The sequence below is a fragment of the Rattus rattus genome, chromosome 12 (assembly GCF_011064425.1).
Source record: "Rattus rattus isolate New Zealand chromosome 12, Rrattus_CSIRO_v1, whole genome shotgun sequence".
Classification (NCBI taxonomy): Eukaryota; Metazoa; Chordata; class Mammalia; order Rodentia; family Muridae; genus Rattus; species Rattus rattus.
The window spans coordinates 77350015-77494193 of record NC_046165.1 but is presented as its reverse complement, the minus strand read 5'-3'; the positions used below and the strand labels follow the sequence as shown (position 1 = coordinate 77494193).

General features: G+C 45.7%; 1 protein-coding gene and 1 long non-coding RNA gene across 8 annotated transcripts; one reads left to right on the top strand and one right to left on the bottom strand.

Moving 5' to 3' along the window:
• The first annotated feature begins 40792 nt into the window (after window positions 1-40792).
• LOC116913069 lies at window positions 40793-42083 on the top strand. Its single transcript, XR_004389590.1, has 2 exons — window positions 40793-40862; window positions 41965-42083. It is a non-coding gene; the product is annotated as an uncharacterized LOC116913069 (long non-coding RNA).
• An 8428-nt stretch (window positions 42084-50511) lies between these two features.
• On the bottom strand, window positions 50512-116204 carry Ddhd1 (DDHD domain containing 1). Of its 7 annotated transcripts, XM_032917195.1 has the most exons (15): window positions 115287-116204; window positions 86739-86912; window positions 86054-86074; window positions 80251-80352; window positions 78197-78325; window positions 76618-76765; window positions 74008-74114; window positions 70662-70768; window positions 66281-66543; window positions 64823-64898; window positions 60563-60712; window positions 58376-58628; window positions 57372-57563; window positions 54817-54900; window positions 50621-51431 (listed from the first exon to the last, which is right to left on the bottom strand). In XM_032917195.1, the coding sequence occupies exons 1-15, from the start codon at window positions 116077-116079 to the stop codon at window positions 51250-51252; spliced, it is 2781 nt and encodes a 926-aa protein (XP_032773086.1). In that variant the 5' UTR covers window positions 116080-116204; the 3' UTR covers window positions 50621-51249. The 7 variants fall into 7 exon arrangements, with proteins under 7 accessions (XP_032773093.1, XP_032773086.1, XP_032773090.1 ...); XM_032917199.1 differs by lacking the exon at window positions 80251-80352; XM_032917196.1 differs by lacking the exon at window positions 86054-86074.
• Window positions 116205-144179: the final 27975 nt, after the last annotated feature.

Sequence of the window (144179 nt, the reverse complement as noted above, 5' to 3'; positions counted from 1 at the left end):
ACTGGAGTTAAGACAGTCATGAGCCACTTTGTGGATGCCGGAATTCAAACATGGGTCCTCTGGAAGAGCAACCGGTGTTTGTAAGTGCTGAACCTTCTCTTGACCCCTATTGTTTGTTTGTTTAGAAAAGATCTGGCTATGTAGCCCAGGCTGGTCTCTAACTCACAATCCTCCTGCCTCTGTCCCTTGGGTGGTCTGCAGTCTGGGATTACAAGTATATGGCACCAGCCCATTCTAATTTCTTGATCTCGCTTGAAGTCGCTGTATAAGCTGGAACTCTGAAGCTCTGCCTGGAGTTGTTTCCAGGGGGCTTCTCTGTGATGCTCATTAAGTGCGTTAATAATCTTGCCTTTTGCTTCCTGGTAGTCTTTATCATCTCAGCTAAGAACTACAAGGGGCTACGAAAGAAGTCTTTCGCCTTTGACAACTGTTTGACTATCCCACTCAAACTGTTTTTCATATCATTCTGTCATTCATCCATGTTGGTAGGCAGGGTCTCACTCTGTAGCTCTGCCTGTCTTGGAATTCACCATGTAGACCTGGCTGGCTTCAAACTCAGAGAGATCCTCCTGCCTCTGCCTCTGCCTCTGCCTCTGCCTCCTGCCTCTGCCTCTGCCTCTGCCTCTGCCTCTGCCTCTGCCTCTGCCTCTGCCTCTGCCTCTGCCTCTGCCTCTGCCTCTGCCTCTGCCTCTGCCTCTCTGCCTCTGCCTCTGCCTCTGCCTCTGCCCCTGCCTCTGCCTCTGCCTCTGCCTAGTGCTGGTATTAAAGTTCTGCCCATCACCACACCCAGCTCCAGTTTTTTTTTTCCCATGTCATCTTCTTTTGCCAAATTCTCTCTCTAGATGGCTTTCTTGTTTTGAGGCTGTAGATCCCCATGCTGAGGAGCCCCAGGTTTCTTGTCTAGCCCTGCTCTTGGTGCTCCAGAATCATGGACCTCTGCAAAACATGAGTACTATACTCAGGGTGAGACTCTGGACTTCTTCACCAATGTCTGCATCGTTGATATTACCAAATGGTACCCTACACTCACTCGTGTGACGTAAAACCGAGGAGGCAAGCTTGGTCCAATTCTGCTAGTCTGTGTCTGGAATAGATTCCATTTTCCATCCCCCACATCCCTCTGTGGTTTAAGCTATGGTCATCTCATTGAGACTATGTACTTAGCAGCCTCCTGTGTGCTTTCTCCAATGTTCCTCCAGTTTACTTTCTACCCAGTACTCAGAACAATCCTCCCCATCAGTAACTCTCACAGTAGCCACCGTCTGCCATGTTTCAAAGGAGAGTCATCGTTGGAAAGGCCTCACGTGATCTGGCCTGAACTGACCTCCTGATCGCTCGCTCTCCGTGTCATATCACACAGGCTTCCTTGCCTTTCTGTCTTACCACACACTGTCCTTTTGCCTGCAGGCTTTCCTGGGATCCTCTGTCAGCTCTGGAAGGCTCTAGGACAGCACACTCCATAGGAGCCGCTCATCCACTCATCTTCTATTTCCCCATCTGCCTCTGTTGTCCTAGAAGACGTTGCAGTTGTCAGACCTTTGTTTGTTCACTCATCTCCATGACACTCCGGTCACCTCTGAACCCAGAATGTGAGCTCCTAAAGGAAGGGATCTCCTGCCTCTATCCCACAGGTACCGTTCTCGTCTTGTTCATAGCCACACCCCAGCTGAGCACAGGGCCCTGCACATGGCTAGTGCTCAATAAATATTTACTGCATGAATAAAAGATCGAAAGAGGGTAAGTAAAAGAACACTGGCTGTGTGCCTTGCCTCGGATCTATTCTTCCAAGAAACTTAAACTCTCTTAGAGGGCCATTAGGTCCAAGAACAAACATCACAGAGAAATATTGATGCGTTCCTCCAGCCACGAATATTCAGCAGTGTGCTGCTTCCGATGGTTGTACTGTAGACAAGCTGTGTACAGATACCGCCTTAATCTCCTCATGGTTACGGTTCCGTAACCCCCACCCCCACTGCCCTTCCGTAGTCAACCTTGGCTCTTGCCCTCCTAACCTAAATGCTTCTCCTCAATGACTTCTGGGCCTCACTGAAGCTGAAGCCTTCAGGAAGCAGCCCTTGCTTTACCAACTCTCATTCAAGCCCCTTAGCAGGATCACAAGGGAGAGCCATGCATATCTTCGTTAGAAGTTAGTGCACCTGTAGCTGTACTCCATTCCCTCCTGGTTTCTATTCGTGAACTCTGGACTGTTTTTCAGGGACTTGAGTCCCTTCTTAACCGGAGATTTCTCACGGCATTTACTATGCTCAGATCTTCGTATTTGCACCGCATGGAGGACACCTCAGGATGTCCCGCCCTTTCCCATTTCCTTGCAGCTGACCTCTCCTTCCAAGTCAAGCTTCCCAGAGATGCTTACGGCTCTGTCTACACCGTCACAACTCTGTCTCCTTACCACTGTTTTAGCGCTAGTAAATCGGCATCTTCCCTACCCCACAGATATAGTTTATGGGGAATCATGAACTGCCTGAAAGCCACTATAATTGACATTTTTTAAAAAAGGAAGGAAGGAAAGAAGGAAGGAAGGAAGGAAGGAAAGAAGGAAGGAAGGATAACTTTTATCACAGGCACTAAGGGTGTCACAGAAAATGGCTTGCCACTAAAGCAAGTTGTAAAGTAGCATTACAGAGGCCGGACACATGTATATGGAAACAAGTTTGAGGCGGTGAAGCAATGTTTATGGCAAGCCCTTGTTTGACCTGACTAAACCAGAGTGGAGCTGCTGGAACTGGTGCCATGCAATCAACCTTGAAATTGACTGGCTTTCTGGAAATAGGATACTCATAGCAGTAATCACTCGTTGACATAAGCTGGCGTGAAAATTCCCCCATGAGTTAACCCCTGGGACTGGGACATTTCACATTGGTAGAATAGCCTGGGTTCAATCCTCTGCACTGATGATGATGGTGATGGTGGTGGTGGTGGTGATGATGATGATATTGAAGTCTAATATTAAAATTTTTGAAGGGGTTTTAGAAAAAATATTAAATTTTCGTGATGGCTATTCTTGGTAGTCAACTTGATTGCATCTAGAATGAACCTCACTCCAGACGTGGAACACACACCTGGGAGAGTTTTTTCCCCCCTTGGTGGGTGAATTCACTTTTAGTCCTCACCTTCCAGGTAGGGCAACACACATCTTCGATCCAGATCTTGAGTGAGGAAGACACACCTTCAACCTGGGCCACACCTTCTGCTAGAAACCTATGCAGACACAGAAGAAGGAAGCTTCATTTCTGCCTGGCTTGCTCTTGCCTGGCTAACAAGTCCATTCCTTCACTGGCATGAGACCCTACTTTTTTGGAATTCCAGTGTCTACTGAACACTAGTTGAGACATTCAGCCTTTTGGACTGAGCAACTTCTGGATTCTTGGGCTTTTCATTCCTAGCCATCCATTGTTTGATTACTTGGACCACAGCCTATAAGTGCTTCTAATAAATCCCCTTCCTATATGTATAGAAAGGGGGATTCATTCTATAAGTTCTGCTACTCTAGAAAGCCCTGATTAATATAATCTTTAAGCAACTTTTTCTAACGGTGTCACATTTCTTTAACAGGCTTCAGATGGGTAGGATTACGGAAATGATCAGCTAAAAGAAGGTAAGGACTGTGTTACATATGTGTAGCTTAGTGGGCTCTTGTTTCCCTGATAAAGGTGTGAAACTTTCAGGCAGGTAACGGAAACAAACAATGTTCTCCCTGCGTCTGTTGAGAGTCAGATGCCCTTATTTCAAGCAACCCTTGAACTCCATGTAAACAGCCAACAATTTAAATGATGTAAGGTTGATGCGTCCTGTGCTGCAGTTTCCTCCACTGCCCTTGAGTAGTCAACCTTGGCCGTGCTGACCCTGCTCACTGCTCTCCCAGCAAGCTCGCATGCACACAGTGGAAATGTATCGGTAGTGTCAGCGCCGACCTCATGGTGGCTTTTCCCAGAGGATGGCAAAGGGAATTTTCAACTCTCCTTTTCCTGGATCTTTCGGCAGCCTCTGGTACGGAAAGCCATTTTCCCCTCACAGCAGTCTGTTGGCTCCAGCATCACTGTGTGCCCTGGCCTCTCTCGGTTCTTCTCAGACCTCTTTCCTCTTGGTGACAAATTTGCTGGAGTCCTTGAGTCGCTGTCTGAAGCTTTCCTTCTCTTGTCACTCAAAGGTCTCTTTCTTGGGGTGTCATCCCATGGTGTCAAACCCCAGCTCCATGTTAACCAATCCCCAAGGTAAACCAGCAGGTGGGATTAGCCAGACCATGCACTCAGTTCCTAATGTCCCACGTGAGCATCAGACTCAACACACACACCATTCGGCCCTGGAGGAGAGGAGAACACTTTGGAGTTGTTTTTGATATAATCTATACCTCTTGCCTCTTTTACTCCACTACTAAAGACCGTTCATTTCTTTTTCTCCTACACTTTTACTACCTCCGTCCCTTCTCTCAGTCTTTCTACCACCCATCACATTTGCCAAGGCAACCTGATGGGGTCCCCATACTTGCCCTTGTGCTTCTCATGCTCTCGACGCCGTAGCCCAACGAACAGTAGAACAACCAACTTAAAGTCTACTGGGAGAAAGATCAGAATCTTTGCGTGGCCTCTGGTCCCTGTGTGACCCGAATCCACTAGCTACATCTGGTTCTCAGCTCCCACCCTCCTCAAACACCAGCTAATTTCTCTACTCAGTTTCCTCTTGCAGGGCTCCCAAGGGTTTTCACTGTCCGATGGTGCTTTTCCTTCTGGTCCTCCTCCTATTTAACCCTCCTCCCTCAGATTTATTTATGTGTGAGTGTTCTGCCTTAACCTATGTTCGGGCACCATGTATGTACCTGGTGCCTCCTGGAGTCAGAAGAGGTCTCCAGTCCCCTGGGAGTTACAGATGGTTATGAGCTGCCATGTGGGTGCTGGGCACCACATGGTCCCAGGTCCTCTGGAAGAGCAACATGCCGTCCTCCTAACAGCTGAGCCATCGCTCCAGCCCCATGGAATTATCTTTTAAAACATCTCCTCTCCAATCCAAACGTGTGCCTTTTAAAACTAGTTATAGGAAGGCTTCAAATCATGACTTAGGTTGCAGAAGCAGGAGGATTGCCACAAGTTCAAGGCCAGCCTCCTGTCTACAGAGTCATTTCCAGGTCAGCCAAGGCTAAATAGCCAGATCCTGTCTTTTAAAAACAGAGTCTCATTTTTCTAAAAACGTGTGTGTGTGTGTGTGTGTGTGTGTGTGTGTCTGCATGAGTGTATTTGTAGCACATGAATGCAGGACCTCTTGAAACCAGAGCTCTAGGTGGTTGTGAGGCACCATGAATACAGCCTAGGGCTCACTCACAGCGTCTCGTAACTTGACTTTTCAGGAGCTCTGAGCGGCAACTTTGGAGTTCCTGCTGTGTGGGTTGTGCTTCTTGGCAAAAATCTTTACAATGAATAATAGAAAAGCCCCGTTAGGTCTCCACTCTGTCTCCCCCAAACCAGAACAGGATCATTTCCTACATTAGGCCCAGCTAATGTCTTATCTGATTTAATTTTTAATATTTTGGATGGTGACTCTCACGAGTTTGCCGAGGAGGCCATTTCATAATTCAATATTTCCCTCCCAGATAGGGAGTGTTTCCAGTAATCAATCCAAATGTTTAAATTTATTTTGTTCTCTTGGAGATGGAGTGCTTCCTCTCTGTGAAAGGTAAAAATTTCCAAATATGGTATTAGGATACAACAGCTCCCCAAGGGACAACCTATTTCCTTAGTCTGCAAAAAGAAATTAATATCCCCGACGGTTTTCCTTGCTTTTCCGCAAGCCTATAATTTTCTTCTAGCCTCTTATTATCTTCATAAGTTTATTTCTTACTTAAAAAAAAATGGCTATGAACCAGAAAGATGGTTTACCTGCCTCCCAGCCTCCCTCCCGATGATGATGATGATGATGATGATGATGATGGTGGTGGTGGTGGTGGTGGTGGTGATGGTGATGATGATGGTGATGATGATGGTGGTAGTGATGATGGTGGTGGTGGTGGTGGTGATGGTGATGATGATGGTGATGATGATGGTGGTGGTGATGATGGTGATGATGGTGGTGATGATGATGGTGGTGGTGGTGGTGATGATGATGATGGTGATGGTGGTGGTGGTGGTGGTGATGACGATGATAGCAACAGCAATAGAGAAAATGGAAAAGGGAGAGTTATACAAGTTGGAACAGGCAAATGTGGAAGCATCAAAGAGGCCTGAGTGTCTGGATGGTAAGAGCGAGGGGTGGGTGTACAATGGCTGTGCTCATTCGAGAGCCCTGTGAGGTTGCTGAGGGAACAGGGCATTCATTGCTAGTCCCCATAGCTGACCTGTGGCAATAGACCATAGGAAACCCAGATGGATGTCTGTGTAGAGGAGACAAGAGGGTGACAAGAGCACAGGATCTATGGTTCCTGTGTGACTGAAGTGACAGAAATCAACGGCAGATTAGAGGACCTATACAAGGCAAGCACGTCATCTGACAGCCATCTGTAACTCCAGCTCCAGGAGCTCTGACGCCCTCTTCTGGCCTCTGTGGGCAATGGCACACATATAGCGTACACTCACAGGTACACAAACACACACATAAAGAAAAATAAAACAATTGTTTAAAAAATGTGGAAATGGAACAAACCCACCAGAGCTTTCAGCTAGGATAGCTGGGTAAACAGGAAGACCTGTTAGCGGTATCAGGACCTACAATAGGTTTTGAGAAAGAAATGACTTGAAGTCAGTTTTGTTATGCTGAGTCTATGGTGACGACTTAGAAACACCCAGTTCCCCGTGGGTTAAGATGGCTTTGAGACAACAGCTCATAAGACCTGAATGCTAAGCCAGTCTGATTTTCTGAGTTCTAACTCGGAAGGGGAAACATTTTCTTTCCGCCGTTGTAGCCCTTCGTTAGATACTGGCCCAGATCCCAAGCATGCATACCCTGAGGTATGAGCCTGGGATGTCCCACTCCCCCTTCTGTCCTATGCAACTGCCTGGCCACCTTCATCGCCAACCTGCTGGCTCTCTTGGACCCTTAACTGATGGGCATGGGTCTTAAGTCTCTTTCTTCTTTGTATCCCCTTCCCTCCTCTTAGCAGCTTGTCTGCACTGTTCTTAGTTTTCTCTCAAATCACTGTAAAATGACCCTCAAGTTTCAGAACAAAAGGAGGCATTCTCTTTGTAGGGCTGAAGTTTAAGGACATAGTAGGGTTGCAACTCTCACTTGCGAGTTATACATACACATACATACACACATACATACATACACACATATATATACATATATACACATACTTCACATATACATACACATACATACACACATACATATATGTACACATACATATACACATACACATACACATACATCACACATACATACACACATACATACATATACACATACATATACATATATACAAACATCATACATACATACACACATACATACATATACACATACATGTACATATATATATACATCATACATACACACACATACATACACACATACATACATATACACATACATGTACATATATATATACATCATACATACACACACATACATACACACATACATATACACATACATATACATATACACACATACATACATACACACATACATACATATACACATACATGTACATATATATATACATCATACATACATACACACATATATATACATATATACACATACTTCATATATACATACACACATACATACACACATACATAATATACACATACATATACATATATACACACATCACGCATACATACACATATACATACATACACACATATATACATATATACACATACATCACACATTCATACACACATACACACATACATATACATATACACATACATACATACACACATACATATACATATATACACATACATCACATATACATATATACACATACATCACATATACATACATAGACACATATACACATACATACACATATACATACACACATACATACATATATGTACACACATACACACGATTATATGCTATAGACATAGTAACTTGATAATGTTAATATTACATACATAAATAAAAGACAAAGATATTTTGAGATCACCCAGGTGGAAAGATTAGCTCCATGGAAAAGAGTCGTGGGGCTCTCCAACAAGTAAAGGTCGGGTCAGAGGATCTGAGGAAACAGGAAGATGTCCGGCCCAAGGAGAAAGGTTTCCCGAGTGTGTGTGGGCCTGAAGGTGCCAGGAACAGCTAGGTGCCTTCCCTCTTGCTTTTTATTCTTTAAAATAAAAATCCAGTTCCCAGGGGTTGCTTTCTGTGTTAGTACATTCAGGGTGTGACACCAAAGCCCCTCACACTGAGTAATTCATTACTTGCAGGGGTCTACTGCGTTCGGGAAGCTGGGAGACTAAGGTCAGTGTGCCAGCAGAACTAATGTCTGGACAGGTCCCATTCTTTGCATTGTGGGACAACGATTGGGCAAGACATACGGGGGAATTTCAACAAACAGTTCAAAACCTTATCTGCAATGTCTGGGACCAAAATGTTTGATATTTTGCTTCTCTACCTCTCTTGCTTTTCTTCCTCCCCATCTCCTCCCCCCTTCTCCCTTCTCATCCTTTTCCACCTCTGCCTTCCCCCTCTTCTCCTCTCATTTTCCTTTGGATTTTGAGATATCTTCTTACAAGTCGACTATCCCTATGCCCGGAATAAGATCAAGAATACTTGGTTCTGAGCCGAAATTTCAAGCTTCAGAGCATTTTTTCCTTTTATATTTTTAGATCGGGGATGCTAAACCTGTATGAATGGGGGCCTTAGAGACATTTAGGCCACAGCATTACCTGTGCCGGAAAATATTTTACACCACATTGCCTGCGTTCAGTGCTCACCCATGCCAAATTTAGGTAAAGGTCCTGGTGTTTATCTAGCGCAAACTCCCACACTGTTGGAAAGTGTCCCAGTGAGCTTTTCTGTCGCTGTGATAAAGCATTATGCAAAGGGAACTCCAGGAGGAAGGTTAATATTAGTTAACAGGTTAGTCCATTGGGCAGGGGTCTGAAAGCAGCAGCCAAAGGAGGGACCACAGTAGAAGGCTGCTTTCTTCCACAGCGAGGACCACCTGTTCCCGGGTGGCACTGCCCAAAGGAGGTGGTGGTGGGCCTTCCCACTTAGATCAGTAATAATAATAATAATAATAATAATAATAATAATAATAATAATAATAATATAAGGCCGGGCATGGTATCGTACGCCTTGAATTCCGGCACTCGAGAGGCAGAGGCAGGCAGATTTCTGTGAGTTCAAGGTCAACCTGGTCTATGAAGCAAGTTCAGGACAGCCAGGGCTACACAGAGAAACCCTGTCTCGACACGCACCCCCCCCCCAAAAGAAGCCCTACAGACATGCCTGCAGGCTAATCTGATGTAGGCATTTTCTCAGCTGGGATTAGTTCCTGCTTCATAGCTTGCTGACTCGTTTGGGTCAAGAGGCTGAAACTAAATAGCAGAGTGAACTGAGGCTTGCAGGCAGAGCGCTTCTTGGTAAATAATAGGCAACAAACTGAGCTACACCAAGCTAACTGAACGGAACGGTGAAGGAAAATGGGGTGTGAATGTATTGTATTTTGTGTTTTGTAGTTTGCCTTGCTGTTACGTTGTAACTAACGCCCTTATCCGTACCAGTAGTCCCTGTGTTGACCAGTAGGGGGAGCCAGCTGGGGGGTAGGCTTGACGGAAGCTTCAAGAGAGGACGCTGGGCAACAATGACAAGCACCCACCTTTCTTAGGACATCTAGGTGACATGCGCCAGGAATAGGAACAAGAATCGGTCTAGCTCGGCTGTGTCTCTTTGGCTACGTTCCCTTTGTTGTTCAGACAAGGTCTCACGCACCCCAGGCTAGCCTCAGATTGCCGAGTAGCTGAGGATTGACCTTGACTTTCTGAACTTCTTGCTTCCTTTTCTTCCAACCTGGTGCTGGGGATGGAGCTGGGGAATTGTGTATGCTGGGCACTCAGTCCACTGACAGAGCAACATTGTCTGCCCTTTTTTGCTACTTTTTGGCTTTGTCTCTTTGTTATGTAGCTTAGGCCTGCATAGAATTTGTGATCCTCCTGCCTCTATCTCCCAAATGCTGGGACTGCGGGGATTAAAAGTATCATCCAGGTGTTGGGGATTTAGCTCAGTGGTAGAGCGCTTGCCTAGCAAACACAAGGCCCTGGGTTCGGTCCTCAGCTCCGGGGGGTGGGGGGAGACACTTTAAAAAGTATCATCCATCAATACCCTCATTGTATTTTCTTTCAGCGATTAGAGCGGGGATTGTAAAAGCAAGGTGACCAGTCTGCTGCAGAGGTCCAGGATGTTGGATTGGTTTTGTTCTCAGTACCTGGGCAGGCAGGTGCATACCTGCAATTGCTATACTGTCCCCTGAAAAGGGCCACTGAGGCCTCCCAGTCAGGACACAAACATGCAATCAAACAAAGAGCCTGCAAACACATGTTGATTCCTCCCCCGTCCTCTTGTTTGCTGGATACACACTTAGTGCCACTGAGAAGGCAAGGCTGAGCTGAGAGCCCCCGCTGCACCATCTGGCTTCATGGTCAGTGAGTTCACCAGAAGCGCTTTCTCCTCACAGACCCGAGGATCACCGAAGCGCTTGATTCCAGATTTGATTCAAGACACCGGGTAAGGAAGCTGTTGAGCCGCCCCCACCCCCACCCCCCAGGCTGCCTCTGAGGAAGAGAACCTGGGTAAAGACTGGTTCACATTTGCCTGAATGAAGGATGAGAGGGTGACCTTTCGCATTCTTAGGCTTACAGGAATGCCCTTGGCTCAGGGCAATGACTCAGCAAGCACCGGGCAGGTCGGGGCTACAAAATCGAAGCCTGGTGTCTGACTTTTCTATTCTCTAAGCAGATGTAGAAGCTCTCATAAAGGAAAGGGAACAATAAATAAAACATTTCCTTAAAAAAATAAAACCTACCCCAGACTTCCATTTTGACTACAGTTTTAAATGAGAGGAACCTATTGCAGGCAGATATATTGGCTGGATTAAATTCTAAGAGAAGTCATTGCCGACCACATGATAAGCACTTCGAGGATTCAAGCACAGCACCCTCTACTGGGAGCACCTTTGCTTGGGAGCACACTCTCTGGGAAGCACACTCTCTGGGGAGCACTTTTAGGGGGCCAGTTCCAGATGCTAACAATACAACCCTGGGCAAAACAACTAAAATCTTTACCACGTAGATTAAGTATTTCCATACATTTTTTGTTTTTGCTCATGGCTCTGCCCCCCACAGAAGTGGTACCTGGGGGTACTCTCGGAAGAGGCTCATGGGTCACTTGGGACAGGAAGAACCAACCACACATGAGAGTGGCACGCCATTCAAAAATTCGACCATGTAACTATCCTAAATGTTCATCCACTCTGGAGTTCCCAAACTACTGGCTGGTAAACTGGGAAGAAGCCACACGGAGTGAATTGGAGAACCTTCTGGAAGCCCATAAAACACATATGAATATATATACCATTACCAGAAACTCAGAAAGGGTTAGAAAGGCTGAGAATCAAAACAGCTCATTCCTTCCCTTCTTCCCTCCCCCTCCTCTGCCTCCTCCCTCCTCTTTTCCTTCCCTCCTCCTCCTTCCTTCGCTCCTTCCCTTGTCTCTTCTCCCCTAGGATCCTCTACACTGAGCATGCTCACTCGGGCCCACCTCGGAGCGCATGGAGTCTAGCCTTTCTGATTGTAGAGCTTGTGTCTTACAGGTTCCGTTTTTGAGTCTGGTCCCTGTACAGGCTGCAGAGCTTCCTGAAGACCTGTCCGTCTGTATCTGAGTGTATTCTTACAAAGCCTTCAGTAAGTTCAGCGTGTTGAACCGGCCCCTTCCAGCCGGTTGGACGCCCTGTCCTTTGGCAAACGGAGCACACGCCATGCCTGGGAGTTCTCCTCACTAGGCACCCTGCCAACCAAGCTTCCTGGGAGGGGACAGCTGGGCGGAATTTCCCCTTGGGCCAGATGGAGTACCAGCCACGGCAGCAGCAGACACGTGCAAGATAAACTCAGAGGCTCCCACGCACTGTTTTCTTGGCTAGGAGGGCCTTCTTCCTTTTGTTTTGTTTTGGGGAGGGGCTATTTTGAAACGTGGTCTCGTGCAGGCTAGGCTGGCCTTGCCATTCCCGTGTGGCCCAATGGGACCTTGAACTCTGTATTCTCCTATTTCCTCCTCCCAAGGGCTGAGATAATTGCCGATGGTTCCTTCAGTTCCAGCTTCGATGCGCCCCTCTCGGAACACCCTTGGTCCCCTGGTGACTCGGAGGCTTGCTGAGCCCATGAGCCTTTCGAGAACTGTGCTGCATTAGCATTTAGGTAAAAATAAAATTATTCTTGGTGCGCAGAAGGACCAGAATGATCTGATTGACCGTCTTCTGGGGGGGAACTCCAGAATGCCTGGCCCAAATGACCTTGGCGCACCCTGCAGTGTTTACACTTAAACGCTGCCTGCTCAGTTGAAATGAACTCATCTTTCGCTCTATCAGCCAATAGTCTTATGGATCCAGGCCCAGAAATGAACTCATAAAGTCGAATCTTTTTTTTTTTTAGGCCATTGATTTATGATCCAGCACGAGTTTATCTTTTAGTAAATATCATTTATTGGTTGGGTTAGAGATGAAATTTTTCTTTTTTTTTTTTGAAACGAAGTATTGGATCTAGAGGTTAAAAGAATTATATGTGGCCAAGTGTCTTAGTTAGGGCTTCCATTGCTGTGGAGAGCAAGCAAGCTCTTACGAAGGAAAACATTTAACTGGGGCTGTCTCACAGGTTCAGAGGTTCAGGCCATTATCATCAAGGCAGGAAGCATAGCAACATTCAGGCAGTCGTGGTGCAGGAGGAGCTGGGAGTTCTACATCTTGATCCAAGGCAGCCAAGGGAAAGGACCAGTCTTCCAGGCAGCTAGGAGGAGCCTCTCAAAGCCCACTCCTCCAGCCAAGTCCACACCTTCTAACAGCACCACTTCCTCTGGGCTGAACATATTTAAACCATCACACTAGTGGTGCATAACTTTAATCCTTTAATCCCAGCATCTGGGAGGCGGAGGTAGGTGGATCTCTTGAGGTTTGGGGTGAGGGCTTAGGGGTGGGGGTAGCTTGGTCTACAAATGGAGTTCCAGGATAGCTAAGACTGTTACACAGGGAAACCCTGTCTTAACCTACATGTTAAAACATTCAATTGTCTATGAAATAAACGGGCATCACTAAAAAAATTATTTTTAAAACACTGAAAAGAATTCAAATGTCTTTCAATACGTTTAATAGCATAAATCATGTTATATCCACATGCTGTGAACAGACACCATGACCAAGGCAGCATTTAATTGGGGATGGCTTACAGGTCCAGAGGTTCAGTCCATTATCATCAAGGCAGGAGCATGGCAGCATCCAGACAGGCATGGTCCAGGAGGAGCTGAGAGTTACACCTTCATCTGAAGGCAGCTAGCAGAAGACTGGCTTCCAGGCAGCTGGGATGAGGGTCTTAAAGCCCACGCCCACAGTGACACACCTACTCCAACAAGGCCACACCCACTCCACAAGGAACACACCTTCTAATAGTGCCACTTTCTGGGCTGAGCATATACAAACAACAGGTGAACAATAGAATGAGAAAAACAACAAGAAAGAAAGTGAACAGGTGAGGAAAGAGGTTTAAAACATACTAATAAAAAAGAACAAAATTCAGAAAAACATTCCAGGCTTTGATAAAGAAGGAAAAATGGGAGGAAAAATGCATATTCGCAATTTGATTGCACACTCATTAACTAATTCTGGAAATAAGTATATTTAAAAGCCAGAAAACAGTGGTTCTTTGTGGAGAGTAGAAACTGGGAAACTGGAGAGAGATTTGCTGCAGGTGTTGTCTGTACGTTTCAAAACTTGTTGGTTTTAACCCAAGAGAATGCACTGCCTACATAAAAATCTAAATTGTGACGCAAGGCCCTGGGTTGGGTCCCCAGCTCAAAAAAAAAAAAAAAAAAAACAAAAATCTAAATTGAAAAAGGTTACCTATATCTCAGAGCCAGGTCCAAATCAGGCCTTCAAGATACCTTTGCACTCCTGATTCCCTTCCTCAACCTCCTTTAACTAGAAATGCTTGGTGTAAGCCCCCGTAAGGTATGGCCGTCAGCAGGCACTGTTCTTGTGGACTTTACACGGGAAGAATTACAATGAGTTAAGGAAAACCAATCACCGTAAGTCGGCCTGGATGGTTCTTCTTCTGAGGTCTTCGAATGACCAACTCCATTCCAACAATTACATTTCTCATGAACTATTCTTTATAGCATGCACTATTACTAGATCAAAGCTAAAAGTTTCTGAATAAAAAATTTAATCACGGGGTTGGGGATTTGGCTCAGTGGTAGAGCGCTTGCCTAGCAAGCGCAAGGCCCTGGGTTCGGTCCCCAGCTCCGGAAAAAAAGAAAAAAAAATTTAATCACTAGTTAACAATTTAGAATAGAATATAATTACATCACATCACCCCTTGTACTGGCTGGTTTTGTGTGTCAACTTGACACGAGCTGGAGTTATCACAGAGAAAGGAGCCTCAGTTGAGGAAATGCCTCCATGAGACCCAGCTGTAAGGCATTTTTCTCAACTAGTGATCAAGGAAGGAGGACCAAGGCCATTGTGGGTGGTGCCATCGCTGGGCTGGCGGTCTTGGGTTCTATAAGAAAGCAAGCTGAGCAAGCTAGGGGAAGCAAGCCAGTAAGTAATGTCCCTCCATGGCATCTGCATCAGCTCCTGCTTCCTGACCTGCTTGAGTTCCAGTCCTGACTTCCTTTGGTGAGGAACAGCAATGTGGAGGTGTAAGCCGAATAAACCCTTTCCTCCCCAAGTGGCTACTTAGTCATGATGTTTGTGCAGGAATAGAAACCCTGACTAAGACACCCCTTTTTTTTCTTTCCTCCCTCCAGCCCCTCTGTGTCCTTCCCGTCAACCTCTACATGTCCCACATGGGGAACTACGGAGAACTTGTGTAAAGACAGGCTCCCCATGGTGGATCTTGATGAAAGAGACAGTCCATGTTCTAAACTGTTTATTGAGTGTTCATGGCAGAAAATGGATGCTTTTCTAAGCATACCCACTTCTCGGGTAGACCCGAGATGAAATACCTTTTGCAGGGAGACATATCTGGGAAGGGAAGCTTATTGGCTAAGCTCTCAGGGCCTCTAGGTACTTCATTAGCGTGGAGAATTCTGTTCTGGGCTTGCATGACCACAAGTCACACTTCCTTATGTGGGGAGTGTGGGACATGTTCCAGACCAGGAGTCTGGCAGGGAGTGGGGAGTTGCCTAAGTCTCAGGTGTGTGCCCACTGAGCCTCTGGGTCTCACCCTGCTCTGTCTTTTTTTTTTTTTTTTAAAGATTTTTTCATTTATTATATATAAGTACACTGTAGCTGTTTTCAGATACACCAGAAGAGGGAATCGGATCTGTTTACAGATGGTTGTGAGCCACCATGTGGTTGCTGGGAATTGAACTCAGGACCTCTGGAAGAGTAGTCAGGTGCTCTTAACCGCTGAGCCATCTCTCCAGCTCCACCCTGCTCTGTCTTACCAAGCTTCCTGGCATGGTTTTTATCCCCCCACATCAAATTTTGTATCAACATTTTTAAGAAATAATTCAACATTTTTTTGTGAAATATTATCTACTAGTTATAGAAATGTAGTTGCGAGAACTTTAGTATTAATAAAAGCAAGGTATAATGATTTCTAAAAGATTTTTATGTGACGATCCAAAATTTGGTTGCCCAGGACCTACTAATGGGGAGTTTTGTGGTGGGTTGTGAACAGACACCATGACCAAGACAACTCTTATAAGGACAACATTTCATTGGGACTGGCTTACAGGTTCAGGAGTTCAGTCTGTTATCATTAAGGCAGGAACATGGCAGCATCTAGGCAGGCATGGTGCAGGAGGAGCTGAGAGTTCTACATCTTCATCCAAAGGCTGCTGGTGGAAGACTCGATCCCAGGCAGCTAGGATGAGGGTTTTAAAGCTCCCACCCACAGACACACCCACTCCAACAAGGCCACGCCTTCTAATAGTGCCACTCCCTGGGCCAAGCACATACAAACCATCACAGCTTCCTCTACTCTAGACTCAGATCTCCATGCTCTGCCATTACCTGAGGCACCTAGAGTGTGCCATCAGTTTGCCACTGTGGGACCCAGGTTATTACAGCATCCCTGGCAAGGATGCTAGACCATGCCTTTGTACTGTCTTTCTCAAGGGAACACCAGCAACCTTCTCATGACAATGTAGAACTCTCAGCTCTACCTGCATCCTGCCTGCCTGGATGCTGCCATGCTCCCGCCTTGACGATGACAGACTGAACCTCTGAACCTGTAAACCAGCTCCAATTAAATGTTGTCCTTTATGGGTTGGGGATTTAGCTCAGTGGTAGGCGCTTGCCTAGGAAGGCGCAAGGCCCTGGGTTCGATCCCCAGCTCCGAAAAAAAGAACCAAAAAAAAAAAAAAAAAAAATGTTGTCCTTTATAAGACTTGCTTTGGTCACGGTGTCTGTTCACAGCAGTAAAACCCTCACCAAGACAGAAACCATATAAGGCAAGTCCAGAGGAAAAGATGGTGAGCAAGTCAGGACAGAAAACCACCAAACAGTGTAGTGGATCACACCTGTGATCCCAGCACTCAGGAAAACTGAGGCAGAAGGATTGTGAGTATGAGACTCCATCCTCCAATCCCCCCATCCCCCAACCTCCACTCTCCCCATCCCCCACCCACCCCGCTACATAACAAGACCTTGGGTCAAACAAACAACTAAAGGGAAAGAAAGTCCCTCACTCTGCTCCTCCTCATACCTCAGGCAGTCCTAGAGCTGAGAGGCCCCTGAAGTTAGGTCAGTCTTCTGAGTGCAGAGACCAGAGGGTGAGCTTGGAAGAGGAAATGAAAGACATCCTGCACAAACGTTGTAGTTAAGTTTTCTTGATGAATCCTTTCTTGTGTGTCCTTCAGAAAGTGACTAAAGAAAGGGTTTACTAGGAGCCCTTGAGCTAGAAACATAACCAGTTGGCCTCACAATGAATAATACCACATACTTCATTTCTGATTCACGAAGCAATCCTCGGAAAGCCCAACAGAGCATGGGGTGTGGTGGGGAGGGAGTGCCTCCTGCACGGAGTCACTGAGGCATCTGGACTGATGAGGGCTCTGTTTTGGTGACCTTCCAGGTTACATGGGGGTCATCTCTAGTTCACATACAAAAAGCAACGAATAAGGATGGATAATGACACAGGAGGTGTCAGGGGCCAGGCTTTAATAATAAAAATGAGAAGTACTTTGTTTGCACTGCTCTTGGGCTCACATGCCTGGAGACCCCTGATACTTCACACACATTTAGAATATTCTTCATTCATGGAGGCTTAACTGTGCTGGCCGTGGGGTGGGTTGTCAAGTGTATAATTTTATTTTCAAACTTATACAGCTTTTCTCTCTCTTTCCTTACAATGAAAACTCTGTTTCCGGTTGCACCCTCCCTGTGGATGGCTGTCATCTTCTGTAAAGATGTGGGATAAGCCCAGTTGGGTCTTTGAAAGTGGCTAAGAGCCCAGTTGGAATAGATGCTGACAGTAGTCGGAAGAAAGTGACAAGGTAGACGGAGAGACTAGACTGCCTAGAGCCCAGGAGCCCCGGACAGAGATCTGAAACGAGCTATCATGATCCACTGTCAGAATCAATCATCACTACAGTTTTTCCTCCCTTGTGTCTCTGCTCTCTCCTCATCAGCTCCAGATGCACACACAGTTCCTTTCCTGTGGGCCCTGTGGGCTTTCTTGTGCCCATCAGAATGACTCACACAAGCACACTCCCACACAGTTCTGACTCCATCATAATAGCAACTTTCCTGCTTTATGGACTTTTTCCAGAACCTTTAACACATGCAGGCAAGGATTTCAATGAAAGAAAGAATGGACCATTATGTATGCGGCTTCAGCTTGAGTCTCCCAAATAATTTCCTGGCAGGTATAATAATCATTATCTGTAAACTGGCATTCACACCCAAGCCTGCTTCAGATATTGTGTGTACCGGCTGGTTTTGTGTGTCAAGGTGACACAAGCAGGAGTTAACACAGAAAAGGAGCCTCAGCTGAGGAAATGCCTCCATGAGACCCAGCTGTAAGGCATTTTTCTCAACTAGTGATCAAGAGAGAGGGCCCAGGCCATTGTGGGTGGTGCCATCCCTGGGCTGGCGGTCTTGGGTTCTATAAGAGAGCAAGCTGAGCAAGCCAGGGGAAGCAAGGCAGTAAGTAACATCCCTCCATGGCCTCTGCATCAGCTCCTGCTTCCTGACCTGCTTGAGTTCCAGTCCTGAGTTCCTTTGGTGATGAACGCAATGTGGAAGTGTAAGCTGAATAAACCCTTTCCTCCCCAACTTGCTTCTTGGTCATGATGTTTGTGCAGGAATAGAAACCCTGACTAAGACATTGTGTGTGGGAAAAAAAACCCAAACAAGCCCGTTGTTAGTCACTTTTGCCATTGCTGTGGCAAAATTTGTGGAAGACAAACACACATTCGGGGAGAACAACTTGTTTCAGATTAGAGCTTGAGGGGCACAGTCCATTATGGTGGGAGGCAGTCCAACACATAGATTGTGGTGACAGTGGGAGGGTGAGGCAGCTGGTGACATTGCAGAGGCAGTTTGGGAGACTGGCTGGATCTGGAGCCTGAAGGTTCAGTCCCTTCTAGCCCTTCATCCATCAAGTAGGCTCCACATCAAAAAGGTTTAGACCCTGAGAGATGGCTCAGTGGTTAAGAGCACCTGACTACTCTTCCAGAGGTCCTGAGTTCAATTCCCAGCAACCACATGGTGGCCTACAACCATCTGTAAAGAGATCCGATGTCCTCTTCTGGTGTATCTGAAGACAGCTACAGTGTACTTATATATAATAAATGAATAAATCTTTAAAAAAAAAAAAAAGTGTAGCCCCAGCTGGGGACTAACTGTTTAAATGCAAATGTCTGAGAGACGTTTCACGTTGAAATCATTGCGATCCCCAGATAACTGTGTTCTGGGACTATTGTCTGCCCCGCTTCCTTATTAAAAAGAATGTATCTGTCCCGTGAATTGTAGTGTGCCTTCTTCTTAGTGCTGGGTATCACACCAAGCGCCTGCCTGTGCATGCTGGTCAGGTACTGCCGCTGAGGAACACCCTGAGCCTGTCTTATTTTGTTATTTATTTTGTTATTGTTCTTGAGATAGAGTCTCATTATGACCTGGCTGGTCTAGAATTTACTTGGCAAGTATCAGGCTGCCTCTGAACTCACAGTGACCTGCCAGTCTCTGCTTCCCGAGTGCTGGGGTTAAGGCTCCACACCCCCATGCTCAACGCGTCTTTAGGTGTTCACCCTTATTAAAGACGAGGAAAAAGCAGCCCCGCAACCCAAAGTTATTTAACGAAAATTAAACCTAGAGAAAGAAGAATCGATTTTGTGCTCAAATTTCCATTAGTAGCCACCTAACGAAACTCGAAAATCTCACGGGCGTCTTTCAAACTTATCAACAGACGCACGTTTCGTTTTCATTATGTGGTTGTTGGTCAGAAGATGCTGTCTGCTACTGTGGAAGCCACACTGCTGTCAGCTACGGTTTAGAAGAAAGGGCACAGGCTAAAGGCTCGCACAGGGCAGGCAACATGGCTTGGTGGATGGAGTCACTTGCCACTAAGGCCGATGACCTGACCTCACCTTGGCACTCACATCATGTAAGGAAAGAGTTGATCTCCGTAAGTCTTCCTCTGACCTCTACGTGTACATTGTGACAACCCCATCCCCAACAAACAAACAAACAAACAAATAAATAAAATGATTAAAAATAGGGTAACTAATTTGAGACCCCCCTTTTTTTAAAAAAGATTTATTCATTTATTATATATAAGTACACTATAGCTGTCTTCAGACACACCAGAAGAGGGCATCGGATCCCATTACAGATGGTTGTGAGCCACCATGTGGTTGCTGGGAATTGAACTCAGGACCTCTGGAAAAGCAGTCGGGTTCTCTTAACCGCTGGCTGAGCCATCTCTCCAGCCCCTTGAGCCCCCCCCCTTATAGATAAGTAAAACTTTGTTTGCCAAACCAAACCCAAAATAAAAACCCTACAGAGCACAAAAAAAAGATATATATATTTTTAAAGATTTACTTATGAGTACACTGTTACTATCTTCAGACACACCAGAAGGCATCGGATCCCATTACAGATGGTTGTGAGCCACCCTGTGGTTGCTGGGATTTGAACTCAGGACCTCTGGAAGGGCAGTCAGTGCTCTTAACCACTGAGCCATCTCTCCAGCCCAAAAAGATATATTTTAAAACCTTTGTTCTTTTACTCTTTTCCCTCTCCTCAGAGCCATCAAATGATAGTTTCTTGGGTATTTTGAACTGAGAGCTCTAAGCATGTAGAAATATTTTTTGTTTATTTTTAAAGTCTACTCATTGCTGGGCGTAGTGGCTCACACCTTTAGTACCAACACCCCTGGAAGCAGAGGCAGATAGAGCTCTAAGTTCAAGGCCAACCTGGTCTATAGAGCAAGTTCCAGGACACCCAGAGCTACACAGAGAGAAACTCTGTCTTGAGAAAAAAAAATCTACCCATATCGCTATATCTAGTGATATGACCTTACGGGGTCATGAGGAAGACTGGAGTCACTTATCCTAGGGGACATCCTTGCTTGGTGAGTGCCAGGCTTACCCATTGAGCTCGTTCACAAATCCACAGCTGAGAGCAGCACCAAGTTATTCTGCCTGCCTGCCTGCCTGTCTGTCTGTCCTGCTTCCAGAGGTCAGGAGTATGAAGTCACAGGGTTGTTAATGACACATTCTCTGTGGAGGCTGCAGAGCAGGCCTCTCCCTTGTCTCTTGTGATTTCTGGTGGCCTAGCCTTCCGCTATGGCACAGATCCATAATGTCTGCCCCAGTCCTCCTGGGCCACCTTCTCTTTGTGTGACTCTGTTTCAAAGCTCTCTGTTGTGACCAGACACCAGTCATTAGATTTGGTGTTTATTGTCATCTCAGTGCTAGGAGGCCAGGAAAAGCTGTTCCACCCATTGGCCCAGCCTCTCTCTGGCAACCCTGGTGCCCACTTTAAATCAACCCTCTATACTTGGCCTGGGGTGCAGTCTCTCGCCAGGAGAAGCAGAATGGTAAGGAACACTTTAGACTAGTTCTGGGAACAACTAGCATGCGACAAAGTGGGCACACACAAAGTAACCAGTGACTGAGGCAAAAACCCACCATTTTCTCTGGCTTTCTGTTCTAACAACGGGTTTAAAAACTTTGGAGTCTCTACTCCACCCAGACTGTCGCTATTTCCCCAGAATAACACGTTGACTTCAGTTATATCGAAAACATCCTAAAGGCCTTTGGAAATCATGGCAAGGTTTAGGAATGTACTTCAGATGTGTTGGCCTAACGCTCATTTGCTTCTCAGGCACTCCCTGCACCCCACCCCAGCCCAGCCCCAAATAGTAAACACCATGTTAAATAACTCAGAGAGGCCCAGGGAGACAGCCATGAAGGAGTCAAGGCCCTCAATCTGACAGTCTACAATGGAATAGTGAATCCGGCTAATTCCATGTGAGGTGGAAGCAAGTCCTTCTCCTATGGAGCTTCTGTTGCACCCCCACCCCAGCCCCCAGCCCTCCCTGGCACAGTAACCGCAGATTTCATGAAAGACCTTGAGGGTGCATAACCCTCGGTTTGCCAACCCAGCTATGGGGTCAGAACTTATGGCCAGTCTACCTTCCGATGGGTTCCTCCGTGGTGGTGAGGTCCACAGATACAGGTAGGAGTGTCCAGTCCCTTCTGAAGCCAATTTAAAACTGCAGTGAAGGGCTGGAGAGATGGCTCGGCGGTTAAGAGCACTGTCTACCTTTCCAGACATCCTGAGTTCAATTCCCAGCAACCACTACATGGTGGTTCACAACCATTTGTAGTGGGATCTGATGCTCTCTTCTGGTGCGTCTTACGACAGTGACAGTGCACTCATAGAAATAGAAAAAAATAAATCTTTAAAAAAAAAAACTGCAATGAAATATACCCTAACATCAAGAAATTACATTTCTTTATTTGTTTTGTGGTCTCTCTGTGCTCTCTGTGTGTGTGTGTGTGTGTGTGTGTGTGTGTGCACACGTACACACATGCTCTTGAAAGTGGGCATGCCACGGCGCTCTTGTGGAGGGCAGAGGATAGCCTGTAGGATAAGATTCTATCTTTCCGCCACGTGGAGCCCAGGGGCTGGAACTCAGATCTCAGACTGAAACTCTGCAGTAAGTGTCTTTATGGACTGAGCCAACTCTTGGCCTCTGAAACACTATTTTAAATCTATCGTTCAGCAAACATGAAAGCATTGGTCTATCCTGTGCTACAGGATGGGAGAGAAAGATACTCTCGTGCACCATGCCTGTGATGATAATTTGGCATAAACTCAGTGTAGGGCAACGTGGTAGAAGACCTGCAGCAACATCAAAAGTGAAAGCCAGCGGTGGAGTGGTGCCCATGGGCAACCCCAGCCTAGGGAAGGTGAGACAGAAAGGTCACACATTTTCTTAAAAATTTTGATTGTTGTTCGTTTTTTCAAGAGAGAATTTCCCTGTGTAGCCTTAATTGTCCTGGAGCTCACTCAGTAGACCAAGCTGGCCCCAGACTCGTAGAGATCTGCCTGCCTCTGCCTCCCAAGTGCTGGAATTAAAGGCATGGGCTGGGCCCGGCTGGGTGCTGTAGGAATCAAGCAAGTCGGTGGTGGGGAGAGAGAAGAGGAAGGTTTATGCGCCATGAGAGACGGAACTGGAGACACAGAGGCGGTTGCTATGCTTGCTCCTTGGGAAATGGTGACTTACTCTGTCAATAGAGCTAGTAACAAAATGCAAGTGCCCCCTCCTTTGAGGAAACCGACCACACTGTGAGTCTCTGTGATCCCCAGAGCTGCACCCTCGACAAGGAAGAAGAGCTGTACCTACAGAGAAGAGACCCGCAGCTGACTCAGTGTTGGCTTCTCGTCGTTAGTCTATCCGATAATCTCTAGATTATAACTGGAGTTGGTTATGGTGGCAGTACCATCATGAGACCAGACGACAGTAGGTTGAATTACATTTTTTTCTGTGCTGTATTTAACTTTGGCTAAGGATTTGTTTCCTTTGAAATCTCTGAGTCGTACAAACGTTTAACCGTTCCCGCCTTCAAAGGAAGGTGCCATTGCTGACACAGTGTGGACAGGGGCCACCATGATGAGCCAGTACGTGACGGAGAGGTGAGATAGAACGAGAAGCGGGACAGTTTGCGCATGATGAAGAGAGGCTGAACCGGAGACAGGCAGGTGTGGTGGGAGTAGCCTGCATCGCCACCTGAGGTCGAGGTGAAGTCCCAGCCTGTGCTGTGGCTCTCGGGGCCATGCCTGCATCCGTAACCCTGCAGTAGCAGGGGTCCATATCGATCTGGCTCACGTTACCCCCAAAGGTCATGCGGACATCCTTGGGCTGGGCTGGGCTGGGCTGCGGCCTGGGGCCATAGATGTCCAAGGGCTGAGCAGAGCTATCCCTGCCCCTCATTGCCTGCAGCACTCCACAGAGATAGCTTGGCACCTTGCCTGGGCTGCGCAGTAGAGCTGGCCCTGGTGGAAGGGGATCTGGGGAACTGGCCTTGAAAGCAGAAGAGCAGGCCCCGCCCCTTCTCGGGGAAGAAGGGAGAGCTGTCATCGGAGGCCCCAGGTGCAGGAAAGCTGGTGGGATGACTAACTAACTCAGCTACTACTACCCAGGCCCAGATCCAGGACTTTGAGTTAGCTCACCCCAACATCTACCCCAACTGCTGGAGCATGAGAAAGGACTGGTCCTGCCAAACCAAAGCTGCAGGATCTCCATGACAACAACAGGATATCCATGAGGAGTCCTGATAATGAGGAACCAGAATTGACCACTGACTCTGTGGCAGAAGCCAGGCGCCTCAAACCAGAACAATACACGCAACTCATCAATAGAACAACTCCCTGTAATGAACATTTGTATGTAAAGCTGATTGGACAAAGGATATTCTGTGTGACACATGGCGACACACTCACCGTGTGACACACCGTCACACACTGCAGCTTCCAAGGCAAGATGGGTTTGTTTGTTTTATTTTCCTTGGGGGTTTTTGGATATGAAGGGATGGGGAAATGAGCGGGATTGGGGTGCTTGATGTGAAATTCACAAAGAATCAATTAAAAAAGTTAAAAAACAAAAAACAAAAAACCAAACCACTGTCTGGCTGGTTGTCACACTTTTGAGACCAGTCTGTACTACATAGCAAATGCCAGGCCAGCTGGAGGGTGTATTACCAGATATTGCCACAAATAACAACAAAAGCAAAAAAAAAAAAAAAAAAAAAAAAAAAAAAGCTAACATTTGCATGGCAACCCCCACCCCGAGATTATTATACCCATGCATAATTTATGTTAGAAGACAGTTGCACGGGGCTGGCAAGACGGCTCAGCGGGAAAAACCCACAACGCCAGGGCTGCCAACCTGAATTCTAGTCCCTGAGTTCACATCCTCAGTACCAAACCTACTCCCCAGCCACCACAGGCTGAAGCACCGTTTATAATAAGGGAAGACTAAAAATAACCAACATATGTAAACAAGGACGCACGTAAACGCATTAAACTGTTAAATTCTCTGGCTACGACGAACAAACAATTCTACTTGGATTGATGGAGGCGGGGTGTCGGGGGTGTGTGTTTTCAAAGCTGATTTTGTGTATATGTGTGTAAGTGTGTTTTTTCAGAAGGCAACACGTGTCACATTTGTGGTATTGGCACAAAAGCCTTACACATCGTAGGCATATTTGTGTATTCAAATAACATATCTGTGGAAACAGATGAGACGTTAGAGGCACCATGTTTGATCAGGGAACTAGATGCCTGGCGTGGCTGGACACGAGGTGGGTACTTATTTCTTATTTTATGGTGTTTTGACTATTTTGGGTGGACGTTATGAATGAATCCTCTGTTTCCAATTGTTAGTAAAAATGGGTAATGTTTTGCCACCCAAACTCTCTCTCTCTTTAGAACTTCAAAGGAGGGGTGTGCTCTTAGACAGACATAGCCAGTGAATGGCCCTCTGTCATTAGAAGAGCAGAGAACTGCCCTCTGCATTTTAAAAGTGCAGCTGAAAATAGCGTATCGCAGAGCTCTGGGCTCAGCTCTGACGACGACGACTGGTTAGAAAGGCGGCCAGGGATCATTTTCCAAAAGCCAATTTGCAATTTGCAATCCTCTATAATCCAGAAGTTTGTGTTTCCTGGGTAGCTAAAGAGCCAGAGAAGGTGGCAGGCTAGTGGACTGACAGCCCCATAGAGGGCTAGTGGGAAGTTCATTGTCCCGGGTTGGTCCCATTACCACCTCCTCTTTCTGGGTTCAGCCCGCGAGCCTTCTGCAGCTGTGTGCGCTGACGACCCCGCCCCTTCCCTGTCAGTCTAGAACAGCCCTGCTGGCACTTCTGCAGCTGTGACTTACTGCAAATGCTCTGCATTCCGGGATGTTCGGCTGGGTTTTGGGTCTCCCCTGTGGCTGGAAGCACTAAGCAAATTGAAAGGGAGGGGAAACAGAGGGTCTGGAGCTGCCAAAACATCGCGGGGATGGGGGTGGGGGAGACTTAGGAAAGCTGCAAAGAGTTTGTGCGGAAAGACGGGTCCCCAGCCAGTGGGGCTTTCTCCCTCCCTCAACTGGTCAGCTGGTAACAGGAACCTGGGTGTTGAACTGGGGAGGCTGTGTCCCCACCCAGTGAAGCCCCATTCACAGACCCAGAGCTCCACCCTCATCTGGAGACCATTTCCCGGCCAAAGCTAGTCCAGGAGGCAGAAATGTGGGCTTCCTTTATATTCAATAGCTGTGGTGTTTGCCTTCACCACCACTTTGGTGCTGGGGAGAAAACCCAGGCCCTGGAGCAGGCTAAGCGCATGCTCTGTTGCTGAGCTCACCGCGAGCCCTGGTCAAAGCCTCCCACGTGCCTTCTCTTACCACATATCTCTCTGTCAAACGCCAAGCAGGTTTTTGAACAGAGAAGTCATGGATGCTATATGTGCCCGACTCTTTCCGTGTTTGCTGTCTTAGTTAGGTTTCTGTTACTGAACAATGACCAAAAACAATCAGGGAAGAACGGCTTTATTTGTCCCACGGTTCATCACGGAGGGAAGTCTGGGCGGGAACTCGAGGAGGAATCTGGAGGCAGGAGCTGGAGCAGAACCACAGTGTCCTCTAGGACCATATTCAACTCCCTTTCTTTTTATTTTGTATGTATGGGCATTTTGCTTGTATTATTCGTACCGCAGAAGTGCAGTTCCCGCGGGGGCCAGAAGAGGGCATTAGATCTCCCTGGGCCTGGAGTTAGAGTGTTATCAGCTGCTAGGTGGGTGCTGGAAAGGCAACGAGAATTCTCCCAAGAGCAAACTTCTGTCAGTCACCTTTCTTACATCCCTCAGGACCATCTGCCCAGTGGGCTGGACTCTCCTGCATCAATCATGAATGAACAAAATGCGCTAGAAATCTGCCTATAGGCTAATATGATAGAAGTATTTTCTCAATGGTGGGTCGCTCTTCTGAGAGGACCCTAGCCTGTGTCAAGTCGACAGAAATCTAGCCAGCAAAACCAGGTCCGTTTTGCCTGGTTCTAAGGTTTGTAAATCGCCCCCAGGGAAGTGCCAGCAGCATCGTCCCTGACCTGATCTGCAGACCTGACTGAGTGTCTGAAGAATTCTTTTCTTACTTTTGAACTCCAGTAGCCAGACCAGGATTTGCCTTAACACTGAATGAGACACAGTGACTTTAAAACTTTTTTTATTGTTTTTGCGTGTGCATGTGTGTGCACACATGTATGAACACGCATGCCACGACATGCATGAGGAGACTGGAACAATGTTTGCCAGTGCTCTCCTGCCTTTACACAAGTTCCAGAATTTGAACACATGTCGCCGGGGTGGCAGGGTCAGCTCTTTTATCCATTGAACCATTTTGCCTACCCTTTAGAATTCTCTTGAGACACTAGGTAGCCTAGATTGGCCTTGATTCATCCTCTTTCTGCTTCTAACTCCTGGTCAATACGCTGCTTTTGTGGGTATTTTTCAGAGATGGTCTTGCTCTGTAGCCTGGGCTGGCCTGACTTGAAGATACTCCTGCCTCAGACCCTTGGCTGCTGCATTTACAGACTCGGAGCCCCACACCCCACAGACAGTGCATGTGTCTTTATTTCTCCAGGTTCTCCTGACTGCTTCTGGGTTGGATCTGTTTTCATTGCTGCCACAAAAACAAACAAACAAACACACCTAAGAGTAGGTAACAGAATAAGGAAAAAGAGTTTATTTTAGCTTCTGGTTCTGGAAGCTCAAGATCGTGATGGTGGCACGACTCGAGTAGAGACAGTGCTGGGGACACAGGAGGGAGGGAAGAGGCTGCAGGACAAGACAGGAGGTTGGAGTGAGGGCGGGGCTGTCCTCGCTTCTTCTATGGCCTAACCACCCATGATGGCTGACCTTGGTCGTCAACTTGACTTCATCTGGAATCAACTAAAACCCAAACTATACAGCACACCTGTGAGGGACTCTCTTGTTTCAGATAATCTGGGGTGGGAAGAACCACCCTAAAACTCTAGGTCTGGGACATGCCTTCTGTTTGCAACCCACATCAAAGGACGAGGAAGGTTTTGTTTTTTTTTTTTTTTAAACACTTGATCTTAGCCAAAAGGCCAAGAAGTGATTGCTTTATTTTTTTTAAAAATTTATTTTTATTTTGTGTACATTGGTGTTTTGCCTGAATGTGTCTGTGTGAGGGTGTCAGTCAGATCCCCTGGCACTGGATTACTGATGGTTGAAAGTGGCCATGCAGGTGCCAGGAATCGAAACTGGGTCCTCCAAAGAGCAGCCAGTGCTCTTAACCATTGACACAACTCCAGCCCCAAGGTTTTGCTTTTTGTCTGCTGGCCCTCGCTCTCTGTCAAGTTCATCTATCCTGCTGCTGAGCCATTCCTCCCCTGGTGTTAACATTTCTTCAGGATTCCATCACGGACAGAAGGTCAGCGGCTCTCTAGGAATCCCCTGGACTCCAGCACCAGACTGGGACGTCTGGGACACCCAGTCTCATCAACTGAACTACAGGATTCTTGGCCATTCTGTCAGGAGACAGCCATTGTTGGACTACCCAGACCACAGCCTGTGTGGTGGTTTGAATATGCTTGGCCCAGGGTTTGGCCTTGTTGGAAGAAATGTGTTACTGTGGGGGTGGGTAATGAGACCCTCCTCCTAGCCACATGGGAGCCAGTCTTTTCCTAGTGGCCTTCAGATGAAGGCGTAGAACTCTCAGCTCCTGCACTATGTCTGTTGGACACTGCCATGCTCCCTGTCTTGATGATATTGGACTGAGCCTCTGAACCTGTAAGCCAGCCTCATTTAAAGATTGTCTTTATAAGAATTGCTTTGGTCATAGTATCTGTTCACAGCAGTAAAACCCTAACTAAGCCTGTAAGTCATTCTAATAAAAGACACACACACACACACACACACACACACACACACACACACTCACACACACACACACACACACATGCTAGTTCTGTCCAATTCCATTACAAATGGCTGTGAGCCACCATGTGGGTCACTAGTTCTACTGCAATTAGTTCTGTTCCTTTAGAGAACCCTGACTTGACTAATACACCACTTTGTCCTTAGAACCAACTTAGTGGTCCTTCAAAAGCTAGCTAACCACTTCTGAGGGCAAGCCCTTCATAAAGGACACCTCCACAGGCACTTCTTAAAGGTCCCACTCAACTCTGTAGACCAAATATCCCTTCTAAGAACTGCTAGGACAGACTCTATCCAGCCCATAGCAGGATCTCTCTCTTTCTGAATGCTTGGGAGCAAGACGCTTTTCAGCCCTTCACAGTTCTTAGTTGGGGCAGACAGTGGAACAGAAGTCAGATGAACAAGGACAAAACAAGCCAGATTCAAACCTTGTGTACCTTATATGGGACAGACTCAGAGGAAAAGTTCTGGAAACCAGGCTATGATTCCAGGCTTAAATAAAACCACCTACTTCAGCGGAGTGGAGTGTGGAGAAAGCCGGCTGTGGGTGGGGCAACATAGCAAACAAGGGTGAGGTTAGTCTCATAAATTTTAGTTGGTGGTTTTTCTTTTTTCCTTTTTTAAAGGATTTATTTATGTATGTATGTAAGTGCTCTATTTGCATGTATGTTTCCATGATAGAAGGCATCGGACTCCATTACAGACGGCTGTGAGCCGCCAAGTGGGTGTTGGGAATCAAACTCAGGACCTTTGGAAGAGCAACCAAGGCTCTTAACCCCTGAGCCATCTCTACAGGCCCAGTTGTTTGTTTGTTTGTTTTCTGAGACTGGGTTTCTCCGTGTAGCCCTGGCTGTCCTGGAACTCACTCTGTAGACTAGGCTAGCCTCGAACTCAGAGATTGGCTTTTCAAATGTTGAGATTAAACGGCATGTGCCACCACCACCCGGCTGATTTTTCTTTCTTTTTAAAAAGGATTTGTGTGTGTGTGTGTGTGTGTGTGTGTGTGTGTGTGTGTGATGTGTTTGCACGTGTGTACATGTGATTGTACCTAAGATACCTTAGAGCTACAGTGACAGGTGTTTGTGAGCCTCCTGACTTGGGTGTTTAGAATGGAATTCAGGGGTTGGGGATTTAGCTCAGTGGTAGAGCGCTTGCCTAGCAAGCGCAAGGCCCTGGGTTCGGGTCCCCAGCTCCGAGAAAAAAAAAAAAAAAAAAAAGAAAAAGTAGAATGGAATTCAGGTCCCCTCCAAGAGCAGAATGCACTCTTAGCCTCTGAGACCTCTCTCCAACCCCATTGGTGACTTTTCTACTCATTAGACTTTCCAGAGATTTCAATCTGATCTTATCTTTCTGCCATGGAGAGGAGACATCTTAACAAACGGAGATGTTCTCTAGACCCAGACGGGAAGTCCTGTGAACAAGTAAGTTCTGCTGTTTTTGGACTTAATGGCTGTTTTCTCTTACTCAAAAAATCATCAGCTCGGGCTAGAGGGATGGCTCAGCGGTTAAGAGCACTGACTGCTCTTCCAGAGGTTCTGAGTTCAAATCCCAACAACCACATGGTGGCTCACAACCATCTGTAATGGGATCCGAAGCCCTCTTCTGGTGTGTCTGAAGACAGCAAGTGTACTCATATACAATAAAAAGATAAACATTAAAAAAAGATCATCAGCTCAAAAAACCCTTGGTTCCAAAAGGGCATTTTTGGGGGCCTTAAATAAAGTGTCATACTTTGATGTGTTATATTTTAGGGTTTTATACTTTGGCTTCCTCTCAATACTTTAATCTCTTGGCTATTTTTAAAAAGTCAGCTTTTACTGGAGTTACTTTAAGATTGCACTCCATTAGTAATTAAAGTTTTCACCATTTCCACTCTGATCCTTCCTGCTTTTAATTAATTTTTTTATTAGTTTTGTAATTTTATTGCTTTCTCTTCATTTTCTCTCAGCTAATCACACTGTTAATTTTCAAGGGTGTCAGAACCCTTTCTGGTTTTATTCGATTTGCAGTTTCAAAGGGTCACATGTAGTGTTGCCTTTGTGGGAGATCTCTTTCTTCCAGGGCTTTTCTCAGGGAAGTATTTTAATGCTCATGTTTCTTGGAACCTCTCAAACAATCTATTTGTAAACTTGCTTTGTAATGTGCTTTCCGATTGGCTGACGTGGCAGTAGGCTTTCTACTTTCTAACTCTTTGACTCTGGATCCTTGTTCCTGTAGGGATGCTGTCTGAGACTGGTTTGTTCTAGTTTGTCCTGAGGAAGAGATATTTTGAGTTCCTGTGTTTCCTCCACCTAAGGTGGCAGCAGGGGCAACAGACGTCAACATGGCAACCATCTCTTGAAGTTTCGTTAAACACCCTGGACCAGTTTTATTTCACTCTGCTTGAAGGTATAGGGTATAGCTTATTCTTTTTTTTTTTTAATTTTATTTATTTTATGCATATTAGTACACTGTAGCTGTCTTCAGACACACCAGAAGAGGGCATCAGATCCCATTACAGATGGTTGTGAGGCACCATGTGGTTGCTGGGATTTGAACTCCAGACCCCTGGAAGAGCAGTCAGTGCTCTTAACCACTGAGCCATCTCTCCAGCCCGGTAGATCTTTTTTTTTTTTTTTTTTTTTTGTTTTTTTTCGGAGCTGGGGACCGAACCCAGGGCCTTGCGCTTCCTAGGCAAGCGCTCTACCACTGAGCTAAATCCCCAACCCCACCGGTAGATCTTATTCTTGAGGAAAGAGAGTGAGGAGACTCGTAACAAGGAATGAGATGCCTGCCCGCCCCCCTTCCCTGACACACATCCCCCAACGCCACTTTGGCGTGTAGGTTATTTTGAGCTGAAGGTGCTTGAGGAACAGCAGGGGCAGGAGGGGCTTTCTCATCTGCCCATGTAAGAACAAGTCATAGAAGTTTGCCTAAGGTAGGACCCCTGATAACAGGAAGAGAAAGACTATCCTTGTGACCAGTTGCTCCCTGGTTTTGCCCTCTCCCGTGCCGTCCAGTCCTTCATACAGTTTGCTGTTCCTCACCCCATTACTTTTTCTTGCCATTCCTTTTAAATTATTTTTTTTTTAAAAGATTCATTTATTATATATAAGTACACTGTAGCTGTCTTCAGACACACCAGAAGAGGGCATCAGATCCCATTACAGATGGTTGTGAGCCACCATGTGGTTGCTGGGAATTGAACTCAGGACCTTTGGTAAAGCAGTCAGTGCTCCTAACCACTGAGCCATCTCTCCAGCCCGCCATTCCTTTTAAAACTCACGATTTCTTTTTGAAAGAAAAAAATGTATGAAAGCTCTCTACTCTCTGATCACCTCTTCAGGTCTTCACTCTCACGGAAGCTTCTCGTCGTGTGTGTGTGTGTGTGTGTGTGTGTGTGTGTGTGTGTGTGTGTGTGTGTGTGTGGACAACCCACAAAACCCCGTTAGGTGACCCGTGCTTCCGTTTATGTCTGTTCAATTCGTAAGCCTAGATGGAGCCTCTTTTCCTAGTGGGTGCACAGTTGCTTTGAACTGGAGCTGAATGAATCCTTGTCTCTGACCCAGTCAGTAGGAAGGAGGAATTTTCCCGAGGTCCTTTCGGATCTCTGCAGGGTTTGATGAAATAGAATGTTTAAGGTTCTCTTTATTTTTTCCCTTTTCTCTTCTAAATTTAATTTTGTTTACTCCCATTATTTTAAAGTGTGTGTGTGTGTGTGTGTGTGTGTGTGTGTGTGCATGTAAATGTACACATTAAGTGTGGGTGCTGCAGAATCCAGGTGTCAGACTCCCTGGAGCTGGAGTTACTGGTGATTTTGACCCACCTCGTACAGTGCCAGGGGACACACTTGGGTCCTCCACAGGGACTATCTCTAAGCTGCTGAGTCATCTCTCCCGCCCCAGGAGGAAACAGTTATGGGGGTGTGACAACCCTGCTGGCAGAGACGCAGGTCCCACCGTCCTGTCCCTTGAGCTGGCTCGCAGGCTGGTAAACTCACTCTTCTCAACAGGGTAGTGCCTTCTTAGCCTGCCCCCCAGGGCTAAACCAGATGAAATTCTCTCTCCATCCTGTTCTATGTCCTGAGGGTGGCTGCATAAACACACTTTCAGAGAGCCTACTTTCTCTGGTCTCCCCTCTAGCCAGAGGGTGCAAGTGTCAGATGCTGTCAGGTGGTCAACCACAGTGGCCTTCGGACCCACAGGGTTGAGGAAGGTAGGACTGTCCCTTGTGAGGGGACAGAGACACAGCTCTGTGTAGCATGTGGTGCTTCCCTAGAGTTTTGGGGGTCTAGACTGATGAGAAATTGGGGCCCATTATGTCAGTGCTGAAAAGAACAAGTATGGCCAATTTTTAGAGGGAAGTTGGAGATTTTATTAAAGATATTTCAATATAGAGTCAAGCATGACGGTCAGGAGAAAAGAAAGGCACTCAGAAGAGAGGAGGGGGTGCCTGGGCACACAGACTTGGGGTTCTCTGAAGAGAATTGTAGCTCCATGTCCTTACAATGGCCATGTCAGACTTTGGTGGGTTTTGAAGTTACTATCTTGTCATTGGGTATTTCCTGGAGGGCTCCTGAGAGGATTTCAATCCACGGGAAGGCAGAGGATCGCTACTGTGGCATTCTGTGAACCAGTTAAGGGTGTCTGGGGAAACGATTGAGGCCCAACGCTGCAGGGCAGTGGACCGAGAGGAAGCCAGGCTAGACACCCCAGAGATCCTGAAGGGACGGTAGGAGCTTGACCTGCTCCCGGCACCAGGCACCTGTCAGGTAGCCAAAGCCCTCGTGGCCGTCAGTCACATAAGGGCAACGCCCGGAGCCCTTCCACGTAGAGAAGAGCATCCCTAACATCTCAGACCAAGACAATAGGGAAAGAGGTGGACCACAGTCAAGTAGGCTCAAAACAGAGTTCTCCATGCTCATGCTAATGCGGTACCTAGAGGCCCTTCCCAGACATACCTCTCTGCAAAAGGTATTTAATCTCAGGCCCACCCCGAGGATTGGGGTAGGGTTTTACGCATTCACTTTCCTTTCCACCATGACAATAAACCGTTTAGAACCGTGGACTGTCTCTTTTCATGGAGGCCTTCACCTACAGAGCTGGAGCTTAATTATCCTGTAGAAGGCCTCTCTGTGCTCCCAGCCAGAACAGCCAACAAGCCTGCGTCCATCAAGCCAAGGACTATCTCCACGGGGACAAGCTAGAGTTCCCCTTCTCCTCACGACTCCCCCCAATACCCCCCTACACTCCCGGCTGGACCCAGCCACGCCCCGACTCCATTCTTAGCTCTTCCTCGACTCCCGGCGATGCCCGGATGTCCAAGAGCTTGAGAACCCCATGGCTGCAGCCTCTCACGGGCCGGGGGACTCCTGAGCCAGGTCCAGCTTTCCCATATCTCAGACCATGCTCTTCCACCTCCAGAGCAGTGTCTTGGTGCCTCCCTACGCCAGCAGGCCAGCACCCTCTCCGGCGGCATCGGCGACATCGGCATCGGCATCGGCGGCAGTGGGGGCGGCAGTGGGGGGGGCACGGGATAAGAGCAGTCAAACTCCCTGCATTCTGCCTCCCCAGGCGGCTGCGCCCAGTGGCAGGGCAGAAGCGAGCCCACAACCCTACACAACTCAAGGCCATATCCACTGAGGCTCTAAGTTCTCTTTCTGAACCTGGAGACCTCATTGTTTTGCCTCTGGTGGCAGACACCAAGCCACACCAGTTCTTCCATTTCTGCCCTACTGAGTGCTGGGGTCACGGGCATGTGCAGGACCACGCCTAGCTTTTCTATGGGTGCTGGGATCCAAACTCTTAACCTTCAGCCATCTTTCCAGACAGTTTATTTCCACAGACTCAAACTTTCAAACGTATAGGGCAAGTTCCCTTTGCTTCCACATGGGATATCTTCAACCGAAGAAACAGATGGCCAGGACAATCTAGACCCATACCCAGAGAGCCATGTTCAGGATCAGAAGGAGTGAGCACAGAGCTGGGCCCCGAGGTAAAATGGCTCACATTTAGCGCCTGCCCTCAAGGACATCCTAATGCCCTTGTGGAGGGCTTTATATAACCTTTTGTTTCAGGTTAACCCGTGAAGGCCCTAGATATAGAAAATGTGAAATATCTGTCTTGATTGGGAATCTGATATAAGGAGTCAAGTCCAAAATAGTGGCCAGCTCGGTGAGCCAGACTTCAGGCGCTGCTATAGAAAACAGCTATGGGGCTAGAGAGATGGCTCAGTGGTTAAGAGCACCGACTGCTCTTCCAGAGGTCCTGAGTTCAAATCCCAGTAACCACATGGTGGCTCACAACCATCTGTAATGGGATCTGAAGCCCTCTTCTGGTGTGTCTGAGGACAGCCACAATGTACTCATATACAAAATGAATAAATAAACTTTAAAAAAAAAGAGAGAAAACAGCTATGGACTTTGAAAACAGGAGGAATGATAACCTTGTATAGCACAGTGAACACTTATAGACAGACACCAAAGCATGACTTAAGAACAACTCCAATCCCGTCATTTGACACTGCCCTCTGCAGAGCCTCCTCTGCTGGTTTCTGTACATCTGCAGACACAGTACTCCAGGACACCCTGCCCTGCCCCCAGACTCCAGCACCCTCTCACCACCCACCCACCCGTGAAGCTTCTGTGGGACAATATCTCATGAATTGAAGGGGTCAGCTGATCTCAGCGCACCCCAGAACCCATCCCCTTGTTCATCAGCTGAAGGACTTGGAACAGGCATAGTTAACTCAGATGTCCTATCAGTGATTCTCTCTGGCCACCCCAGTGCCCTCAGCCCTTTTCTCTCCCATCATGCCTTTCTAGTTTCTGAATCCTTACCTGCGCAGGTAGGAAGACTGTAATGTGTCTGTCAGCACACCATGTGATGACGAAGGAGTTTTTTATTTCTCTGCTTTGAGAATAAACCTGAAAACGTGTTCCTTTGATTGATTTAAAACCCGCCCAAGATGACACAACCCTAAAAGATGTCCCTCTTTGTCTTTCGGCCTCACATGCCTGTGAGATTGGATTGACACTAGGTGCAGAGCTGAGCCCACCACAGGGAGGAACAAATCTCTCTCCATTAGCAGCTGGGTACCCTCTCTCAAGAGACAGTGGCGGGTGGGGGAGAGGACTGTCACATGGGCAGAATATGCCCTTGCTTTTGCAACCTCACCCTCCAGCACAGGAAGCAGGTAAGCAAAGAAAGAGGAGAACATTGATTCAGAGGGAACTAAAATCTGTCAACTTGCATATGATCTGACAGTCATAGGCTCATTTGTGACTCCTTGCCATCCCACAGACCCTAATCCAGTCATTTAGGATGATGTCATTACGCAGCACTGCGGGGGCCCAGGATAAGGCGAAGCCTATCATTGGATGAGAAGGAAGGGTAGGCGGGGAAAAGTCTAGGAAGCAGAGAGGAGGAGGAGGAGCCAGGGGAGGAAGATGGAGAAAGAGGATGACGATTCCAATCCACATGGTCTAGGTCAATTTTATCTCGTCTAGGTGGACGGTTTCTACCTTTATTAATTGACAGTGAATTTAATCTGTGGATGCATTGTAGATTGAGAATTAACATATAAATCTGATTGTTAAGTTACAAATTTCTAGAGCTTTGATTTTACCAGGCTACAGGGGATGTGAGCAAAGTTCCCGGTGGGCAGAGAGACAGCCTCTCTTAGTTCCGGAAGCCATGCTAGGCTGTAGAGTGCCTGGGGTAGCGTGGCACGGTGCCCTGCTAGAATGGCCCACAGGACACAATGTGTGTGGCAGGCGTGGTAACAACCCGCTAAAGGGACTGTGTGTGAAAGCGACTGGCAGAGAAACAGCCAGAGCACGCAGCTCCCGCGGATCCGAGTGGAGTGAGAATGAGTGGGAACCGGTGCCGCTGTTTTTTTAATTTTACCGCAACACAGTCACGCTATTACCTTCACTCCCGCTGACACAGAGGGCTAACGGGAACTTCCGTAATTTTATTTACTTATTGAGACGTAGTTCCATGAAGCCCGGGCTTGCCTCAGACTCACTTGGTAATCAAGGAAGACCCTGAGCTCCTGGTCCTCCTACCTCCACCTCCTGAGTGCTGGATCTCACGCGTGCACTACTGTGCTACTTGGTCTATGCAGTGCTGGTGAGCAAAACCAGGGTCTCCTGTATGCTAGACAAAGACTCTGATGACTGGCGTGTACTCCCAGCTCTTGGCTTTCTTTTTGACTCCGTTGGATTCAGACTTACAATTTCTGTTTGCATTCACGTTTAAATGGGATCAACGTGTACTCAGTGTACCTCAGAAGTTCCACCAGCCTCTTTCAATACTTGCCAAGGTGTCTAAGTCTCACTTAGGCACTCAGAGCTTGACTGAGGATCTCCCTTGCACAGTGTGTAGATGACCTCGAACTTTGGGAAACTAGAAAGGCAGAATAGGTGATTGGAGGCTGGAGGATGTCTGGGAGGCCTTACAGTATGAGCAAACTGAGAGCTAGGTCTGCCAGTGGGTGGTGGAGAGGGGACATTAGCATCAGTGAAGACATGCAGTTGCCCATCCCCTACCTTTAATGGTGGATTCTGGGGGGCGAATGTCCAGGGTATGCTAACAGACACCTCCTTCACCTCACTAAGCACCACCTGTCTATATTTCTTGTTGACATAGATATATAGGTGTTGACATAGATTTTTCACACAGGCTAGCATGGAGTTCACAGGGTATCCCAGGATGGCTGTGAATTTATGATAATCTAGCCTTCGTCTCTTGAGCACTGGGATTAAGATATCTACCGGGTGAACAAGCCCAGGGGATCCTCACCTAAGCTGGGCAGGTCTTGGTACCACTTTCTTGAGCCTTCCAAATTATGAATTAGATGAGCCCATTTTCTTTATATATCCCATGTCAGATATTTTGTTATATTGACAGCAGCAGAAGGCAGGCGACTCATTACCGTTGTCTAACGGATACCATTGCAGTCAGTGGTGGAGAGGCCTCTCTTCCCCACGACATTCATTTATGAACCGAGTCTGACCAAGCGACTCATTGTATGTGGCAAAAACTTTGAAGACACTCATTGAAACATCACACCTTATACCATCCTTGGCCCTCAGGGTAAGTGGGATATAAAAATTTAGACATTAAAGAAGGATTTTAGGGGAAGAAGTATCTGAAGGGCTGGGTTGTTTCCACAAGCTTGAATGTGAACTTGTGTGTAGGGTCAATGAAGACCACGCAAGCCTAGATGGCCTGGGCTGGTAAGAGAGTAATTAGTCAAGGTTCTCTAGAGAGACAGAAATATATTCATATATATGTATGTGTGTGTCCGTGTGTTAATAATAATAATCAGACACACATATGTGAGAGAGATGAGAGAAATTATTTACTTTCTAATTTTTGCCTTTATTTTTACTTTACGTAGATTGGTGTTTTGCCTGCATGTATTTCTGTACACCATATGGGTACCTGCAGAAGAGGGAAGAGGGTGTCTGATCCCCTGGGAGTAGAGTTACAGATGGTTGTGACCACCATGTGGTTTCTGGAAATTGAACCCCAGTCTTCTGGAAGAGCAGCCAGTGCTTTTAACCCATGAGCCGTCTCTCCGTCCCTTTTAAGAATATGTTAAGTTAGCAGACTTTAAAATAGCTCTAACAATTGAGTCACATCTGAGAGGCTGAGCTCCCCATAGGACTTGATGGCTGGGGTCTCTGCAGTCACAGTGATCCCACAGTAGCTGGCTCTCATCGGGGAGGCTGACAATCCTGTGTCTGCTCAGTCTACAAGGCTGTCCCAATCTGGTCCCCCAAACATGAATGGTTCCTGGGGAGCTGCTGGTCCTTGGTCCATGACAGAAACACAGAAACACTGCTTTTGATACCAGCAAAGGAATCAACTCCTTAGCACAAGGAAGGCCAAGTGAACAAAAGACCAGTAAGCCTGCTTTGGCCACATCCTTTTATCTGGGCTGTAATTAGAAAATGCTGTTCACTCACGGGGTGGGTCTTTCAGGTGAGGCTTCCTGCTCAGGTGATTCTATTTGTGGCCAGCTGACATTAGACCGCTGAGAGGGAGCATGGCGTTCTAGAACACGTCTCAGAGGAAGGTCCCTTAGCTCAGTGACGTGCGTCTTTAAGCAGACAACTCACTTCTATCTGGAGACGAGGGATAACTGATTGACCCTCTAAACTGTGCCTTGTTGGTTCCTTGATTGACAGGAGATTCCAGGAAAAAAACGCCATTATGTGTGGTGCCGTCAAGAGGAGGATGTGCTGGCTGCTACAGAGCCAATCCTTGAAAATTAAACGATGTATTGGTTCAGAGAGTAAAGGTTATAAATCTACTTATTATGTATTAGCTCACATTAGGTGTGGGTCTGTCTTTCCTTGGGGGTGTTGGCCATTGGCCCACTAGAGAACATAAACATTGAGCAGGGTTCAGACAGCCGAGAGTGTGTTAGAAGAACTTCCAGAGACAGCTTCAGTGAAAGCTCATTTTAGTGTGCTGGGGGTAGGGTAGATAAGGGCTCTTAGGGTACAGGTGGAAAGGGCTGATTGGCCATAACACAGTACCTAATTGTCATGTGGGGAAAGAGTGAATCATGCAGTGCTCGTGGGAAGTTCGTGCAGGGTTATCCTTCAAACAAGGTCAGGCATGAGCTCAGTGACACTCTCCAAACATGGTCCTGCAGGAAAAAACGAAACCCCACTGAGAAAGGGAGTCCTCCATTTTGCTCTGAGTTTAGTAGACGGCTAGTACAAAATGAAACCAATGGCATTTTTTGGAGGTTGTCTTGTGAAGTTTTGTCAGGGCTTATTTTGAGGAGAGGGCAGGGAGGGGGTCTTCAGAACAGGGTTTCTCCGTGTAGCTCTGGCTGTCCTAGAACGTGCTCTGTAGAGCAGGCTGCCTCAATCTGCCTGCCTCTGCCTCCCTAAAGGCATGCACCGCCACACCCAGCCTTTTTTTTTTTCCTTTTTTTTTTTTTTTTTTTTTTCCGGAGCTGGGGACCGAACCCAGGGCCTCGCTTGCCATAGACAAGCGCTCTACCACTGAGCTAAATCCCCAACCCCTTCTTTTTCCTTTTAAACCTTACGGTCTTTCGTGTCTATATTCTGGCTTCTGGTTCTGTGTTTTTAATAGGATCCCTTTATGTGCAAACGTTGCTGTGTCTCTGGGTGTTTATCGTGCTTTTTCTTTGGCTCTTTTTCTTCTGTTTTGTCAGATTCCAGTTTGTTTTTATTTTATTTTTACTTTACTCCTTTTTAAGATGCTCCTTTGTTTTCTAATGAGAGAAGGGGTGTGGATTTCAATGGGAGAGGAGTCGGGGACAATCTGAGACAAGTTTGGGGTGGAGAAACCATAATCAGAACATATTGTATGAAAAAAAACTCTATTTTCCATTAAAAAAAAAAAAAAGTGAAGCGGGTTGGGCCCTGTCAGGCAATCCAGTTAGGAAGGAGGACAACTGGGAGAGAAGGGGCGGGAGGGGGGGGAGAGAGAGAGAGAGAGAGAGAGAGAGAGAGAGAGAGAGAGAGAGAATGAGAGAGAGAGAGAGAATGAGAGAGAGAGAGAAATATGAATGAATGAATATGAATTACCCAGGCCGGCCTGGGTAACTTAGTGAGAGTGTCTCAAAATGAAATAGGGAGAAAATGAGGGTGTAGCTCATGGGAGAGCATTCACCTAGCATGTGTGTAGGGTCCTGGATTTAGTCCCTGCTATGTCAAACTGAAATGACCAGAAGCAGTCCCTCTGCCTAGTGTGACGTCCTGTTTTTGGATTTTGTTTTATCTCCACTTTTCCTTTTGTGGCACCAAGGATTAAACCCAGAGCGACGCACATGCTAGGAACGTGTTCTACCCCAGCATAGATTTGGTCAGTGTGCAGACATACTACCCACGCTTCTTTCTCCCATCATCTATGTGGAATGTGGCCACGGAAATGAAGGGTATTTGGCGTTTGTAAGAAATCAAACTCTTTAAAGAAAATTAAATCTTTTTGCTCCCAGGGTCCGCCGGTATCAAGAATTGGGGGATGTTGTAGGGAAAGGGAGGCCCTCTTACCTTTAATGCTCCTTGGCAATGCACCAAGGACCAAGCACTCCCTGGGAAATCCAATCTGGGGGTTGAGTCCTGGCAGGATTTAGACTCAAACAAGAGCATCATTCAAGCTAACGAGGGCTGGAACAAGTAACATCACTGTGAGGATCTGACTACCGAGCGTGCATATTAATCAGATTAACTCGTTTCTTGCTTTTGCTGTTGTGGCAATTGAACTGAGGTAAGTCACTCTCCTTTGACACATATCTCTGCAGCCTGTGGTAGGAGGAGCTGTGGGCCCTGGGCTCTCAAGGCAAGGCTGGCAAAGACTAAGGAAGGAAGCTTGGCTTTCAGGAGTTCTCCCCTCTCGGGCATCTAGGAGGGCAATGGAATTGATCCAACAAAGAATGGAATGGCTTTGTAATGTCAGGACCACCTACAAACAAGAAGTGCTGTTATGTATTCAGACAAACTAACGCCTGCTGGGTTGTAGGGTTTGCTTCTCTCCCTCCTGGGTTTGGGGGATGAATTCAGGTGATTTGGGCTCACAATAGCAAGTGCTTTTACCTAATGAACCATTTCCCTGGATCTTTTAAATGGAGCTAGCAAACAGTAAACCCAGGGCATGGAAGTGGATTAGTAACCACCACAGACACAGAAGTGGAGACCCCTCCTTTCTTGGCCAGCTCTTACTGTGCTGCCTAAACTGAAACATTTTGCTCTTGGAACCACAAGTCTCTCAGGTCAGGCGTGCACTACCATGCCAGACACGGAAGGGTTTCTAAAAGCTGGTTTTGCCTAGCTTTGTGCAAAACCCCTTTAAACGTTCATGTTTAAACATGTCGGGGAGGAGAGTCCCTCTTAGGTTTAGGGGTAGAGTTACGTGTGAACGAACAATTATCAATACATTAACAAGAGAAGGGCATACAAAGTTTATCGATGGGGATATCTGTAGTTCAGACACTACTGTGTGCCTGTGCGTGCGCGCGCGAGCACGCGCGCCAAAGGTCGACATTCGTGTCTTCCTTTATTGTATTTGGGTTTTCGTTTAATCATACAGATTAACCGTTACTCCACAGCTATATGTGCATGCAGAGCTACTCTGCTAACATTTAAGTTGCCAGAGGTTGTCTGAGGGAGGTTGTCTGAGGGAGGCCAGGACTCAGTGTCTTCCTCTGTCATTCTCCACCGTAAGGGCTGGGGGGATGAGGGGGATACGCGGGGGGCAGCCGTTAGGAACAAGGGAACTAAGGAGGGAGGACACTGCAGCAAGTTCTGTCGATGTCTACTCCTTGGCGTTGCCTTTCCTTTCCAGTGATTCCAGGTCTGTTCTTGGTACACAGGACAAGGCTGGCTACCCATTGTGACTTCTACAGAGGAAACTACAACCTACATATGGCCTTTAGTGACCTCCGGCTCCCTCCAAGGCTGTTTAATAAAAACCATGGTTGGACCGGCAATAGAATGATCCAAATAAGAAGCATCCTTTCATTCTATCTCCCAACGAAATGAACACAGACCAAGAAGGGATGGAGAGGTAAACAAATCAATTCATAAATGAGCTGGACAAAAAACAATGGAAGACGTTAGTGTGTAAATGCTCACAATGTTCTTTGGGAAAAAAAACCAAGACGACACAGTAACAGAGTGACGAGAAGGAGGACGGATTTCCTGATGAACACTTGGAGGCTGGGCTAACTTAAGGCCTGGATTCCTGGTCACAGGAAGAGAGGGTGATTCTAAACACTTCCACACTGGGCTTCCGCAGGGCACTGCTCAGTGGTTCTAATGGGGTTGCCTTAGTTTCATGCCTTGAGTGCAGGGAGGTTCAACCCCCATGCCAGCCGGATTACCTTCTTTGAAATACCTTAGTTCCTCCTCAGAGAAGCCTGGCTGGTACAGCCATCACCCCAGGATTTGCAAAATTAACTTCGCTTTGTCTTACTGGGCATTTTTTTTTTCTTTTCTTTTTTTCCGGAGCTGGGGACCAAACCCAGGGCCTTGCGCTTGCTAGGCAAGCGCTCTACCACTGAGCTAAATCCTCGACCCTTTGGGGCATTTTTTACCCCTCCCCCAATGACATATATATTCTAAAAAACTTTACGCAACCTATACACGCTCTTGTAGATTTGTTTTTCAAATAAACATGTGGCTTAGTGCTAGTGTGTGGAAAGTACTGACATCTTTAAGTGTCATATTATAATCGGATTTAATGAAGTACCATCACTTATTTAATCCTAATTAACAGATATTTACATTGCTTTATGTTGTGGGCACCAAACATTCTGCAAAAATGTACTTTTTACACAGGCCATTTTGCATGGGGAGAATATTTGAAGGATCTGAGGATATTTGAACTTTATAGACTTTCTGGGTTAAAAGACAAAAGACACTCTGGTTACTTATTTTGTGTAGGTGTCTTGGCTGCATGTATGTCTGTGCACCACCTTCCTGGTGACCCTGTAACCACTGGATCCTCAGACTAGAGTTACAGATGGTAGTGAGCCGCCATGCGGGTCTCGGGAATCACTGCTGGGTCCTCTGGAGGAGCAATCAGTGCTCTTAACTCCTAAGCTATCTCTCCAGGCTGTTTACCTTTACGAGACCAAGCTTTAAGGGAGAGTTTAAATTCAAACAAATCTTGATATATTCTTTTGGGATAGCATTTCACTAATAATTTAGGGAGATAATCACCACATAAGACCTATCAATAAAAGATTCCAATTTCTTCTCTGTACCATTCGGGTCGTGTTTTCTTTGTGATTCTGATGCCTTATAAATTCTTCATGGCAAATAGGGCTGATACCTAAAAACACCACAGGAAATCTGAATCCAGTTTTATGCCTACTGTTTGGTAATATTTCAAATGTGGATTTTAGGCAAATTAAAAAGTCCATCAAGGGTTAAAACTTTCTACTGAAAAGCTAGCCACAAGGAAACAGAATCTGCAGTGTACTTCATCCACGATGCCCTAGCCATCACTGTGCAGAGCATTCCAGCCATGGAGCCGACACTCCAGAGTTCTCAGGTCAGCTGGCTTGAACGCTGCACGAAGACACCCAAGGTTTGGCTCTCTTCCCAGACGTTCATTTTGCTTTTGCAGCAAGTTTGGTCATGCCTGGAAATTTGCTGACCCCAGTACTTGGGCTGGTCACTTCTTGAAAGTGACACTGATTTCATTGGTCTTTGGGTGCCCCAAGATTTTAGGGTTCTACTCTCCAGACTTACTGCAGTTGTGAGTTCTCTAGTGGGCTATGCTCGGGAGGCTTTGGCAGGAGGATCCGAGGTGTAAGAGGAGCTTGTTAGTTGATTACAGAACATGGAGATTTGGAGGAGAAAGTTGCATACCCAGGCACGCTGGAGTTCCAGCTGGAGGATCCTTATCTTTAACTGTCCAATGGACTGAACTTATCTTTTACATCTCTGGCAAACGGCCACTCCATAAAGGTCAGCCAAAACTTGATAAACTGGGTACCTTCCACCATCATCTGATCCCACCAAGGAAGAGCTGAGAGCCTGCCTTAGTTACTGAACTATTTAGGACCCAAGTATGTGTTGACACACAACTGCGGGCATTTTTTGGATGACAATTCCAAAACAATTAGTGTATTCATCATCTTGTTCCAGAACGCTTTCTCGGGCACACGTGAGGAACTAATTGGAACTTTAAAAATGTACGGCAGGGTGGTGGACATGCCAAGGTGATGTGTTCTGCTATCACATGCTTTAGAACATTCTTTAACTCCCCCCTCTTTTTCCTGCAACAAAAGACCCTGTGTTCTAAACTCGAAAGGACACAAGAATGTGGACAGTGTAGTGTTTAATGAATGCTTCCCTTGTTTAGTACAACCAAGAAGCAGGACAAAGGCCAAGGCGAAAACTTGGAGGCAAGTTCTAAGTAAATTAAAGGCATATGGAATATTTAATTGTCAAGGCAAAGACAAGGCTCCACGATTTAGCTAGAAAACAGATCGAAATGAGCTGTGAATGAGACAGTGGTTCGACCTGATGATCTCACTGGTTTGCTGCAGATTGAGCATGCTGCCAAATTCATGGAGTAAACAGAGATGGCTGACGGTATTCTGATGGGTGGCTTTCTATTCCAACTAAAATGGAGACACCATAGGCTCTAAGTAGTAAGTACCCGAACAGGAGAAGCTAATGACAGCTGAGGCAAGACCATCAGCAAGAAGAAACCATTACAATGGTATAGGCAGAGGCACGTGGCATCCAGAGATCATCTTCAAATCCAGCAAATTCCATACTTTCCTTATTAGAAACCATCTCAAAAAAGCTATAACGGTGCCTTAGGTTTTTATTGCTCTGATAAACATAATGAATAAAAGAAACTCAGGGAAGAAAGGGTTTATCTCATCCTACAGATATAATCTATCGTGAAGGGAATTGAGGACAAGGGACTCAAGGCAGGATCTTAAGTAGAGGCCATGGAGGAACACTGCTTACTGGATTGCTCTTATGCTCAAATTCATCCCTTTAAGTAACTCCTGGGACCACCTTCCCAGGGGGGATGCTGTCTACAACAGGCTAGGTCTTCCCTTCCACATCAATCAATCAATCAGTCAACCAACCAATCAATCAACAAAACAAGCCCACAGATGTGCCTGTAGGCCAATCAGATGGCATTTTCTCAATTGAGGTTCCCTCTTCCCAATGACTTTGGGCAGCTTATGTCAAGTTGACAAGTCAACCAGGCTTTGGGGGTTGGCTTTAGACTTGAGAACTATTATCTTCGAAGCTGTGACTGTTCTGCGTTGTAAGATCCGAATGTGTCATTTGTGGACTTCATCATCTGATGCCAAGGAACACGGTGGCCAGTTTCTGGTAGGATGCAGGATGTGGTGGTCATAGCTTGTGAACAGACAGACTCCACTATCCTTCCATTTCCATAAGCATATTAACTAAATTCTGGTTGAGAAAAGTTGGGACTGGACAATGCCAGCTAAATGTCAAGATTTTTGCCATTCAAGCTGATCACTGCAGAGATAAACTAGGAATCGTGGATGCTTCCACAAAATCGAAGGATCTGTGAGGATTCGCTTGCCTTGTCTGACACCGATGGGGAAACAAGGGGAAGGAGACCCTCCTCGGACTCTGACGGCAGAGCAGAGCGGGTTTACTGTGACAGACCGAGGACCAGAAGAACATGGCTAGGCTTTCATGCAATTTTTGTGGGATCAGTTAATATGTTTAAAGGCCAAGATGATGGAGAGGGTGTGGTCACTGCCAAGGGAAGTTTGAATGGGACTCCAGGTGATGTGTCGGTGCCTGGTCACCCAGTGCCGTGGATCCAAGCCAGTGAGGACAGAAAGGAGAGTGACCAGTACTGAACGTTAACAGGCTTTCCCCATCGTTTCCTAAATCCAGCTGTTTGCTAAGCACGTTCTTTATGCTATGTATTCTAAGTATACTAGGTACTTCAGTGTGCACAGACGCTCAAGCTCAGTGAGAACTCTAAGCCATGCTATGTACATCCCACAACAATCTCTAGCCGTTTATGCCCAAAGGTGGCCCCGATGCCAGTCCTCCCTGGGCTGAGCACACACTTTTTTCTTTTTTAAATCCTACTCTAACAGCAATCTGGCCAGGTGGAATCATCCTATGGGGTATTTCCCAACATGCCCTGAGAACGTAAGGGTGGGGAGGAAGTAAGCCGCACTCTGTCACATATAAATGGAGACACGCAAGGTAAGAGACAACGCTAAGCATGAACCCGCCCTGTTCAAAGGCTGGGTGTATGAATAGTCAGCAGAACTGCTTTTCCTGGTCTCCAAAATACACGCGGTACTTACGCTGCATTTATTAACTTACAATGTAAGTTTTGGGAATGACCTTGCTGCTGTCAAGCACGAGATGAGGAGGACTGAGGGGCAAACACCGATCCTGCTGCATTCATTTCCTTCCTTACCGTTTGCACGTGCCACTGGAAAGGAAGCCTGTTTGCCTGGGGTTGTGTCCCCTGCCCCCGGTACAAAGTGTCTCAGACATGCAAGGAAGCCTGCTCAGATCTGCTCAGACTCTCTTTACGAAGCCTGGAGGAGGAGAGGAGGTAACTCCAGACACAAGTTATAGGCAGTTAGGCCTGTCACTGGTAAGCCTAAGAGGGGTGCGCATGTACGTGTCCCCCACCCCAAAGCCACTTTCTACCCTTAGGGATTTCCTACTAACTTTTGAAACAGGCTGTCTGCACAAAACAGGATTGGAGGTTGTGACTTGAGCAGGATGGACGCTCACTGCCTTGTCAGATGAAGGTTCCAGATGAGGGGGTGAAACTGCAGAATGAACGAATGATCTATGCTCAGGATTTCCTTAGTAGAAGCTTGTCTTTTTGGCGAAGTTTGCACCCTTTCCAACAGCACCCGGCTGCTGTGAAATGCACTGAATACAGCAGATTCTGACATCCCCTTTTTTTTTTTTTTTTTTTTTTGAGATGAGGTCTCAGTGTGCAGACTTGGCTGGGGAACTCTATGTAGACCAGGTTGGCTTTGAACTCAACACTTTCTGCCTTCCTAGTGCTGGGGTTAAAGGTGTGTACTATCCTGCTTGGCTTGAAGGAACCTCTAAATTTGCCATGTCTCACTGACTCTCTGGCAAGACACGTTAATATCTGTAGACCATGTTTAGGAAAACTATCACTGCTCTGGCTTTAAGACTTGACCAGTCTTTCCTTGGAGATCCCACTGCTTCCCCCCGTCACTGTGCATCTGGTCCCCTGTTAAGCCTGTAAACTTTATTTTCATGACTTTTGCTGCTATATGAAACGGAAACAGGGTTTTGCAGAGGACTCTGAGATTTACAGTCTCCAGACTGGAGAGACGGCAGAGCAGTTAAGGCCACTGGGGGCTCTTACCTGTTGGCTCACAACCACCTCTTAACTCCAGTTCCAGGGAAAGCAGCCTCCTCTTCTGATGGCTGCTGCCACCAGGCTCGCATGTGATTTTGGACACGCGGGCAGAAACACTTGTAAATATAAATCTAAAAAGATATACAAAATCCACACAAACTGAAACTTGAGGGCTCTTTGGAAATATTCCCTGGAGACCAGGACAGAACACATATCTCAGGTCACCACCACTGCAGGACTAAGGTTCCCTCAGGGCTTGTGTTCATTTAGCACAGGGGTAAGGAGGGACCTGAGTTGCATGGTTCAAATCCAGCCTAAGCGGCCCAGCTCCTGGCAGAAGCCTGGGGTCTGTGTGGCAGCAGGGTAAGGGTGCGAAAGGAGAATGCACAGACCCCACGCTCGGTTTGGTGGGTTCTTTTTTTCTAGACACTACTGGTACATTGTCTTTTCAGCTCTGCCTTGGCCACTAACACCTCATAGACATTGGCCTGTTTCCATAACTAGTGCAAGATTCAAAAACATTCTAAAGATCTTTCGGTCAGTTTCTCAAAATCTTAGATGGCTTATTCACTAGAATCAAAGAAAATAGTGACCGACAAGGGCCAACTTCTTATCTTTGACAGTGTTGCAGGTGCTGACACTGCACTCGCTTTACGTGTGTTATGTACGTGTGAGGGCAGGTGTCTACTATGACAGTGTACAGGGGGCAGAGGGCAGTCTACGGGAGTCAGCTTGAACTCGGGCCATTGGGCTTGGCTGTCTCTAACCACTGAGCCGCCTCCGTGGCCCATGATCTCTTTCCTAGATGTCTATTGGTGTCTGTGTAGCACACCACCACCCGGGCTTGCTTCGAAGTCACTATGCAGCAGAGGACAACTGATCCTTCTTGCCTCTCACCTCCCACGGGCTGGGATTACAAGTGTGCTCCGGGTTCCTGTGCGGGTGGCGATTAACTCCAATACACTCCATGTATGTTTGTCAAATACTCCGTCGGCTGAGCTCCAACTCCGCCCCACCCCCGCTTCAACCAGCCTTAGGCTCAGGGCTAACCTCGAGCTTTCAGCAGCCCTTCCAGCTTGGCTGCCCGTGTTCTGGGACCCAGGCGCGCTGCACCATGCCCCACTTGCTAATGGTGCTGAATGCTTTACAGTAAGGGAGGACGCGCCCAGAGAGAGAGACTGAGGAGAGTTCTTGGGTCTGAGAGCTTTGAAGCAGGCACAAAAGCTAACTTTCTGATATAAGTCTAAGGCTCTCAAGGCTTAGAAAGCCAGTGCCGTTTTGTAATTATGTCCTGAGATACACTTAATATTGGATTATATGGAAAGTGCACCAAAAAAGTACAATTACTGCTGAAAGAGGAATAAAAAGCCGCAGAAAGGCCAACCTTAAAGGAAGAATAAGACTTAACTCCAAACAGAGCCTTCGTCCAGCCTAATTGGGTTAAAGTTTGTGTGACCAGCACGCAAGAGACGCAGCGTGAACACAGGGAGAGAGGAGAATTTTAATAGTATCAAAATCAGGACTTTTGGGGGCCGATTTAGTACTTGCTGGAGTAAAATTGCCAACTGTTACTTGGTAACCGACTTAGCTTCTAAATCATCAAAATGACACATACTCTGTATATTACTTTAGTGTATACAAGCACATCCCGTGATTACATGCAGAGACGAGGAGACGAGAGCTCTAAGACCAAAACTGCCGCTGCTACTGATGAGACGAGGGGCTGAAAGCAGTGTCCAGAGGCGCAGAGCATCTGCTTCTGACAGACAGGGGTCTGAACGCTGCTCTTCTCCAGAGCTGACAGAAACTCAGTGAAATCCGACTGTTGGCGCGTGAGGAAAAGTAAGTGGACACACTCTTTTGCTTACAGGGGCACGCTCTTCCTTTCAGTTGATATTAAACAACGCACGCTCAACCACCTTTAACGACAGCATAGGACACGGGCCTAATTTTCCTGAGAGTTAAGCGAGACCTGCTAATAAACAGGCTATGAAGCTGACCTGAGTGACCAGAACCTCCAAACTCAGACATGGTGCTTCAGCCCCGCTAGCTAAGTCTCGGCCGTTAGAGCAAAGGTGCCTTTGTCAGCCACATGCTTGGTCGCACAGCCTTGGAACTGTCAGGCACTAGAAAAAAGTGCCGTCTATGGTGCGAATTCGATGGCCGCCGAGGAGCGGGCAGCACTGAGGGTAAGGGGTAATACCACAGAAAGCCACAGGCTCTGCCGCCCTGGAGAGAAGAGCAGGAACATGTGGGCTGACCAGCTCTGCTCCCAGCTGCCGAGGACTGCCGGAAGCTGCAAAGCTCTTCACACACAAGACAGACAGCACCTTGAGTGGAACCTAGGGAGAGCCACCAGATGTGAGTGTTGGCTACGGCAGGAATGGCTACTGCTCCCTTGATGTTAACTCCTCGTCTGAGTGTAAGAATCTGGACGGTATCTGTTAGGTAACACTGGGCTTCGTGGCCATCTCTAACCTACTAACGTTTGCAGGCTTCTCCAGGTCACTCACGAGTGACGTCGTTAAATAGCACAGGGAAGAATATGGTCTGGCTTTAAGCCACACTCTCTCCATTTGCTGTGTAATCTAATGCAAGGCACTTGAAGAACTGGTGCCTCTGTGTACGAACACGTGACGTGGTAATGTGTTCACTTACCCCAGGAAGCGGATACACAGACGGCTGGGCGCTCCAAGCAGACGGGACAGCACGGTGGAAACATCTACAGCCCAGAAAAACCCCAGTGCCTCAGTGTCCACTTCCTGTGCCCGAGTCACCATGCTTTCCTTTCCTTTCCACAGTAAATGTTAGCGGCGGCCCACGCCTTCACATGTGTTAGCTGTTTGGCACACAGATATTTATATATTTCAAGTCATCATGTTCTCTAGTCCAAAGCTGTTTCTTAATTTTCTAATACAGAGAATCCAATACACACAAATGTGGAGTCCCTGTGCTGAGAACATTTAACTTTCTCTGAAGTATATGAGATATCATTAAAAAAATAAAAAAAATAATTGAACTAGTGCTGTGTGAAACCATGTTTTAATGAAAAATAAAACAAAAAAAAAACCAAAAAAAAAACCAAAAAAAAAAAAACCCAACCCCAGACCCCCTGAAATTCATACAGGATCAGCTACTCATTTACAAAAGATGGAGTTTTGAGAAAAGGAGCCTCAACATGATACAGAGTAGATGTGGCAAAGAGACATTAAGCATGTTTCCTGCGCTGAAGTAAGTAGGGGTGATAAATTATAAGTACAGTACTTCAAATATTGCTTTTTAGCATTAGCTTTTCAAAACAAGTTAAATTTAGGACATTTAAAATCTGCTATACTCTTCTTTCAAAGGAACTGTGGGCACAGAAGCCTTTGCAGAATCGAGAAGCCACGATGCCCCCTGTAGTCTTTGCAGAGTGGACTGGCCTTCAGGCACGTTAGCGCTGTCACGCCTTTTGGTTACTACGTTACGTTAGGCTCCTCTGGGGAACTGGGCTGTGATGGCTGCCTTCATGCAGTTCACCTAAGCCCACCACACTCCACTCTGGTGATTCTCTGCAGGGGCTCTGCTAGACTCATAATCAAAATGACAGAAACATAAATAACTCCTTTAGAACTGAAAATGTGGTTTTTTTCTCTTTTAAAAATAAAATAAAGTGCTTTTAAATTAAAATATTTCTTGCCCTTAACAAAACCGGAACCTTGGAATCTCCATGTCTTGACACATTTTTTAACAGAAAAGTTTTGGGCCATTCATATCCGTCCAGAGTTCAGATTGAATCTAGGCTGGTCTTTGCCTCACTGTCATGCTCGTGCTTGTACATGAATGTTAAAAGAAAAAGAGCGACATCCAAGGATGACCAATAGGCAGTGTGCGACGTGACGGCTGACCAATAGCGGCTCTCCACAAGGCCTTCTCTGAGTTCGAAGTCGATCCTGTGCTCCAGTTCCACTGCCAAGACAAGAGTTAAGTGACGTTACCATGTGTTTGGTGCAGGCAGGAGACAGTGGGGTGAAAAACCTAGTCAAGGGAGTGACTTAAGCTGTCACATTCTTCACTCTCAACTTATGGGACACTGGGAAAGCCAGAGCAGCCAGGGTCCTACTGTGCAGTCTGTCCCTGCGCCCAAGTCAGCAAAGAATAGGAAGGAAAGAAAGTCAAATCAGTTTGCTTGCTACTGTGGCATATTTTTTGGAGTTCAAAAAAGGGGGCTCAATTTAAGTCTTAGATGGCTGTTTCTTATCTGTCTTCCTTGAAGACTTTCCTGCACTTCCGGGGAAGTGGGTAGGTGCCTCCTCAGTTAGGGAGGCCCTACAGAAGACTCGCTTCTGTGAGGATATGTTCCACAGCAATCACATTTTAGTGTTTAGATTATACCCATTATTACCTCACAGCCCAACAGCATTCCTCCCCTCATAAGGCCGACTCCCTTAAAGGCTCCCCTCCCCAAGCCTGCATTTATCAAGTGGGCACTAGCCTGTGCCCAGGACATTGAAGTATTCAAAAGAATCCACTGTGTAGCTGGAACAGTTAAACTGAGGAAGAGCCTGTGGCGGGAAGGGCTTTACCTATAATTTGCTGCCTTCCAACAATTCCGTGAATCCAATTACGACTTTCCAAAACCTACAAAGAGTCCTTGCAATACTGGAGAGAAATGAACAGCTCAAGGCTCTCATCAAATCTCAACGGGTTAACGTAATGGATCCTCCGAAAAACACACTTGGAAAATGACAGTAATGACAGCAGACCTGGCCTGGCAACCTGTTTGATTCCTGGAACCCACATAAAGGCTGAATGAGGGAACCAACTCCACAAGGTGTCGTCTGGCTCATATATATGGAATTTACCGCAAACACACACACAATACATAATTTAAAAAAAAAATGGCATTATGCTACTCAGGCTCTCTTTAAAAACGGTCCACAAGCCATCCGATATTGCACAAGATCTCTCATGGCCCTACTGGATACTAATTAATCTGTTTGTTCACTTCAAAGACGTCAGAAGTAAAAGGCGGAGTTATACATAAGGAGTACCGCTCTAGAAAATGATCCTAAACAAATGCTCTGTTAATGGTAGCTTCACAGGGCTCCGGTTTGTGGGTTTGTGAGCGTACGTACGTGTCTGCCTAGGGAAGCGTTCAGAAGAGGCAGAATGCTAGGCTATCAAACACTTGGACAGACCACCGACACAGCACCTTTTACAAAGGTCTTTTAACTCTAAGCTTTTCATTTAAGTCAGTCAGAAATTTGCTGAAATCCACGTGCATTTACGTAGAACACCTTTATCTGTTATTTTAGTAGGCCATGGGCCTTCGCATGAGACTTGAAGGCACAGTGACCCACAAAGACCAGGCTATGAAGATGAGAAAACTGAATTCACAAACATGATGAAGAAGAGTCAAGATGAAGCAGGTTACAAGAAAGAGAAGAGGCAGGCACGTGGCCGTGAGGATTCACTCTAACGCTGCGGCATGTACCACTCTAGTCCAGAACTCTGCTGCTGAAACTCTTTTTTTTTTTCGGAGCTGGGGACCGAACCCAGGGCCTTGCGCTTGCTAGGCAAGTGCTCTACCACTGAGCTAAATCCCCAACCCCAGCTGAAACTCTTTTAAAGTCAAAGGGACACTTTTCCTTCTAACAAGGTCCTGACATTTGTTCTTGACAAGCTGTGACTGGACTGTCCTAAATGACTGTCATCATGCAGCTACTCTATTCTATTATGTGCTCTTGTCACACTTGTCCACCTCTAGCCAGCTTTCCCCAACCAACTTGCTGATTCTCCCACCTTCCTCTGGGCCCTCAGAGCAGCCACTGCACATCTTGTTGGCTCTGAAGGAAGGAAGGTCAGGGGTGAGTTGAGTGGGCTGTGTCCCTGTCCTCTTTTCATGTGGCTCAAGACTCTCAAGGGAGAGGTTTTACTTGGCAGCCCCACTGCACGGCTGTACAACGTGCTTGTGGTCAAAGCAGGCTCTGATGCACGTGTACCGGCTGTCCTGGTTACTATCACTCCAGGCTTTGCTGGGACTGCAGAGGGTGATGGATTCTCCTAGTTTCTCTAGCCCACTGGGATCATGGGGGAAGGAGAAAATAAAATCACCTTTTCTTCTTTTTTCATGCTTCAGATAGCTAATTGTAAAATCTCTTAAAATGCAAAACAGAAAGACCTTTGTTCCTGGGCAGATGGAGAGGAAGAGTGAGAAAGCAGCTGTGCTGTAACACAGACGCGTGCACGCACGCGCATCTTCAGGCTGCACGGTGCCCTGGGAGTCGGTTCTCAAGGGCTGGCCTTTGGTTGGTTATTTTAGACAGTGTCTCTCACAGGTTAGGTCAGCCTGGCCAGAGAGGCCCAGGGATTCGATCCCACTTCCCCAGCCCCAGTGGCATTACAGGTGTACCCTGCAGTGCCCAGCTTTTTGGAAAGTGTGTTTTGAGGTTTGAACTCAGGTTCTCTTATAAGCACTTTACCGACTGAGCTATTTCTCTAGTCTAATATGAATTATTTTAATGGAAATGTTTGTCTATGACTACCAATTGGAGAGATCCTTATATCAGATAATTTGAGGGGAATCCACTGAGTTAGGCCACTCTAAACTCTCTGCTCTGGAGGTAAAAACGGAGTCAGCTTGTTACCCTCAACCGCTGTTTAGGAACTGTATTAGTAGTATGTTTGCTTGATAACTGAAAAAGATGCATAAGAATGTAAAGGTGGTTAAAATAACAAAGAAAACCCTGAACACATTTTTAAACAGCAAAGATAAAATTCACTATCAAAAAGAAAAACACCAAAGAGAAACTATAGAAGAAATGAGAAGTTAGTAGGAAAAGTAATTTTAAATTGTTAAGATTAGTCTTTAGTGACAGATTCAGGATATGCTGGGAAGGAAGACTGGGAATACCTTTGCACCAGTATCACTACGTTAAAAATCCACCCCCACCCCCGTGAGGGACACGGCATACTGTGTGGAATGAACTGACGCTATGGCGGACCCCAGCCCAGGTGCGGACGGCAGACATTAGCAGTGTGGGTGATGGGGTTCTCTGTGGCAGGAAACTGTATGGCTAAGTACAGACATGAAAGGAACCGTTAGCCTGAGGCCTGAGGACAGTACAGCAGACAGACACAGGCCTACGCCCTCTCCTCTCTCAAGTCCTTCTGTAGGAACGCTGTGTTTCAGCATCTGACTTGGGCATGAACTCTAGCATTGATGAGGAGCACAGAGTCTGCAGTAGGAGCACTGAGGCAGCCCTCAGAGGAGCCGATCCCATTTCTCCCTGAGTGGATCTCTAGGGAGAGCATTTTCAGGGTACTGAGCCACTCCTGACATATACCATACCGAGGCTATCATCTTTACTCTGCATTACATTTTCCGGAAAAAGAAGTTGTGGGAGATAAAAGAACGATTCTTGAAGTCTGAAATCTGTGAAGAAAAACAAACAAGACGCTGTAAAGGCAAGGCTGCTAGTTACAAACGGCCTTCAGTGTCGCAGTGACCAATCGTTAAGAGCCACATTCCAAATAAGCTGATTAAGCCCAGCACACAGAGAGAGGAGCTCACCTCTAGGCTTCTGTCAAGGGCTCCTTCATGGAAATAGGAGCTCAGTTCAATCCTCAAATGGAATGTCAGAGTCTGGTAATAGCTCAGATACTCCTCACACTAAGTGCTAATTCATGTTGTAACCTACAGGCCAAAAACCAAACCAAACAAAAAACAAACAACCCCACCCCCCAACCCAAAACAAAAAACCACCTAGCAGGAACACAAGAAATGAAATCATAAAACGCTTTAGGATAAGCCAGATCTTTTCAGAAGAAATTAAGAACCGCTATGTAAGATGTGTCAAGTGGATGAAAATAAAGGACACCTGACAGGATTTATTCTTCAGAGAGAAGACAGGATTGATCACGAATTCAGGCTGTGTCCTCCTTACCCTCAGATAATGAGACTCAGAGACAGTGGCGGCAGAAGGGAGGCTGTCCGGAAGAGCTGAGGCAGTGTGGGAAGGGAGCAGGAGGGAGGAGGCCAGGCACCTGATCACAACAGCCAGATTCCACAGAGATTTAAGGAAGAGAGAGTTTCAGGATTGCAAGATAGCAATTATGGCATAAAAGTCAGGATTACACAGAAGAATTCACTACCGAGGCAAGTCCAAGAATCAGGAGTCCCTGTCTAGAGCTGACTATATGAAATAGAGACTCACGATTATCTCAGACGTAGCTGAGACCACAGGTGAAATTTAACATGAGGACTGGCAAAGCGTTTACATGCAAGCATGACACAACATGACTGGGTGTAGTCAAGCAGGATCAGAGGCTGCATGGACGGTACACACTAGGGTCTGGGTCTGAGGGTACCTGTGTGATGATTTCTGTTTTCTACATTTAGAGCAGTACCTAGAACAGGACGGGGTCTCTCTGCTCAGATTCTATATGTGTTCACTCCTTTTTCTGGGGGTCACTGTTTCTGGGAGCGTCTGGCCCCAGTGTGCACCCTCCCATTCCCCAGCATCACGGCCATGCACTGATAAGATCATGAAGAACCCTAACTTAGTGCCATGTGACAAATTTCCACCAAAATAATTTTTTTTCAGAAGTTAACTATTTTGATTTCTGCATGACACTAAAGTTCATACATTTATAATCATGTTTCTAACTAAAAATAAGAAAAAAAATCACTAAGAACTCAGAAGAAAAGTGAGCTTTACACAAATACCAACATCTAAAAAGAATTGTTTACACGTGGCCCTAATGACTTGCAAACACAGTTTGAGCACTGGAAAGGACTGACAGATGCTGTTGCCCACGTAAGGACGCCAGCCCCGCCCACTGCCTGTTCCCCCTGGGGTGCACTGAGTGTGCACAGACTGGGCAGCCTCTTGGGTGCCACCCAGACCCGTCTGCTTGCTGGACATTTCAAAATTCAGGGTGGCAGACACAGTAAGAACACAGAGCTCCCAGTAACTGCAATGGAGTCTGTTAAAAGGGTTGGAGGAGTCCATCTCTTGCCAGCTTCACAAAGGGAGCGGGTACTTTAGCATTTGTCTCTCCTTACCATAGATGGGAAGACACAAAGTGCCAGTGCTATTACTGGACACTTAAAAGTTCACCGACAAACCAGTTTTTTATAGTTATGTACAGTTTAATTTTAAAAAAATTAAAGTCTACTGGAAAAAAAGTCCACCTTAATGCTTCCTGTACCTACTCATAGAACCCCCTGCTATCCATTGGTAACCAGGGCAGGAACAGAAGACAGAGTGGGACCCAATAGAATGCCTTGCCTTGGAGGGCTCATAAAGCTGCATAGGAGTTTGTGGTTAGCTGCATAGGAGTGTGTGGTTAGCTGCATAGGAGAGTGTGGTTAGCTGCATAGGAGAGTGTGGTTAGCTGCATAGGAGTGTGTGGTTAGCTGCAGGACAGAGCAGATTGTCAGAGAGAGGACACATCAATAGTGACACGAAACTTAAAGACGTATTAATAAAATTGTACTTTGTAGAAGCTAGGGGTGCCTACCCTAGCGTCTGTCTTGTGACCCTTGTGCCAGAGAGTCCTAATCTAGCAACTTGCCAATGCAGACACTAAAACTACACTTGCCTGGAAAATATTCTTTTTTTATATTAATTTACTTATGCCTAGAAAAACATTCTTTTTTTTTTTTTTTTTTTTTTCGGAGCTGGGGGACCGAACCCAGGGCCTTGCGCTTGCTAGGCAAGTGCTCTACCGCTGAGCTAAATCCCCAACCCCTCTAGAAAACATTCTTAAAACACACATTACCTTTTCTTTAAAATGCCTAAGACCTGTGTGGATCACAGGGTTCCTGCTCTGCCCGCCCTCCCCACCCCTCCCGAGCTGGAGATAGAGCAGGGAGCTGAAGCAGAGGACTGTGGGACTAACATGCAGAGTCGAGGAAGCCGGAGCTGCTGTGCGGCAGGGTCTGCGTGGCCACGGTGGTGGTGGAGGGTGAAGAGACAGGCTTCTTCTCCTCTTCCGCTGTGTCCTTAGGTGGCTCCGACGGCTGTGGTGTGGAGGACCGTCCGAACCTTGAGAACAACATTCCTCCAAGCCCCTTTCCAATGCTAGCAGCCCCTGCATGGCACAAAACAGGGCAGTCGGTCAGTCTGCTGACTCCGCTCACAGCACCCTGGAGGGCACCACCCGGAATTACAGCAGACTGCAGAGGGACTCAGCCCTACTCACTCTTCCCCAGGGTGGGGACCTAAAAATACTCCAATTTTACTGTAGATTTCAAAGAATGATGTTTAAAAGAAGTGAAGTATAAATTCTAAAACTACAGATATAGGAATATACAACAAAGGCAACCAAGGTGTTACTTTATCCCAATCTTCACTGTAATGAAGTATATGGCAAGATTAAACATTTTTAACAAAAGACCCATGCTGTTGACATGGGGACTTTACCTACTATTAATGGGTATACGTCTTACTAAATTTATGCTATAAAAAGCCACTAGTAACCTTTGCACATGATGTCAACTAGCAAGCAAGTCTGATAGCTCAGGCCTACTTAGAGTGCCATCTTGTGGCACTTATAAAGAGGACAGTGTCAGAAACAAAGGGCAAATTCAAGTGCTATGCTGGCACAGAAAGTTACTCGAGGAGAGACGAATATCCCTACTGCCTAGGGAAGCAAAAGGACTAAAGAATTTCACTTTGAGAGGACATCGGAGTCCTTGATGCTCCCAGAATGCAGAAGAGCAATAAAAACAACAGCAGTTTTAGGATCCCTCAGCAAGTCACAGAGCCAAGACTGTAAAGAGCAACAGAATGTCCTTTCTTTCTGTCAGTCTAGTCAGAGGATGTCAGAGAATCTGCTTCAGTCAGCAGGGAAGCTCATGCAGAAGATGGACGGGGGTGACAGGTAAGGAATGAGCAACGTACCCAGTATGCTCGCTTTGCCAATGTTAGTTATGGATTCCCCATAGTGGCGCCGAGATAAGACTGGGGAGGTTACAGGGCTCGGGATAGCTGCGATGTTCTCACTCTCTGAAGCTGAGGTAGGCTCTTTTGCTGGGTTGAGAAAGTTTGGCTTCATATGCTCATAAGGTAGAGGGTTCGAAGTGTTGTACCAGTGGATCTGGACTGGAGAAATGTTGCTGTAGTGTTTCAGAATCAATGGCTCTAATCTGTAGGCCTAGATTTTTAAAAATGCAAAGAAACATGACATTAATTCACAATTTCTGGATTTTAGTAAAATGTTTATCCCTAAAGCTGTTGAATAAAAATCTTAGAGCAAGAATTTTAAAAATGGCTATTTGAAAAACATTTCTGTTAATACGAGGCTGTCTAATTACATGTCCCTAATAATGAGAGTATGAAAACAAAAGAAAAATAACAAAAACTGAGTTAGCTTTGACTGCCAGTGTCTACTAACTCATTTTCAGAGAAAAAGACTGTTTTACTAATTCTGACATGATCTAACAGGACTTTTGTCAGACTCACAAAGCTGAAGTGGATGACGGTCCAGACCTTATTACGCTTGATTTCAAACACGTGACTCCAGCAAGAGTCTAACTTGAAAGCCAACGAAGGGAAGCGTCTAGCAAGTCAACCGTTAGTAGTAGTGTGGCTCAGATTCTCTCCTGCCACCAACCCACGGCCATTTGTTACGTCACAAAGCTCTCAGCGCCGTCTTAGAGGAAAGGAGAGCAAGTCTGTAAACCTGGCTGGTGCAGGTCTGCACAAGGCATTACCAGAGCATTAGGACAAAGCACAGCAGCTTGGCAAGACGCCCGCCTAGGACGTGAGAAGCTCTGGGTTCGAATCCCCGCACCAGACACAGAAAAAGTGAATTTGAGATGTTCAAAGAAGACAGAACTCCTGGGTGAAGCGAGACACAGAGCCATGCTGGTCACACAGCCATGCTGGTCTCAGAAGTGACTGCCGTGACTGTGGTCACATCTAAGCCTCACACTCGCAGGGCGGTCACCTGGCAGACGCTTACTTCTGCTCTTCGCTGGGGCTTTCTCTCATACAGGGCGGTTGTGAGCTGAGACACGGGGGGCTTTCTAAAGCTCCGTCTGTCAGTCAGTGTTTAGCTGGTACCAGCTTCAGGTCTTTCAAAGGACATCACACAATTACAACAAAGGCCAATTCAGATTCGTTGTGTGCGGTAGAGAACCAAACCAGGTTCCTCCTGCAAGCTACGCACGCACTTTACCACGGGGCTGAACTCCAGCCTGAAGGCTGCGTCCGTCTATAAACAACCCCTCAGCTTCACTAAAAACCTGGACATAACACCGTGACGTGCTTACATTAAGAAACGGTAAAAAAACAAAGGTAGTACAAAACTGAAAAAACCCTGAGTATTTTACACTTTCACTCAACTAAATGCATGGCTTTACCTCCTTTCTTGCTTTTGGGGTAAGAGGACTGCCAGACTTACGTCAATTTTACGTTGTTGTTCTGAAAAACATTACTTAAAGCAGGACATTTGAAGTCTATTACTCATGTGTTTATTTTTATGTTTAAGCACTGTAACGTGTCGACCACAGAGGTCCACTCTGGGAGTTGCTTTCCGCCTTCTATCAGGTGGGCTACAGGAGTGACCTCAGGCGGACAGGTGCGTGGCAAGCTCTCCGGCCAGCCTTTGAAGCAGGTTTGATCTTACTGTTCACAGGCCACCAAGATTAAAACTGCCTCACGTTTAAAGTCTAGGAGGCGTTGCCTCCTGTCCAGTTGTCCAGGGATATTACTGTTATAATTGTTTAAAGAGAGTTGGTTCATGTATATGTGGACCATGTGCATGCAGTGCCCATAAAGGCCAGAGGAGGGACCTCACTGAAGTTGGATTTACAGAGGGTGGGAGTCATGTGATGTGGATGCTGGGAACCACACCCAGGTTCTATGCAAGAACAGCAGGTGTCTTAACAACCACCTCTCTGGTCCCTGATGTTACCAGTGCAATAGGAGACCATCTCAACATTTTATTTCATGAACTCTGAATGAACCAATACACAACCTTTCCCAATGAGCCAGATAATGAATTTCCTTGTTTATGCACAGTGCCTGGCAAGGTTTCTCACAGAGCATCAGCTCACTATCTAGGAAGTTCATGCTGAAACTCACCACTGGGTCTGTAGGATGAAAAATATTTAGTAAGCGGTTACAGATCTCTCTAGGTAAAATGTGGTCTTGACTTCCGGTATTTCCTGGTCGGATGCCGCGTAATGCTAAAAAAACTGCTAGTGGAGATCCCATACAGAAGAAATTCTCAACCTAAAATGAAAAAAAGGCCATCCTAAATTTAGCAAAAGCTGGAGTGTTATTTTCAATAGAATCTGAGGATAACATGTTATATAATAAAGTATAAACAATAACATCACCTCTAAGTACATTTGCTTCAAGTAAGTTTTGCCTATATTACACTAACTATGGCCATTAGCTATCTTATAATAATTTTGATTAATTTAAAACATAACAAGTTAAAGCTGAGGAAGGGAGACGGTGAGGAGAAGCATGCCACTGTTTTCTATCCTAGACAGGCACACATTGAACCAGGATGTGTGTGACGGATCAAGATCACTGCTGTTCCCAAGAAGGGGGAGCCTCCAACTCTGAGGGCTTTACAGAGGTGCAGCAGGCCAAGGCCGGTACAAGACAGTGAGGATTTCTACAGCGGAGGCTAGGGCATCAGTGCTGGGAGACCAAGGGACAAGACTGATACTCATGTAGACTAAAGCAGAGAGACAGGTACTGGAGGATGTTTGAGAAAATAGGTAAGACAGAAAGTCTGGGTGTAGGAGAAAGTCTACATGGGACGACAACATTCAGATCTGACTCTTTAAGTAACATCGGACTCTTAAGGAAGATAGTCTTAATTCAGAACAGAACTTAACCCATATTTGGGGAGGCTTAACCTGGTAGTAGTGTGTGGACATTCCCCAAAATTGGGATACTACTGATTTGGGGGGAGGGGGATCTCTTAAAATAAACAAGGCAAGCGACAGTCCCAAGTAGGGCAGTGCAGCTGTCACCCGTTGGGGACATGCGAGCATGGAAGCTGGCCACGGTTCCTGGAAGGAGATGGACAAGAACAACTTCTGGAGTGTGCACTTCCACTGTCGCTAAATCTTATTTCTGCTCATAAGTTCAAGATCTCTGTAGTATGTGGCCGAGCAGGGGTACAGAACTGTATCTTCCCCCATCCACGACTACATCCCCATCCCCATCCCCATCCGGGTAGTGGCAAGAAAGTGAATGAGCCGGCCTGGGTGTGCTCAGAACATGGACAGTTCTACATTTAGTCAGCAGGAGGAAGGGGAACTCTAGAAGACAGGGTGAAAGAAAGACCCAGAATTAAAAAGGCATCATGCGGGGCTGGAGGGATGGCTCAGTGGTTAAGAGCACTGACTGCTCTTCCAGAGGTCCTGAGTTCAATTCCCAGCAACCACATGGTGGCTCACAACCATCTGTAATGAGATCCAATGCCCTCTTCTGGCCTGCAGGCGTAGATATAAGCAGAACATTGTACATAATAAATAAATCTTTAAAAAAAAAAAAGGCATCATGCAAGTCAGATTCTAATCTTAATATCCCATCACATCTCCCTAACTATACTGTGACTGTCTTGGCCTCCAACTTTGTACACCCGTTACTCTTTCCAAAGAGACCACAGAGTGACTTTTTAGAATGAAGCAACACACAGGAATATTTATTTTGAATGAATATTCTGAAATGGTGCCTTCATGTTCCTGAACCTGGAGCTCTGGAATATGCTACCACCAAGCTGTGCCCAGTCCAAGGAAAGCACTGCAGAGAGCGGACACAGAGGATACGATCCAGCTCTCCTATAGAGTCAGAAGGGCAGGAGGAAGGAGAAAAAGCAAGCCACACACGTGGCTCATGTCTGTACTCCCAACACTCATGAGACTGAGGCAGGACTGGGACTTTGAGGACAGCCTAGGCCACACAGTAATTTCGAAATTAGCCTAGTCTACTTGGCAAGATTCTGCCTCAAAAGATAAAGAAGGGTGAGGGATTGGCTCAGTGGGTAAGAGCACTCACTCTTTAAGCAGAAGGACCTAAATGTGAATCTCCCGAATTCATGTAAAAAAGCAAACCCCGGGTGTGGTTATGCAAGCCTGTAGCCCCAGAGTTGTGGGGCAGCAGCAGGATCCTGAAATCCTACAAGCCAGCCGCCCAGTCAAAATAGCATGAGAGAATCTGTGTAAGGGCAACAAGGCAGGAGACAGAGGAAGACATCTGGCTTTGTGCTCTGATCTCTTATGTAGGCTGGGCAAACACCTGCACACTCAGGTGCAGGCACCAGACACACACACTCATGTACCTACCCATACACACACTCACACTCTCACACCAGCCTCCCTGCAACATACCAAAAATAGGTGAGAAGAGAAGTTATGACATTCTGTGAAAAATGCTTCCTGACTGGCTAGTCCCTGCCTAACCATGTTAAATTGGTCCTCTCATACTGTACTGCTTATGATGGCTGCTGCGTGACAAGCATGCAGAGACACTGTTCTCTCACAGAGGCTAGACTGCTTTACTTATGACCGTAAGATAATTAGAAGATTGAAAAATAATTGATTGTGTACATATATGATCTGTATGTGTATGTAGGGGCATGTGTGTACACATGAGGAGGTCAGAGGACCGTTGTATAAGGTTCTCTCCTTCTACCTGAATGTGGGTTGCAGGGATTGAAGTCAGCCCTGCCGAGCCATCTCGGCATCAAAGAGTTTTAAAAACAGGAAGGTTAGGTGTTGAGTGTAGCCCCCGATTTACTCAGACATGAGTAAACGGCTTGGCTAGCATCACTAACAGACAGGACAAAACCGCAGGCAAACCAACGTGTAACTGTGCCTCACACGCTGACACTTGTCAGTGCTCTTGACAGTCAGCTGAGACAGGATGGACAGCAGCATTCTCAAGTCAGGCATCTGATGGCTATCCACATGGAGAACCCTCTGCTCTCCTCTGACCCCTTAGGTCCCAAGCATGACTCATCGGGTTCGTAGATACTCCTCTTTAATCTGGACTTCTGTTTTCCTCTCAATATAGAGGTCTTTATTAAGCTACCTATGGCTTGTATCAGAAGAAGCTCAGTGCAGACTCTAATCACGTGGTACCAAAGCTATGACCATAATAAACATGCGTTCTAATTCTCCAGTGAGAAGTTTACTTTACTTACCAGATACATTAACAGTTCTAGCATTAATTACACGTGACAGTGTTGGTACAGCTGGAGTTCACAGTAGATCAGGATAACCCTGAGATCATATTCTTTAAGTGCACGTTTCAAATGAACCATTTCATCCCCTGGGCAGTCCTAGGCCTGGGGCCTTGTGCGTGCTGGCCAAGGACTTGCCGTCAACAATGAGCTTTTTAAATGTGTAAGTTAAAAGACAAGCAGTGTGTGGGGAGCTGGAGAGATGGCTTAGTGCTTAAGAGCACCTACTTTTTTACAGAGCGCCCCAGTTCAGCTCCCAGCACCCACAGAAAGCTCTGGTACTAGACATGGCCTCAGCAGGCACTAGGCACACGTGTGGTTTACACAGACACTCCCTATACTCACAAAAATAACAGTTACAGCACTGCAGGCCAGAGGGTCAGTGTGGTTCTTTCCTCTATCATCCATGCTTTATTAACCCACATTAAGGTCCCATAGGAGACACACAGCAGGAGCAGGAATGTGGCGCACTGGCTCGGCAGAGATCAAGGGTGAGAGGCGCACGCCATCTTGTATCTACGACGCAGGTAAGAACGCCTTCGTCCCGAGTGCGGTCAGTGCCGACACCCGATCCTTCTTCACTCGAGCACTGTCTAAAGGAGTCTAATGACTGCTTCACTCTGTCCCTGGCAAGCAGAAGGCACTTCTCTCAGCCCTGACAAGTCCTGAAAATGGCAGCCAAGCTGAGCCTGCGAGCCCTGTCTTGGGAGATGCCCGACTGTGTGCCCTGACGTTGCCCCTGCTCACCCTCGTTATCTGCGTGCTGCGGACCCAGGTTTGTCACTTCTGCCCGGCAACCACATCACGCATCTGCCTCGACTTCTCCTCTCCGTACTTTTATTATTTTTTTCTTTGATATGGCCAAATGTAAACTGAGATGAGGAACGAGTGTTCGTCCTTGTAAAGCCCTCCAGGCAAGGGAAGGCCGCCCTCTGGTGCACTGCTGCTCTGGGCGCTGCCCAGGGCACGGGCACTGCTAGATCCCGGCGCTGGGAGACCATCTCATCTGTGCTGCTCTTTCAGAGCGCGCCAGCGCACATACATGCTCAGTAGCCACTCAGGACCAGGCCCCCATTTGTTTCCCGACCCATACGCAAACGTTCAAGCGGTTCTGAGACAAGGAAAAGCTCATTTACCTTAAACTTTAAGGCAGGGGTTTGTGAGCCGGATGGCGCCTTCAGTCCATGCAGCCGATCTTCGATTTCCCTCAGCCTAGGAGGCAGTATGAGATCACACGTACACATTTATAGTTTCACCACAAACACAACAGCGTTGAATTAGAGGCTTACTCCTTTATGAAGCAAATGATGGCCTTCCCACTACCCCGTGACACATACGTAATCACTACCTACCTACCTAGTCTACATAGCTTTAAAATTTATACTTTGTCCTCTTTTGCTCAGTGTTTTTTAGAAGTCTTTCTCTTTTCTAGATTTAGTAAAGAATTTTATAGGTCTTTTCATGGCTTTGCGCCCACCTACTTTAATTTCTAAAGCTGCCATTGTCTGTCCACAACATGAGAAGCCGCAGCTTAGCACTTCTCTGCCGAGGGCTACTTGAGTCATCTTACTCTAGTGCCCTGCTCCATTTTGCTCACATGTAACACACGTGCTTAGTCTTTCTTTCTCAAGGAAGCTACAGCTCACTTTCTGATACAGACTTGCTCATGTATTTCCTTGATTATTTTAAGACAGTCTCAGTAGCTCAGGCTGACTCTGAGCTATCTAACTCTAACAAGGGCCAGGGTAACAGGAATGTGGTACCATGACTATGCTTGGTTTTTAATGTAAAATGTGCTTTTTAGGTTTTATTTTTAATTGTGTGTGTGTGTGTGTGTGTGCGTGCGCGCGCGCGCGTGTGTGTGTGTGTGTAAATATGACTGCACTGCCTGCACAAGCTGGAAAAGGGCGTTGCATCTCCTGTGGCTGGAGCCAACACGGTTGTGAGCTGACTGACATAGGTGCTGGGAATCAAATTCAGGTCAAACTTACGTTCTTTGTTTTTTTTAAAAAATACAGATTTCTTCCTCTGTGTAGACCTGAATGTCTTGGAACTCACTCTGAAGGCTGGTTTTAAACTCAGAAATCTGCCTGCCTCTGATAAAATGCCATTTTCTTCCAAGACTAAAAATCATTTTGCTATCATAATATTCGTCTACAGCATCCCAGGGTCGCATCTTGAGACAACTATTTTAAAAGTAAAACAAAGCCAACACTTTGTGAGTAAAAGTTCGTCAGTCAGCTGTTTCTGTAAAGTGCTGAACTATCAAAATCGGTGCTTTTCATCGTAGACTTGACTCAGGCAGAGGAGGAACAAAGATGAGAATGCAAGTGTAAACTGAGGTAATGAAGCAGAGAGCTTTACTCCAGATTTTAACTACTTGTTTCCCTGTGTGCACACAGCACTCCCTGGAGCTAGAGTCACAGGGAGCGGTGAGCAGGCTGAGGTGGTGCTGGGAACTGAACTCTGGTCCTCGGAAAAGTCCTGTGTTCTTAACCACGGCCATCTCTGTAGCCTAAGTAAGGCTTTCCCTTGCGAGCATTAACAATCCCACCGTGACGGAGCCTCCCTCCAAGGCTCGGGTGCGTTCTTACCGCCGTTTAGTGATATAGAGCTCATCGAGAAGATGCCGCTCTTCGTAGCTCATCCACCGCTCGTCAGGCAGCTCCTCCTCCTTCTGCAGCAGCTGCTCATAAAGTCGAACTGGATTCCAGCCCATCATGATGTCATAAGTGATTACACACCCCAAGGAATGGGACACTATTGAGACTTTACCCCCTTTCTCTTCAAAGTCTGGATTCCGGGAACAGAAAAGGGAATATAATCGATTCAGCTCTTGCTGAAGGCCTTTAACTAGCTGTTTGAAATAAGAAAATATAATATTAGACTTCACTGAGTGCTGTAAACTTTACTTCTAAATGTAAACGTATTAAGAAGAAAAACAGAACATGGCGGATGCACTCTAACTAGGTTATTACAGTTACTAAACCGCTTTAAAAGGAGGCAGGCGTGGAGGTGCAGACATGCTGCACACGGTATCACCAGCACAGAACACGCCACGGGCTGATTACCCACGGAGACGCTTTGAACATGTTAGGTGGGTTATACTAGCCAGCCCTGCATGGATGGAGAAACCCTCCGTTTACATCCCAGTACGGTCTCCAAAGACCTCTCCAAGTTTCCACTTCAGTTAGTTCATCCTACCGTGTGTCAATTCTAAAATTTTATAGTGTACAAGCTTTGGTTATAGCAAATATTTAAAAAGAATATAAATTTGTGACAATACGCTTTGTCTCTGTGAAGCGGTTTCCCTTGAGTTGAGCATCAGTAGACATTTCTGAGAGAGCACTGCCTTCCCTGAAGCCACAAGAAAACACTGTTTATCACTGGCCTGTCCTGGACCTGACCTGAAGTTCAGCACAGTCCTCCTCCTTAACGTTTCTTCAGTTGATACAAAATTTCAGTTTTATCCATTTTATCTCATTTCTTAATAAGCCAGTTAGCTGTTGCTGACAGACGGCTTTCTTTTCTTTCTCTTCTTGCAGCTTCTAATTTCAATCATGAGACAACCAAACTCTCCCGTCTGCTACTGAACGCTCTTCACCTGAATGCTTAAACTGGCATTCGCTCTTGTGCTCTATGACTGGGAGGCTCAGGGGTGACACGCATGAAGGCCTGGCATCCTTCACTGACAGCTTAGAGCAGGACAAACGATGCTGAAGCTAAGGGCGCTACTGGAACGGCAGTGAGTCTGATGCGATCTTCTGGTGATGGGATACACGCTTTGTGACTCCCACACGCATCAGAGTCACTGGCACTGCCAAGGGCAGACTGCTGTGCTCAACCTCTGACTTCTTGACTCAGGCTCTGGAGGCCCCGGGAGCTTGCATCTGTACCGAGCTCCTGGAGAATGTTGCCACTGCTGGCCTGGGAACTCTACCTTAGAGACTACCAGTTCCAGGACAAATGGATACTAAAGCCTTCAGACAGACTGCAGGTGACTCTCAGGTAGGATTGGGCTGTGTGTGGGATGTCAATCCGCACGCACTTCTCTGAGAGCTGTAAGTAGTTCTCTGGAGTAAGCTTCTATGCTATCAGCCATCCAAAGCAAGACAAAACAAAACCCAACTTCCTTACTTATAAGCCACGCAACGGTTCCAGCAAAGGTGCACATCAGTGTGTTGCCTGGGATTGACCCCAGGACTTTGTGCTTGCTGGGGGAAGTGAGACACTGACCTAGCTCTGTGGTATCACTGAAGGTCTTGTCTATGGTTTAAACCATGCAGACACGTATGTACTTTGGTATACTGGCAAAAAGCACACGATTTTCATGTTTAAAAAAAAAAAAAAAACATAACCCTCTAAAAGTGTGAAGTGAGAAGGACTAGCTGGAAACAGCCCTGTCCCTCTAACCCGGGTTCTCCTGTAGCCATTAAGAAAGCTACAGCTTTCCCTTGAGAATCACCATCTCAGAGTCAAGAGACCAAGAGGTGACCTAAATTAACTGCTGTGGAGATGAGAGTGCACCTCTGGGGGTGGCAGCTTCTGCATCTACACGGTCTCTCGTTTCCACGTTGAAGGAGTGTCCACTCTTTGAAGGCAGCTTTGCAACTACAAAGGTCTCACCACAGTGAACACGCATGCCCCTTCAGTCACTAACTCACTTCTATGTTAGAGAGTAGCACCAGAGATTAATGTTTTAGGAGGCTTTAATATTTTATGAGTGCTGTTTGGATGTATGTCTGTGTAGCACATGTGCCTGGAGGAGGTCAGAGGAGAAAGTTCTGATGCCCTGGAACTGGAGTCAGGATGGCTCTGAGCCACCATGCGGGTGCCGGGGACTGAACCAGGGTCCTCTGCAAGAGTAACAAGCGCTTTGGCTGCTGAGCCATCTCCCCGGCTCCAGCCCAGGGATTTACCTTACAGACTTTCCTTCTGTAAACCAACAAGAGCACTTTTGCCCCTCTCAGTATGAACTCCTTTGGTTCCTCACAGTGCCTGAAGTACTACTACCCAGAACTCCCTGATGGGATCACCTAGGAGAACTGTTCATTTAAAATATAAACACGGTTTCATTTCAGACCAAGTCACAACCTCTAGGGGATGGAAAACAGTTTTTCCCTGTTAACTTTGATATTTTGTTTCCTCAACCTTTTATTAAAAAATAACTTGAAAAATATAAAACATCACAAAGTAAACCAAAGGTCTGGGCTGGAGCCCGCCCGCTGCTCTTCGGAGGACCCACGTTGCAGTAAGCCACCCTGCTGACTCAGCTCCCTGGGACTCCACGGGACTTGGGCTCACACGCACATTCCCCTCCTCAATACAGAACTTAAGGAACCACACATTATGCCTCTTTAGTTTTCTTTTGTTAACGTTTATCACATCCCTGTATCCCCTGTATACTCGTACACTCCCTTGTATACTCCCTTGAGTCAGGAGCATTTCTAGTTTAATTATCCACTATTTGGATCTATTTTATCTAATCTACAACTCACAACCCAACTCTTGTCCTCCTTCCCTGCAGCTTCCTGCTCTCCTCCAGCACAGCAGAGGAGAAGATACAGAATCTATCAGATCTCTTCAGCTCCTGTTCTCGGGAATGCTTCCTCTAACTACTGTCCTTATGACACTAATGGTTTGAAAGAATTCGGCCCTCGTCCTGGTCCTTGTTTTGTGTTTCTCAGGTATCTCTCGATATCACGATGCCACACAGGGGCTGGCGCATCCTTCACAGGGCATCCCATCTAAAGGCTTACAGTGTCCACTTGTCCCTTGGGAAAACCCAATATAGACACTGCCTGATTTCTCCTGTGTGTAATTACAGCTCTCCTTTATGGACCAGTGAGCAGTCTACAGGGATGAAGTCTAAGACCAGGCAATTAGTCTGCTCCTAAACAAAACACTGCCCCCAAGTCAATGTTCCCTGATGATTCATGTCCAGCGTCTGTGTACCCAGCACTACCATGACAGCTGCAAAAGTGATTTCCAACCCCAGTCAGCGCCACTGTTCCAAAAGCAAGGGGCCTATCGGCTTCCCACTTACTTATCAATGTGAATGTAAGGTTGAAAATCACCTGCCCTCCTTTACTGCACTGTCCCTACTCTACCCCACACTAAAAGTAGTGATGATTCCTGTAGTGACAGTGAACGACCTGGGTGCCCAACAGGTTCAGATCCAGGCAATTGGCTCCTACCCTTGCCACCCCCCACTGACATCTGAACATTTCTTTAGCTTATGTCATAAACTATCTATGTCTTGGTCTATGGATCAGCTACACTCACAGGGATTGGTAATTTTTCTCTGAGAGAAACAGTACTACAAACGTCAGATGTTAGGTGTGCTCATTGTGATAAGAGGTATTTTTGTTTCTTAGCTATTTTAGTGTAAATGACTGGGAAATGTATGTGTATATGTAAACATAGTCACCTGTACACACATACACACGGATTAATATATATACACACATACATACACATATATGTGTATATATTATACCTATAAACACATTTTACAAATTATGAGTTCAGAATGATACCTTCATTTCTAATCTCTACCCACAATAGGCTCATACATATTTATTTATACATTATACACTATATTATTTCTTTTCATTATTATATCATTTTTTGAGATAGGGTTGACTCTGTAGTTCAGACTGGCCTTGAACTCATGGCCATCTTTCTGCCTTAGTCTCTGAGTGTTGGGAATACAGGTGCGCACACCATGAACCTCTTGTGTTGTTGTGAGACAAGGTCTCACTGTGTAGCTCTCTTCCGAGTGTGGGACTGAAGGTGTGCCCTGCCGGCTCTGGCCTTTCTTTCTCTATGTGTTTAAGGAACACCAAGTGGTTGGTCCAGGCCCGGCCCACCTGGGAAGCCCTTGCTCTGAGGCTGAGGAATCCACTATGAGAAGGCATGGGCCTGCTGCACTGGAAGGCACAGCGAACACGACAAGCTGGTCAGGCCACCTACCTCATCCCTGTAGAGCGGGCTGGTGTAGTACATGATGTCCATGGCGCTGCTGTTGAGCATGTCCCTCAGGCCCCGCACCTTGTCAGGAGTGATGGAGTCAACAGTGTCTGAGAACAGAGAACCAAACCAAACTTAGCAAGGCTACGGGGATGTTTCCATCTCCTAGAATAACCCAGTATTTAAACACCAGACATTAGTGGGGCTCTTCCCTTCTCGCAAAACATCTAAGGCGAAACTAAACAAAAGCCCAAACTAAAAAGTAGAAGACAACAAAAAGACACAAAAAGGAAAGGAACGTGAAGGGAAGACGGCCATTGTTAATTTGTTGGGTTCTATTTACCTTGGGCCTGACTATGCCTATCTGGTGTGCTGGCACTGCGATCACAGAACCAGCAACGAACAAAACTTTTCTTATGCTTCCTATTTATCTCTGGTGACCCAGTGACACTATGGGCATGCGCTGTCAGGTCCTCAATACAAACAAAGGTGAACAAATGCCTATGGGCTTCAGAAACAGGACCCTGTAGCGCTTACAGAAGTACGGAAGGGCGGACAGAGCCGCAGGCCCTCCTCGCTGCACCACTCAGACTGTTAGTGTGAATTTGTTCTGTGGTTTAGCACAACACAGTAAGGACCAGAAGGCACCACGGTAAAGACTAAGCCTTTCTACGTGCTCTGAACTCTTCTCCCAAATGTTTTCTAAAGTGTTGAAAGTCTTCATGCCGAGCCCTTGGTCTGGCTGATACATCTTTTTGTCTTTAACCATTTCCCCCACAGGATAACCGGCTTCAGCACTGGGGCTGCCACGCTGCTCTGCTGTGATCAGGGTACAGCAGTGGCACAGGAATGTGTGAGGCACGTGCCGCAGCCCTGCTTTATCTGCCCAACTCTGTCCCGACATTCAAGTGTTTCAACTTCAAAAGTTAAATGGCTCCAGCCACCTCGGAGGACGTGACTCCTGACGCAGTTCTTGGCTATCCTGGGCCTTCAGTTCTATTCAGTCAGCTTACAAGTTCTGTGAAAATCTACAGACCAACTTGAGAGTTGGCATCTCTAGAATACTCAACCAGTTAATGTGAGAAAATCAACTTATTCAAATTTTCTATATTTTAATAGTACTTGTACTTTAATATTTAAATGTATAAAATTATTTAAAGTTACACATTTTATATAAAAGTTGCATACTTAAGTTATTTCTTGGTGTACTGCATTTTGATGTTATTTTTGTTTGTTGCTGGTCTACAGAAGAGCAGTTATTTTTGCATATAAACCCTCTATGTCATGACCTTGATAAGCTGATCGGTTCTAATGATTTTTCTGTAGTGTGTGTGTGTGTGTGTGTGTGTGTGAGAGAGAGTGTGTGAGTGTGAGAGTGTGTGTGTGTGTGTGAGTGTGTGAGTGTGTGTGTGTGTGAGTGTGTGAGTGTGAGAGTGTGTGTGAGTGTATGTGTGTGTTTGTATATTCTGAGCAGAGAGCACGGGACCTGTAAGCCAAAGCCGCTGCTTTCAATTCTTTGTTCCTGTCATTCCCTCTTCATGTATTACTGTGTGCAGAGACAGGACACCGCACAGAAACCTTCGTTTTTATCATTTGACTCCCAGTTAGTACACTGCTATTTGCCACAGCATACTTTTATTTTGCAATCTATGCAGAGTAAAGCTGATTATGAATTTAGTACTTATCCGGTTTTATGTGCCCATGCTGTGACCAGGACCTCCACGGTGTGCCTTTCCTCCCTAAAGTCCTGGCCTGTTGCCTGGCCTGCAGTTTTGCCCTTCCCCCTGCTATCTGAATGGAAGAGGAAAGTACAGGATCTTTCAGTTATCTTAGTGCCTTCAAAACTATGTTAATAGGTGACGCCCAGAACCCCAGGGCTCAGGAGGCTAAGGCAGGAAGACTGTGTTCAAGGCCATCTGGCTACAAAGGTCAGACTGTTCAAAACAAAACAAGTAACTTGGAAATGAGTGTGATCGGATACATGAAACTCCCAAATAATCAATAAAAGTATAACGTTGGGGAAAGAAATTAAAAAAAAAAAAAACACGTTGCTTTGGACACCCTTGCACACCATCTATTTTCTTAAACATCAACGTTTGCATTTTGAACTTTCTCAGGGTCCGTCTGCTTAGGAGTAGGACGGCCAGGCCGTGTGGTCACCCTGCTTAGACAGCTAAGGAACTACCAACCATCTTGTGAAGCAGCTATGCCATTTCCTGTCCCCACTGGCATACGTGCAAGGGGTCCTGTTTCTGAAACGTGCGTTGCTGACCCTATCTCCCATTGTCTCCATCCTCATCCTCACCATGTGAGGAAGTACTGCCTGGAGGTTTTGCTATGCATTTTTGCTAATAAATAATGATGTTGAGAAAAACAAAAAACCAACAACCAACCAATCACCCCCCAAAAAACAAACAAACAAAAAAAACCCCAAAACAAAACAAACACTCCCCTGTCAACAAACAAACCGACCGACCGACCGACCGACCGACCGACCAACCGACCGACCGACCGCACCAAGCACCACAGCAGTGTGAACTTAGTCGGATGACGGGCTCGGCCCAGGGGCTTAGTGAATGTTACTTAACCCTGCTGTCTACATTCCTCAAGTTTATTTGGGTGAACAAGAAACGCCCAAAAGATGGTGTTTTATACAGAACTTTACATATATACCAAGACTGATGGGACTTCTTCCTTGGCCATGAGCATTTAATTACTTCCTTTTTTAAAAGTTCATGACAATTTCTGATGCCATTTTGGAGCTGGCATGCTCCAGCTGTCAGTCCTGACTGTGAGACAAGGCCACAGACCCGAAGACTCTGGGCTACATCCGGGCAGTGTGTATGTGTAGCACTGTGAGGAAGGGGGTTGCTGGTGTCAGAGAGACCTAGATCTCCCCCCTCTACCTTCAAACCACAAAGGACACGGACACACACACACACACACACACACACACACACACACACACACACACACACACACAGAGTGTGATCTATGAGGCCTACGTGGGAGTCCAAAGTCACAAATCAATGTTGGTAATTTTAAAAACATTTTTTTCGCTCAAATATGTTCTTGAATAATCTGGAATAAAAAATGAATATACCTTAAGCCAACTGAAAAGATTTGTTCATGGTGTTTATGTCCAGCTGGTCTGGAACTCGTTATATAAACCACGCGAGCCCTGAACTCATAGATCCTGAATTACCCCTTACGTGTTGGGATTAAAAGCACACGACACCACACGTGACTAGGATTTTGTTCTTAATAAAAATATTTTTAAAACTTTGTATATTTATTCTAGAAAAGGTTTGTCCCTGGCTAAAATCATTCAATTTCAAACAAAGTATACCTCCATCAAGAGTAAGCTTCGATCGCCACTCCACAGGCAGAAACTCAACGTGTGTTGCGTGGTTGGCAAAATGCTTTTCTTCTATTTTCCTCGCAGCCTCTCTCATCCTAGAAAATAAAACAGAAGACAAACCGAGGCTGACTTCACACACTGCTACAACACCCTGCAGTGTGAGACTCCGTCTCCCGCCAACTCTGTCTCCCGTCTCCCCGCTGACTGCAGTCACTTTCCTGTCGGCCACTGAGGACCTGAACTCCTCCCACTGAGGACTGGAGTGGCTCCTGGGGGGTCGGGGAGCACAGGAGTGTGCCCTCGCCTGTGCTCACCTCCATGCGTCATCGGGTTACCTCATTTCAGTGCCGTACCTACCTTATGCTTAATTAATACATAATTAGGTTATTTCCTTTCTCTCTTCCTCTCCTCCCTCCAATATTTCCTATATCCCTGTACCTTCCTCTCCTGCTCCCTTCCATTATGGCCTCTTTTACTTGAACTATTATTACTGTGCGTGCACCCACTCTCGTGCACGTACTCAGGAATGAATGTACACACAGCCTGCTGGGTCTGTCTGGTGTTGCTTACATGGACATGATTTCAGGTCTGACCATGCTGTCCTGGGTAGATGACTAATTCCCCTCTCTCTGACGGAGTTAGCTGCCTGTAGCTCTTCATCTAGTGATGGGCCCTTGTCAGTTTTCTGGCATCCACGTCATGGTGGTGCCGTGCTTCTGGCCCTCAGGCAGTCAGAATGTGGAGTTTTCACAGGGTCCCTTCCCTAGCACGCCCACGAGATGCCATCTTGCACAAGAGCTCCTTGGCTCTTGCAGGCTCTCTGCCCCTCGGCCTCTGTCTTTTCTTTATGATGCAAATTACAGGATTCTTTTTTTTTTTTTACTTGAAAGATTAAGGTGTCAATGAACTTGTATTTTTTTGTCAGTTATGTGAATTTTACCAGAAGGATAGGATGGTGATTGGCCCAACATTATGAAGATGCTGAATGGGTCACTGGGAAAACTCTCATGCTGTCCCTTCAACAGATACATCTTCCTCGCAAGTTTTAAACCAAATCGCAGAGACCACATCATTTTATTTCTGCTTCTATTTTTTTGGTGTGAACACTGAACCCAAGGTTTCAAATCCCTGAGGCAACTGCACACGTGAGGTAAATGCTCTACCACTGCGCTACGTCCCCAGCTCTCTTATCTCTAAATAGCGTATTTTCCTAAAATAACGTCTATTTGATATTATGGTGCTGTAATTGAGTGATTTTTAATTTTAGTAAACATGTAGTTCAGGGGCCTCATTTCCCCAGCTGATTATAAAAACTATTTCACAATAACATTAAAACATTTTACATTTGTTTTATGTTTCAAATGCTCCAGTCCATCCACTGCAGACGGTAGACAGGTCTCACGTGTCTGTTGTTAATTCTCACCCCCACACCCCTTGTCTCTAAGGTTTTCTACCGTCTGCTCGCTAACTGCATGTGTGATGTTACTGACACGGCCTCTCCATTGTACAGCCCTGTAGAGTGGTAGTGGAGGCCAAGCAGTGTCAGTAAGTCTGGAAAGATTCCACAGGCTTCAGCCTTCCTGTGTTATGTTTTGCCTCATTTGTACCTGAAGAAATCAAACTTCTCTTTTCCTAAGAATCTCAGGGAGGCTATGTCAGCAAGCCTACTCTTCATGGTCCCCAATATCTAAGCAAAGAATGTTTCAGGATATAATTATCGTGCCAAGTAGCAAATGACTACTCATCATAAAGTAAGAATTGGAGCTATGAGATAGATGCCTATAACAGAAACCAAAAGACTGAAGAATTAAGAGGCATGCCAGTGTCCAATGGCAACACAACGTGAACGGCACAGTACTTTTTTACTTTAATCTCTGGTGGGTGTGATGATTTCACAGTGTTTATGTAGTTTACTGAGATCTAATCCTAGCACCAGACAGCATTCACTTCAGGAATAAGGGTTTTGCTGGCGCCTCCGAGTCTGGTAAACTGCGCTTTCAACGGTGACTGACTGACTCTCAGGCACTGTAAGTCTGTGCTCACCAGCTTGCTTTATTTTGGCAGAAGAGTCAAATCAACGGTGCGACCTTCAACCCCAACATCCCTTCAACACAGCACTTGACAACTTCTGGATCCCACGAATCCCCCCCCTCCCCCCACACCCTGATGAGCTCCTAAGCTGTTCTAGGACACAGCTGGGTATGTATCCGTCAGGGAGGAAAGCAGCCCGCCTCTGTGTTCACGTCCACTGACGTCTGTGTGAACGCCCACAGCTGCTCCCTCAGGAGCGATGAGTGGGCAGAGTGTACTGAAAGTTACGTTTAAACAAGTTTTAATCTTCTCAGAGTTGGACAACTTTGAAAACTTTCAATTTCTGAAGCTCACAGAGTAAGGAACAAACTTAAAACCAGATCTTTTCCTGCTGAGGACCTTAAATCAATTAAATAGACTGACTAAGGCTTATCCCTCCCTCTCTGCATTGGAGGGGACACCAGACTTCATCTAGACACAGTCACGCGTGGTTTAGTCCTGAGACATCACTGAGGTTTTGCCTTATGTGGAGGCTGGGACTCTGGACTCTGTGTGCACAGGACTCACATGGCTGTGTTTTTGATGATTCTTCCTTGGTCCATCTTCTGTCCAATGCCATGCACAACAAACACAATATGAGACGTTTGCGATGGCTTGTCTTCTAGTGTGGCTTCTTCTACGTAGCCTCTGTGAAGTCTGGTCCCACTGCTGGAGGCTGTGGGGAAATTACAGTCCTCAGTTTACTACTTGCACACTAGGGTTAAAGAAAGAAATAGTAGTAATAATAAGACTACTATAAAAAGGTATTTCACTGGGTCTACAAAGAGGAAGCAAACTTTGTAAGATAATATATATTGATTGACACAAAACAAACTGAATACAATACAGAAGCCAGAAGCCATTAGGAAAACAAAACCTTTCACATTAAAAGAACACACCAGGCATGGTGGCATATGTCTTTATAATCCTGGCACTCGGGGGAAAAAGGCAGGTGAACTCGAGTTCAAAGCCAACCTGGACTATACAGTGAGTTCCAGGACAGCCCGGGCTACACAGTGAGACCCTGTATCAACAAACAAACAAACAAACAAACAAACAAACAAACAAAAAACAAAAAAAATCCCAATGAGAAAAGGTGCATGAAAATTAGGGAAAGCTAAGCAAAATATGATACCTACTGTTATAGCATATATACAAAGAGTTTATTAATCAAAAATTGCACACATCTAATAATGTTTTGTGCTTAAGATGTAAAAAGGCACCCCACAAAATGAATACAACTAACTATAAACATATAAAACATTCGGATACATTTATAGCAAATAAATTAAAAGAGTGGCATACTAACATTTTCTTGGACTTAAAAAGTAAAATTTCAAACTTATTTAGGATTCTCTATCTTCCCTACACACTTAGAAGACGTGTGTGTGAAGAGCTGTGTGTGTGTGTGTGTATGTGTGTCTGTGTGTGCGTGCGTGTGCACGTGCGCGTGTGTGGTGCCTCAGGTGTCAGTCCTCGCCCTCCACAGAGCAGTGTCTGGCCCTGCTGCCCCTGCCTCCATCTAGCGGCTACGACTGCAGATGCATACTATGCCTCGAGCTTACGTGGTCGCTGACGGCCTGAGCTCAGGTCATCACACTTAAGTGGCAGCATTGTAATCTGTGAAGCTCTTTAGCCAACCCTTCTTTTTTCTTTCTTTTTTTTTTCTTTTAATAAAAAAGGAAGCAACTCCGTTAGCATTTGAGAGTCCTGTTGTCTTTCTCACATGCACCATTCCCTCTCTTCCTCCACCGCAACTGAATCCAGGACAATATGGCTCCAGTCCGCGGATCCGCTGTCACTGAAGACAAGGGGGACATTTCTAGCCTCCTCTTCCTTTATGCTATGCATCAGCTGCCATGTTCGGTTTTCACTGTCTTAGACTGGACCGTGCTCACACGTAGACTGGCACTTCCTGTCCTTGTCGTTGTACTCTGAAGTCCTAACCCTGAGCTGACGAGTGAGTGCACAGACCTGGGTAAAAGCTTCACTTCACAGGGCTCTTGACACTGAACTTCTACTTAAAATATCAACTAAAAGCAGGATCTGAGTTATCTACTTTTGATCCCCCAAATTTTGACAGTCCGCTATAACGTGTGACCATTACCTTTAGAAAACCCCAGTTTCTGGGTAACAGTTCTTGCAATTTTGGAAGTTGTTGCGTCACTGTAGAGATAGACCTCGTCCATGCTGTGCCAGTCCACGTGGTTCCGACTCAGTTTGAAACTATGAACAGCTGTTGCACAAAAGAGAGGAATTTCAAGTTCTCCAAGATGGATTTTTCTTGTGTAAGACATTCTCACACCCAGGCTGCTGCATCAGTAATGTCTAACTCAGACACCATGTACTTTAGCTCAGTAGAGAGAACATCACTGAAAACATTTATGTCACATAAGCAATGCACAGAGCCTTATAAACGATCACCTGTGCTACAAGGAACAGCGCGTGCCAGGTGTGACCGCATGATATTAAACCCTTGCATGTAGCTCACATTTTTGATTATCAAGGAGCTGTATCCCCAGTGGTTTACCTCTTCTTCTAGAGGGATCTGTATCTCTTCAAAAGTTTTCAACAGCCCTGACACAGAAACTTTAATTCTGTCCCTCTTGTTGATGTTACTAAAGATATCAAGATATGTAAAAATTTTACTCAATGTAAGACAAAAAAGGCAGTAAGAAGAGAATAATGTATTAGAATATAAGGTACGTCGGGAATGGATATTAAGGCCAATGATCACTTGACACTGCTCAGCACAGCAGAAACACAAAAATGAAGCTTTGAGAAGAAATTAATGTTTCTGTGGTGTGGCTACTGCATTTCTGTACTGAGGTTGTGCCTACTGTGCATGAGGTCCTCAATGCAAATGCAGCCGAGGAATTCCGAAGCTCAGAGGCAGACACTGTGAACTGTTCACTTCTGCATCTCCAGTGCTAAATAGAGTGTGGGGCACATGTGTGACTCCACTAATAGTGCAGAAGCAATGAACTAGAGATTGATCTACTCTATCACTCATAATTGATAACTCATGTATTTTGAAGGTTTAAATTTTCCGTTATCTATTGGGCACTTAGGTAAGAGACCTTCATAGTCTTATCTTGTAGAAAGTGGTATTCACCATCATTATGTCCAATTAGCATTCTGAAATCTCCTTATGGCAAGAATTGTATCCCCATTTCAGTCATAAAAACTTGATGCAGAAAGAGACTAATTTGCTCAAAAGCTAGTAACTGGCAGGGTGCACCTGTTTTACCTGAAGATGAGTTGTAAATGACCTCAAGTTAAGAGTACAGCTCTGGGAGGCTGGAGAGATGGCTCAGTGGTTAAGGGCACTGACTGCTCTTCCAGAGGTCCTGAGTTCAAATCCCAGCAACCACATGGTGGCTCACAACCATCTGTAATGGGATCTGATGCCCTCTTCTGGTGTCTGAAGACAGCTACAGTGTACTCATATACATTAAATAAACAAATCTGTGAGAGATATGGCTTAGCGCTTAAGCTTCATTAGAAGACCAAGGTTCAATTCCCAACACCTATATAGCAGCTGTCATGTCATGTTGCACATATATATGTGTGCAGGGAAATTACACATAACATAAAATACATTATAAATAATTTAAGTTTTATGAAAATCAATTATGTCATTTACCTCTTAGGATATGTCACTGATGTGTGTGTGTGTGTGTGTGTGTGTGTGTGTGTGTGTATGTGTCTCACAGGACTAAGATTCAATTAATAACAACATACACTAATAGCTTTAGTTCACAGAAAGCAACCACAGGGAGACTTTTAAATAAAAAGCTTTTTATAAGTTAAAAGGATTAAAAATTTTGCAAGGGCTTAATAACCATTTACAAAGCAAATCTTTGTTGAAATAGTTCTGAGCTACATATGTTTAAAAGATTGAAACTGATCAAATATTTAGAGAAAAGTAAAATCTAACAAAACTCTGTTCCTCTGAAAACCACTTATATATTTTATATATTGTCTTAACATCTTAAGAACATATACATATGACACAAAATGAATATATACATACATGTAATAATGTAAAACTAAGCCAATAGCACAACAGACAGTTTTAGGAAAGCTAGAACATCTAGGCTTTAAGCAGCTGCTGCAAGCTGGGTGTAGGCTACCAGAAGAGAACCAGGTTTACCGTACCTTGGGACCGCTTTCGCTTAAGACCTGTGGCATCTGTGCTCTCCTTATATCCTCTCCATTTGAACAGAGAAGGGAGGGAGAAGGGAGGGGTGTGGTAGACAACTAAGAAAGCAAAAACACTGAGCTTCAAAGTAAATTTAAGCGAGGTTTTCTATTCTGCCTTTTCCTTTTCATCCTAACTTTAAAACCTACATTTGACAAACATTATTCTAACTGCTTTCTAAAATACAACTCCTAGTTAAAAATCAGTAAAGCAAAACTTAGTTTAATGTCTGCCAAATATATATGGTCTACTTTTATTGAAAGGCAACTACTGTCTAAATTCACCAGTGATAGACAATTACACGATTGTCATTTAACACCTCTGCATAGTTGTAAGAAATGCAGGGCATTTGAATGCTAAGAGAGCTTCCTCTTTATGATACTGAAGATTATTTAAGTCACCAAATTTCGATGGCACAGCCAAGAGGTGATACACACTCTGAGAATACAGCCACGTTTTAAATGGCTGATTCAGCTGGCCTGAGAGCATGGTATCCAGTCCACTGAATGCTACCCATAGTGACATATGATGGCTTCAAGATTGCTTCAGAAGCAAGGTTTCCTCCTTTCATGACTGAGACAGTTGTTGACAACTTAAAAGTGAAAACATTTTCAAGAAAATCAAATTGAAGGCTCTACTTTTCAACCATCTCTTTTGGAAAGATTAGTGATAACAAAAATAATTTCATTAGGAAACATATGCTGTGATAGCTTGTAGGCATTAAGCAGACAACACAGAAAGGCCAGGCAGAGAATTGATATTTGACAAATCAGTCTTAAAGCCAACATGTTCCTTGTTGAATTTTGCTAGTTATATTACTGATAACATTCCTTATATTTAAGTAAGTAATTATTTTAGTACACTTGAAACAGAATCTTATAACTTAGTTTACTATTTAGTTAACAAATCACCAGATGTTTATAATTTAATTAAAATTTATATTCTAACATATTCAATTTTCACCCTCACTCCGTTCTACATAAACTTGACATTCATAGGTTAAATGCTGCCCAAATAAAAACCCTTTTATTTCTGTTGTATATACAGTTGAAGTATATGCAAAGATTTGTGCAATAAAGGTTTTTGTAAAATTCTTACAAGGCATTCAAAACTAAACCTACACACTAATTAGTACATCTACAATACAATTAGATAGCTGTAGGACTATAAACTAGGACTAAAAGCTGGGTGACAGCAGCACTATTTATTAAATGCCTTCTGACACAGTGGAAAAGAACATGGAAACAGGCTTCTTCCTGCCTCGTTCTTTCACAGGCTTTCTGGTCAGTCATTCAGGAGCAGAGGTACACTCAGGCCAGCAAACAAGTACACCAAATACACTAGGAAAAAGCTACGACATAGCTAAGGGGGCAGACAGACACAAACTTGGTGATTTACTACCTGAACCAAATCCCACATTTACCAACTCGAGCTCCCGGGACACACACGGGCCACCTGATATAAAATCATGTGAGCACTCTCAGAAAGCTGGTCAAGACACAAAATGAATTCTCGCCTTTCAGAAACATTAGCACGCCTCTAAGAAGAAAAGCACCCCGTTACACAGCCTTTCACTCCCAGCCGAAACTTGTACTTGTTTAAAACCTTTCCATAAAATGAAGTGGGCTGGTTCTTTACCTTTACAACTTATTTCCACTTGAAAATCATTCGCTAGGGAGCGTAACGCTTTTAACCCCAAACAGAGTTACCGGTGTCACTTCCCTTTTAGCAGAAGAAAATGCTTTGCAAACTACCAGCTGGGGAATCACTCCCAGGTAAAAAAGATCTAAGTTCTAGAACGATCTATTTACTTTGTCTTCTGTTAGACACATAGGTTAGTAGTTCCTATGTACTATCTCAATGGTATGCATGCATTCATACAACTCAAAATGCTAGTTTATAAGCTGATAACATTTAATTAAATGTTTACATAGTGAAGTCTTGTTCAGTAATCAGAAAATACTGAGATGTTAAATTACTTAGAATCATTTCCTTATTAATTAATCTTGCAAAGAAACTTTAATCACCATGTAATTCTGAATACAGTAGGTTTATCCACAAAGTGGGCGGGCTAATAATTCCCATTAGAGAAATGTGCAATCCCTTTTCCCTCTGTGAACACTGTCTGGAAAACTAGGATCTCTTCTTTTTTAGGTAGGGGCTTCCGTAGGCTGCCTCACATATCTCTTGCTGAGTCCCTTTCCAAGCAGTCAGAGTCTAGTTTAGAAAAGTCCCCTGGTGCCGAGCGCTGCCCTGGGCAATCCTTACTCTCAGGGAGAGCAATGGCCTTGCGTACCTCAACCTTGCTGACTGCATCAAACTCTAGCGCTCTTTCTTAGACTTCAGGTAGATTCGACTGATAATCATGAAATCCTAGTTCCAAACTAGATGCTGGGGATCGTCAGCCACCGAAGACAGAAGAGAAAGCTGGGTAATGGTCAGAGCACCTCTGCGTCATTATTATTGTTGTTGTTGTTGTTATTATTTTCAAGTAGGCCCTGGCTGCCGTGCTATGTAGTCCAGGCTATCTTCAAACTCAGAGAGGCTGGCTACCTCTGCCCTTGAATGCTGGGATCTACCTGGTACCTCATTGTTCTTACTGACTGCCCAGCAGCTGCAGGTGTCACAGCCTCTGTGATACCTGCAGCATCTGCACTCCTCGCTCTTTAACTTTTGACCCAGGGCTTCTGTGTGGCTAATTATTTGGTGGTGGAGGTTAAACCTGGATCTTACGCAGGTCAGGCATGCACTTGGTGTGACCTGAATCTGGAATATAAGCAGGTCCACACCCTTATCAGGTTGGCCGGCCTCTGCCTTCGACCACAGTTGCTGACATGGGTGCACATGTCATGCATATTTTTGGTTCCCGCCTGTTCCCACCTGATTTTTCTTGTTCTGTTCCCATTTGCTTGGTTTGTTTTTTGTGTTCACTGAACATTTTCAGTAATTCGTCTTAATTTCTATTGGCTTCCTTTCGGGCTAGCACAGTGTCGCTGCAGTGCTGGGCTAGCACAGTGTCGCTGCAGTGCTGGGCTAGCACAGTGTCGCTGCAGTGCAGCCGTCACCCAGCACCAGCCATGAGATTCACTCAGAGGTCTCCATTTTTCCACCAACAGTTTCTCTGTCCCAGGACCCCATCCAGACTACGTCTGGCCGCCAGGTCTCCGCAGTCTGCTCCTGCTTGTGACCAAGGCCGGGCAGAACAAGCATCCTCTTTGTTATTTGCTGGAAGAGCCCTCAGTTTCAGTTTGTCCTAGGATCTTCTACTATGGAATTGAGGTTGTGCATTTCGTGGACAGTGATACACAGTACTAATGCATTTAGGCCGGCTTTTTAAACTGTAATCCAGTAATAAATGTGCTTGCAGGACTTCTTACTTGAAGGTATAATTTTAGTTTAGCCATCTCAGGTGCATGGATGGCTCAGATTAGTCACCATGTTAGAGAAGCTCTCCCTAGCCGTGGGGCTGCAGAGAAGGCTCAGTGCTTACTGCACTTGCCAAGGACCGGGGTTTGGATCCCAGCACCCACATGGCAGCTCACATCAGTGCCTCCCTGTGGCTGTCCTTTAAGACCCTGAGAACTCCAGGGGAGAGAGACGCCTTCATATGTCTCCCACATACGTGCCCAGCACAGCTTGAGGCACTGATAATCCCGACAAAAGATGAGTGAGGCTTGGTCATCGCACATGAAAAGATTTAGGTGAGAAGGGTGTTTTCAACCCAAGAAGAATAAAATAGAAAACTTCAGAAGTGTAGAAAGCCAAAACAGTCTAAAGGAGCATACTTTTTTTGTAAGTATTTTAAATTTGAGTTATTTTCCCCTAAATGGTGGCTTTCTAGAGGGTACATGGTGTTTCTGTAATTTTTTTGGTTCTTTTTTTTTTCTTTTCGGAGCTGGGGACCGAACCCAGGGCCTTGCGCTTCCTAGGCAAGCGCTCTACCACTGAGCTAAATTCCCAACCCCACTTTTTTTTTTTTTTTTTGGTTCTTTTTTTTTTTTTTTTTTATTTTTAAATACACTACAAAATTTCCCCAGATTTTCAAAGTGTCACATCTTAACCTCTGAGTATATATTTATCATAATACCAAATAACACATAAAGGACTGAAAATCATATTTACGATTAATTGAACTAACAGTATAAATCTTTACCTTTGCCACACACAGCTAAAATTTTTATCTTAAACTAAGAGTGATGGTGCGTGCTTGTAATCTTAGCAGTTGGGAGGTAAAGGTTAAAGGTCATCTCAATTACATGGAAAGTTCTAGGCCACATGTGACTACGTGAGGCCCTGTCTCAAAAAAGAAAAAATAAATAAATAAATAAATAAAAAGATCAACAGCAAAAGTAAAAATTTCTTCTAATGAACCTCAGGGAATCACATTCTAAAAGTGACAGTGTCATAGTCACACCACCCCCCCCCCCAATCCAAATTGCCCAGACACTTGCTATGCAGACTACCAAAAAGGCATTCGGGTTGGCACCACCCTGTCTGCCTAAACATGTTATTTCTAATTAATTTTTACTACTCCACATAGATCCTTTGAACACATCATACAATGTCTCTCACGAACACACACACACACACACACACACACACACACACACACACACACACAGTGAGGGAGAGAGGGTGAGAGACAGACAGAGAGATACAGACAGACAGAGAGACACAGAGAGAAACCTATGAAACCTTACTCAGACAAATAAACTGTGTTCTTAGGCATGGTCAGTTTGGGCAGTCTACAGAAGACTTAAGTATTTGTGACATTAATATTTAGGGAGAGCAGAAGTATAGAGTTCACAGGAAAGTGAGTTTTGTTGTGACCATGACCGTAAGCCAGCGGTGTGGAGATGCACAGGCTGAGGCGGAGGACAGTGTGAGCGCGGGAACAACCCCTTCCATGTGCATGCTATCTTTCCTGTGAGCTTTCATGCACTATCAGTACTGACCACGGTTGACAAAACTATGTTTGCTGTGTGAACTGTCACTCTTGAGGGAGAAGACTTGAGAAAAAAATCCCAATTCTGCTTTGTCTAGTGGCAATGAAATTGTCTTATGACGCAAGTTCTGTCCTTCAGATACTGTGAAGTAGGGTCTAGTAGAGGAGAGAGACTATTCCTTACCTCAAATCACAGATACATTTCCATTTTTTGTTGCACAAGAGTGAGGTGTTATTTCTCTAGTTATTAAGTATTACCTGCAGCCACAGCTCTAGCCTAAATCTGACAGCAAAATAAGGAAATGCTTGAATCTACAGATCAGGAAACTGAGATAATGTGTTTAAAACTCAGAGCATGGTACCTGCAAACTACAAAAGGGTCACAGAAGTGCTGGATTTCACTAGTGACTTGTGTGGCAATCACAAGCCTCCTCAGTTAGTCATCTTAACTGAGGAGACAAAGACCAAGGCAGAGTTATACTTCTTTTCTTGCGACTGATGTATGTATCTATAGGTAGGTTCAGACAGATGACAGACAACAAAAAACAGAAGTAGAGAGGGAAAAATGAGTAGAAGAGAAGAAACAGGGTCAAGGCTTGTGGACAGCGAGGAGCCGCATCCTGTGAGTGACTTGGTCAGTCCTGGGCAGGCTTCTTGGCTTCAGAGGGGTTTGATGGGGTAGGGAAACAGTTTCTTAGGTTGTACTTTAATTCACTACGTTTGGCAGGGCTTGCCGAAAGCCTCCCGAATACAAGGCAAGCACGGATGAAAACACGGAGCATCCGCAGCCTGAGCGGCCTGTGCAAGGTACTCACCAGAGTAGTTGATCCCACTGCCTGCAGCAAACGGAATGACAGAAGGAGTTTTAACTTCACCACAGATTCTGAGGTTAGTCAAGATTCAGACACATACTGAAAACACGGCAATCTCGGCTATTCTGCAACGTTCTTAAGGCTGACACATAGTCACGTCTGAGTGAGTAACTAAGGAGCATACTTGTTTTAGACTAGAAACTTGTATTTATCTTCCAGAGATAACTGAAAGATTACATAAGCAATTCCGGCTTTTAAAATTCAGGAACGGATTAGTTACTAATAAAACTGCTCTCTTCTATGACAGCAAGGGTTGCTTTGTAAGTCTACTTTCAGTGATAACTCTCGTCCCAAATGACTACTAGTTTAATATAAACAATTTGTACCTATATGGTAAACTGTGCTAGTATTGAGCAACAAAACATATATACTGAGTAAAGTAATCCAGAAATTCATAGCAGTTTTAAATTCTAGAATAGTAAAGTGTTTTTAAAAAACAAGTTCTAGAGTATCTGAGGGTGGACACTTGCCTAGCATGCACGGGCCGAGTGCTAGCCTCGAGACAGCATCGTATTTGATGCTCTGCCCCCCCCCCCCCCCCGCCCCGAGCTACTGTTAGCCACAGTCACCAGCTGTATCATTACTTACGTTCACAGAACACACCAAACGCATTAACTGGTCGTCTTACCGTCTTTTCCATCGATGGATTTGGACATTTCAATATCAAAATTCTCTTGCATCTGCTGACCCCTAAAACAACTGAGATGTTCTTGCTCAATTAAGTTACTCTCTTCTTCCTCCAGAGGTTGCCAAGTGCCATCGATAAACCACTGTCCACGCATCACTGGTATTTTATCGGCCTCTGAAAGGAGAGATCACAACATCAGCCTCTCACAGGGACCCGCCCTAGCCATCCCCCAAGCAGGCTTTAAGACAGAACGTAGTTATTTAAGGCAGAGAAAGGCAGACTTCAAGGAGGAACTCCTCTGCTTGTTTCAGTCAGTGGCTCGCTCTTGCCCCTGTTCCCTGCCCTCTGCCTCTTGAGTGTGAGAAGAAAGGTGTGACCGCCACACCCGCTAGAGGTTTATTAGGTTATCAAGATTAAGTTATAGTAGACATAACACTTATGGTTGCTTTATCTTTAGGAAGACAGAGGAGCAACCGTCCATGTGCTGGAGTCCTGGGTAAGCCAGGTGTGCAGTTAGGGCTTTAATTAAGGCTTTGGTGGTCGTTCGAGCTTATCGGTATAGCATTCCAGACACAGTGTCTAGAGACTGTGCACACATGGTGTGCTTTTTAGCTCATGCTGAACATGTGTTTCTAGGTGGAACACAGGGAAAAATAATAAAGTGATTATATACATATTTATAAGAGCAATTCCTCATCCATTTTAGAAAAAATATTTATTGAATAACATTTTCCTAATAAAACACCATAACTAGAAGCCTAAGAATTTTCTTTATTTAAAAAAAAAAAACTGCACTAATAGTCATCTTGAATCTGAAAACTGTTTATAAAAAAAATCAAAACCGGAGGGGTTGGGGATTTAGCTCAGTGGTAGAGCGCTTGCCTAGCAAGCGCAAGGCCCTGGGTTCGGTCCCCAGTTCCGGAAAAAAAAAAAAAAAATCAAAACCAGGGTCACATTTACCATAGTTATCAGAGTACCTGCAGAACAATATCAGTCCTAGGTTCAATTGTCAGTAACAGCAAAAAGCTAAAAAAACAAAACAAACAATAACCCCGCAGAGCCAAAGACTAAGCAGAATAAAAGTAATTACCCTAAAAGTAGAAGGAAAAAGAAACAAATGAAGAAATGAATCCACACACATGCACACGCACATATGTGCGTGCACACACATAAACACATAGAAACAACCTATGAGCAGAACAAAACATGCCTCCAACTTTTCTCCAATAGTCACGGTGTTCGTCACTTGAAGCTGGGGGCTTTGATGAGTGCACTAATTCAGTCAGTATCATTAGTATATAAACTAATACTGACGTGTTAGTAATACTGACATGGACGTGAACATTCCACGCCTTACTGTTCATGAAAGAAAGAACATTTTAATGAGAGGAGTCAGAGGCTGGAGGCTCGCGGGGCTCGATGGGCTGATGGGCACTAGAGTGCAGCTGAAGGACCTGACAGCTGATATGGCGGCTATGCTGACAGGGCCGCCGGTGTGTGCTAACTGGAGAGTCGACTGTCTCCTCTGCCCAGAGGTGTGGGAAATGGAGATCAGCTCCACAAACTTCTGAGAAATGCTGGCTTTTATCTAACCACGAGAAAGCCTTCCCAGTCTAGGCTGAATTCATTCTTTGATTATTTGAACTGTCTTTTGAAATTTGGGGAATTGGGAGTTTCCTTTGGACCTGACAATTAAAACTTAGAATGTTAGCACAAAAGAGAGATGAATCTAAAAAGCAAGAAAACCTGTGTAATTAGAAATTTCAGTAAGGAATATCAATGTGAACTACTGATACCTTTCCTCTTAAAAGGGGGAGGAGGCACCAACACGAGAGCATGAGCAGCCCTAACACTGAGCGGAGCTGATTCCGAAGTATCACTTCTCTCAAAGGCGGAGGACGACCGACTTCAGGGTTGGGCAGGAGATATACCAGACTTGTACTGTGAGTATTACAACGTTTCTGTCACTCACTTTGTTTTTTTGAGATGAAGTCTCCCTGTGTAGCCCTGGCTAGCCCAGGCCTTGAACGGAACCTGGAGGATCCCTTTGCCTCTGCCTTGGAGTGCCAGGCTTCTGCCACCCTGGTTCCTGTCCCGTGCTTCTCGGGATGCTCTTGTATCTTCCGTTCTCTCCACAGTGACGCTGGGCACTGAGAGTCTCGTACTAGGTGTTCCCCGTGAGCAGAGAGCCTCACTGCACTATGGCCTGTCACGCTGTAAGCACACTCTTGTGTTTGTTGGGGAGGATGAGGCTTGAGTTGTACTTTTGCTATCTTTCCTCCTCTCCCTCTAGCTGTGGTGTCTGCACATCCCTTTCACATCCCTGTGCTCTACCTGTGTCTCAAACCCAGCATAGAGTTGGTTGGGTCTTGCAGATAAAGCCATGTGAAAATTTCTTTTGAACAGTTTATTGATATAATAATTAATATGTCTGAACCCAACTCCTTTTATAGTTACCATCTCTATTATTTACACTTTCCCTACAGAGCATTTCTGTGCCCACCTCCCAACCAACTAGGAAGACTAGGCAGGTGTGCATAGCCTTTTTGTGCTTATTTAAAATGTGCCATTTGGCCAGTCTAAATGGTATCTATAACCTCAAACTTATTATAATATATGCAATAGGTTAATTATTTTATTCTATTTTAATTTTCTCTTTTATTTTCCCAGTACTACTTTATTCTAGGAGCTACGTTGAAATAGAGTTGTTTGTGGTATGGTGTTGTGTGAGAAACAGAATTGTTTGTGGTATGGTGTTGTGTGTGTTCCATCTGCTCGCCCAGGACTCCAAGGGCAGGTGAGCCAGCTCAAGTTCTAAAAGGTGCCATCTCCACCGTCCTGGACCGTGGTTCTCGCTTTATTAGTATTGGGACCTCGTTCCCCCTTTACAGCTGATCTTTAAAATCTTACATCACAGGGCTGAATGAGAGCTGTCCTGGCTTCTCCATGGTGGGTGTTCCAGCCTGTACGGCACTGGCGACTTTCTAAGACCCTCCCTGGCTTCGTCCCCTACACTTACACTCTTGGTTATTTTGCTTTTTATCAATGGCCCTTATTAGGTTGTTGTTTCAATTTATTCTCCCTTGGATGGCTTGTAGTTAATGTTTGACCTTTCCTTCAACACTGTCTTAGGTTTCCATGTTTTGATAAACATGATCAGAAGCAACTTAGGAAGAAAGGGCGTATTTCACCTTACAGTGTACAGTGGGGAGCTCAGGGCAAGACCCCGAGGTAGGAGCTGAAGCACAGGACGAGGAGCAGTGCCTACTGTCTGGTCGCCCGGCTTGCTCAGCTTGCATCCTCATACAACAGCGCCCACAGTGGCATTGCTCACAGTGACCTGCGCCCTCCCAACTCAATTATTAACCAAGAAAATGCCTCAGAGACTTGTCTACAGCCTAAACTGATGGATGCATTTCCTCTATTAACATCCCCCTTCCCACACGCATGTAGGGTTGTTCAAGTTGACAAAACCAACCAGCACAAACTTCTTTACTAAATGCAATAAAATCCTGTACATTTCTGCCTGGTTTTGTTTTGTCTTAGCTTTTGAATGTTTGCCTTTAAGTGACTCTTTACCCTTCTCTTTTCCCTCTAGTCCACCCCCACCGCCACCCCCAGTTTCTTCCTCCTTCTCTTCCTTCTTTATCAATCCCAAGCCTGCACTAGTGTTGGGCTGTTTTCTCTACATGGCTAATTTTCTTTGATGCTTTAAGTGGTCAAATTTATTTTTATTTACATTACTGTCTGACATTTTCATAAATGAATACTATATTTTCATTTGAACTATATCTTCTCCCTGTTCAACTCTTGTCAAATTAATGACTCCTTTTATCATTGTTAAACACACACACACACACACACACACACACACACACACACACACACACACACACACAGTTTGTTGAGTTCGTTTAGCATTGCTCATAAGTACATATGTTTAGGGCTGACCAGTTGGGATTGAATATCTTATGTCTGGTTCAAGACACCCTCTCAGTAGCCAGTGGTTGCCAGGAGCTCTTCATTTCAGAGGTTTCCCCAACCCCACCCTGGATCTGTGGATAAATCTTTCTGTGCTTTGTGTTAACTTCTCTTCCCACTCCTCTCTTCTTCAGTCTCTCAGGCAGCTGTGTGCCCACTCTTTAGAGTCACAGGTCTGCAGCAGGGCTGTGTGTGTGTGTGTGTGTGTGTGTGTGTGTGTGTGTGTGAGAGAGAGAGAGAGAGAGAGAGAGAGAGAGAGAGAGAGAGGGAGAGAGAGAGAGAGAGAGAGAGAGTGTTACACCACTGTCTTTTGTGTCTGTTGGGTTTGGAGAGCTGTTACTACCTTCCAAATCAAGTAGCGTATTTTGTTTAATCTTAACTCTAATCATAATTATTTCTGCAGCTTCCCAAGTGCCCACCGAGTCTTAGAGAGCGGTTTCCCACTACACACTGCGGCTTTCCGATAGGAAAGGCACTTGCTTGGCCCCTTCTCACCAAAATCACAGCTTCTTGAATTGTGTTGAGTCATAAAATAGTCACCCAACACATTGACTTCCAGGGACAAACCACACAGCACCATACAAGTCTGCTCCTTGTCTGCGCTGCTCAGCAGCTGCTCTGGGTCCTCAAGGCAGAAACCTTGCAGTCACCCAAGGTGCCTCTTACTGTGCTTTACAACTACAGCTCAACACTATGTGCTGTTTACCTCACAGACCATGCTCGCACTGGGCTCCATGAATAAGGAGCTTGCTATGGCAGGCATGAGAGCTGGGCTGAGCAGCCGGCGCCCACAGAAAAGCTAGGGTGACAGCAGGCGCCAGTCATCCATCTCAACGGAACAGGATGGAGCATGACAGAGCCCCGCCTCTGATGTGTGCACATGAGTGTTACCATAACAACCCAAAGTTCAGATGACTTTCCAAATCATCCCTTACTCACCAGGAGGTCGTGGCTCTTGCTTGTTTAGCTTTCGAGGCTGCCACGGAAGCCTAGACTCCCTGGTGTCCAGTCTGCCAGCAGTCCCACCACCTCTGCTAATGCTATTGTCAGCACACGTCCGTGTAAGGAACGTGAGCATGCACACGGACTCCCCCAGCCTACTCCTTTCTCTTCACAAACTCAATCCACCTTTTATGGCTGCCAAAAATAACTCTTATTTCAATACTCGAATTCTCTTATGGCTGTGTACTGCTCCTCAGAAAAGCTCCTAGTCACCTGTCCTTAGACTGCCTCTTCATACATTTCATATACACTCACAAAACTTTTGAGTACATTCTGGAAAGCAAGCATTGATGTAGGCTTTGGGATGCAGAGGAGATCGCCGATGATCTGGTATTTTTCATACCAACAGGGCACTTCGTGTGTGTGTGTGTGTGTGTGTGTGTGTGTGTGTGTGTGCGCGCGCGCACATCTGTAAGGGGGGTATCTGACTATATTCTGTGGACACTGCTCCTGGAGAGCTCTTACATATCTCCATAGGTTATTCTTATCTGTTTTTAATCTAGCTAACTCCTAGCTTTACCTCTTCCTGAGCTCTTCCCTTAGCCATGACTCTACTACATCAATGCTATACAGATCTGTCAGGGTTTATCTTGAACATATTCTTTTAAAGTAATACTTAGAGATTTAAAAAATTAAATTAAAACATACCCATACAAAGTAAAGGTTTCTTTATGACAGTTCACATATACTTTACTTCTTTTCTGATCATTTTTATTTACCTTTAAATGATTTGGTGGGGGGGCAGAGGAGTATTTTGAGCCAGGGACTTACAGGACACCGGGTGCTCTCAGATCATTACGTAGCTGAGAACGCCCTTGCATTTCTGACGGCTCTGCCTCCTCCTTGTAGGTGCTGGGATTATGGGCCTGCGTCTGTTTTGTGTACAGTCTAACTGCTTAGCCTTCCTCGTTTCTCTGGACTCTTGGGATCCAAGTGCTGTGTCCACCTCCATCTCAGATGCTTGGAAAGAGGAACTAACATGAACAGCTACTTCAACAGCACCTGCTAAATGTTGCTGTGGGAGGCATAAGCATTGCCCTAGTGGCTGGCAGAGAAACTACACTGGGTTTTCTCCCGTTCTGAGTGTGCCTGTCTGAGAGCTGGTATATGCTGTTCGGTTTTAATACTTAAGTTTTTGAGGAAACAAACAAACAACTGTCTGCCTACCTTCTTAGTATAAGAATGGTAGGATTTTAGAAGGTGAACTACTCATTGAAGAATAATAGGTGTACAAAACAATACACCAATCACATGCCCAGCAATTTACAAGTGTTAATACCCAGACGAAGAGTATTACAGAAGGTTCCAGACCACCACTCAGGTAAAACCCTTCACTCCTAACTCACAGAAGTGTATAGAGCAGTTTAGCTGTCAGAAATTACTATTATCACACTATGATTTGTACTTTACATAAGATTATTATTATCACACTGTGATTTGTACTTTTGTTGTCTGTTGTTTCTTTGGCTCAAAGAAACATGGGACTCTAACTACTACTCATCTGTCTATCTGTCCACCTGTCCATCTTCACAGGAGAAGGTCAGAATCAGTTCTCCCCTTCCACCATGTGGGGCTCTGGAGACTGAACTTAAGTGTCAGGCAGTTTTACAAGATGAGCTGTTAACCAACCAGAGATGGGATTATTTTAATAGTTAAAGTGTTTGTCATGGATTATCTAGGTCTAAGACGCATTCTTGGCCTACTTACTACTATAACTAAACGATTCGAAATAATGTAGATACTTCAGATAGTGACTCATTGCCTGCTGTGATGATCAGATGCTCTCCAGAAGGACTCCTGAGCCTTGGGTATGGTTGTGTGCTCTCCAAAGGGTCACTTGTTAAAGGCTTGCCTGGTCCCAGGATACCTCTGCTAACTGGAATTCAGCGGGTGTTGCCAAAGATGCTGCTGAAAATCCTATACAATTCAGCTTCTTCCTTTCTCCTTCCCACCAACAAAGATGTGCTGGGCTCAAAATGTCAACAGGACAGATACTAAGAACTTCTTTTTGAGACAGTGTCTTATGTAGTTCACCAGGATGGCCACAAACTTGTCTAGTTGGTGTTAGGTGGCCTTGAACTCTTGATTCTCCTGCCTCCCCCCTCCAGATGCGAGGATTGCCACAGGTGTGTACTTCCATGCCTGCTCAGCTACTTTAAAAACTAAAATATGAGTAATCTTTATAGAGCAACTGTATGTCTAGAATGTATTTACAGAAACACGCTCAACTGTCCAGAGAAAATGCCAAGGTATTTACTCTGGCACAGCTGTAATAGAAAGGAAAGCAGGAAAAAATGCAGCCTATCCTATCAAGAAAACAAACAACACTGGAGAGTTTATAGGGGGATGGACTCTTGCCACTGATGGGAATGTAAACTGGTTTCAGCCACTGTAAGATCGGTGTGGCTGCTTTTCAAACCTAAAACTAGAACTGCCATCTGACCCAGCTCTCCCCTCTGGCATATCGAAAGGACTGTACGTACTACCACAGAGATACTGCATGGCCACATTTGTCACTGTTCTAATTCATAACAGCAAGGAGATCTAATCACCCTAGACATCCATCAAGACAAACGGATAGTGAAATGTCCAGACATACAATGCGATTGTATCCAACTGTAAAGAAAGCAAACGTGTGAAACTGGTGGGGAAATGGAAATGGAAAATATTTCTACTAAGGTACATCAGGCTTAGAAAGCAAAACACTAGGGGTGTAGGCACCTACATGACATATATGACATATATGACATACATGACAAGGGGCTGGGAAGGTGGAGAGGAATGAGGGGAAGGATCAGTCCACACCGAGTATGCATGAGAATACTACAGCAAAGTCTGATCCTCTGTGTGTTAATTAAAAATAAAAAGCAAGCAAAAGAAAAACCATGGCCTATAACAAAAACATAAATATAGGATGGGAAGATGACTCAGTGGGTGGAGACACTTGCTGCCAAGTCTGAGAACCCGAACTCCATCTGCAGGACCCACACTGTAGGAGACCTGAGTCTCACAAGTTATCCTCTGACTTCCACACGCTCACTGCAGCTCATGTGTGTTGTGGCACGTGCTTATGGTTCCTCTGTACCAAGAAAGCAGTTCGACTCCTGGTCATAATCACTAACTTCAGAGAGCTACACACACACCCATGTGTTTAAGTCACTACTACAGTGGTTTTCATAACTAGGTTTTGAAGTACTTGAGTACAGACACAGACAGACACACACACACACACAACACACACACACACACATACACACAGACAGAGACACACACACACACACACACACACACACACACGCCTCCTTCAGCCATTACATGTTCATCAGTTAATAGACAATTTCGACAAAACCATCTTGTACAATATCTTATTAAAGAAAAATGCATCTGGGCTGGTGAGGTGGCTTAGTTGGGTAAAGGTGCTTATTGTTACGTCTGAGGACTAAATCTCATCCCTACCAGGTTGTCCTCTACTTCCACATATGTGCTATAATTGACAGACAAGACAGACAGACATACATCACACACACACACACACACACACACCACACCCCCCCCCACACACAAAGTGACAAAGAGAAAAGGGAATCTCTCTCCAGACACACTTCTCCATTAAGGCAGAGAGTGTACCCCATGGACATTTTTCTCTTCCTAACAGTATCCAGGGCTGGGCACTGGTGACCATTCTCTGTGGCTACAGCATGCACAGGCCTTGGACTCTGGATGCTGGGAGTCTTTTGGAGCCTGTGCAGTGTAGCGTCTGAATTTCCTGTGCAGGTCACCGTGAGCTGTCTTCACACTCAGCTCTCTACCAGAAACTGCATCGCTTTGGGACAAGCATGAGAAGTTACATCAGATATTTTGTCTTGACCTGAGCTGTGTAGAATTGCTCTATTAAGGTTCCTGAAAAGTCTTCTTCCCTCAGATGACTTCCTTCCTCCCAGTACAGCCATCTTCAATGGTGACTATGCTCTTCACACGTCCTCAATACCACCATAGTCAGGGTAGTTCAGCTGCTGCCCTACTAATGCATTTAGTTGCTAACCTGCTTACCAAAATCCAGCAGTTTCTGATTTCTAACTTTACTTGTGTAGAAATTGAACAGTCGCCAGGCAGTGGTGGCGCACCGCTTTTGTCCCGGCACTTAGGAGGCAGAGGCAGGCAGATCTTGTGAGTTCGGGGCTAGCCTGCTCTACAGAGGGAGTTCTAAGACAGCCAGGGCTACACAGAGAAACCCTGTCTCAAAAGACAAAAACAAAAAAAACCCCAACAAGACAAAACAAAATAACCACCACAGTTTTTAGACTGTCCGCCATGTCCTCAGATGCAGAGAGCCTACACAGTTCCTTGCTACCACAGGACATCGGCAGGCTCTCCCACCTAGCGCTCAACATGCTGGACTCGCACATACAACTGTCTGTGTGCTGGAGGTGGCCTCAGGAATGCTGGAGGTACTTGGATATAAAACAATTCAGCTCTAGGAGGAAGGCACTTTGAACTTACCTGACCATCGTGTTTGGTTTTTTTAAAGAGCACATTCTATAAATAGAAAATATAAGTAAGCCAATTAAAAATCAGGCAGAAAATGGGGCAGGTGAGTGGCTCAAAGGGTAGAACAGTAGCTGTGTAAGCCTCACGGCCTGAGTTTGATCCTCAGACTCCACAGTGGAGGAAAAGAATTGACTCCTGGAAGCTGTCCTCTCATTTTCACATGCACAGTGCCACACGTGTGCCACACTTACACCTCTCTCCTTCCTCCCCCGTCACACTCACACACACACACACACACACACACACACACACACATCTCTCTCTCTCTCTCTCTCTCTCTCTCTCTCTCTCTCTCTCTCTCTCACACACACACACACACACACATGCCCCATTCCCAGGAAAGGTCATTTCTATCTTGATCCCACGTGGCTGCCCCTGTACCTTCTACCTCTGTATCATTCAGTTATCTTTGCTGTAATAATTTCTCTGTTAATTTTTTTTTTCTGAGACAGAGTTTCTGTGTAGCCTGCTGTCCTGTAACTCACTATGTAGACCAGGCTGGCCTCAAACTCACAGAGCTCTGCCTGCCTTTGCCTCCTGGGTGCTGGGATTAAAGATATGCACCAAAAACACGTGGCATAAATCTTTGTTATACTTTCTGTTAAAACTAGAGAAGAAGTAGATTGCCTTGACAGATAATTCCTTGACTGCTCGATCTCTTGGTAAATTTGGCATCATCTGCATGGAGGATCTAATTCATGAGATCTATACAGTTGGGAAATGCTTCAAGGCAGCAAATAACTTCCTGTGGCCTTCAAACTATCTTCCCCGCGAGGTGGAATGAAGAAAAAGACAACTCACTGTGTAGAAGGTAGAGATGCTGGCAACAGGAAGACCAGATAAACAGGCTAATTAGACGATGAACTACGGTGTAGCCTGTGGTATTTTTATAATCTGGTCAGTTAACAAACAATCACAGTTTGGCAAAATAAACAAACAAAACCTAGAGAAGAATTTCTGGCCTTTAGTGGACATCTATAACAAGATTTTCCATGAAAGAGGAAACTTCTGTAGAAAAGAGTTGTCGAGAAAACTATACCGTAAAGTACGCTCAGATTCACTGGATACCAGAGACAGACAGATTGCAACAGGTCCAGTTCTGACACAGGCACATAGGGGTGACGTGTAAAGATGTGTACTGCAGCAATGGTCACAGCGTCCCAGACGACAACTTAAAGAACCAAAGGGGAATGGAAGGCAGCAGGGGGAGCCCATGTGTTACCACAGATGCGTCTCAGAGTCTGTGCATTAGCGCAGTAAGCCTCGATAGTGTATTTATGAACCAAAAAGCAAGCTGCGGAAGGAAACAAATAGAACAGCCCTTTAAACACGGAGCTATGGTAAGTCCAAAGCCGACCAGGAACCGTAATCTAAAAAATGCAAAGGAATACAGGAGAGGCGGCTATGTCCAGATTGAAGAACATGACTGGAGAGGCCATGGAGATGTCTGTGAAGTTTAATCTAAGTAAAGAGGACACTCTTCGTTATGCTGTTTGTAATGTTTTTAAGTTTGAAATAGCTAACCATAAAATTAAAAATATTAAATCGATACTTAGGTAAATGATAGAATAGGAATAAAATTGACAAAAATTTAATTAATAAATGGAATTAAAGATAGCAAATTGGGGACCAAGCATCAAAAGTTTGTATATGTCAGAATTCCTTAAACCAGGTCAGTCACTAGAGATGATGATTTGGAGGATAAGATCAATGATTGTCCTAACAGAGTCAGCTCAGCTCGCTGCAGTGTTACATCTGATCTCACAAAACACAGACGTCCAAATATACCTTAGGCCATACAGGACAGCAACAATCACGTATGATCACTAAGCCATGCTTACATTAATTCCAACACTCCCTCCCACTAGCCACACTTCGGCCACTTTATACAGTCCTTGGAGGTAGGAAATGCTGGATGTAGTTGTACCCTGAAAGCCAACAGCTCTGGATTGAAAGGTCTATCCATCAGTTTACCAGGCTGAGAGTTCTTTCAGTAGGGTGTCCTTCCAGAACTGAAGCCCATGAGGTGCCCTCAACACAGGTGTTAGCATCTTGAGATCCCAGGGAGCCTGCGGCACTCTCAGGCCTCTCTGCTTGGCAGTGAGGATGCAGCCTCACTGATTCAGTGCTCACACAGGCTTCCCTCTGTAGGCCCTAAACCTCCTTCTTCACCCGGTCCCAGCTCTCTGTGGCTGTTGAGGGCTCGTCTGTCAGCCTGACTCTCCCGTTTACTCCACCTCCACTCGCATCCTGAGGGCTGGGGGCTGGGACTGGGTGAGGACCTGATTCACCCACGACTTCCCCGGAAGTTTCTACCGCATGGTTTCTTCAGGCGTCATATCCCACTCACAGTCCTCACATTATAATTAGGAGATTTCGGCCTTCAATCAGAGGATCTTGGCATCCCTTCCATTTGAATCTGGAGAACACACTTTATATCTTAAGTCACTATGTATTAAGCCTCTCAAGTTCAGGGTTTTAATAGATTTGCACATGCACAATTTTACATGCTCAAAGAAAATTTTATACCTAGGTATCTGGTTAACAAAGTCTGATATTAACACACACAGATGTGAGAGATGAAGTAGACAACATGGAAACCGTCCCTGAGCTTTCAGTGTACGCTTTATAGTAGTGGGGATCTTCACTTCTACACGGACGACATCGCTCTGTCTACACCACAGCCACTGAACACAGCCACGACGCTGACTAAGGTAAAAGAATACGCACTGCCATATGGAGCTTTCAGAATAAGTACAGTGCCATTCAAACACATGTTCTCTTTCTATTCAACATGCTTCCTGTAATCTCAACCACTTTAAACTAGCCATTTCCACACTGTTCACTCATCAAAGCTTTTTAAAAAAGATATTTTTAACATACTCTAGTATGCATATATTTACAAATCATGCACATATACTATTGTCATAAAATGTTTTATTAATTATAAGGTATACAAATTAGGACTAAACAAATTAAGTAAAATCCAACTATTCCCGCTGTAACCCACCCAAAAGCAGTGCAAGCATTTCCACTTCAGAGGCCACTGGTTTCCCGAGTCTTTCTGCAAACTGAATCCCAGCATGCCTTTCTGCTGAATTCCAGACCTATGTACCCTCAATTCCCTTGGATACTTCATCCTAACTGAAGTAGAGACCTTTTCTCTGCCACCACAGGCTGGGGCTGGGGCTGGGTCAGAACGTTTTCTTACCCACAATTCAATCAAGTAAAAACAGAGAGTCCAGGGCTGGCCCACATATCCTCTGACTTATGAACGCACCTTGAACCCTCACTGTGCATCCTATCACCTTCCGGGCCCTGCCCCAAGCGTTCGGTTTGGAGTGCCGCCTCAGGCTGTGGCCTCATGGCGCTGCAGAAGTCCCCAGTGAGCCTCACTTTCTGAGCTGCTTTCCAGATTGTGCTAACCTTTCACACTGCTGCCAAAGTGGCAATCTAAAATGCAAATTTCAGCTTCTCCACTTTAGGTCTGCCAAAGGTTTCATTTTCACAGGATAAAATTTAAAAACTCAGCATGAAAAAGCTCACCCCAATCTAGTCCCTGCCTAGTCATCTTCTACCCCTTTCTACTCTACTCCCATTGCTCTGTGCCAAGTAAGCTCTGAAAGCATCCTCCTCCTCATGGTCCAGGTTTTCAAACACGCCATTCCTGTCCTGAGGACTTAAGACTCAAGCCAACCACAGATTTCTCCCTAGAGTTATTTGTCAACAGAAAGGTGATGATTTCCTTCATTTTTTCTGGAGACATAGATAAATGTGTTGAATCAAAGTAATTTACTTTTTTAGAAAACATGGTTAGAAAACCCCTCACGGTACAAAGGATGAATCACACTGAGGCGGATGGCAACAAAGGCAGCTGACAAACTGTACTGAGGGGCAAATGCATCTTAAGTTGTGAACTGAATAGAAATCAAGAGAAGCTAGTCTTTTTTTTTTTTTTTTTTTTTTTCTTTTTAAAGAGGAATAACAAGGAAGGAAAAAGAGTTCCTATGGCCCAGATCCAGAACGCTGAGAAGTACAGCTGTGAAACCTCACGGTGCACAGAAAGGGGCACAAAAGACACTTGGCCAGACTGAAATCAGATATTGCCTCGCAACAGAGTGACAGTGTATCATAACGTCGCTTTGCTTCTCTAAGACCCCATTCTGCATATACTGCTTTGACTCACCAGGTATCTTTTAAGTTTCTAAAGCCACATGGACTAGTTAAGTCAGACTATATCCTCATGGAGTCTTCAGCTGTCTGTCTAAAATCCCATTTTTCTACCATCTCAAAATTCCAAATGAGTATCTCCTACAAGGACAAGTGTAGACGACAGCCCAGGGAACGCAGGGTCTGTAAGACTTGCAGATGGGACCATGTGGTCATACTGGGGCTAGGGACTTAAGTTGTGGATTCTCATTTATTTCTTGGTGATACTGGTAAAAGGCAGGTCCTTCCTGCCTTTGTTACACAACAGAGTTATAAGAATCAAGAAATGAAGGTAGGGAGGTAGGGACGCTATCCTGCCATCTATACTACTACAGGGGGATACTGTAAACTGGGTGGCCCGCACACAGCCATTTCCTTCCGTTCTGGAGACTGGGGAGTGGAAGGGAAAGACACCGGCAGACACGGCATCTGGTGAGGTCTCCCCTGCTTCACAGACTCGGCTCGGCTCACTGTATCCAGCATCCAGCTGCATACAACAGCTGGGGCGGGATTCCCTCTCAGGCCTCTTTACAGAAGCACTGATCTCATTCAGGAGGACTTTCTAACCTCACGACCTCATCTCCTCCTCACTACCCACCCCCCATGTCCCAAAACTGCCAGCTTGGAAGTTAGGACTTCAGTCTATGAATTGAGTGTGCTGATTACTCAGATCATAAGAAATTAAATGCAGCAACTAATTAAATTATCCTGTAGCCATTACACTGGTAACAAACGGTCTAGAATCAAACGGTTTTGAAATAAAGAGTTATAAGCACTTACACCCGATAGCTCCTGAATATGGCTACAGAGACATCTTAATTACTATGTGGTAGACACTCGATCTGTCCCCCACTTACAAGGGTCAGTGTTGCTCATCCTAAGACCCTTCCCCCTACACAGAAAGACATGAAGCATTTAAGAGTATTGTGTTGGGTCTGATAAACAGAACTACAGGAAGACGAGAGCAGGGCCTATAAGAGGGTCTATAGGCAAAGGAACTCGCACCATGTCTGACCACCTGAGGTCAAACCCTGGGACTTACATGGTGGGAGCAGAGAGCTGGTTTCCCCAGATTGTCCTCTCATCTCCACAAGCACACCCCTATACAACACATCACTGTGCACATACACAAAATGACAATTAAGTATAACAAACATTTAAATAGAAATCTGGGCATAGTCATGCATGCCTTTAATTCCAGCACTCGGGAGGCAGAGGCAGATCAATATACTACTTTAAATACAGTACCAGGACAGCCAGGGCTACACAGAGAAACCCTGTCTCAAACAACCAAAGAGCAAAATTAAGTTAGATTAAAACACGAAGTAGAAAGGAATAGTGAGTGAGTGCAAAGGTCCCGGGGCTAGACCTCAGAGTCTACATCAGTAAGAAGCCTGTTGTAGCTGTGGTGCAGTGCTGGCTGGAGAGAAGTGGTACAAACTGGAAATGGGCTTGGGGCTGTAAGGAGCTGAGATTATGTGCTAAGTGTCCTTAACTGTTGGGCAGGCTTTCCACACCCCAAAGCCAGGAGAGCTCGACAAACGTCCTTACAGGCACTGCCTCTGTACAACAGGGACAGATTATTATTACACTAACTGCTCTGACCCTAGAAGAGTGTGGTGGTTTGTACAGGCTCCGCCTAGGCAGTGGCACTGTTGGAGTGGGTATGGCCTTGTGGGAGTGGTTGTGTCACTGTGGCTGTGGGCTTTAAGACCCTCATTCTAGCTGCCTAGAAGCTGGTATTTTGACAGCAGCCTTCAGATTGAATATGTAGAACTCTCAGCTCCTCCTGCACCAGCCTGCCTGGATACTCCCCGTGTTCCTGCCTTAATGATAATGGACTGAACCTCTGAACCTGTAAGCCAGCCACAATTAAATGTTGTCCTTATAAGAGTTGCCTTGGTCATGGTGTCTGTTCACAGCAGTAAAACCCTAACTGAGACAAAGAGGTTGAAGGAAAGCCCTAGAAGGTCAGTCTAATTGTGCAATATCTTATCTGTGTGTGGGAGCAAAACTGAGAGGCACCACAGAGTCCCACAGGGTCCTAAAGAATCCTAAGAACACCTAGTGGGTGTGCTAAGCGGAAAACAACCTCACCTGGGTGAACCCAGGAACTACCTAAATGACCTGTAGAAGAGAGAATACACCACACATGAAAAACATAGAAAATGAAACCAGTAGCTGAAACAGAAATAGCTGAGTTTCAAACTGGAAGAGGTTACAGAAGGCCAGTATAAACCAGACAGATAGTAATCATAGAACTATCTAGAATGAAACTCAAGAAAAACCAGAGCTTGTGAGGAAAAATCAATGCAGAGTTGTGGTGGTACATCAGACTAGATTCCAAGTCAGGCTGTAAAGAGAATAATTACAATCATAATTTGGGGGGGAAAAAAAAACAAACGTTTTACTAATTTGATTAAAGCCATAAGCCCAGGTACCAAAATCTCAACAAATCCTATGTAAATGTAATATGTAAAATGAGTGTGATATATACCAGTCAGAATGGCTAAGATCAAAAACTCCGGCGACAGCAGATGCTGGTGAGGATGTGGAGAAAGAGGAACACTCCTCCATTGTTGGTGGGATTGCAAGCTGGTACAATCACTCTGGAAATCAGTCTGGAGGTTCCTCAGAAAATTGGACATTGAACTACCTGAAGACCCAGCTATACCTCTCCTGGGCATATACCCAAAAGATACCCCAACATATAACAAAGACACATGCCCCACTATGTTCATAGCAGCCTTATTTATAATAGCCAGAAGCTGGAAAGAACCCAGATGCCTTTCAACAGAGGAATGGATACAGAAAATGTGGTACATCTACACATTGGAGTATTACTCAGCTATCAAAAACAATGACTTCATGAAATTCATAGGCAAATGGATGGAACTGGAAAATATCATCCTGAGTGAGGTAACCTAACCCAATCACAAAAAAATCACACATGGTATGCACTCACTGATAAGTGGATATTAGCCCAAAAGCTTGAATTATCCAAGACACAATCCACATACCACATGAAGCTCAAGAAGGACAACCAAAGTGTGAATGCTTTAGTCCTTCTTAAAATGGGGAGCAAAAATATCCATTGGAGGAGATATGCAGACAAAGTTTGGAGCAGAGCCTGAAGGAATGGCCATTCAGAGCCTGCCCAACCTGGGGATACAGCCCACATATATACAGCCACCAAACCTAGACAATATTGATGAAGCCAAGAAACGCATGCTGACAGGAGCCTGATATAGCTGTCTCCTGAGAGGCTCAGCCAGAGCATGACAAATACAGAGGTAAATGCTAGCAGCAAATCATTCAACTGAGAATGGGGTCTCTGTTGGAGGAGTTAGAGAAAGGATTGAAGGAGCTGAAGGGGCTTGCAACCCCATATGAACAACAATACCAACCAACCAGAGCTCCCAGGGACTAAACCACCAATCAAAGAGTACACATGGACAGACCCAGGGCTCCATCTGCATATGTAGCAGAGGATGGCCTTGTTAGGCACCAATGGGAGGAGAAGCCCTTGGTCCTGCCAAGACTGGACCCCCAGTGCAGGGGAATGTCAAGGTGGGGAGGTGGAAAGGGGGAGTGGTTGGGGAGGGGGAACAGCCTAGTAGAAGAAGGGGGAGGGGGATGGGATGGGGGCTTATTGCCGGGAAACTGGGAAAGACACTAACATTTGAAATGTAAATTTAGTGCTCGCTTCGGCAGCACATATACTAAAATTGAAATGTAAATTTAAAAAAATCCAATAAAAAATTATATGAAGAAAACCAAGGTACAATATAATCAAATTGTTGAAAGCCATCAATGGGAGGGGAGGGGCAGGAGAATGAAAGATGACTTACTGATGACCGATGCTAAGCTAATAACTGCAAACTTCATATCAGAAACCATACAAATCAACACCAGAGTAACACTGTTGCAGAATGGTGTACCCCAGACAGCCACCACCATCTTCATCAGAGCATCTATGACTGTTTACAGAAGACTCTCAAGATGGGGTCTGTTGACCTCCCTCATAGAGAGCCATTCCCACCTGTACTTTTCCATCAATGGTATGTAATTCTGCCCAAGCTGCGCCATAGTCTTATGGTCATGGGTCTCTATACTCGGAAGGAAGGGGTTGGAGAGTAAAAGGTTAATGGAAGGGCGGATATTGTCTATGCAATTGTGGGGGAAATTATCATCCATGCCTTGCCTGGGACCTTCCTCCTCTCACCCAAGAAATAACAGAAATAGGTAAGTGGAAAGCCAAGAAGATGCCAAGCTATGGGGCTTGAACCTTGGGAAATGCAACCTATGACTAATTGAACTGGCGATTCTCTGAGTGTACATAGAGACGCTGAAGGTGAGGCATCTGAGAAGCACAGCTGCCCGCCCACAAAAACACTTCTGCAATCAGTTCAGGAGTCTCACTCGAGTCAGTCTCTTAGGCCCTCTCTTGGATCTCTACAGTCAAAGCCCCAGGGTTGAGATTTGAATCTGTATCTTTAACAGTCTTCCCATTGCTAGGCTCCATAAGTTTTGCAAGTTACAAGTCTAACACAAGATTCTGGAGACAGACCCTACATGGGCAATGCAGACTCAAATCCATCTCTCCTGGCTATAGAGGAGCCCTTGATACTCACACTTCGGTGTGACTCCTTGAACTTTCGGGTGATGACAAGCTCAAGATGGGTGCGTGTAGATGTATTCATAGTGCGTCCACCAATGTGTGAGTGTCATCAAGGTAAGCCAAAGGAGTGTGTGTGGAGTTTCAGCTTCCCACACCTCTTTTCCACAAAGAAACAGGCCTATCACATCACTTTTCATTTCCAGGAGACAAGGCTTTCAGGTAAAAAAAAAATGACACTAGTCTGGCTTAGCTGGAGCAATCGTCACCCACTCAGCCATGCAGGAATCCTACTTACGTTTCAATTGAATCTTTTTAACACAGGAGCGATCCCCATTTACAAAAAAGAAACTAGGCCACAGGTCATAACTTGTTCAAAGTCTTGTAACTACAGTAAATCAAGGATTTAACTAAAGAAATCTGACAACAAAGATCTGTTCTCTGGGCCTGCCCGGTGTTTACTGCCAATGCTGGAAGAGGTGTCTGTCTCGAATCCTTTGATTAAGGTTAGATTCAAGGTTATTTCAAGGTTGGTCTACTAGATGCCAGAACCCGATGTTAGTTACTGCTGTCTGTACAGGCCAGCTCAGCTAGAGGTCCACTAAAGGAATTCTGGGAAGTTTCCGGGCTGAGGTCTCCACTGTAAGAGGGACAGTTGTGAGCCATTCATTTTGCTAACATGGCAGAAAAACAGGGGCACTCCTGGCTCCCCCTCAATTGAAAACCGAGTTGTCTTTTAACGTTCTCTATGGTATCACCACCCGGAAGGCGGTGAAGGCCTGCATGAGCTCTGGGGTAGAGTCAGTCTCTCAGAAGCAGATGCTCAGGTCTTTAGAGTGCTTTTATTGGAAAGAGCCCACCCTTCCTCAGCACCCAGGCAGCAGACTGCAGGAGACTGGCTGAGGCACTTCTCCAAGGTCCAAGCCGGGGAGCCTCAAGACAGCTCACCCCTTTCAGATCACTCGGAAACCACAGCTTCTTCCAGGGTCAGGTGACAATTACCGGGACTCAAGGACTCTGCCTGCTTGAGAGGTGATTATCAAAACAACAGGCCAAGAAAATGTCACACCAGCAGACTCTAAAGAGACTCTAAATCAAGGGAGTCAAGAATGTCAAGCAGTGTGCCAACTCAGAAGAACGGCAGGAAGACGGGAAGTTTTACACGGCCACTGCATTGCTAAGAGGCAGATGACACTGTACACACAAAGACATAGATAATCCAAGTCACCCGCAGTCACACAGACAAGCCCACGGCAGGGCTGGCTTCAGTGGCTCTTCAGTCTCAATTTTAAGGGCCACACAAGGTAGCTTTTCTCTAGAAAAGGCCGTGGGAACTGAGGTGGAGGTGGCAAGGTTGGAAGTGTGGGGCTGCCTTGCGATGACAGGAGATGTGAAACCAAAGCGTTAAACTAGCCCAACTGCTGTGTGAGCGGCCATCTTCTTTCTTTCAGACAGAATGCAATCATGGGGTCAGGGTTCCAAGCAAGTCCATGCTGCACTGCACTGACAGGCATTCACTACACCCAGGGCAGGCAGGGCTACACGGAAACGTGTACTAGACGCCGCAGCCCACTACTTACTTTTCGTGCATCTTTGAGTGGAGTCAGGCAGATCCCTGGGGCTCACTTAGTCATCCAGCTCTGCTCCAGGCCCTAGTGAGGGATGCTGTCTCAAAACCAAGAGGAACAACACTAGACTACGTGTCCTTTAGTTTCCACATGTATGAACACATATGTGCATGCAACACACACACACCTGCAAACATATCCGAAAAGTAACAGGGGACTTGCCTAGCACGAGTGGCCCTGGGTTCAAGTCCCAGCGTCACCAAGCAACAATAGCAGTATACCTCAATTTCTTTCCCAGTGAAAGGCAAAGAGAAAATTACGGGTAACTTGTGCTAATGTTAAATAAGAAATATATCGGTTGTTGGCTGTGTGTGATGGTTTGCATATGCTTGGCCCAGGGAGTGGCACTATTAGAAGGTGTGGCCTGGTTGGAAGTGTGTCCCTGTGGGGTGGGCTTGGAGACCCTCCTCCTAGCTGCCTGGGGATGTTCAGTCAGTTCCTGGCTTCTTTTGGGTGAAGACGTAGAACTCAACTCCTCCTGCACCATGCCTGCCTGGATGCCGCCATGCTCCTCCTGCCTTGATGATAATGGACTGAACCTCTGAACCTGTGAGCCAGCTCCAATTAAATGTTGTCCTTTATAAGAATTGCATTGGTCATGGTGTCTGTTCACAGCAATAAGACCCTAACTAAGACACTGTTCATGGATGAAGGCTTATTATTTTCTGCACATGGGTGTTTTGTCTGTATGTTTGTATACATACCATGTGCTTGCCTGGTGCCCACAGAAACCAGAAGAGGACATCGGATACCCTGGGAATGCAGTTACAGATGGTTATGAGCTGCCATGTGTGTGGTAGGAAGCTAACCTGGGCCCTTTGCAAAAGTAGTTAATGCTTTTAGCTGCTGAGCCATCTCCGGCCCCGTTCAGTAATTTTGGAACATTACACTTGTCTTACTTAGGAATAAGTGGACAACAAAGGCTCGTTCCAGCGGTGATAGCAAGCTGCCTAGGTGTCCAGTGGGTGCTCCCAAACATGCTTGAGCAACACACTTTAGCTTTAGTCCGAGGGGCATCCACACCAGTTTACTGTGAAGTAGGCTGAAGCAAAGGCTTTGTTTTCTAAATCATAAGAAAACTTGGAGGAAGGTTAAATATACTTGATATTAAAATGACGGGTTTGGGGGTTGGGGATTTAGCTCAGCGGTAGAGCGCTTGCCTAGCAAGCGCAAGGCCCTGGGTTCGGTCCCCAGCTCCGAAAAAAAGAAAAAAGAAAAAAAAAATGATGGGTTTGGGGGTGCAGGAAATGGCTTGCCTGAGTGCAAGCACAGGGACCAAGTTCAGACCCCTGAACCCACATGTAAGTAGGAGACAGTGGCATCTGCCTGTAATTGCGGGGGAGGGGGGACAGGAGAGGGAGGATGCCCGGGGCTCACTGTCCAGCCAATCCAGATGGCAGATTCCAGATAAGGGAGAAAATGTCTCAGAACGCAAGGGAGGAGATGGATGGCTGCTAGGGAAGGTGTCACTTTTTCCACGGTATGGCCACTGGTAGGTTGACCAAGGACCAGTGGAGAGCTAACCTATGCGCTTATGGGCTACACTAACTGGATTTAACAGATCATAAAGGTGAGAAGGACATGAAGTTGGAAGGAAGTATCTGGAAGACATTGGAGGCAGAGTAGATGATATGACCAAAATACATTGGACTCATGCATAAATCCTCACTGAATAAATGTATTATATAAAAACTAGGTGTTGATCAACGCTGGAAGATAACACGAGTAACTGCCTTACACACATACATACAGACACACACACACACACACACACACACACACACACACACACACACACACACATACACACAAGTGCAGGTTTTACTGAAGGAGGAGGAGGGTGAACCAGGTAGACCCTGGCCAAAAGAGTTCACCTAGTTCTTTGTCCTGTACCACGAGTCAAGGGTGAGTCTGTGCCAATGTTTAAAACAATGGCCCATGACATAGCCAGAGAGAGAAATAGTAATATGACTTCTACTTACATAGTAGTAAAAACTACATCCAAGCACACAAAAGCGTAGGACAAGGAAGCAGAAATGCTGTCTAGCCCGGCCGTGGTGGCACAGGCCTTTAATCCTAGCATTTGAGAGGCAGGGCCCAGCCTGGGCTGCAAAGCTTAGTTCCAGGGTAGCTCAGGCCACACAGAGAAACTCTTTGTCTCAACAACAACAACAACAACCACAACAACAACAGCAACAACCACAACAACAACAATCAAAACAAACCGAACAGGCGAACGCCCCAGACACGCCATCTACCATTCAGATGAAGTTTGCATTTCCCAGAATTCTCAGGTGTCTCTGGTTGTGGAATAGAAGCACCACCAACAGCAATGCAATTCCCAGAGGCTGGCCAGGCCCCGTGGTCTCTCACAGAGTTAATCTCAAAATATAAGAAGAAAATTGTAAAGACATTTCAACGTAGCTTACTTACTAAGACTGCAGGATAAACATCAACGAACGTGAGAAGAGTGAAGGAGTGAGGAAGAGGGATGTGCTGCTACTGTTGTAGTGGTTCTGTTTGTCCACAGTCCTCAGACGCAGTCAATACTGGCTTTTTTTTTACTGTCTTAGGTCTTGCTTGTCTCCTAATGTTGGCATATTAGAAATATCTACGTATGTCCTTAGTCTTGACAGACCATGCATTTGTTAGCGATTTAACGTGTGTGTGTGTGTGTGTGTGTGTGTGTGTGTGTGTGTTTTGGGGAGGGGAGGTACAGTTGACCTTTAAAAATGCAGAACAACAAGAACAGAAGTGGGGTGCAGGAGTGGTGGCTAAGAGGTTAAGAGCACTGGCTGCTCTCCCAGAGGACCTGGGTCCGAATCCCAGCGCCCATTCAGTGGTTCACCACCATCTGTTAACTCCAGTTCTGTGGGGATCTGATACACTCTTCTGACTTCTATGGGTGCCATGCAGGGACATGGTTCACATGCATATTAGTATACACATAAAATGCACATAAAATAAATCTAATAAAAATATTTTTTCTATCTTTTTTTTAGTTTATTTGCATTTCATGTGCATTGGTGTTTTGCCTACATACATGTCCGTATGTCTGTGTGAGGGTGTTGGATTCTCTAAAACTGGAATTACAGGCAGTTGTGAACCGCCATGTGAGTCCTGGGAATTGAACCCAGATCCTCTGGAAGATCAGCCAGTGCTCCTAACCACCGAGCCATCTCTCCAGCCCCATATTTTTCTATCTTTAACAGAATTTTTAGGAATATATCACAGCAAAAAAACAAACAAACAACAACAAAAACAGGACTGTCTGACTCTGCACTGTTAGTCAGTGTCATTAGTTTGCCTGGTGACATGTGTAAATTCTATTCTGCTCAGGGAAAGATGAGGGTCTTAAGTCCGAATCCTCAATTACCCAGGCTTTGACACTGCTTTCATTGTCTCTGGCCAGTGATCTCCACCTTAGGATTCTTGTGAAGTCCCTGCTTCCCTCCCTCAGGCCCTCCCCTTAGTGTTCATCCCTTTCTGAGGATACCTTGGCCAGCACATCCAGTCTTTTCTCGTTCTCTACAAAAAGGGATCAGCTGTAGGGTTCCAGACTTAAAAGGCCTCAACCAAACACAAAACACGGGCATTGATGGAGAAATAAAAGATCCAGGAAATAAATCCTGGAAGAGGAACGAGCACAGAGTGTCTTTCATAATGAAACAGTACATGAAGACAGAGGAGGGGCTTGGTGGAGGAGAGCGCCCTCCTGGGCATTTACATAAAGCTCTTGTATAACAAGCATAAACATTCATGCCACACAGAAGCAAGGCAGCGCCAGTGAACTACATGATACATACGGACTTGTTTTCGAACAGTGAAGACTAACAGAAGTCTTGAATGCCATGGTCAGGGGGGCAGGCCCTGCCCCCGTGTATGGCGGCAGCCAGTCACACCTTGCTGCTTCAGTGGGTCACTTGACAGAGCGTCTCCAAGTAGACCTGGAAAGAGTCTGTAAGCCACAAGACAAACCAGGGTCTGTAGACGTGTGCCATGGGGGCTTTCTACTCCGGATTACTGGGGAGATTCTTCAGGGTTAGATATATTAGTATGAATACAATAATCATTAATATTGATAGTTAATACTAATATTGTAAGGGGTCGCTAAACCCCTTATGATCCTGTTTTAGAGGCAGAAACTGATCAAGAAAGAGCGCCTAGAACCCCCTCACATTCTCTCATGACACCCGGTGCCACACGGAAGATTTCTCTTTGCTCTTGAACCAGTTTCATTTATGCTAAATTAATAAACATGTATTTGAGGAAAACCCAGGGTTTTTAAAAGCCTGTCTTGTCAGGGGTATAACACCCCTTCATTTCACCTCCATGAAGATGACAGACTAAGTTCTAAAGCAGTGAAAACCACAACGGTGTGAGCAGAACTAGAGGTTGAGGAGAAACCTGTGGCTGGGAGCTGACAGCTTCTGGAAACTACACATTCACAGAAGAAAAAACCATGGCCAATGAAATAATTTGTTCACTGAATAAATTATACACTCTCCAGTGCCTACTGTACACGTCGGTGCCATGATACAGCACAGACACTATTTTAAGCTCGTGAAACATCTCAGTTCCAGATATCTTACAATCAGTGTGTGACTGAATTCTTTGGCCACCTTCTTGCCAATTGCCAATATTCTTGTCACAGATTATCTTGTCACCTCTGATGAGGACAGGGACAGCAAGGTACTTGGAACACACAGTTTTGCAGTGTGTGTTTATCAATCTTTGTTAGGTACAAAGCTCTCTGAGATCCATATACAGCCTGCAGTCACCTACCGAGTCCTGTGTGTGCCAGTACCACTCACCGTGTCACAGATGATTAACTCTCCTAACAGGCAGCTTGGAAAGGACAGTGGGAAGAAGGGCGGTCGCCGAGCCAGTGCTCGGCGATGATCAGCTTTTATCTACAATGTCCACATGCACTCAGAGAAGCGTCTGAGCAAATGCTGATAAATGCCCTACAGCTGGTTTCTTTCATCTGCGTGAGCTTCCTATCTGTGGTAGACAAATGCTATTCCCCGTCTGATTGACAGACGCCCCGGTGGTTGAAATACTGTCATGGATACAGTTCAGAAAAATGGTAGATCCACACTTTTCCTTTACACTGGACGGAGCTAGTTCATTCTCCACAATGCCAAGAAACAGTGGGTTAAATCAGGCCGCAAAACCCAAATGGCCAACAGGCAGACATCTAGTACCGTACTTAGGAGATCCTTATTGATTTTTTTCTTTTTCTTTAAAAAAAAAACAAAACAAAGCAAAACCTTTCATTACCCACCATTCAGAGATTCCTGAAGGGTATAAAAGGGGGAACACGATGGGGAAGGTCAACAACTACACAGTATCCTCGGGCCCCGTCATCTGGGCATCTGAGACCACCGTACTGGGAATGCTCGTCCCCTCAAAAGGTGTGAGAACGTAAGAAATACACAGAAAAATTCAAGCCAAGTCACGAAGGACATGGAAACCTAATAGGACCCCTGAAAAATTGTATTGTATTTACACGCTAGATCAGTGGTTCTTACCCATGGGTCGTGACCCCTTTGGGGAGCAAAAACCCTTTCACAGGGGTCGCCTAAGACTAACAGAAATGTCAGATGTTTACATTATGATTCATAAAAGTAGCAAAGTTACAGTTACGAGGAAGCAGTGACAATGATTTTAGGACTGGGGGTCACCACATGAAGCACTCTACTAAAGCGGTAACAGCGGCATTAGGAAGGTTGAGAACCACTAGACTATCAGACACCCTCAAACACCCACAGGGTTGTGTATTGTGAAGAGCCGGTCAGAAAACACTAAAACGAAAACAAAACGGTTGTTCTGTGCGAATTAACAACCTGTAATTTATAAGCTAGAACTGGCCCCATAACAATTGCTGCTCTCGGAGAGAACACTGGCGAGGCCTGGGTCCACACGATCTTCAGGTTTATTTTGTCGCCATCATTAACATGCGATGTTCTGTTTTCTCATCTCCAACCCAACAGTGCACAGGCACCGGTCGCACCTAATACAGAACCTCTGGCTGGCTGCGACTCAAAGGATAAAGTCCACACTGGGCACTGCACATCCACCCTGGGCAGGGTTCTCAACAGGGTACTACTCACCAGCCCTCATACACCCACACGTCGTGGTGCTCAGATCCAACCCCACATCGGATGCCTAAGCCCCAGGGGTGCAGCCTTCCTTCCTTCAACTAGTCTAGAGTTTCATGCCTGTGTCCTTGGATATGCTGGCCCCAACTGAGAGGAAGCCCTTTCTCTAACCCCCTTGCTTCCTCCGATTCCTCCAGACCTTGTCTTACACCCTTGGTGGCCTATACCTCCCTTTGGATGGGTGAAATATGTGTTCCCTCACTAAACTGCTGCTTGCTGCATCATTTTCTAGCTGAGTGACCTTGGTCAGGTTCATTAATGACACTGAGGCAACTTCCTCATATGCTGAAAGCCAGCATCAATTTGCTGCCGCAGTGAAAATTACTCTGGAAGGTGTTAAACTTGTAAGGACAGCCCCATCACTCCAAGTTAAGCTGAGGGAGAGACCGAATTTTAGTCTCCAGTTCCAGGATGCTCTCTGTGTACACACACACACACACACACACAGTTCCAGGATGCTGTATACATACATACATACATACACACACACACACACACACACACACACACACACACACACACAGAGATCCAGGATGCTATGTACACACACACACACACACACACACACACACACACACACACACACACACAGTTCCAGGATGCTGTATATACATACATACACACACACACACACACACACACACACACACACACACACACACACAGATCCAGGATGCTGTGACACACACACACACACACACACACACACACACACACACACACACACACACAGATCCAGGATGCTGTACACACACACACACACACACACACACACACACACACACCTTTTACATTTATTCTTTTTACTTTATGTGCATTGGTGTTTTGCCTGCATGCATGTCTGCGTGAGGGTGTCAGATCATGAAGTTACAGACAGCTGTGAGCTGCCACATGGGGGCTGGGATTTGAACCTGGGTCCTCTGGAAGAGCCCTCAGTGCTCTTACCTGCTGAACCATCTCTCCAGTCCCTCTCACTTCTGGGCTTCTATCTGCAGGAGAGACCCATGGTGATGTATGGATCATTTAAAAAGAAACGAGGGGAAGCCCCTGAGAGACATGGGCTCCCTAACAATGTGCACAGAAGCACTGTGCTGGCACATACACAACTACTACGTAGATCACGCAAATAATGAACGGATGCAAGGGGGCTTGTCCTCAGAGAGCTTATAATCAAGAGGGGACCTAACAGTCCACATGAGTCTCATCTTAAAAAAAAAAAAAAAAAGTAACAAACGCCTGTATTGTCACTAAGAGTAGCAAGAAATCTGCTAGGCTGCCTTTCCCTGACTTGGCTTGTGTTGAGTCTGCCATATTGGTTACTTGCACTTAATGTATGCATGTTTTAGCATTATCAATCACTGATGCGATTCAATACCAAGTCACTGAACACCTACTGCACCAGGCTTTATGAGGACAAAGATAAAGGCGGTGGACTCTGCCCAGGAGCCACTAAATAAACTGAAAGGGAGCTAAGCCACCAATACACATAATTAATACAGATCTGAATAATATACGATGTATAGAGGGCCTAACGATCAGGAAAGACATTTGAGTTAGGGCACTGAAGCGCATACAGTTAATACTGTATGGTACAACTTATTGATGGCCAATAGACTGTTACTACTATATGTCACATATATTAACATATGCTGCATGCCACACCGGATTATTTATGTATTACCTTTCTCCTTATTCTGATTTTAAACCTACCCATGTTGCCTAAAGCATCCTTTAAACCTTTAAGAGAGACCCATTTAACAGATGAGAAAACCGAGGTCGTGCAATTTTTCTAGGTTAAGAAGCAAAAGTAAAAATATGTAAGTAAACAGGACCCAAGGGATACACGAGCATTCCACACAGCGGGCACGGACCCATTTCCCAGAGCCATTTCCTGCAGTTCTTTCTTCTGCCCAACACATCCAGTGGGAATAACACACTGTAGCTCTCCTTTTCCGCCAGGGCTTTTCTCTTCCTGGGTCTTAAGTGAACTGTTGAGTCTCATGAAGACGCTCTCAAGCATTTCCACTCACTCCAGGACATGTTATTTAAATCACGGGAGCTTCAGGAAACGTGAGACCGGATCAGATATCCAGGTGGACAAAGCCCCTGGTAGGGTCAAGAAACTAAAGCTACCAGATTGGGGATCGGTTCCTGGATACCCACCAGGGGATGGCAGCAGTACTCTACTCACCCAGGAGGCGCAATCCCCGGCGGAATCCTCCCCTCCTGACCCCGCTAGCAGCTTGGGAGCTGCCATCTGCTCTTTTACCCTTCACCTGCCATGGCACCCCGCACAACCTGCATCCTAACCCGAGGCATCCGAGCATCGCGGGGCAACCGAGCCCCAAACCCGGTCCAAAGCGCGCCGAGCCCGGCCCGCCCCTGGCCAGCCACTTACGGTTCCAGTACACCGGGTAGCACTCTCCTTGAGTGACATCCACCTCGTAGAGGCCGCCGCGCACGCACACGGGCTCGATGGTCACCAGCTCCTCCATCTCCGGCTCAGGCCCCACCGCGCGCGGGCAGAAGCCGCAGGCGCGGTCCTCGTCCTCCTCCCTGAAGCTAGAGGTTGGGCCGCACACCCGGTCTCCATCGCGGTCCGCCGACCGGGCACGGGAGCCCGTCGTCTGCAGGAGGCTCCGGAAGGCGAGCTCGATGCGCAGAGAGTCGTAGCCGATGAAGGGCTTCCAGGTCTTCTTGTCTTCCTTGTAGAACCAGCGCACCTCCTCGGGGCCCAGCTCCGTCACTACCTCGTAGCGGTGCCGAGCGGCGCAGCCGCCCGGCCGGGAGCGCTTCCTGTCACCGGGTCCCCCTCCCGCTGCCCCGCCGCCCCCCGAGTTCGGAGCGACCAGCGGCGGCGGAGGCGAAGAAGAGCTACCGCCGCCCGCGCTCGCGCTCTCGCCCTCGCTGTAGTAGCGCAGCGACGAACCCGACTCGGCCGAGCTGAAGTCGTAGTTCTCGTCGCTGAGGCACGGGTCCAGAGCCAGGTGGCTCAAGTCGTCCGCGCCCGGTGCCAGGTGCAGCGGCTCCGCGCGCAGCAGTGACAGCGGCACGCCGTCACCCGGCTGGTGCTCGAAGCAGCAGCCGCCGCCACCGAACACGCCCGCCGCGTCCGAGCCTAGCTCCCAGGCACCGCCGCCGCGGCCGTTACGCTCGGGGCTCCGTGGGGCGCCGCGGCCGGGGTAGTTCATGCCGCCGGCGCTTCCGCCACACGCGCATCCGACGCCGCCGCCCTCTGGGCCTGGACTTTATAATCTTTCAAATCCCCAGCAGGGCAGCAGCTGCGGCCGAGGCGACTCCGCCTCCCCGCCGGCCCCCGGCCGCCGCAGCGCGGTTCCGGGGCCCGCCCCATTGTTACGCAGACCCCCCCCGCGTGGGCGGGGCCCGAAAGAGGCCCCGCCCCCAGGCCGCGCGCGCCTCCCCGGAAGGCCCGAAGCCACTAGTGTTGCTCCTGGTGGCGCTCGGCGGTGTCTAATGGTTCGCGCCTGGAAGAGGGGGTCAGACGAGGTCGCGGCAGTCTCGGCCATGGTGGAGCCCCTGCCTCACGGTCTCTCCACGCAGTGGCTCCGCCCCCTCGCTTCCACGCCCCTGAATGCCAGCCGGAATGAGGTTTTCACCCATTCATCTTTACACTTTGGGGTCATGAGCCCAGTGGCTGATTCAGCTGTATGCCCAGAGGGGCCCTGGAAGTTGCTAGCTCACGTCCCTGGCTTTAGGCCTGCCTGAAGCATCCGAAAGACCTGCTTGGTCACCTGGTCTGGCCCTTTCCCAACCTTCAGCCCATTCATAAAGAAGGCACTCCACCTCTGCGGCTCACCTGGCAATATACTCCCACTTAGAAAACAGGAGTCCTAGCGTCACTGTGCCAGCTCTTAGGGTTGCTTACTCTCATGTACTTATGCTTCCGGTTCTTTCCGTATTGCAGTAAGGCCTTGGATGGAAACCAAGTACCTATGTCTCAGTCTTTCCCCACAGTCTCTGCACATTCGATGTGCCTTGGTTATAAACTAACTGGCCTTGCCAGCCTGGTGTGATAGATTATTAGACTGAAAGAAAAACAAGGTTCTAGACTCAACTTTGCCACCCCCAGGCAAGTCATTTAATCTCCTTCATTTGTTTGTCTTATTCCTTGTGCATAATTAGGAGATCATTGTACCGGGTGATCTCTAGCGATGCCTAGAAGTGATTCTATGGCCTTTAAGCCTTCCCGAGTTTGGCTCGGTTTTTGTTTTTAATGTACCTCCGATTCTGTAACTCACTTCCTGGTTTCAGGGAAACATCAGGGCTTCTTTTTGTTAGATTTTCAAGACAGCGCAAAGAGACAGAAGACAGAGACCAGAGTCTGACATCAACAGAAGTTTATTTCAAACAGAGAAAGCCTCTCCTGAGGGAAATGGGTGTCTTGGAAGGGAAGCTAGCTGGGGTCCTTTATAAAGGCCAGTGGGAGGCTTGGAAATGAAATTCTTGCAGCCACAGGGCTATGTGTTGGTCTGTGATGTGTCTTACCTGGGTTTGTTTGATTTACAAAAGACCGTTCAACTTGGGTGGCAGGCTCCCCCAGCAGAGATTATCTGGATTGTGGCTGACTGAAGAATTTGGTCAAGGTCAGCTCTATTCCCACAGAAATCCTGTTTTATAGCTGAGGCACTTTGTCACCTCAGACAATTTCTTTTAATTGAAAAGTTTTTATTTCATAGACCCACCCTATCTTGAGAATTGCCGGAAGACAATCTCCAACCTTGCTCTTAGACCAAGAATAGGCAGTCTTCACTGTTAATGTTTACTCTTTGTGGAATCAGGTCAGTAGGGCAAGTTGTCTTGCTCTGAGGATGTAACCTGTCAGAGATCCTTCAGAGTCATTATTTAGATCCGGATCACCTCTGCTGTACACCCTTGCTTTTGTAGGGATGTGGTTAAAAGGCCCTGCTTCCTATGGGCCGATGCGAAGTGATACTGTTGCAGTTCCTAAGTAGAGGAATACAAACTAGACTTTCTACCAGCAAGGCTAGATTGGCTGGATATCTTGGCAGTGAGCAGTCCGCCCGCTTGTACATTATTGCTTCAATGACAAAGCGTCATCCATACTGCCATCTGAGTTGCTGCATCCCAAATTCTTTCCCGATGTTTCTATTAATAATAATGCAGAGTAAGAAATTGGGTATGGACTGTTTTCTTTTCATGGAGGCATTACTCCACACTGTTCTGATAGGCATCCACGCACAGACACTTATGTATAGCTTCTGATGCCAAAGAGAACCAGGAACCTGTAGCTTAGGAGGGGATCTAGGTAAGTAAACACCGATGCTATATTAAAGTGTAATTAAAAGCAGTAGATATCAGTGTTAAGTCTCAAACCCTGGGACAAATGGCCGAGGTGTCTATTTAATATCAAAGCAGACCCGACCTCCAGGTTCTCCCAGCATCCCTCAGTCCCTACCTGTTACAGGATATGGCTGGCATCCCCTGCCTTCTACCCCAGAACTCTGCAGCCCAGGGACCAGGCTGCCCTTCCCTAGGTGCCTCTTCCCTATATAATCCAGCCATTTTGGTCACCTGCCCCTCTTGCACTTTTGACCTCTTGGCTACAGCACTGGGTTCTTCTCTCTCCCCTCTCCCCCCACAGCCCAACTCAGCCTGGTCACATGTACTCTGGACAGATGTCTCTGTCTCTGGCTAAGCTCTCCCACATATCTATAATAAACTTCCTCCTCCACCGTACTAAGAGTACCCACGTCCTTTCCTCTTTCTTTAAAATGTCTTCCTGTTTCTTGGCAGGATATAGCCAGAGTATTCCCATGCTAATAATCAATTGTGGTTTTGCTTGTCATTTGTTTGTTTGCTTTGTTGTTTGTTTGTGTGTGTTTTTTTAGCAGTTTTAACTCTTAGGGATGACATCATTTCTATCAAAGGACATCATTGTTCTTTGGAGTTGTCTGTCTTGTTTGTTTCTTGAGATGGGAGCTTCTCTGTGTAGCTCTGGCTGTCCTGGAACTCAATCTGTAGACCAGGCTGGCTTCAAACTCAGAGATCTGCCTGCCTCTGACTTCCAAATGCTGGGATTCAAGGCCATCACACCCCAGTTACTGTTTTACAAATGACCCTTTGCCTCCTACTGAATGAATGTTTTTTTATCATTTGTGTGCTAATGCGGGTCACCCAGCTAGGTAGCCTAATTTTTCTTGAAATAGATGCTGGTTTCTCATGATCATTCAAGTGGCAAGAAAAAGGTGTTTGATGCTCTCTCCTGACCCCAGAGTGCAGAAGTGAGAGGAGATGTCACTGCATATTTGTGGGGATTGAGCCAGCTGCTTCCCCTTAGACCTAAGGCAGCCTGCACTGGGCGAGAGGCTGACAGTGAGCAGAAGACATTTGAAGATAGCCGTTTGCATGTCTGCATGCTTTTATTTCCTTTTTATCCCCTAGCCGCAGCGAGGCAAAGGTTTTGAAGCTGCTCTTCTCAACTCTCTTTTCTGCTTTAAAAGGCCGGTTCGTCATCTGAGGCTTCCTGCTGGAATCTTCTTGCTTTCTATTGAGTATCTTTCTGATAGATTCCTCTCAGGTGGATAATGGGTCTGCCAGGCCTTCCATTCCTCGCCAGCAAGAACAGGAGTCAAGTGGACCTTCAGTCCTGCACATCATTAATACGCTAATGGGTACGGCTCTTTCCGAACTGCCATGGCATTACGCAACACATCCTATTGCATTTTAGTAATTACCCAACCAGGCCTCTTGCACATAAGGAAATCAGGCATGATTGATTCAAACGTCTGGCCTTTGTGAGCCCGTAAGAGCCAGGTGGTTTCAAGCCCGAGGGAGCCTCAGTGGGGGAGAGAACAACTGGCCTTTTTCTACTGAGGAAAAACAGCCCAGTGCCCTCAGCTCATCCTACCACCTCCCTTCCCATGATGCTCCTGGCCGGGGCTATCTGGCAAGAAAGACCCCCTTCCTTTTGCTGCCTCTCAGAAGTTGCACGTCTCTGTTTCTTGTCAATCTTCCTTACCCTTTTCAGTTAGCATGGGACGTGTGTGTAGAATGAAGCCTGTGCAAACTGCTGTATCTCTGCTTAATAAGCAGGATACATTTGAACTTTGCTGTTTAATTTTAGGACCGACATTTTTCCATTTTTTTTTTTTTTAAAGTGGAGGTGCATTTTAGGACACTGACCAAATACGTTCTAGATTCAGGCAGAGTAGTTACAGACATTCCAGCTGTTCCCCTAAGTTCAGAGCTTTCTGCTTAGGCTTACAGCAGTGGTTCTCACCCTGTGGGTAACAACGCCTCTGGGGGTCACACATCAGACATCTACATTACAACGCACAAACAGTAGCAAAATCACAGCTATGAAGTGGCAAGGAAAATGTGTTATGGTTGGAGGTCGCCACCTCATGAGGAACTGTATTAAAGGGTCGGGGCATTAGGAAGGCTGAGAACCACTGCTCCACAGTGAAGCCCTCGAAGCCCAGGTATCTCCCAATCAAAACACAAGGGTGGAACTGGAGAGATGGCTCAGCCATTAAGACCCCCCGCTGTTCTTTCAGAGGACTGGGGTTTGATTCCCAGCACCCACAATACTGGCTCACACCGCCTGTAACTTCAATTCCAGGGCATCAAATGCCCTCTTCAGCCTTCTGTGTGCATGTTCACACAGAAACACACAGAAATACAGATAAAATTGTCTTTGAAAATGCTCAAATTGGAAACGAGACAACACAGTGACACCTTTTTAATTCTGAAGAGGAATGTGACTGAGAGGCGAGGATGGTGGTGTCCTGCACAGAGCCAGGCTGTGCTGCACTTAGATCGACAGAGAAAACCAAACTGGGAATACATAGTGAATAGAGTGATTCATCCTTCCGTCTAGCCATTCAACAGATACTTGTGTAGTCTTGTAAATATGCTGCTTCTGTATATGTATATATGTATATGTATGTGTATGTATATATGTATATGTATGTATGACTGAAATAAATGTGAAATTCTGAAATGCATTTACTTACAGATTTGTTAAAGGGCTATCCAGAAAACTATAAATCTCACAAAAATACTTCAAGCCCCCCCCAAAAAAAACACCCAAAACTCTGGTTTTATTGACAGTACATATATATTTTAATCTCAGAAATACAAATTATTACAATATATACACTATATATATATATATATATATATATATATATATATACACATCTCCACAAAAACGCCCACTCATCGGCTTTCCTTTTTTAATACAGAAAAGGAAGATTTGGTTCAGCCTTGTCTTTTCCGTATTAAACATGAGTTAGACCTTAGCTGGGAGTCTGCGGATGTGTTTGTTCTGCCGTGCTGCGGGGTTTGTCTTTTTCCTTCCTATCTCACCCCAGAGGTAAATGATTTAAAAAGAATATAATATATGACTCATGAGCCTTTGACAAAAACCAGAAAAAAACATTGACATAATATTGTGCTGAGAGAGACTGAATCTGTGTATTTTATTCTGAGTTTCAATAGATACTGAATGGATCCTATGTTCTGATGGGATGTCTAGTGGGGATGCCCCGAGTCATTTATATTGCAGGTTTTATATTGCAAATACAGTTGCTGTTTTTACAGCTACTGCTTGAGGAAATAAGTTTATCTGTATGTCAACATTTGAAGTCTTAAGGTTGCAACCTGAACAAAATAGTGTAGGCTTACAAACCTGTAAAGCCATATCTCTCCTATTGGCTTCTGAACTGTACTATGTAGCCATGAGTCAATAAATTATAGAAGTTATATGATGGGGGACTGGGCGGGAATGCAGAGCTCTCTAAAAGTTTAGAGGTTCAACAACCTCATTGTAAATATAGGGAATGGGAGATAGTGGCCCTACATTTGAAACACATCCGGTCATCATCTTTCAAGGTTAGAACTTGCAACTGAAACTCACTTTTTTTTTTTTTTTTTTTTTTTGGTTGGTTTTTTTTCGGAGCTGGGGACCGAACCCAGGGCCTTGCGCTTCCCTAGGCAAGCGCTCTACCACTGAGCTAAATCCCCAACCTGAAACTCACTCTTAATCGTTAGGTGCTCACAGTCCTCCAGAGGCTTAGGAGGGATGTTACCCTCCCCAGGTTAGGAATTAAAAACTTGGATCATTCATATCTCTACTTGGTTATCTTCATCATTTTCTGTTTGTAGAACATGGTGTCCAAACCCAAATAATTTCCAAAGAAGTTTATTTTGACTTAGGCTTCTAAAAAAAGTGGGGGAGGGGTCTGGCAGTGTGGTACCAGGGTTTGCTCAGCTTCTGGTGCCGGCCTCAGGTCATGAAAGGGAAACTTTGCTTCCAGAAGGACCACGTGTCTAGGAGAGGCCTAGGGGAGGTGCTGCACTCACTCACTGGCTCTGGAAACTAAGTCAGTTGCTTCCTGGGGGTGAAGCATCTTTGACCTGATGGCCCACCACCTTTTTCCTCATTTTGAGGACTCTAAGGCATTGCATTAAACAATAAAGCCTCGATGTGAGTTTTAGTGAGGGGGTAAAAAAAGATACACTGAAACCGTCTGGTAAGATTGGAAACCACAAATCTCCTTGACACAATTTGAAGGACAGCGTAGAGAACAGCTTATCCACGTGGGGGACTGCTATCAGAAATTCCTGAAAACCGCACGGCTCGAAACACCCACTTATTTCCTCATGGTCCTAGGGGCTAGAAATCCCAAATGAAGGTCCCCTCAGGGTGGGTTCCTCACAGAGACTGTCCCGCATCTCGCCTAGCGTCTGGTGGCTCCAACACTGCGAGCACAGTTTGCATTGCTTGGTTTATGGCCGCATCCCCCCAGGCTGTGCCTCCGCTCTCACACGGTCTGCTGTGTTCGTTAGAAATTTAAATTATATTTTATTTTGTGTGGAGGTGGGGGTAGGGGTGCGGATGGGCCGTAGCACGTGTGGAGGTTATAGGACAACTTGTGAGAGTTGGTTTTCTCCTCCCACCGTGTGGGTCCTGGGGATAGAAGTTGGGTCAAAGGTTAGCAGCAAGCACTGTCAGCTGCCATCTTGCTGAATCTCTGTTTCTCACAAGGACCCCAGTCACTGGGTTTAGGGCCACTGCTAATGTGACATCACCTTAGGCGATCACAGATCTGTTTTCAAATAAAGCAATATGCTGAGTTTCCAGGTGGATGTGATTTTTTGGGGGGTGTGTATGAGGGGGGAGGGACACATTCAACCAATTGCAATCACTAGATGTACATTTGCAAGGGCTAGTGTTTAAACTGCCTTGTCAAACGTAAGAGTTACTAGGTGGGTTTTTGCTTTGGGAACTTTGAAATACGTAAATAAGAATGGTACCATGTAACTATCATGAACGCATGTAGAAATCCACATTCTAACCACAGAACAAAATGAAGCCGGAAGGAGATTTTTGTATAGCTTGTCTTCACTACATGACAGGTAGAAAACAAACGTAGCATTTCCTGGGACAGTTCAGAAAAGTCACCTTCCCTTGGTTTACCCATCCCGTCCAGTGATTTGTTCATCTCCCTTATCCAGATGATAGTGTGATTTATAAACATACATTTAAAGCAAAACATTGAAGAATTTTGGAGAAAGGAAGAAATTAAGGTTAGAAGAAGAAGTCAAAAACCACACGTATTGAATGAAGTCCTGTATATTCAGAAATAGACACTGGCTACAGTTCGGCTCTGAGTTTTTAAGCATATTAATTACATGATTCATAGCTCCATAAAATGAAATAATTGTTTTCCGATGGTAGTTTTTAATGTGTTAACAAGGAAATGGAGCAATTATCCATTGCAAATGGAAATGCTACTTATTATCCTTCCTAAGCCACAGTAATGTAGACATAAGGCTACTAGACAACATTATTCAACATGGCTTGTCTCTGTTTCGAAAACATAACAAAAAGAAATTTAAAAAGATATACTGTAGTAAGAATGCAGTAAGAGGGGCTGCAGAGGTGGCTCAGCAGTTAAGAGCCCTGACTTCTCTTCCAGAGGTCCTGAGTTCAATTCCCAGCAACTATGTGGTGTCTCACAACTACTGTGGGATCTGGATTTCCTCTTCTGGTGTGTCTGAAGACAGCTACAGTGCACTTATATACATAAATAAATAATTCTTAAAAGAATGTAGCAAGATACAATGTATCAAAGTAAATATTTTGACATAAGAATGAACAAAGAATGGGTAAAAAAACCTATTGTACAGCTACCCATAAATTAACAGTTAAAATGGGTAGATTTACTGACCCAGAAACCTGAGAATGGTGAGCTATAAAACAGTAGTCTAGGGGTTAGGGATTTAGCTCAGTGGTAGAGCGCTTGCCTAGAAAGCGCAAGGCCCTGGGTTGGGTCCTCAGCTCGAAAAAAAAAAAAAAAAGACAAAATAACTGTAGTCTATGATTTTATTTTTACAATAAAATGAATGCACAGTATGTATATAAATTTATATACATGCATACATATCCAAGAGTCTTTCTACATCTTTCTTTTTGTAGATCTAGATAGCTGTAAAATTCTGAAAGAATCGTTCCCAAAAGTACCCACATTCTTATTCTGAATCATGGGAATAAGTAAAGGTTGACTTTAGGTTCTATATTATTTGAAATTTATATGACAAACATACACTCATATGGTATTTGTATAATTAAGATTTTAAAATACGATTTAAGCCTGTCTGTTTTAAAGGCCTTTTTTTCTCAAAGAAGACTTCTTGTATGACCACACCAACACAAAGACTAAGCATAATTGAATAAAATAATTATTATCAGCAGATGTCCTAAAAATCACATATACATTGCAAACAGACCTAAGGTCTGTGACCTGTGAACTTAGATTCATCGTCCCGTACAGGAATAACACTATTGCTCTTCTTGTAGTGCTGGGTATTATACAAGGGAGATAACATACGTGGACCCTCTGGTGGCGACTCCCGTGACTGTCATCTGTCACAGTTGGTGGCAGGCATATCATGCAAAGTGAGACTTTCCTGTATTGCAACATTTTCCCACTTTAGCCCTTGATTTTCCTACAGAGTAGACCCAACGGTCCTCAGCGCTTAAAGGACTTTGTTTGTTTTCATTCTAGCCTTGTGATTTCTTAGTTGCAAAACTGTCTTCTCAGAACTCTTGACCAATCCCCATGGAGGCCAGGGGAAGGAACTCAAATTCTCCGTTGTGGAAGGGCCTGAAAAAGCCCACATCTTTTTTTTTTTCTCCCTTCTAGAGCTGTTCACAAGTTCTTTTTTGTTCCTGTTCTTTGGAGAGGCCATGGTCATGAATTTCAGCTCACAGGGAGTCCTTCTTGTAAGTTTGTACTGTTCACAATTTGATTCTATGGAGAGTCTTAGTGTTGGTGTCCCTATCTGTGGGGTTCTGGGAACTGAACTTTAGCACACTTTTCAGTGTGCTTAGGAATATTTCTTAGGGGACCTATAGATTCTTTGGAACATACAAGTTTATCAAATAGCATGAAAACCCCATTAGATTAATGTTAATCATGTAAGTCAAACTTTCTGGGAGGTTTCTGAGTTGATAACAGTAACTCGAAGCCAGAAAGGTGAACTCTGACATTCATTATAATTTTTAAGAAGGATAACTATGCAATTAAAATGTCCTAGTTAGGGTTACTTTTGCTGTGATGAAAAACACCAGGACCAAAAGGAACTTGGAAAGGAAAGGGTTTATTTGGCTTACACTAGCTTGTGTGACGTTGACATAGAATCAGCCAGCACAGCTGACTTCTTGTCAAGTTGGCACACAAACACATCCCTGTTAAGCTACAACCTTTCCTTTGTTGTTCATCCTAAAGATCGCACATTCACACAAACATCACGATATAAAACATTTTACAAACTTAAAACGTCTTTGCAAATCCAAACACTTTAAAATTCAATCTTAAAAAACAAAACAAAATAAAACAAAATCTCTTTTAAAAATCCAAAAAAATCTCTTCAGGGTTGGGGATTTAGCTCAGTGGTAGAGCACTTGCCTAGCAAGCACAAGGTCCTGGGTTCGGTCCCCAGCTCTGGAAAAAAAAAAAAAAAAAAGACAAAAAAATAACAAAAAATCTCTTCAAAAGTTCGAAGTTGTCCAACTGTGGACTCCTGTAAAATAAAAAAATAAATAAACTTCTTCCTTACTTCAGGAGAGAAGGGCCTGGGCTTAGTCACAATCTGAACAAAGCAACCCCACATGCTAATGTTGTAAATAACTCAGTCAATATCTGGGATTTGCTCCTGATCTTCTGGGCTTCTCTGAAAGGCTTGGGTCATTTCTCCAGCTCCATCCTCTGCAGCACACCTTGTCTTCTAGGCTCCGATTGGCTCCACAGTTGCTGCTGTTCTTGGAGGTCATCCCATGCTACCAATATTTCCAAACTCCAGGGGTCTCTTGGTGTAACTGGGCTGCACTTTCACCCATAGCTTCTAATAGCTTCCATAATGGGTCCTCTCCATTAGAACAGCCCAGGGAGCACAGATCAATAGGAGATCAGATCACATCAAAACGACCTGTGGTCAAGCTAACACTCTCTGTGCCTGATGACCTTCGTTCAGTCCTCGAACCCACATGGTAGGACAGTGTGGATTCCCTAAAGTTGTCCTCTGATCTCCAAATGCATCAGGCGTCTTAGTGTTCTCCTTCAAGAACAGTTTTTGACACTTTTTCCATCGTCATCGCCCGACGCCGCAGAACTTGTAGCTCTGGAATGACAACATGCTCATCTGTAGCTAAATCAGGCTTCAAAACCCTGAAGGCCCAGGGTCTGCAAAGACTCCTTTGCCCACAAGGAAGATCTCCCACCTGGAAGAGGGAAGACATTCTCCTCATTCCTAAGGCTTATCAGATGGCCGAAGGCAGGAAAGGCCTGAATCATAGACAGTATCAGTATCAGTGTAACCGAGTAATCTCCCTGGATCTGTGAGGTTTGCATCCAAGCAACCACTGACAGAAAATGGGAAGGCAATTGAATTACTTGGTACTGAATAAAGACAATTTTCCTTTTCCTTAACCCCTAAACAACATGGCATAGCAACAATTTACATAAATGTATATTATATTGAGTCCCTTGAGTATGCAGAGGTAGTTTAATGCCTGTTGGTGGATGTAGGCTGTAAGTGAAGATATCTTATGGTATGGAAGAAAGGTAAGTTTCAAGGTCTCTCCACCTTGGATACCAAAACTCAAGACCCCAAAATAATAAGGTATAGTGTTTGCATATAGCATAACCGTAGCTCCCTACGTCCCTATTATAATGCAAATGCCACATCGACAGTTGCATTATTTAGACAATGATGATGAGAGGAGACAGTAAATGTTCAGCACAGACACGGCTTTGCTTTTCCAGTTATTTGGATCCAAGGTTGGTTGGTTCAACGTCAGACCATCTATACTTTGCCATTTTACATAAGGAACTTGAGCCTTCAAAGATTTGGGTACCCTTGAGAAGGTCTAGAACATACTTCCGTTGGATACAGAGGGGTGACCGACTGTCCCTGAAACAGGAAGTGCTAGTTAGGCTCATGGGAATCGGGTGGAAAATAAAAAAGACCGAAAGTGAGAATTTTTGAAGAGCCTCAAAATTTGTATACTTAACTGAGAGATGGGGTTGGATAACGTGCGGGAGGTCATGTGTGAAGGTCAGACGACAACTTTCAGGGCTTGGTTTCGTCTACTGCTTTTACATGGGCTCTGGCGATCAAAATCACATGGTCAGGATTCGTAGCACGTGACTCGCTCACGGAATTGTCCGTCCCGCAGATTCTTCAAAGTTGCTTTTATAAGCATTCATTTATCCGCTTAGCGTGTGCATGAGTGCGCATGCGTGCGTGCGTGTTTGTATATGTGTGCGTGTGCGCGCATGCGTGCTGCGTGTATGTGCACATGTTATACAGCACACATGTGGAGATCAGAGGACTTTAAGGAATATGTTCTCTCCTTCCACTGTGTGGGGTCTGAGGTTCAATCAAACAAAAGCTTGGAAGCAAGTGTCTGTCTTTGCCCACTCAGCCATCTCTCTAGTCCCTCAAGAGAGTCTTGATATGAATTCTGTGAAGGACAAACTTTTTTAATTAATTAATTAATTAAATTTTACTTTATTTTAATTAATTAAATTATACTTTATTTTTCAATATCAGCCCCCTTTCTCCCATGTAAATCCTCCCTCTTTTCTACTTCTTTTCTGAGAAGAGGAAGCCCCCCTCTGCTGTCACCCCCACACACACAAACTAACCCTAGAAGACAAACTCTTGCTGTGTACTTTTGACTTCCTAAAATCATTCATAAGATAGTATTACCAGCAAACCATTAACATGGCTGTTACATGAGTACAAACCTTGGCAAATAATAATCACAGTTCCATTAGAAAACCAGACAAAAGCTAGGACCAGAAAATTTGCAAAAGAGGAAATAAAAAATAAAAAAATTTATTAAGAGAGTGGATCAAAAAAGTTCACCTGGCACTTCGGCTGATCGAATAAATGAAACAAAACCACTTGTTCGTAATCACAGAGAGCCTGGACTGCTACCATTAAATCACTTGCAGAGAATGTGGAATGCCACAGTCGAGAGATGGCAGTTTACTCTTGTGGATTATGAAGACACAGAAAGGTGCTTAGCAGAGCAGTGACATTAACTCAGCCAGTGCCCATTTTCTTTTTCCATTGTGTGTATGTGAGTGTGTTTGCACATGAGCGGGTGTGCATGAAGGTGGATGCCAGAGCTTGATGGCTGCAATCCTTGTCTGTTGCTTTTCCGGCTGATTCAGTGAGGTACAGTCTCTCAGTCAAACCCAAGACTCCAGGATCTACTTACCAGCCTGCTGTGGGAACCCATCGTCTCTACTGCCAGAGGCTGGAGGTGAAGGCAGGGCAGCCACTATGCCCACCTGGAGTTTTACATGGGTTCTGGGGAACTGAATTTTGCCATGAAGCCTTCTCCCTGTCCTTTCATTTTAAAGGAAAATTAGTCTGCAGGGGATATGAAATAGATGAAATCAGATGAGTTTGTTGAGCAGAGTCATGACGGTGAAGAAAACCTTCCAGAAATGCCCAGTGTAGATGGGCTGTTAATAACCTCTGCCACCCACTGTCCTGCCTGTTACTAGAGCTTGCTGCCTACTGAGATATTACTGTCCCATGGGTCTGTATATTCGATGGTATCAGAGAAGAGCACCAGTCACTCATTTTTACACTGAGGAGAAATGTCTTCTTAAAGAGACTTGGTCTGGAGAGGTGGCCTAGTGGCCAACAGCACTGCTGCTCTTGCAGAGAACCCGAGTTCAGGTCCTCTCATAGATCCAATCAGGTTAGGTCAGATGACCCACAACCACCTGTAATTCCAGCTCCCGGGAATCCTATGACCACTTCTGGCCTCCGTGGACGCTCACACAGAAAGACACACACATACACATAAATATGAATAAAATTTAAAAGGAAATGCACCTTTCTACAAATACTAACAGGCATCAAGAATTATAGCAAACAGGTTTAGAGAGATGGCTGAGAGGTTAAGAGCACTGGCTGTCCTTTCAGAGGTCCTGAGTTCAATTCCCAGCAACCACATGGTGGCTCACGACCATCTATAGGGGGATCTGATGCCCTCTGCCCTCTTGTGACACGTGGATGTATATGCAGCAGAGCATTTATACTTAAATAATAATAATAATAATAATAATAATAATAATAAAACATTATAGCAAATATCCCTTTTTAAAAAATGGTCTTCCCCCTTTTTATTGCCCAAGAAATGAAAGGAACAATTTTACCATCCTCCTTAGAATGGCCGTGCCATTAGAAAAACTTTTCCTGTTTCTTGCCTGGAAAAATCAGGCTTTCTTAAGTTTGGAGTTTGGCATTGCTCCGAGGACAAAAAGTTTTCTGATATAGCTATAAGGGTCCATGGTGTGCTGAGAAATGATAGCCTGGATTCTGTTGAGTCCATCTCCAGGGACATTCCAGAACCAGCACCGGGGGGTGGGGGGGGTGGGGGGGTGGGGGAGTGGAAACCGTTGCTGGGGAAGTCTGGAAACCACTGCTGGGGAAGTCTGGAAACTGCTGCTGACCCATTCTCCTTGCCTCAGGCCTAGTGGCAGGCAGGGGCAGCTCGTGATGGCAGGGCAGTTTCTGATTGGCTACCTGAAGCCTGGGGCTTTTCCTAGTAACTGACTTGCCCAGTTCTTAAGCCTAGTGTCCTAAACTACCAATCTGAAGCCGGTCATGGAGTCAGCCTGGTCTTCTCATAGCCTCTTAAAAATACAGCATCTTTCTCAGAAGACGCCTCTCCCTAAGTGCACAAAAATATTTCCTTCTTTCAGAGAAATAACTAGACAGTAATTCTGTCCGATTGCCAAGGACTTAAGCAAAATGCCACTTTCCCGGCACATTTCTTTTGTTTACTCCCAATGCTCAACCGTGCTCCCCAGAGCTCACTCAGGACACAGTGGCTCCAATAATGGTTCCCTGTTCCCCAACTAAGGCTCATTGTCAGTCCACGCTATCAGCGATGCTCAAGTGATGGATTAATTAATTAAAATATCAAATATGTATTTATTGCAAAATATAAATACATTTGTTGTAAAATAAATATTAATTAAAATAGCGACTAAACACACTCTTGTTTCTATAGCATGAGAATATTCTTTAGAACCCTACCAGGGAGAGCACCAGGTATAGACAGCAAATTCTGGGTGGCCTCAGTTTCATCTTTCTTATTGTAGAGAGGTTCTTTGAGCCTTACTGACTACAGCTGTCCTTAGTAGTGACCTTCGTTTTCACAGATATGGAAGGAAGAACATTGGTATTGTTGAAGCGTTTGGCGATCAGAAAAAGCGTGTGTTTCAAAATGTGTAGCTAACAGCAGCACACAGCAATTGGAGTGGAATAAGCAGGAGGCAGTAAATTAGGAAGCCCCCAGCCACAGCCTGGCTAACAGACATCAACATGGTTTCAGGAAATAGCACAGACGTTGGACATCTGTGTGGCCTTTGGTAGCAACGTGGGCCGTGGACATCACCACAAAGCTTGGCTGCAGCAGGACCTCTGACCCAGACCGGGCTTATGGAGGCAGCCACACCCGGTGGGAATCAACATGGCCTCAGGTAGAAGCAAAGACCACTCACTTTAGCCTGGGCCTCACGCCCATTGTGTCTCCAGTTCTGCCTCTTTCCGCAGAACATGCAGCGTCCAGTCCTCCACCTTCTTCATCTTTCCGTCCCATACTTGTTCTTCATAGTGGTGCCTGCTAATCCCCATCCCCACTCCCACCCCCACCCCGGATGTGGGGGGATCCTGGCTGTGCCTGCCAAGGAAGTTTTCAGAATTTGCTCCTGAAAGAAATAAATTGTAATGATTGCTACCTGGAATATAATCCCAGCTAACTTGCATATGTTGGGCAAAACCTCTGGAGGGGGTGGGTGTATATGGCTCTGCTCAGGAGGCAGGATCCCAGAGACAGAACCCTTACTCAAGCACAAACTCCACAAGGCGGCGTGTGGGAGTCACCCTCACTTTGTTGCTATGTGTGCCTTGTGCCCTAACTTCTTGTTTCTCAAAAATATGTTTCTACCTGGTGAACTTGAAGCTTGTTTGGTTAGTCAATACAATGGGCAAACATTTCAATGACATACTCAATTACATAAGAGACGTGTGTCGGAGATTGGTTCTAATGCTTTGATTCAATTGGGAATCTGTGTGTCCAAACGCTAAAGGTCCTTGTCCCCAGTTGGTTTTTGATTGATCAATAAAGATGCCAGAGGCCAATGGCAGAGGGCCAAGAGAGACAGGGCAGGATGCTCAGAGTTGTGCAGGCTAGGATGCAGAGGAGAGAAGAATGGATCGCCACGAAGTGATGGAAAACCAATGGATGGATGTAGGAGCTGCAGGAGAGAAAGCTAATCAGCCCTGTGAGAATTCTGTTTGGGTGGCCACTTCCCCGATTGAGCCTGGGATAGCAGGGGAAGGTTTAGGAATGCCCAGCCTTTGAAGTAGCCAAGGCATTTCAAAAATAAGCTAATGTGTGTGTGGTTGGGCGCGCAGTACGTAAGTGCGTGCCAGCGTGCGTGCGTGCGTGCCAGCGTGCGTGCGTGCGTGCGTGCGTGCGTGCTTGTGTATCTTTCCAAAGATTCCCTGGGTTTATGGCAGAAAGCGAGACTAACCAGGAGCATAAGGCTGTGTAGCCCAAACTCAATGCTACAAACCTGCCTCCTGCTCTTTCTTTAGTTCGTTTAATGGCCCTGGCCATTGATTAAGAATTCATCTTAGGGTTCTGTGAGTTTGGGATCAGGATGGAGGTGGGATTTGGAAGTATTTATTTACTTCATCCTCATCTCTCCATCCTGGAACAGCTGTCAGGACGGTCAGCAGCCTGACCTGATCTGCCCTGGGTGAACGGTGAGTCTCACTTCGACATTTTGCTGTCCCAATCTTAGGGTCTCTCTAAGCCTGCTAACCCTAACTCAGGCAGATTGAGAGCCTTCTCTGAGTACCACAGGGTCATAGAGAAAATTCTGTGAGGTAAACTTGGGTCTTTTAAGCCCTGGGAAGCATCATGTAGCTATTTCTGCTTCTGCTACACCTGGCTCAGTTGGTGGGGGACAGGACATGGGACAGGGGCATGGGGACTGAAGCACCTGGCAGGTTCCTGAAGCTCTACTCTTAGACAGTGAATAGGGAGTGCCCTGGCTGACAGGTTCAGAGCAAGGTCACATGGTACCAGGAACATTGGGATTAGGAGTATGGGAGGGAAGGGTGAGAGGAAAGGGAGGAACTGTTGTGTCTGCTCTGTGAACCCCCAAAGACCACCAAGGATCTCACTCCGATGTAATCACACTGGAGTCTTTATTATAAGCTCGAGCTTGGCCCACACCACCCACTGTCTCTGACGCAGTAGAACGGGAGGGCAATGTCCTGCTCTCAGCGGGATAAGGTTTTATAGAAAATGGCAAGCGATCGAGGGGGTTTCTAGCCTGGCACACATCTCTAATTGGGAGGCTATTATATAATTTTGTTGCCCTTTGACATAATTGTCTGGTGCAGGGAGCCAAACCATAAACTTAACTTCTGCTTTCCTCCTGATTGGTGGTTGTTAGGAAGTGTCGTGCCAGGGGCAGGCTTGTAACTTGAAAGCTAGAGAGAACGATAGAAATCTTTCTCTAGATGCTGGCTTGTTGGGGAGTCACATGGAAACTAGTGCTGGGTGCTGGCTTGTTAGTTAACTCGAGTTTAGTCTTAGGTCAGGTCCTCCAAGATGGAGTCTGAACCCAAGATCTGGTCTCTCAGAGCCACGGAGTAACGTCTCAAAATAAGATCCCTTAGCACAAATCTTAGTGAATAATCTAGTCCCTGGGTTGGGCATAAGATAATAAATAGCTAACAAACACTGGCTTTGTCATTCCAAAGATGTAGTTGTGGTAGAACGTTGTTTTCAAGAGTTCAGTGCTGTGCACATTAATATCCGAACTAGGAAACGGTAATGTCTTATGCTTCTATAATCTCCCTTTCGTCTCTGTTTGTTTATCTTGTTTCTCCAGCCATACTTTATCATCTTGATCTCTTTTCCCATAGGGAACAAATTCTGATAAGTTCAATCATAATAAATTCCACTATCCTATAAGGTATCTTTTTTAAAAAAACATAATTGATAAGTCTGCGTTTAAAGTAAAGGAATGGGTCACTGTGGATGGAAATTACGATAACTGGAGCAGAAAGAGTTTTACCTTTCTATTGGAGTAACTGTCATGTGGGTATACTTTCCTTTTCCTGAAACGCTGGAACAAATCAGTGAAGGGAAAGATAACTGCAAGAGGAAGCACCCCAGAGGTCAGACATCAGGTTGGGGTGTAAGGGGCTGTCAGCAAGGCCGCCAGGGCTAAGTGGTAAGACAGCGCTGAGAAGTACACTGCTGTGGCATACCTGAGTGTTCGGACAGAAGTAAGCGTGCACTGAGGGTTTCCTTGTGGCTAGGATTGAGACGGGGAATGGAAAAGGATATCTCCTGTTTGTCTGTGCCTGAAAGGCATCATGGGATTAAGGGATGCTGTAGAGACGGCTCACCAGGAGAGGGCTTCTCTTGCCAGCATCAGGACCGGATTTGGAATTTCAGAACCCACAAGGAAAAACAACAACAAACAACAAACCCCCCAGCCCAGGGGAGACACAGACAGGTTTATCCTGGTGGCTCATTGGCTGGCCAGGCAGCCTAGCTTACAGCAAACCTAAGACAGTCAAAAGACATACAGACATATGTACAAGCACGTGCACATGCACAAGGTGTGTGTGTGTGGGGGGGAGGGGATGGCCATGATGACACCAAAGCCAAAATAGTTTGACGTTCCTGAAGACATGATGAGGAAAGTTGCTTTATTGTTCTTGCAAAATCCCTCTAATACAAATACACAGGTTCTTTTTTCCCTTTCGAAGATTTATTTACTACTTATATTTTGTGTGTGTGTGTGTGTGTGTGTGAGAGAGAGAGAGAGAGAGAGAGAGAGAGAGAGAGAGAGAGATTGCATGGGTTTATGTGCATGTGCCCAAGGAGGCCAGACTATATTAGGTTTCTTGGAAAGGGACTTACAAGCAGTTGTGACCTGCCCGCCAGGAACCAAACCCCAGTCCTCTGTATAAACAGTTGTCTTGGCTCTCACTCTCCTGCTGGGCCTAAACATAATACCTCATTCAGTGATTCCACACGAGAGAGTCTCATTACGTTTGTCTGTCAGGTTGGAGAACTTGGTATCCCTGGACTTGGACTGCAATTTTACAGATTCTTGACTGTTCTCGATCTCAGCTAGATGTTTAGATGTGAACACCAATCTTAGATTATCCAGTTGTAGAAGCAGGGTTAGGACCAACTAGGGTGATGGCAGTCCGGAGACTCCAATGAAAATACTAAACCTACATTGAACTTTTCTGTACTTATCTTTATTCATTGATAGAAGATACCAGTGATACTGTTTTGATCATCAACTGTAACTGGACAGAAACTTCTTTTGATCTTGGCTGAAACCTTCCTGTCATTACTGGTTCCCGAGGAAGAGCATACCTCTGTGCCTCCAGAGTTCTTGGTGGTGAACCCATGGAACACACCTTTAGGATCAGACACTTGCTAGCTGGAGCGATTGTTGGCTAATGGCTTACCATAGCTTGCTTGAGAGACTTCTGAGGTGAAAAGGAGGTCGAGATGGGCTAGTTCCAGACAAGAAGAGATGGATGCCTTGAAATGAAGGCGCACAAAGCTGGAACCTTGGGGTTTGGGAAGAGTGACAGAAACGGACAAACCAGCGAAAGAACGTAAAAAGTCTGGTGGGGTGGGCTATCCTGGGTAATGCCCCAGAATTAAGTTTTATTAGAAAGACTTGCCTCACAAACACACCTCTGTCTTGCAGAGAGATGCAGGAAGGAACGGACTGGCACACTGACTGCCAGCTGCCAGTGCCTACACTGGAAAACCAGACAGACATGAGCGGCTGTGTGGATATACAAGGCTGTGTGATCTATGCTGACGACCAAGCTCTTTTCAGTTCTGGTTCCTTTAGCTGTATAATGGAGATTCACACAGAGGGTTATTATAATAATTTAAGATAATGCATCCGTAGGTCGGGGACATAGCCCAGTTTGTGAAGTGCTTGCTGTGTAAGCATGTGGGCCTGAATTTGATTTACAGGAGGCCTATCCTAAATAGCAAGCCACAGATCACAGTGAAGCTCTTTCTTTTTTCGGGGGGAGGGAGCTCGAGAGGCAGCTCAGTGATTAAGAGCACTTGCTGCTCTTCCAAGGATCCAGGGTTGATTCCCATCCCGTTGCTCACAGCAGCCTGTAATTCCAGATCCAGGGGTAGCTGAAACCTTCTTCTGGTCTCTATGGACACGTGTGGCGTAACATGTATGTAAGCAAAACACCTGTCCATGTAAAAGAAAAGAAAATTTTCTTAAAAGGTGAATGGCTTCCAAGGAATAGCATTAGAAGTTGTTCTCTGGGGGTTGGGGATTTAGCTCAGAGGTAGAGCGCTTGCCTAGCGAGCACAAGGCCCTGGGTTTGGTCCCCAGCTCCGAAAAAAAAAAAAAAAAAAAAAGTTGTCCTCTGGCTTCCCTAAGCTCGTGCATACCTGCACACACATGAACGCGCGCGCACACACACACACACACACACACACACACACACACACCCACACCAAGTATACATCTCTTGCTTTTTAGTGGGGGAGGTCAAATTCTAGTGATCTACATCGAGCGGCTGCTTCTCTGGTGATAAATAAGTAATAAAAACAGGTGCCTACCTTGATTCCGAAGGACAATTCAGGATGGTTTGTGATTGTCAACTTCTCCCACAGAGCCAGCTTTTAGATTGCATCGCTTTCGCCAAGCCGAGGTAAATGCTGATTGAAACTGTCACTCACTTTCCCAGCAGCAGGCCTCTCCTCCTCTCTGTTGTCAGGAGAGGAGATCAAGAGTCAGACAAGGGCCTGCAGCCTTGGCATCATTCCTCTGCTCACTGAAAGGAACAGGACACTCAGAGCTGGCTTGGAGGAACAAACAGGGTGAGCTCAGTTGGTTAAAAGATACAAAATGTCCTTCGTGGATCTGTGTCCTTCTGGACACAGGAGGCTTTATGCCGTAATGCTGTAAGCATACTGCAGCCCTGGGGTCAGAATTAAGCACAGTTTGTTCGTGAACTGCTGCAGCGTACGTGGGGTGGGGTTTCTCAAACAGTCGTCTGGGAGTTTCAAGGTCATCTTCCTGAGATCTGTGGAACTTCTCGGTGTTACTGCTGAGAGGGAATTCTCACTTTCTTAATACCTGGGTTCTCATTTCCAGAAAGTCCGAATCACTTCAGAATAGTTGTCTTCATATAATTTGTGACCAGAATGATGGTCAGTCCCATGTGCATCTTCCAATGTCTTTCAGTCATCCGCGTATGAATAGCTTGTTCAGTTAGGGACTCGACTGATGGTCAAGTGACAAAGGATACTCAACCACCACCACCTAGACATCATCACCATCAAGTACGCTTTATTATAAATTGGCCAATGTATGACACCAAGGGCAGGAGAATAGAATAACTAATTGTTCCGGCAAAGGCTAGACCTGTGCATGATTTTGCAGAGATTTCCAGACCCCTAATCAAATCCCTTCTCGAAACGTTGCTGGAATGTTGGCAGGGAAGACAGATTGCATAGACAAACGATCTTGAGTGTTGTTGAATTTCTAGAATTACCTAATCGCCATCTTCTCTTATAGCACAGTGGGAGAGCATAGCCATTTCTAGCTGTTTGTATTTAAGAGCTGGTTAAGTTAGAAAACTAAAACTTGAGAGACTGACATGAGGTGGCCATGTTTAAGTCCATACAGTAAACAGATTTGAATATACGTCTACTGAACCACTGAGACAGTTCGAAGGGTAAATGTGCCTGCTGCCGAAGGTACCTGCTGGCCACCTGAGCTCTAGCATGGAGAACCCATAGAGTGAAAGGAAAAACTAAGTGATAAGGTGGATTAAATTCCTGAGTAAAGAGTGGTCTTCAAATTGAGTGATAGACACTAACACTTACAGAACTCACTGTAATCAGGGGACTGTTCTAAGTAAGTTGTCTGAGTGTGCAATTTTACAACCTCGTGGGGTAGGTGTTATTATTGTTCCCATTTTACAGATAAGGACATCAAGGTACGAGCAATAATATGTTCAAAGTTTAAAAGAAGAAAGAATTTGGATGTATTTCTTTAGTGTTCACGGTTTTAAAAGTCATACGATAACCTTCAGTGGTATTACACACACACACACACACACACACACACACATATATATGCATATGCATACATATGTACATATGCATATATATGGACATACACACATATACAAACATACACAAAACAACAAGACAAAAACCATGGAGTTACTGGCTTAGTCGGTTCAGGCTGCTGTAACAAGTAGGCCGAGTGGTTTTTAAACAGAAAGTTGCTTCTCACAGATCTGAAAACTGGGACATTCAAGACCATTTCCTGGTCCACAGTCATCATCTGTCTTCTTCTTGTATTCTCATTTGGTGGAAGTGTCGACCAGTTTCTCTCAAGCCTCTTTGAAAGGCACGAAGGCCGTTCCTTCATAAGGGCTCTGTCCTAACAACATAATCACACCCCCAAAGAACCACACACAGGGGTGTGCGAACGTTCAGAACAAAAGACTTCCATGCCTCAGGAACTCTCCTGAGGAAGAGGGAGGTGGTCAGCCCAGGAGGACACAGTAGGTTTGGCAGTTAATGTCAGAAGGGGCAGGGACTCAGATTTATATGTTCCACGTCATTGCCACACTCTGTTCTGTCTAGACACCATCTGGCTTAAAAGACAAAGTGAGATTCTCACCAAATTTCTTGTACACCATTACCGGACGAGCACACCCTGAAGCAATGTATTTCAAAGGAAAAAAAATGACAATTTTGTTGGATCGATGCCATCTTACTAACATTAAAACTGTACTGTGAGGAAGCCAGTGTGTATTTCTCTCTGCTTCTCTCTCTAGAGGGATGGACCACTCCCCCACTGCCTTAAAAAGAAAGGCATGCCAAGACTCCTTCTGCTCCTGCTTCAGGAAGACGTAATAACTTTCTGACCAGCAAAGTAGCTTGGCTAGGCGCTTTCTAGATTTGTCTTTCAGGCTCCGCCTACCCTCAAGATGCTTCTCCCTTTCCCACGGCAGAAGGCCTGGTTATAGTGAATCGAGGCAAACTCAGTTTGCACAGGGAAGGGCGGCAGTAAGTCCAGCTGCCTTCACAATGAGAGCCACATTATCCTGTTCATTTGGTTGGCTATCGAGGTCTTATTTCGAGATTTGCTTTTCTGTCTCCTATCTCTCTTGCTCCCCACCCGAATTTGTTGCAAATGTTGGCATGTAGAAGTGAGTTGTTGTTTATTTAGTTTCTAAATTTCAAAGCTGTATGTCTTCATACATTTCTGAGCTGGAGTTTGGAAGGAACCTTGGAAAGCCACTGGAACCTCATCTATGTTTCAAACCTCTTGGCGATAATTTCCTGAGCGCTTGCCTTCGATTGCCATGGAAATTTAACCCTTTTGCACGAATTATCTCATTTATTTATGTATTTATTTATATATGTATGTATGTATGTATTTATTTATTTAGACACAGGGCTCTCCACATTGCCCTGGCTGTCCTAGAACTCACTATGTTGACCAGGTTGGCCTTCAACTGATAGAAACCCAACTCCCTCTGCCTCTCAAGTGCTGAGATTAGAGGTTTGTGCCACCACACCTGGCCTTCATTTCATCGCTAATATCAGTCCTATCAGAGAGGTCTTATATATATATATATATATATATATATATATATATATATATAATTTTTTTTTGAGATACAGTTTCATTATGTAGCCTTAGCTGATTTGGACTTCGATGTATCCCAGGCTGGCCTTGAACTCACAGAGCTCTGTGTGCTTCTGCCCTCCACCCCCAAGTGTGACGGTTAGAGGTGTGTGTCGCTGTGCCTGGGTGATGAGTTCTGTTTGTATCGTTTCTCAATTAGAAACCTGCAGCTTGGAGAGGCTAAACAATATGCTTGAAGATGCGTATTGTCCTGGTGCTGAGGGAGACAGATCCAATCCCATGCCCGAATGGAGAGGAAGGACAACCAAATAAGTAATGAACAATGGCTGTGAGGAGTGCTCTGACCGGCGCAAAGGAGGTTCACAAGTTCCATTTTTTAAAAAGTTTCAAATAATGGTAATTATTAGTAATAATCAGATTATTATCATTATTTTACTTATTCACTTTACATCCCGCTCACTTTCCCCTCCCAGTCACCCCCTCCCACAATTCTTCCCCTGTCCCCTCCCCTTCTCCTCTGAGTGGGTGGGAAGCCCCCCAGGAGTCCCCCACCCTGGCATGTCATGGTTGGCTTCAGTGGGAGAGGATTCACCTAGCCTCATATTTCCCAGTTTTAAGGATCAAGGAGAGCATCCTTCTAGCATACCACCCTGGAATCCCACAGAGTGTAGGAGTTGGCAAGGCCAGGGGATGGGTGGGAGGCATGAGCGCGGGAGAAGATGAGGACACAGCCATGTTTCAGGAAGAGAGAACACAGCTGCTGGGGGTTGGGGGGCTGCAGTGCAGAAAGGCCAGCAGGGAGTGTGAAAGGAAGGTGAGAGAGGGGACAGTATTAGCCCAGGCTGGGTTACGATAAAAGCATGGTAGGCTATGATAGAACGTTTGGATCTTAGCTTGGGAGTATTGAAAGGTCACTGACAAGTTTAATGAAGAAGTGACAGTTGTGCTCATTTGGACCTGGAATCCACCTCTACTCTGAGCTTTGGTTTCTGAATACGTTAGAGGATTTTCTATTAAGGCACGTGACTTCACTCCCAGCACTCAGGAGGCAGAGGCAGGCAGATCTCCGTGAGTTCAAGGCCAGCCTCTATATAGCGAGTGCTAGGACAGCCAGGGCTACATAGTAAGACAAGATACTAATCATTCTTCAACACCTTGTAGATCTTAATGAGTCACTAACATCCCTTTAATAAGGGATGGGGTATGCGGAGACTGTCGATCAACTGGGAGGCTGAAACCAAGACGCAGTGCCACACTCAAGGCCGAGTAAATTAGAATTTTCATGAGTGGGAGCCAAGCATTCTTATCTTTCAGACACAGCGGCCTTCGCAGTTCAATTTAACGAGCAGCCATTGAACTCAGTTGATCATGTGTCAAGGTACTGTGTCAGTGTGCTCACACGAAGGGCAAGCGTAAGCATCTTTTAGCAGCGATTCACTATTTAGTGTGATTGTTGCAGCTGCTAGGCTGGGCAAGCAAGGATCAGGCAGCCCCCAAAAAAGTCAGCCAGCATCGAAAGGAACCCTGGAAGTCAAAAAGCAACGAAAAAAAAAAAAAAAAGATCCCACATCTAGTATTGAAGAGATTCTTTTTAAAAATTAAGTGTGAGGTTGGGGATTTAGCTCAGTGGTAGAGCGCTTGCCTAGGAAGCGCAAGGCCCTGGGTTCGGTCCCCAGCTCCGAAAAAAAGAAAAGAAAAAAAAATTAAGTGTGTGCGTGTGTGTATGTATGTGCATATGCTATGGCACATGTATGGAGGTCTCAGGCCTTGGTCCACACCCCACCTTCCACATTCTTTACACAGGGTCGCTTGTTGGATGCCGAGTCTACCAGGCCAACCAGCCCCTAACTCCTGACTCCGTCTCCAATCTCGCCACGAAAGTGCTGGGAGTACGGACCTGTGCTACTGCTTCTGGCTTTTTCTGGTCCTGGGGTTCCAACTCAGGTGCGCAATGAGCCCTTTATCCACTGAGCCATCTCCTGCTTCAAATAACACTTCCGCTTGGCTGAACAAGACAGCACAAGAGGAAACAAGCTGTTCTCATAGAGAGACCTAAGGGATAGGGGGAGGAGAAATCTGTAGGACCGCCCAGGATGATGCGCAGGACTTCTGCAATGGAGTCTAGGCACGTGGGATCGGCACACATAAACGCCTTCTGATGAATGAATTAATGTAATGTGTATGGGCGTTTTTGTCTTCATGTACGTTTGTGCACCACGTGCGTGCCTGGTGCCTGAGGAAGAGACAGAAGAGGGCGTTGGCTCCCCTGGGATTGGAGCTATAGGTGGCTGTGAGCCACTGTGTAAGTGCTGGGAATTGAACCCAGGCCCTCTGGGAAAGCAGCCAGTGCTGTTAACTGCTGAGTCACCGCTCCACATCTCCTTCAAATGGTTCTTGAACCCATGTTTCATAGCAGCTGCCGTTCTGCACAAGTGGGTTACAAAAAATATTCACATTTCTTGAACTGTCCACAAAGAAGAGGAATCTGGTGGTTTTTGTTGTTGTTGTTGTTGTTGTTGTTGTTTTGTTTTGTTTTTCAGTTTGCGTGGGATGATGTCACAGGTGAGGCAGGTACAAGATAGAAGGAGGCCTGTCATTGGACGAGAAGGAAGGATGGGCGGGAGAAAAGTTTGAAGGAAGAGGAGGAGACTGGAACAGAAAGGAGGAAGAGACAGGAGGGATAGAAGCCGTGGCAGAACAATATGACGGGTGACGTTAAGATTCCACTCTCTACCTTTACAGGTTGTTACGAATGTTTTTAAGGGATGGATGTGTACAGGGTTTTGTATGTTTAGGTGGGCAATTATATCTTATCAATTGGGCCAAAGGTTATTGTGTTGTGTGTTCTTTCACGTAGCGATTTAAGTGTAAGAAAGTGTGCGGCGGCTGGTCTGGGCTGCTACAGAGTTGGGATGTGTGTTTCTGCATGGAAACCTGCCTTGGGAACTAGACAGGCAGGGAGATTGCTGCCAGGCTCAGAGAGAGGCCTTCGGCAGTGTGATATGGGATGGAGCAAAGCCGGTGAGAGGCTTTGCTGACTGAGAATTAAGATATCCAGCAGATACCTTGGGGCACTGCGGTGCTGGATCTAGTGGGGATAAAAGACAGTGATACTTTTCTTTTTTATTTTTCATATTTTTACAACAAGTTTGTTGAGACAGTATAAACGTGGCTTCTTGGTATTGTTAAAAGGCTGATCCCCTATGCTGGGGCATCAAGCATTCACAGAACCAAGGCCCTCCCCTCCCACTAACGCCAGATAAGGCCATCCTCTGCTACATATCCAGCTGGAGCCATGGGTCCCTCCATGTGTACTCTTTGGTTGGTGGTTTAGTCCCTGGGAGCTCTGGGGCATCTGGTTGGTTGATATTGTTGTTCTTCCTATGGGGTTGCAAACCCCTTCAGCTCCTTCAGTCCTTCCCCTAATTCCTAACTTGGTGGCAGAACTATTGCCTAGAATACTCAGGGCCCAGTGTTCTCCCCAGTGCCATGGCAGAGGGAAAGGCTGATTAGTAGATTAAAATACTAAACATTCGAGTTGTTTGTGGGGAGGGAAATCCATAATGGGTCCAGAGAGAAGTCTGTCTCTTAAGCCATCAACTCTCATGGCCGCCTACTGAGGCCGTTGATTGCAAAACGTTGACGTGAACAGCAATGCTTGTTTTCACTTGTTTGGCATATTTTCTGGTATTTTATTAGACATGAATGAATATCACAAATGCTACTGATTATGATTACGTTGATTATCAGAGCTAGATACCCCCCTCCCCCCTTTCTTGGTAAAGCTCACATGAAACAGGCCAATGTGACAAGATTTAAGTTTGGCAAGATGTAAAACACTGCAGTGTATAGAACACTGCTTCTCAACCTGTGGTTCGTAACCCCTTTGGTGGTGTCAAATAATCCTTTCACAGGGGTTGTATATCAGATAATCCCCGTATATCAGATATGTATACTATGACTCATAACAGTAGCAAAATCGAGCTCATGAAGCAGCAATGAGATAGCTGTACGGTAGGGAGTCACCCCAGCATGAGGAAGTATATGAAGGGGTTGCAGCATTAAGGAAGTTGAGAACCACTGCGGTATAACTGTGATTCATTTTGAAAGCTCTGGGGGTGGTCTATTGTGGTAACCCCTAGGGAGAGGGACTTGAAATTCTATGATTTCAACCGGAGTATGAGAAATGGCCGTACATGATCGATAAACACCCACATTTACGTTTTAAGTGCTTAAGCATGTCTACTTGGTGGCACAAGGAACTTGAGAGAGATTAGAGCTGTCAGTGCGGAGAATCTTAAACGGACAGGAGACGATAGATGTATAAGATCATCCGACGTGCTGTGCAGAAGTCATTAGAAATGCACGTGCCAGGCCTTGGATGGCGCGCATCTGATGCGGTGCAGTGTGGTCAAGCGGGAGGGCCCTTATGACTGCTTTCAATGAACGCTGCCCAGGAGGCTGAGGCCTACTCTAGTTCAGGCTAATTATCAAGTCTGAAATAGCGCCATTTTGAGTTGCTGTAATGAAATACCTGAAGCCTGATCTTGAAGAGGACCGGTTTCCGGTACGAGTGTGCGCATGCGCTCCCTCACTTGCTCGCCTTGTTTTTCTCTCTCTTCTGAGAAAAATCACAGGAGCGATGGGTGGGGTGGGGCACTTCCCTGGCGGCCTCCTCTAATCTAGTCATTTCCCAAAAGCCTCACACCCAAACTCTGCAGTTAGATTGAGGTGTTTTTTATCCTTTCAACTTTATGGTGAAGTTGAAATTTCAAGACACGCGTTGGTGGTGTGTGGAATCCACAGCATGGTCCAGGTTGTGGAGGAGGACACTCGGACCCAAGGACTCAAAGGGAGCTGTTCGAAGTTTGTGGCTAGTTAATGCCGGGACAAAATCATGCTTCCCACGACACTATACAAACCTCCAACTTTCTCCCAATGTTACTATGGCTTCAATTCCAATGAGTCAGCTTATATTTTTTTTTTCTTTTTTTCGG

What these genes read in the sequence shown, in the direction of transcription:
- Ddhd1 (XM_032917195.1), bottom strand. Translation starts at nt 116,079, where the DNA reads ATGAACTACCCCGGCCGCGGCGCCCCACGGAGCCCCGAGCGTAACGGC. An exon ending in ATCATCAAAAACACAGCCAT is followed by an intron (nt 74,115 to 76,617) that starts GTGAGTCCTGTG and finishes TTTATTTTCTAG; the next exon opens with GATGAGAGAGGCTGCGAGGA. An exon ending in CCCCTGCCTTAAAGTTTAAG is followed by an intron (nt 60,713 to 64,822) that starts GTAAATGAGCTT and finishes TTTTCATTTTAG; the next exon opens with GTTGAGAATTTCTTCTGTAT.